The sequence below is a fragment of the Nicotiana sylvestris genome, chromosome 8 (genome assembly GCF_000393655.2).
Source record: "Nicotiana sylvestris chromosome 8, ASM39365v2, whole genome shotgun sequence".
NCBI lineage: Eukaryota > Viridiplantae > Streptophyta > Magnoliopsida > Solanales > Solanaceae > Nicotiana > Nicotiana sylvestris.
The window spans coordinates 6,253,455-6,372,781 of NC_091064.1; the positions used below are offsets into that span (position 1 = coordinate 6,253,455).

General features: G+C 39.2%; 1 protein-coding gene and 2 pseudogenes across 1 annotated transcript; 2 read left to right on the forward strand and 1 right to left on the reverse strand.

Annotated features, from left to right (window-relative positions):
* Window positions 1-40,321: 40,321 nt before the first annotated feature.
* Window positions 40,322-50,334, forward strand: LOC104213301 (phospholipase D beta 1-like; annotated as a pseudogene).
* Window positions 50,335-84,278: 33,944 nt separating this feature from the next.
* LOC104220913 (probable purine permease 4) lies at window positions 84,279-106,288 on the forward strand (annotated as a pseudogene).
* Window positions 106,289-113,395: 7,107 nt separating this feature from the next.
* On the reverse strand, window positions 113,396-117,959 carry LOC104214510 (purple acid phosphatase 18-like). The gene is made up of 5 exons (XM_009764189.2): window positions 117,623-117,959; window positions 115,527-116,195; window positions 114,713-114,901; window positions 114,410-114,498; window positions 113,396-113,930 (listed from the first exon to the last, which is right to left on the reverse strand). Exons 1-5 carry the CDS (start codon window positions 117,767-117,769, stop codon window positions 113,711-113,713), a joined length of 1,314 nt encoding a protein of 437 aa, XP_009762491.1. The 5' UTR covers window positions 117,770-117,959; the 3' UTR covers window positions 113,396-113,710.
* Window positions 117,960-119,327: the final 1,368 nt, after the last annotated feature.

A 119,327-nucleotide genomic window follows, 5' to 3' on the forward strand; every position in this document is an offset into this window, starting at 1 on the left:
GTGTGTTAATTGTTATTGAGAGTTAATTTGCACTTTTATAAATTAATTTAGTTCTATATGATAATTTAGGATTTTTAGAATTTAGTTTTAGTTAAGAAAAAATAAAAGAAGAAAAAAGAAGCATTGGAAATAAGAAGAAAATCGGATTGGGCCACCTTTTAATTTAAATCAACCAGGCCCAAACCAACTAAACTCCTACCGGGTCGACCCGACCCGGTCCTCCCCATAACCCCAAGCAAACACCCCCCTTCTTCCATTTTTTCATTTTTCATTTTTTGAAAACCCTAACCTAAAAAATACCCGCCCCCTCTTCTTCTCCTTCCAAACCCTCCTCCCATGGCTGCCCTTCTCCATCTGCTTCACCTCACGTCCCATGGCTGCCCCCATCACGTCCAGCAGCCCCACGACCACTATGGCTACTGCCTCGTCTGCTACGTCCAGCCATCAACAAACAACACCCCGTCCCCATAGGTCTCAAACGACCATTTGCTAAACGACCCCAAGCTCCAGCTCCCATGGCTGCCCTCCCATGGCTGCCCTTTTGCATCTTCTTCATCCCCATCACGTCAAGCAGCAACACCTCCAAACCAAACGTTGCTGCTTCTTCTTCTTCATCATGCTGCTGCTTCTTCTGCTTCGTCTTCAACCTGCGAGCAACTCCAGCTCGAAGTCCCACGACCACCATCGTCGCTTCATGTCCAGCAACCACTGCTGCTACTTCACCTCAACACACACACACACAGCCTTACGTCCAAACAGCCATAACACCAAACGCAACTGATTCCTTGTTCAGCCCATCGCACAGCCTCGCAAACACCATTTTCGTCCAGTTTCATCGTCAAACGACGACCCCTGGAAACTCAGCTGTAGCTTGTCGTTAACCATCATCGAGGTCGTCTACCAGCAGCAGCTTCATCTCACGTCGAGGTCTTTGGCCGTCTTGGTTCGAGTTTTCCGTTTCCGTTCGAGTTCGTCGTTGTTCATTTCCGGTTAGTTGGTTTAAGTTTCATTTCTGTCCGTATTTTATTTGATATTCTCGGATCTGAAATCAGTATATGTTTGTTCATTTCTTGATTATTTCTTCAGTTTCTTTTTATTCATTTGTTCTTGTTTAGTTTAATATAGAAGTGTGTTAGTTATAATGTTGTTAGATTTAATTTGAAGTTCAATTGATTTTTGAGTTTAGTGATTTGAATCTACTTGTTTGTTATGTTCAATTTGTTACTGTTATTGAATCTGAAAGTATGTTTGTTGTTAAAAAAAATGTTGTTCAATCAAAATGATTTCAGTTGTTTCTTTATTGTTCATCATATGGTTTGGTTCCCTAAATCCTTAGTCTTTGTTGTGATGATATTTGACATAATCTGAGTTTCTAGCTTAAATTTGTTGATGAAATTTGATTAGGAATTGGTTATAGTTGCTATAGTTTGGTTAATTGATTTAGGAGGATTGGATATAGGTGATGGGATAGAATGGTAATTTCAGTAGTTTCAGGGGCATTTTCGGGATTTTAAATGAGTCTTAAAAATAATTAATGAGTGCTCTGTCCACTAAGTATTAAATAATATTAAAATAATACATAGAATAATACGTAGTGGGGGACAAGACATAATGGTGGGGAATTAATACATTGTTTAATATAGTGGGGGACAAAGCATGCGGTAGTAGGGCAATAAGGGAATTAAATAAGGAAAAGATATGTGTTAGTGGGAATTAATACATTGTTTAATATAGTAGGGGATAAAATATTAGGTAGTGGGGTTCAAAAGGGGGATGGGTAGAAGATGGTGAGATTTAGTTTAAATGCTTCAAGTTTGTAAATAAATAGGGGGGCTGGACACAAGAAAAATGAGGTTTTTGCTGAATATTAAGAAAGAATTTTTGGAATAAAAAGGGGGATTTTCTGAACATTAAGAGAGAATTGGAGATTTTTCGGAACAGAAAAAACATTCTGGAAATCTAAGGGAGAGTAGTATACACCCGATATACACTCTAGATACACTGGATATACAGAGGGAGAATTCATTTTGAAAAAGTGAGGTCTTCTTTACTACTGAAAATCAGAATCAGTTTGTTACCATTTAATTGAGTTTTTAAGTGGTTTCTTGAGTTGTTATTCCTGGTCTGCATTGGTTTGCGTTGATATTGTTTCATTGAGTGTGCTGGAATCGTGTTGGTTTTCAAATCTGTCATTGGGTGTCCCGTTTGCTGGTTGTTGCTGGTTATTGTTGCTGTTGCTGTGTTACATACTACTTTGCTGACCTTCCTCTTCTTGTATTGGCAATACCAGGTATACAACTGATACGCTGGTTACTGTAAGCTGAAACATGAAGCATGGATACAAATAAAGAGTTGAAATTTTAATTTGATTTAGTTTTGTTACTGATTGTACTTAGGATATTCTATACACTACTGTTCCGCAGTGTTAAATTTCTGCCATTTCTGTATAACTAGACAATGTTATAGTAATGTAGTCAATAATATCCCGTTGTTTTAGTTTGGTTATTAGGTAGTATAGGTTCAAATGTATGTTAAATAAAACCAGGCCAGTAAACTGTTTTAATATCATGGCAATCCAGCTTCAACAATCAATTGCTTGAATTTAGGATTAAAACTAGACCCTTAAGTTACTTCATTCCAATTAATTGCTCTTTCTAAAACTTGCATGTAACTTGCTTAGTTAGATACTATCATCTTATATCTCTGTAAGTGCAAAAATTGTGAACATGTGTAGAAATAATTAACTAGGCCCAATATTGGAATAAGACGGCCCAAGTCACGTTTAATACTACATGCGGTGAACCTGGGCCCACGTTGGCCAAGGGGTTGTCCATATTGTATTTACATTCTGATTTAACAAATTGCGTTCGGAACCCGACTATAATAACTCGTAAGCATGTAAATAAATTAAGACCTTTTCTCTTTCATTTTTAGAGACAAATTTAATAGAAAATGTAGTCACTTTAGGATTGTCCTTTTAAAATAAATGAGATGAGCCTTGCCTAGCAAAACGCACAGATTGCGGGACCCTCACACATATATGTATTAATTACTTTGAACTCGAGATCGGTCGCTTAGCGAACTTCACGGCCTTTTCCCAAAATAACCATGCTTTAGTCTCTTTAGGCACGTACTTTAAATAACATTACCTTCTTAAACCCGGGTGCACATTTATGTGACCAAAATCCAAATCTCAACAAAGTCGAAATGTGTCTCTAACCATGGGTGCATTGATGTGATGTGGTTCGAGATGTGTTTTCACGACGTTGCAATTCTCGTTGAAAAATAACAATAATAAAAGCAGTAAAAAGTTTAAATTTGCACATAGGTTCAATATGAATAAAAAATCAGATAAATAAGCCAAATATGACAGTTGAGCGACCGTGCTAGAACCACGGAACTCGGGAATGCCTAATACCTTTTCCCGGGTTAACATAATTCCTTATCTGGATTTCTGGTTTGCGGACTGTAATACAGAGTCATTCTTTTCCTCGATTCGGGATTAAAACCGGTGACTTGGGACACCATAAATCTCCCAAGTGGAGACTCTGATCCTTAAATAATAAATCCAGTTTCGATTGTCCCTTGATTGGAAAAACTCTCTTCCGTGTCCCTTTGCGGGGGCGCGGGCGAAAAAGGAGGTGTGACACCCACTCCACTGAATCATATGCCTTCTTCATGTCTATCTTCAGCATACATCTAGGAGAGATACCTTTCCTGCCATATCCTTTTACTAACTCATGACTAAGTATTATGTTGTCATTTATCAGTCCACCAGGAACAAAGGCAGACTGACTCTTATCCACTAGTCCATCCATCACTCCTTATAGTCTGTTGGTTAGTATCTTTGATATAATCTTGTAAATAATTGTGCAACATGATATTGACATGTACTCAGTAGAAGGACTTTTCACCTTAGGAACAATGGTTACTATTGTACAGTTGATAGGGTGATACATATTTGAACTTGAAAAGAACTCCATGACTGCAACTGTGATTGTATCTCCTACTACATGCCAAGCCTTCTTGAAAAATAAAGCATTGAATCCAAGGTTTGGACCAAAATTCATTTACCCATTCACCCCCGAGCCCGGATATATAATTGGTTTTGGAATCCGACCCCAATTCGAGGTTTAAATTCATTTACCCACTCTAGTTCTTGAAAAAAGGAAAGCACGCACACACACAGGCGGAGCTAGAGTGCCAAGAGCAGGTTTGGTCGAACCAGTAGCTTTAGTTCGAACCCTGTATTTGTCTTTAAAAAATCATGGAATATGCATAAATTGAACACGATAACTTAAGACGATTAAAATCCTGAACCCATAAGATTGAAATCCTGGCTGTGCCTCTGGCACACAGGGAGAGGGCAGAAAGAAACATGTACCTTTGCGAATTCTTCGATTCGGAGGTCCTAGTTTCTTCTTCTGCTGCTGTTGGCATCTGAAAAGATTTGCCTTTTTTGTCATGGTTTGAAGCTTCTCCATTGCTTTGATTCAAAAAATTTGCCTTTTTTGCCATATTTGAAGGTTCTATATTTGCTTGGATTTGAATGCTAGGGCTTCTCTTCCTCTCCTATTGCTTTGATTGAAAAGATTCCTTCTTTGGAGGCTTCGATTTGGGAAATGCTTACTGATAGTGATAAAAATGCTCTACCGGAGAAAGGAAAAGCAGCTTAAGATTCTGACCCAGACAGTCTTGGATCTAAAGGATGGGGAGACGAACAGATCTAGACGACAGAAATAAATAAGAGGGAAAGGCTCGAGGAAGGAGACAGACTCCGGCGGCGGCGGGGGGCATTTTGAGAGAGAGAGGGTGAGAGCGAGTGTGTGAGCGATGGATCAATGGAGTCATGGACAGAAGCTCCAGTCAATGAATTTACAAAAAAACCCCATATAATTCACCTTATTCCTGTTTTGGCCTAACCTTCAATATAGCATTGGCCGAAAAAATTAGAAAAAAGCCCTAAGCTCTCCGGCTTTTACAAAATAAGATACACAATTTTCTTCCCGCTTTGACACGTGCGAACTAACAAAAAAGCTACCAAATAAAAGTTTTAGTATTAGAGAGATACATGATGATTACACATGATGAAACGGAAATAGCATTGAAGAAACTACCTACTTTCTTTGCAAACTACTTTTCGAGCCGCCTGTTTAACCAAAAATCTGAGTCTTTGGTCAAAGCTAGAAAGAAATTCGGGTTACTGATAATCAGGAGGCAAAAATAAAATATTTTTGAGAATGATGGTAAAACAGTAAATAATTTTGTATTTCAGTAGATCTCAATAATATTTCGTGTCCTTACAGATGTTGAGTCTTTCCCCTTTTATAGTTGATTCTAGGAGAAGATATAATGTCTTTGTCTTAATGATGCAATTATGAGCAATAAATGATATTTAAAAGAAATGTTACACAATCATTTCTATTTAATTCAGATTCTCTAACGTATTTGACATTTAATGCTGTATTTAAACTCTTTTACGTCATCAGATTCGTGTCTTCAACTTCTTCTGATCTTTGATCTTTAAACGACTCGAATAGGTATGAGACTCGTACCTATTTTAGTAACGGTCCACACCTATGTTGCTTTCTTTCCCCCCTATATGTTGTCGCCCGTGCCTCTTGGCTATTTATTGCGTCTTGACCTTTTGACCAGTCCACGTGTCATGACACGTCATCTTCAATATTCAGACTCAGTTTTTTCCCAATACAGATAGTCCCCCCACTTTTCATTTATTTATCCATTAAATATTTGGGAAGTGGACCTTTACAAAAAGGGAATTTTTTGCTGTAATCAATGCTATAACAGTACTGACGCCCCAGTTGTCTTTTCTATTTAATGCTCTGCACACGTGTCACCTTTCGATTGGTTTTGTAATTCTGTAGCCTTTTTCCAAGGTTTATTCATCCCTTATATTCACGAAGCGATAGTTGCCTTTATTATAGGCTTTCCATCATTACACTTCTTTGCTTGACGGTTGCTATTATATACATATATATCCTTTTTCCCTTTGTCCTTTTCTTCATAAACCCTTAACAGATCCTTTATTACTCCTTTCTCCTTGAGTTCATCCTTTTCTCTGCAATGGCGTCTCCGAATCCTAACCCTAAAAGAATCCCAATTCTTGATAGCTTCCCCAATGCCCCTGTAAGACATAAAAGAGGAAGATGAGGCATGCTTTGTAGCCTAGGATCCGTTCGTGGTGGTGCCTCTGGTTCTGTCATGCCTTCTTCTAGCTCCGGTACTATTTCCAGAGGTTCTATCACTAAGAAATCTTCCTCTAAAGGTAAAGAACTTCCTGAGCCTCTTCAAGAGCCTTTAATTGAGGAAATAGTAACCAACGACCTATCTTTTAAGAATGATAGGAAATCTCTTCATGAGCAAGTTGTCAATTTAGAGAAAGCTGACACTTTTCCTTCTTTAATCACTGAACCTTTGGTTTCTATTGTTCGAAAAGATTGCAACTGGAGAAGTGATTTTCGTATAGTAATCCCTAATCCAAATCAAAGAATATCTTCTTTTAGGATTGGATTTTCTTTTGTTTATACTTACCCCTTCACTTTGGGATTTATTCCTGCTATTGACCCAGTCATACTTGATTTCTGTCGTTTTTTCAAAATTTGTTTGGGACAAATTGGTCCCCTTGTATGGAGAACAGTGGCTTGTTCGAGGTATTTATCTGTTAAAACCGGTGTTGATTTTTCCTTTCCCCACCTTATTCATCTTTACCACCCCAAGTTATTTCGCAATGGAGGTTTTACTCTAACTGCAAGAAGTAAAAGGGTCTTAGTAAGCCCTGAAGATGACAAGGATCGCGGGTGGTACACTCGTTATGTTGCGGTACGCACAGTTAATTTGGTGGGTGAAACAAATATCCCTTTCCCTGAGAAGAGGAACTTTGCTCGTAAGTTTTTTTTACTTACCGTTCTTACCTCTTAAGAATTTAAACTTCTTTTCTAATTTCATCCTTTTTTGCTTTTCTATAGCAACCATGGGAGATGTGGAATCCGTTCCTAATTTTTGTGGTTGGGTAGATTTAATCATGAAAGTCGTGCCTATGGAGGCGAGAACGTGGAAATCCATTTCCAATTTACATGGTTGGAAAGTGAAGACTCACGGTATGCATCTCTTTATCATTTTTCGTATGACAAGTTCTTTATCTTTTCTAACTTCTTTTTTTTAAATCCTTCTTTTTGTCAGGATTTGTTATTCGAGGAATGACAACCGAAGTGGCTACTGCCCTTCGAGCCCCTTCTGGTACTTCTCTTTCTTTGGAGAGAACACAAGCTAGGCTATCAAAGAGGAAAGTTATAGAAGAAGATTCTGAGGATGATGAAGACGAAGACACCTCTTTGATAGCTAGACCAAGAGCCAGGAGACGCATAGTTTCCGAGAATGAAGTTGAAGTCACCCCTGTCTGTGCCTCTCTTACTGAACCTGTTCACATTCCCTCTGAAGATGAAACCACTCCGAGGGACACCAACGAATCTATTCATCGTCTCTTCGTTGGTGGTTTTGAAAGTGGAGAACTAGGTCCAGTTTTAGATGAAGTTCCTCTTTCTTCCTCTGTTCCCATTCCTTCTTTTCCTGCTTCTTTACCTACTTCTGCTCCCTTACCTGCTTCGAGTCCTATGACTCCTGTTATTTTCACTTCTTCTACCACTCTTCCTTCTATAGTTCCCCCTTCCTCTGTTCAATATGCAGAGGAGGGTTCTAGTAGCAGAAGCTTGGCTATGAGGAACGTTATGCTTGAAGTTCCTGCTAACAACAACCTTTTAAGGAAGTCTGGTGGAGCAGATAATTGGCTTAGGCCTTTGATTGGAGATATTGACAAGAAGCAGATGGACAACCATAGCTGCTTAACTTTGATGAATGACATTGTTAATTCTACTTTGAAGGTATTCTTCCTTTACTTACTAACAAGTTTTTTTTTTAAAAAAATTCTTATTTCTATGAATTGTCACTGCAGGCTAACCTCATTGGTACAAAATTGATGGGAAGAATTTCCCTTCAGGAAAAGAAAGCCCATGAGTCTGAAAAGTCTATCCACGAGGCTGAGGAAATAGCCAGGGGAGCACAGCTAGAAGCAGCCAATTGGAAAGAGCAGTTTGAGAATGCTCAGGGAACTATAGAAGAATTGCTAGAGAGTAGAAATCTCCTGGAGCAACAAAAGCGAGGTATGACTTCTGAGCTAGCAGTTGCCAAGGCTTCTTCAAGCCAATTTGAGAAAGATAAGGAGCGCCTTGAGTGTTCATTTTCAGAACAACTATCAAATTGTAGTGAAGAGATCAGAGAACTTAAGGTACTCTTGGCCAAGAAAGAAGAGTATGCAGGGGAGTTAGTGCAAAGCTTGACTCAAGCTCAAGCTGATTTAAAAATCTCTTCTGATAAGGTACGTACCTTAGAGAGTTCTCATGCCTCCCTTGAAGCATCCTTTGAATCCTCTTTAGCTGAAAATCAAGTGTTAAAGAATGATCTTGCTATGTGGGAAAGGGAGTATGAACTTCTTGAGGAGAATTTTAACATAGAGGTGAGTTGGCTTTTCTAAACTCTCGTCGTGATGCTTTAATGGAGTCCAATCAAGAAAAGTTTGATTTAAACTCAGAGTTGGCCAAAGTTTTAGAGACCATTGTGAGAACCCAACAACCACTTGACTTTCCCTCTCCGTCAATTGAAGCTCCCGTGGCTGAAGAACCTTTAAATGAAGAAGCCGTTGCTATGGCAGTTGAAGTTGAAAATGTTGCAATTCCAGCTTCAGAGGGTGAAACCTCTATGACTCAGTCTGTGGAAGTTGAAGCTTTCCTGACTCTTGCTTCCCTCGTTGATCCTAACATTTCAAGATCAGCTGAAACCGTTCCTGTTGTTGCTTCTTCAGAAGTTGCCACCGTGCCTGTGGCTGAAAGTGAAATTAATATTGCAACTTCTGATGTGCTAACCCCTTCAATTGGATGATGGTTTTATCCCTTAGTTTTTAAGGAATTTTTTGGTGAAAGTCCCCAGTTATTATAATGGGGCACTTGTATAAACTTTTATTGACTAAGTTTCTACTTAGTCTTTTTAATTATATTTAGAAGTTTTGTTAGTACTTCAATGTGTTCTATTCTTGCCTTTTCCTTACTTATTTAGGACTTATAGAATAGTTTAGCATTTTTATCCTTTTGAAAATGCTTTATGATTCTTCTCATGACTTATTAATATGAGGTTTATAAAAGAGGGCCCTTTTATTTTATCGACACTTAATGAAGAAGACGTCTCAACTTCACAATAGTGTTATAATACGATGAAAGAAATAGGAATACACAAAGTTTTGTATGAAACAACTTTGACAAGTTTTATTCATGAACTTTAACAAGTTTTTTTTGACTATTACATGTATTAAAATCCATCTATGACTTTCTCATAACTGTTTTTAATGTAACGGATTTTTACATAATATAAAATAAACAAGGTCTTTTCTTCATAACCTGTTTTAGTACATAGCCAAGACCCTATCTTTATATATTAAGAAGGATTTAGAGGCGACTTCGTTTATGAGTTTGAGAGATGACTCTGTTGTTCTCATGGGAAAAACATTATGATGAATGTCTTGTGTTTATTGAACACGATGATGAATGCTGAAGACTTCGTAACTTTTTCTCAACACTTGTCTCTTTGCGGCCGACTTTTGTTCGATATTCGTATCTGTTTATCTACACATATCTGTGTATAATATGTAGTCCCCCAAGTGTTTGAGCGTTGAAGTATGAAGCCTCAACCACTTGTTTATTTCTTTCTATTTGGTCCTTTTCCTGAAATAGAAAAAGATACGGGACTCGGAGGTGTGATTATAGATGAAGACTGCTAACTCGTGTGTATTTCCATCAGATTAATTGTAACCCTGGGTTGGGAATTTTAGAACGCTCCATTTTGCCTTGCAGGTCGTGACTCATCATTTGGCACGAGTTAAGGTTTTTGCCTAGCATCTAAAATCGTTAGTAAAACCTTAATAATTCAAAGGAAAATTTTTTAACATGGCGATACCTGATCGTGGGTACTTTCTCAGAAGTAATACCTCTTTAAATTGACGACATTCCAATGTGAGGGTAAAACTTTGCCATCCATTGTCTCCAACTCGTATGCTCCTTTTCCCGCAATGTCACGAACTTTGTATGGTCCTTCCCACGTTGGACTTAGCTTTCCTGAATTAGCAGCCTTTACAGATTGGAACACCTTTTTAAGCACGAAGTCCCCAATTTTAAAAAATCTGAGTCATGCTTTCCTATTGTAATATCGTTCAATTACTTGCTTTTGTGCTTCCATTCTTATCAATGCAACTTCTCTTCTTCCTTCAAGCAAATCAAGGTTGACCCGCATATCTTCATTATTAGATTCCTCTATTGCCCGAACGTACCGTGTGCTTGGTTCACCTATTTCAATTGGAATTAAGGCTTCCGCACCATAAACCATTAAAAATGGTATTTCTCCAGTGCTTGTTTTTGTCGTTGTACGATAAGCCCATAATACTCCAGGTAATACCTCAGGCCAATTACCTTTTGAATCCTGTAACCTCTTCTTCAAGTTGTTGATAATGACTTTGTTAGTGGATTCCGCTTGTCCATTACCTACTGGATGGTATGGCGTAGACGTTATCCTTTTAATCTGCTAACTTTGAAGAAATTCTGTGATTTGAGCTCTTATGAATTATGGTCCATTGTCACACACGATCTCCTTTGGTGCTCCAAAACGGCATATTATATTTCGCCATATGAAGTTTTTAACTTTCTTCTCTCGTACATGTTTAAATGCTCCTACTTCTACCCATTTAGTGAAATAATCTGTGAGTACAAGTAGAAACTTTACCTGACCTTTTGCTTGTGGAAGTGGACCTACGATATCCATTCTCCATTTCATAAAGGGCCACGGGGCTATAACAGGATGTAGTAACTCAGCTGGTCTGTGCATATTATTGCCGTATCTTTGACATTTATCACATTTGGACACGAAACTGTTTGCCTCTTCTTCCATCTTAGGCCAATAATATCCTGCTCGAATCAATGTTCTTACCAGCGACCTTCCCCCTGCGTGATTTCCACAATGTCCTTCGTGTACTTCCCTCATCACATATTCTGTTTGAGAGGGTCCGAGACACCGTGCTAGTGGTCCACCGAACATCTTTCGATAAAGATTTCCTTGATAAAAACAATATCGAGCGACTTTTTTGCGAAGCGCGTGAGCCTTCCCTTTGTCAATAGGCACGGTTCCGTGCTGTAAAAAATCAATAATTTTGTTTCTCTAATTCCATGTTAGATGATTAAAATTTACCTCGTTCTTATCAGGTTCGAGAACGGAATGAAATAAATGTATGACTGAAGCATTTGCGTCGTTTGCTACGTCAGCTGTAGATGCGAGATTAGCTAAAGCATTTGCCTCTACATTCTCATCTCTTGGGATCTGCATTACCCTCCAAGTTTGGAATTGCTTAATTAGTTCCCGTACCTTTTCGAGATATTCTTGCATTCGAGTTTCCCTGGCTGTATAAGTCCCCAGCATTTGATTGACCACGAGTTGAGAATCACTCTTGATTATAATTTGTGTTATGCCGAGTTCTCTTGCCAATTCCAAACCTGCAATTACAGCTTCGTACTCTGCTTCATTGTTAGTTATAGAATGAGATTTTATAGCTTGCCTAATAATTTCACCCGTAGGTGGTATGAGAACTATACCCAGACCTACTCCTTTTATATTAGATGAACCATCAGTGAGTAAAACCCAAGTCCCCGGGTTTGCACCATTAAAACTTGTAATTCTTTTTCTACTTCTAAATGCATCCCCTGACTAAAATCAGCCACGAAATCAGCTAGTACTTGAGATTTTATAGCGGTCCTGGGTTGATAAATGATTTCGTGTTCACTTAGTTCTATAGCCCATTTTGCTAATCTTCCTGACAATTCGTGTTTATGCAAAATATTTCGAAGCGAAAAAGCAGTAGCTACAATAATGGGATGACATTGAAAATAAGGTCTTAATTTCTAGATGCCATGATCAAAGCTAATGCTAACTTTTCTAGCTGTGGGTATCGTGTCTCAGCATCTAATAAGGACTTACTTACATAATAAATAGGAGATTGTTTACCTTGGTCCTCACGGACTAAAACAACAATTACCGCAACTTCAGATACAGCCAGATAGATGAAAAGCTTTTCTCCCACCTTTGGTTTTGCCAATAACGGTGGTTTTGACAAATAAGCTTTCAAATTTCTAAGGGCTTGTTGACAATCTTCATTCCATTCAAAATGATCTTGCTTTTTGAGTGCAGAGAAAAACTTAAAACACTTTTCTGAGGATTTGGAAATAAATCTCCCCAAAGCTGCAATTCTTCCCGTTAATCTTTGAACTTCCTTTTTATTAGTAAGGATATCAGGGATTTCTTCTATTGCTTTGATCTGAGAAGGATTTACCTCAATACCACGGTTAGAAACAAGAAAACCCAAAAACTTACCTGATGCAACTCCAAATGCACATTTTTCTGGGTTGAGTTTCATATTAAATTTTCGCAAAATTTCAAATGTAACAGATAGATGAGAAATATGATCATGAGATTGCTGGGTTTTGACGAGCATATCGTCTATATATACCTCCATTGTCTTTCCTAAATATTCTTGGAACATTTTGGTGACCAACCTTTGATAGGTTGCCCCAGCATTTTTGAGACCAAAGGGCATTACTTTATAACAGTAAGTCCCCCTGTCTGTAATGAAAGAAGTTTTTTCTTCATCAGTAGGGTCCATTTTAATTTGGTTGTACCCTGAATATGCATCTAAAAAACTTAGAAGTTCATGTCCTGCAGTTGCATCAATTAACTGATCTATATGTGGTAAAGGAAAAGAATCTTTTGGACAAGCCTTATTAAGATCTGTATAATCCACACAGACTCACCACTTACCATTTTTCTTAGGTACAACAACTGTGTTGGCTAACAAATTGGGGTACTTTACCTCACAGATTGACCCAATTTTTAATAGCTTCTGGACCTCATCTTGAATCACCTGGTTTTTGAAAGCCCCTTGCTTTATTTTCTTTTGCTTTATTGGTGTAAATGATGGATCTTCATTTAATTTGTGAGTCATCACATCCGGTGGTACTTTACCTCACGTTAGCTTTTAAAAAATTAATCAACATACCTTGCATATCTGAGCTTAAATTGGATCCAATGTAAACCTTCCGTTCAGGCCACTGTTCGAATAATATCACAGCTTCGAGTTCTTCAATTGTTGTTTTGATATTTTCATTCTCTTCAAGTTCTTGAATTGTATCAGGTCTCGAGTCTAAATCCGTCTTTTCTTGTTCAACTGAGGTTTGATCCTTGAATCCTTCAACTATTTCCTGTAATTGCTATTTTTCTTTATTTATAGTGCTCGTACCTGTTACAGCGTTGATACTCCTAGCTGTCTGCTGATCCCCACGAATTTGGAAAATTCCCCATGGTGATGGGAATTTAATAACTTGATGTAGAGTTGATGGGACAACATCCATATCATGTATCCACGGTCTCCCCATGATCATATTGTAAGCCATTTCCATATCTACCACCTAAAATTTAGTTTCTTTAACAACACCTGCAACAAAGGTTGTTAGAATTACCTCTCCTTTTGTTACCACACTTGAATTGTCGAAGCCTGACAAGGTATACGCCTTGGGTATCATTTTGTCTTCAGCTTGCATTTCACGCAATACCCTTAGTAGTATAATATTTATGGAACTACCTGGATCAATCAAAACTCGTTTTACATTAGTATCATGTACAAGTAAAGATATTACCAGTGCGTCATTATGTGGAGTTATCACTCCTTCGGTATCTGCATCATCGAATGAAATACTTTCATTTTCTAAAACCTGCCGTACCCGTTTCCCGTGTGTAATTGTTACTTTAGAAACCTTGTTGGAAGCTGTGTAGGTTATGCCGTGAATATCTTCTCCCCCACTTATCACATTCACTGTTCTCTTGGGTGAAGGAGGCTTTGGTGGCTCTTGCCTATTTTTCATATAGGCTTGTTTACCTTTTTCACTAAATAACTCAGTGAGGTACCCTTGCTTCAATAGATGGTCCACTTCACTCTGCAAGAATCTACATTCTGAAGTTTTGTGCCCGTGATCATTGTGGAATTCGCACCAATGATCTGGATTGCATCTATTTGGATTTAACCGCATCTCTTTTGGCCACCGCACCTTATCTCCCATACTTCTCAAAATAGCCACGAGCTCGGAGGTAGTGACATTAAAGTTATATCCGCCAAACCGTGCCTTTAAACTTCTGTCATCATCTCGTGACTCTTGTCTGTTCCGATCATTTCTGAATTTCGATGAAGAACCAATTTTTGATAATATTGCTGGCTATCTTGTTTTTACCGTGGGTCTTTTCCTATAGGTCCCATATATGAATCGTACCTGTTTTTACCTGATCTTTTTTCGATTTCTGATCTTCTGGAACCACCCCTTTCTTCATGATGAAACTTAGGTACGGTATCTTCTTCAATTCGCAGCTTTGTACTATACATGTTGTAAACATCATTCCACGTGGTTGCAGGGAATTCTCAAAGGCTTTCTTTGAGTCTTCTCGTGGCTTCAGAACTTTTGTCATTTAAATTACTTGCAAAAGCTATTGCAGCCCAGTTGTCAGGCACACGGGGTAGAGTCATTCTTTCACGCTGGAATCTATCAACAAAGTCTCTGAGCAAATCTGAATCTCCTTGTTTGATTTTGAAAATATCTTCCATTCTTTTCTCAACCTTTTGTGCTCCCGAATGTGCTTTAATAAAAGAATCTGCAAGCTCAGCAAAAGAATTTATAGAATTTTCAGATAAAAGAGAATACCAGGTTAATGCACCCTTGGTGAGTGTTTCTCCAAATTTCTTGACCAGTACTGATTCAATTTCTTGTTTGGTCAAGTCTTTGCCTTTTACGCCTATTGTAAATGCAGTCACGTGGGTCTGTAGTACCATCATATTTTGGGATGTCAGGCATTTTGAACTTTTTCGGAATTGGAAGGGAAGCAGCACTTGGCTTCCAAGGTTGTTGTGAGTATTTGTCCATGTCAACTCCTTTTATTATAGGCGGAACTCCAGGGATTTGCTCACTACGTTCATTTTGTTCCTTAATCTGTTTCTGCAAGGTTAGTAATAAATTTTGCAAATAGGAATTATTTGAATTACCTGGTTCCCCTTCCTGTGGTTCACTGGTGGTTCCTCCATTTCCAGAATTAACAAGACCAGAACGGGGATTCTCCAATGTATTATTATTAGGAGTTGGTGTGGGTGGTGCAGCAGGCAATCAACTAACTAGAGCTTGAAGAGCTTTGCCGACCTGTGCATCAATTAGCTTTTGTAAAGCTTCATTTGTACCACCTTCAAAGTGTTCAGATTGTTCATGTTGATCAATACGAGATTCAGGAGTGCCTTCACGAGATTGACGTGGTGAATTTTGAGGGGAGGGAACCACTTCAATGTTATGTAAATCTCCTTGATTTTGATGGATTTGATTTTCAGGGTTTCCCAAAGTGTTTTCATTGTTATTGTTGGTGTTGTTGTTTGACATGGTGATAACAATGGACAAGATGTAGCTTAAAAGAAAAGATTATCAGATTCCCGGTAACGGAACCAATTTGTTTAACCAAAAATCTGAGTCTTTGGTCAAAGCTAGAAAGAAATTCGGGTTACTGATAATCAGGAGACGAAAATAAAATATTTTTGAGAATGATGGTAAAGCAGTAAATAGTTTTGTATTTCAGTAAGATCTCAATAGTATATCGTGTCCTTACAGATGTTGAGTCTTTCCCCTTTTATAGTTGATTCTAGGAGAAGATATAATGTCTTTGTCTTAATGAGGCAATTATGAGCAATAAATGATATTTAAAAGAAATGTTACACAATCATTTCTATTTAATTCAGATTCTCTAACGTATTTGATATTTAATGCTGTATTTAGACTCTTTTACGTCATCAGATTCCTGTTATCAACTTCTTCTGATCTTTGATCTTTAAATGACTCGAATAGGTACGAGACTCGTACCTATTTTAGTAATGGTCAACACCTATGTTGCTTTCTTTTCCCCCTATCTGTTGTCGTTCGTGCCTCTTGACTATTTATTGCGTTTTAACCTTTTGACCAGTCCACGTGTCATGACACGTCATCTTCAATATGCAGACTCAGTTTTTTCCCAATACACCGCCGACACGTAGTTGGAGTCTTTAACGGTAGTGCCACGCCCCAAACTTGAGGAGCGCGATCGGCACTCAATGGAGTAAAATCGATCGAGCAAGCCTACTTTACATCAACCTCTCATCACTACTCATGTATGATTTACTATAACATAATTAGATCTTGACTTTCAAATTGAATATATTTGGCTCAATGGCCTAAATTCTCCTCATGATAGATACATAACTTTATAAATAACTATAAATACTGTGAACATAAATACATGATAAAACTCAAAACTTTAAGTATATGTACATAGAGCTTCTATGACAATAGATACCTAAATATATAAAATGAACTAGACCCAAACACCTACCGGAACTGTAGCGGGCTCACCATAAGTTGAGTAGTGAAGAAGATCCCTATCAAATATCCATATCATCATGTAGAAATATACCTGTATCCATTAAAAGATGCAGTGCCGCCAGCAAAAGGACGTGAGTACATGTGGAATAATACTCGTATGCAAGGCAGACAAAACAATATATGAAGCTACGATAACTCAAATAAGAGACAAATAAAGTACATCAAAAAACTACGAAATATCCCATAGAATCAAATTTCAAGTTTTATTATACTTGCATCATTTTGAACATCTTTTGGGATCAATTGAGCCACATGAATTATGTGTGGAATACATACTATAATCAAATTAAAACAACATGTATAAACAAGGCCAATGAAAGTGGCACTATTGACTGCGTTAACAATGTGTCTCGCTAGATTGTTCATATCTCTCTCTCTTATTTTACACCTATACCTTTCATAGACCGTCCTTATATTCACATATCATATTATACACTTATGCATTTCATAGACCGTCTATAGTGTTCACATATACAATACACCTATTCAAGGACTTAGAAATACAACATGAATATGATGAATCATGGTAACAATAAAAGGGCTTAGATAGCCGTTAAAGTCAAGCAAATTTATTAAGAGCTTCCAATAATATTTATGGACAAGAGGGGTTGCTCTGATGGTAAACAACCTCCACTTCCAACCAAGAGGTTGTGAGTTCGAGTCTCCCCAAGAGCAAGGTGGGAAGTTCTTGGAGGGAAGGATGCCGAGGGTCTATTTGGAAAAAACCTCTCTACCCTAGGGTAGGGGTAAGGTCTGCGTACACACTACCCCCCTCAGACCCCACTAAGTGGGATTATACTGTGTTGTTATTATTGTTGTTTAAGTCGGAGATCTTCTATAACCACCTTCACACAAAGAGGTCCTACCGTTTCACCCCATTATATGCAGGTGGAGGTATATTACGATACCACAATCTCTATACAAAGTGGCCCTGCAGCCTCACCCCAATATATGCGGGTGGAGGTGTATCACAATACCACAATCTCTATACAAAGCGGCCAAGCCGCCTCACCCCAATATATGCGGGTGGAGGTGTATCACAATACCATAATCTCTATAAAAAGCAGCCATGCCGCCTCACCCCAATATATGCGGGTGGAGGTGTATCACAATACCATATATAAACTCAAAGTGACATGATTAACATTTCACTTAAGGTCGTAATTTCCCATATCATTGGAATACTTCATGTTCATGTTCATCATGGAGAAACACAACTCATTAGATTAGCACATGCATGGTAAATCAATAAGTTGATTTCAACAACACATGCGCCCAATTTCTTTTCTTAAGGTTCATCATCATTTAGCATATGACATCTCCCTTTCATCTCGTTATTCACTCACTTGACATCTTGAGGTTATTAGCTATGTTCATGACTCTTGGGGACTTAACATCGAAGTCATTTGCATTGATTATTTTAGAAGCATACATACTATAATTGAAACAATTGGGACATACAATGCCTCATAATTTTCATCTTGGCAATAATTCCAAATAAGATGAGGCAATTACAGAAGACATAATAATAATTTCAATTAAGAATAAGCAATTAGGAAAGGATAGCATGGCAGTCGAAGAGGGTACAACTTCAGTTAAGGCACACATGAGTCAAATAGGCAATAAGGGCAGAACATGAAGCAATAAATTCCAATTAAGATACTTAGAGGTGGAACTAGCAAATGAGGGAATTAACTGTAGGAGCATAGAAGGGGACGCCAACAGGACTACCTTGGGTCTCCTAGTTGTAAAAATCTGTAACCAACCTCCCGATCAACCAATATATGCTCCAAAATCTGCACAGAAAGTGCAGAGTGCAGTATCAGTACAGCCGACCCCATGTACAAGTAAGTGCCGAGCCTAACCTCAACAAGGTAGTGACGAGGCTACGCCGAGGCATTTACAATATAACCTGCATACAATGTATAATAAAAGCAGAAAGAAGGACAGGATAAATAAAAGCAGTAACCTGCAAGGAATGAATACAATTCTCAAAACATATCGTCAGTGCTAAGCTATAACCAATCCTTAAGTACAGTTTAAGACTACCGTTCAGCTAACACATTCAAGGGAAAATATAAACATAAAGATTGTTACAACGTGCAACCCGATCCCACCATATCACAATAATCACAATCACAATTCATCCTTATCTTATCACAATCTACCTTTATTACACATGTTGCAGCGTGCAACCCGATACCACTGTATCACAATAATCACAATCACAGTTCACCTTTATCTCACCACAATCCACCCTTATTACACATGTTACGGCGCACAACCCGACCTTATCATACCAATATCATTTACTCAGCAAGTAATGAAATTACATAATTCAAATCACCTAACTCTTCACAAGGCTCAACTTCAAACCAAAGCATTTATAAAGATTATACACTACGAGACTTTACACAAGTAATACTACTCAGCGAGACCAATCCACAATATGCCTTGAAAGTACCAATAACTAGCTCAAATAATAATAGGGACAACAAAGCTACGAAAGAACTAACACTTCCAACAAAAGATATAATGTCTAACAAGTAGCAATTAGGCATGGAATTACAGATAAAACATGTAGTAGTTAAGGCAGGAAAAGATAATACAAGAAGAACGGGAATAAAATAGGCAAAACAGATAAATTTGCGGTGCATAGGTACTCGTCACCTCACTTATACACCGCTCACATGGATTTCATATAGCAAATAAGTCAAGGATTCCTAATCCCTCGAGTCAAAGTTAGACACAACACTTACCTCGATCCACAGGCCGCTCACTGCTCAATTACTGCTTTTTCTCTAGTTTCCACCACCAAACCATGCGTATCTAGCCATAATTAACTTAATAATATCAAATATTGCTCAATAAATCAATTACAATGCATAAATTTAGATATTCCAAACTTTTCCCCAAAAAGTCAAAATATTGACCCGGGGCCCGCTTGGTCAAAACCCAAGGTTCGGACCAAAATTCATTTATCCATTCACACCCGAGCCCGGATATATACTTGGTTTTGGAATCCGACCCCAATTCGAGGTCTAAATTCCAATTTCCCAAATCCCTAGTTTCTACCCCAAAACCCCCAATTCTATCATGAACACACTATATTTTTGGTTAAAATTTCATGAAATGCAATGTGTAATTGAAATAAAGTGGTTAAGAATCACTTACCAACACTTGGGAAAGAAATTGTCTTTTGAAAATTGCCTCTAGGCCGTTTAGGTTTTGAAATTTGAAACAATGACCTAAGTCCCGATTTGGGACTGTTTAAACACTGTCGTGTTCGCGAAGAGATGCCTTGCAAGGCTTACGTGATCACAAAACCTCCGTCGTATTCGCAAAGGCTTTACCCCCTTGACCTTCGCGTTCGCGAGCCTATGCTCGCGTTTGCATAGAAGGAAGTCTGATCCCTCCCCTAGGTACCCAAATACTTCACGTTCGCAATGAGCCGGTCGCGTTTGCGAAGGGTCAAGCCCCCATCATTCTGCATTCGTGACGAGGCCTTCGTGTCCGCGAAGAAGATGAGGTGATCTATGGCTTCGAACTAAGTGGTGGAGTCTTCTAATGACGATCGGATTATAGGGTCATAGACCGTATCCGTTTTCGGATCGAGATATTACTTGGTTATCTCTTTGGATAGTCATATGCTGGTGAAGCACGGGTTGCTCGATGCATATTAGTTGTGTATCGGAGATCAGAGTAAGATGAGTAATTATTGAGAAAATTCTGGAGAGTTCCGGGTCTTATGTAGCCTTTAAAGACTTTTAAATTTGTCTACGGGCAGGCTTGAAAACGACAGCGAGTGGTAATTGGATTGGCGGTATTTCCTTGTCAAGAAGGGTCTACATGTCAATGTTGGAGTGAAGTGGGAAATGGCTTCGGGCTCTTAGGATTTCCCTCAAGGCGGGCGTATCAGATTGAGTTACTTTCAGGTTGGCAGTCTGCGTAACTCGGTTGAGTTAAAGGCGATTGGTTCTGATTTATCGATTATGTGTTAATGAGTTTCGAAGAATTTGTCATGGTTGTGAACACGTCCTTCTACAGGTATAGAGGTTATATTACGTGTGGTGGTGTTCTCCTGGATTGAGTTAAATGAAAGATTCTCGGTTGATAAGGTGTTCAATTTGCATATGGTTCAAAGTTGGCTATGCGATTTTCGTAGTGTTGCGAGTTAACCTGTTAGAGGCGATACACCATGTGGGGTTGAAAATTGCAGGTATAAAGTTGCAGAAAGTTTTGGAGGGAAGGATATAAGTTCTTGATGGCACAAACGATTTTGGGTGTTTAAGGTTTTACCAGCACTATGTGTTCCCATCGGAGTAGAGTTCGCTTGTTGGTAAGTATCATGTGTTTTGACTTGTGGGTGTTTTTCTGTGAGATGACGGAGTATAAGTTACGTGTCATCCATTGAGCAGCGCTGTTGAGATTGAGTATGAAAATTCTAGTATTCGTGAGGCTCGGAGACTGAATGTTCTTGTTGACAGACTATTCCTAGATTGCGAGTTGAGAAGAAATGTAGAGGATTGGATGATTGACGGTAGGTGTTATGGAAAAGTTGCTATATACTTTTAGAGGGTTTATTACATGTCTGAGGAAGATCGGAATTTGGGTTGGGGAATATTTTGAGCCTAATGAGAATTTGTATTTTGTATCGGATCGAATTTGTTTGTTCTTGCACAGTTGTTACCACATGTATATCATCGAACGGAATGGATGTTATTCGCGCCTTGGTCTATATTATATTTATTTCTCTCTCATACTATGACAGGTTGTGAGGGTTACATGATTCTTCACACACGTATTGTGATTTAGTTTCAGGCCTCATGGCATTATGGGTAAGGTGACTTTGTGATGTTGATTTGTTCATTGCACCATAGTTGTGCTTGTCTTTATTAGTATTGTTTGTTCCTAATAATTTTCTCACGGTTATATTTTTGTGCACTTGGTTGTGCTTGATATTGACACACATGTGATCAGTGAGCCCAAGTATTATGGCTCTAAGAGTACCCTATATGGATTGATATGATGAGATCGGGTTGCACGCCGCAGCAATACAGTGATAAAATGTGGCTCCTTATTTCTATTTCGTGTATTTTGCTTTCACCTTGTTGAAGATAGTTCATAGTAAAATGCTAAAATTTTCCATGCTTGTTTAACTTGTTTAGTAGTTTTCTTACTATTATCTATCATGTCTGAATTATTACTTGTTAGTGTTCGGAACCAGGTTGTGTGTGGCTCCATATGTTTATTGTTGATACTTGTTGGTCTGGCTGCTTGTATTGGCTTAGATGAGGTTTCTAGACTTGAGATTTGCGCTATTGTATTGGGATGAGGAAGATTTAGAGGAATAACACTACATTTTGTTGAGGATTTGGGTAATAGCCCTGGTCGGGCGAGTGAGTTTCTTAGCTTATTGATCAGATGAGTAGTTAATCAATTATGCGTGTTTCTTTCATCATCGGTAGGGTATGGAGGTTTTGAACGAGGTTCTAATCAATATGGAGTTTTCTACCAGCATCGAATTTATTTTTTGCAATAATGACGGTTAACAGTTCCTATGGTGAGTGTCCAAGTGATGGAGTATATCATGTGATTACATCTTTTATTATGGTTGTGACTTGATAAAACTTGTTCAGACTTATATAATGTGTAGATGTGGGATTCGGGTCTTGTAACGAATTCTGGACGATAGAGATTGGGTTCTAAGGTTTAAGGACCAAGGTTGAAAACAAGGATCTCTAATGGTGTTATGTTGGCAGGCTCATGTGGATTAGGGTGACGTGGGATCACCCCCGGGTTTGTTCTTAGTAAGGTTAAACCGTGATTTGATAGCTTTAGAAAGACTCCTGGCACGTTCGATGACGAACATGTGTTTAATTGGTGGAGGATGTAACGACCAGACTGGTCGTTTTGGGAATCTGCACTTCGCTCGGTATCTTGAAGGCTCAAATATCTCCGCATGATGTATTATGACTTGCGTAAATCGTCGGTGTTGGTTTTCAAGTTATCCAGAATCAATTTGGAAGAATGAATTTCAAGATTTAAGTTTTAAGTAGGAAGAATTGACCAAGTTTGACTTCTTTAGCATTTGACCTCGGAATAGAGTTTCGTAAGTTCCGTTAGCTCTGTTGGGTGATTTTGGACTTAGGAGCGCGTTCGGATTATAATTTGGAGGTCTGTAGTTGAATTACTCTTGAATTGGCAAAAGTTGAATTTTTGGGAAGTTTGTCCGGGAATGGACTTTTTGATATTGGGATCGAATTCCGATTCTGGAAGTTGGAATAGGTCCATAATGGCAAATGTGACTTGTGTGCAAAATTTGAAGTCGATCGAAGGTGATTTGATAGGTTTCAATATCGGTTGTAGAAGTTGAAGTTTCAAAGTTCATTGATGTTGACTTAAGCCGTGATTTGTAGTATCGAGGTTGTTATGTGTGATTTGAAGCTTTGAGTAGGATCGTTTTGTCATATAGAACTTAAATGCAAAATTTGGCGCCATTCGGAGTTGATTTGATATAGTTCGGATGCTCGGTTGCGATTCTAGAAGTTCTTGTTGATTTGATATAGTTCGGATGCTCGGTTGCGATTCTAGAAGTTCTTGAAATTTAGTTTGATTTTCATGTGTTTTGGCATCCGATTAGGGGTTTTAGAAGTTATTTTGATGATTTGAGCTCGCGAGCGAGTTCGTGTTGTGTTTTTAGACTGGTGTGCATGTTTGGTTTGGAGTCCCGAAGGCTCGAGTGAGTTTCTGATTGGTTTCAGAATATTTTTTTCTTAATTGTTGATTGCTGGTTCTATTTTCTTCACATTTGCGATGTTCTGGTCGCTTGCGGCCATCGCATTTGCGAAGAAGCCTCGCATTTGTGAAGCCTGGGCAGCTGGCAAGCTTTTCGCATTTGCAATGAATCAATCGCTTTTGCGAAAGCTGGTCATCCCATTTGCAAAGTTTCTGTCGCAAATGCGATATTAGCAAAAAATCCTCCAGGTTCACAATTGCGATGAAATTTTTGCATTTGCGGGGTTCGCATTTCCGAACCCCCTATCGCAATTGCGACATCTGCAACCTGTTAAGTGTTGAGAATTTCGAGTTTTTGCTTCATTTTCATATTTTTTAACCCTAGCATCGAAGTGAGGCAATTTTGAGAGGGGATTTTCATACCAAAACATTGGGTAAGTATCTTTAATCAATTTCCAACTATATTTCATGATTTTACACAAGATTTAACATCAAATTCGTGAGAAGTCTATGGAAAAAATTGTGAATTTTGTCAAAGTTTTGAAAAATGAAAATTTGAGATTTGGAGTCGAATATGACTCAAATTTGAAAACAAAGCACATATTTGGACTCGTGAGGCTATGGCTAGTCAAGACCTACCCTTGGACCCGTTTTTGACTTTTGTTGACTTTGGGGAAATCTAATGAAAACCATAGCTTTATTAATTGAAATTATTTTCGCTTGCATTGTGTGATGTATTCAAGTCATTGTTGGCTAGATTAAGCTGGGAGGAGGCAGATTTGTAAAGGAAAAAGTCTAGAGTGAGTGTTGAGTTAGCCGAATCGAGGTAAGTGTTTTGCCTAACTTTGTTGAGGGAATTTTTTCTCCTATTTGTCATTGTTTGCTACATAAGGGGGTGATACATATATGAGGTGACGAACGTATATGTATGTGCTGGGGTTAATCCTGCTCGTGAGTAGATTGTACTATGATTGTGTCTTGTAGAATTACATAATTTCCTTGCTTCATGCCTCACTTGATTTACCGATATTAAGAATGTGGTATAAAATGTTACTAATCAAGACTTAGTCTAATATAACTTGATCAAATTTGATAGAATTCTGAGAATACATTGATGTGCCTAGTTTGGTCATCTGATATTTGAGATGTTGGATTTTATACTTGTGTTGCTGATAAATTATGAGATTTGTGGAAGTACTTGAATTGTACGACCCTTGAGGGCTTATTGAATCATTGTTGGCTTGGAAAATTCCGTGATTGATTATTTTGTTGAAATATTCGTTTGAACACTCTCCTCGAGGTTATTTATACTTCTTGCCTTGTCATTTTAATGATATCATATGCTTGGTAAGGAAGAGTGTAAAGCACGAAAGGTGATGCCGTGACATTTCATATATATTATCATGTGAGGAAGAGTGTAAAGCACGAAGGGTGATGCCGTGCCATTTTATATACATTATCATGTGAGGAAGAGTGTAAAGCACGAAGGGTGATCCCATGCCATTTCATTTATATTGTTTTGCTTTTAATATTGTGAGGTCATGGCACAAAGGGTGTTTCCGTACAGGTGAGGAGGAGGGACATGCATTATGATGTGATATTTGTTTTCCGTGTATACACTTCTGCCTTTACCTTGAGCTGTTATTGTCGCAATTAAATATTCTAAGTGATATGTTGTTATTGTCCCGTACTTGACCTCTATCTCAATTGTTGTTGTGTTGTCCATGTCTTTTACTTTCTTAACTTGCATATTCCATGCCTATTTCCTGCTTTGAAATTATACTCATGTCATACTTATTCTGCCGCACTCTAGTTTAAACATTCCATCATGCTAGTCATTCATGCCCTTACTTCTTAACTTGTAAAGATCGCGTGTTTCCTTCTTAATTGTCATATTTGTACTTAGGCCTCCAATATGCTAATTAATTGACGTTGATACCCCCTTGCTTTCCAATTGTTGTTATTACTCATGTGCTTCTATTTAGTTCTTAATGTGGCCCACATGTATATCCTTGTCCATTGTTTTTACTTGCGTATTTCCTACTTTGTAATTCCTATTATTGTGTTTCTGTCATATGGTTGGTTCCGTTGTACGTTCACTTAGAAGGATGATTTGAACGCACATAGGGTGTTTCCGTACTAATTGATTTGTTACATAAATTTATTTATACACGGTGATGATGAGATAAAAGCACGAATGGTGTTACCGTGCCATGTGATTTGACATTTTGGACATACTTTTCATACTAGGAAAGATCGTAAATCTTCTATTGTAGTTCCTTTTAGTAATTGTTGAATGTCTCGCCAAGTTGTATATGATACCTTTTTCTGTTAGGCGTGGACTGCTTTACTGCTAATCTAATGTATATGTTATAACAATAAGCATGTTTTAACTAAAAGCCTCGTCTATACTTCGACGAGGTTAGACAAAATACTACCAGTACATTGGGTCGGTTGTACTAATGTTGCACTTCTGCATATTGCGTGCAGATTTTGGTGCGGAGCGGCTGGTAACATCGGGTGCTAATTCAGAAGATGTTCATGCGTTTGGATATAGTTTCCACTTGTCCTTGGTAGCTTAGGTTATAGTTTTGAAATTCCAAATCTTAAAAGCTTGTGATTCGTACTACCAGGTCTTGGGTAAACTTGTAAATGTTCACTTATCTATTCTTGTTTCTCTTATAATCTCAATTGAGTTGTATTTTCTGTTAGTTGGCTTACCTAGCGGGTTGAGTTACGTGCCATCACGACTTGTCATTTTGGGTCGTGACAAAGCCAAACATGCACACAAGTCTTAAAACATATATAATCTTGCTCGTGCGATCAAATCGTCAAAATAACACTTATAACTATGAATTTAGCACCAAATTGAATGAAATTTTCAAGAAAGTTTTAAAATTTCTAACTTCACAACCGGACGTCCGAATCATGTCAACCTAACTTTGTTTCTCACCAAATTTTACAGACAAGTTCTAAATATCATAATGAACCTGTACCAGGTTTCGGAACCAAGATACGGACCCGATGCCAACGATATCAAACATTAATCAAATTCTTTATACCATTAGATTTTCAGTCTTTCAATTTTCATCAAAAATTCATATCTCGAGCTACGAACCTCAGAATTTGATTCCGGACATATGTTCAGGTCCCATATTTCGATACGGATCCGCCAGGACTGTCAAAACACTAGTCTAGGTCCATTTACTCAAAACGTTGACCGAAGTCAACTAATCAACTTTTAAAGGCAAAAATAATTATTTTTATCAACTTTCAACATAAAAGCTTTTCAGAAACATGCCCGAACTACGCACGCAAATCAAGGAGGAATAAATTGAGGTTTTGAAGACCTAGCAACATGGAATCGAGTTCTAAAACATTAGATGACCCTTTGGGGTTATCACATTCTCCACCTCTAAAATAATCGTTCATCCTTGAACGGACATAGAAAAGTGCCTGAGCTGGTGAAAAGGTGGGGATATCTACTCCGCATATCAGACTCGGATTCCCAAGTAGCTGCCTCAACCGGTTGAACTCTCTACTGCCCTCAAACTGAAGAATAACTCTTTGACCTCAACTGACAAACCTTCCGGTTTAGAATAGCTACCGGCTCCTCCTCGTAGGTCAAATCCTTGTCCAACTGGACAGTGCTGAAATTTAACACGTGGGATGGATCGCCATGATACTTCTGAAGCATGGACACATGGAATACTGGATGTACTGCTGATAAGCCTGGTGGCAACGCAAGTTTGTAGGTCACCTCTTCCACTCGCTCAAATATCTTAAAAGGCCCAATATACCTAGGGATTAACTTGACCTTATTTACAAACCTCATTACACCCTTCATGGGTGATACTCGAAGCAACACTCTCTATATCCGACCATGAATGCCACATCGCAAACCCTAAGGTTAGCATAACTCTTTTTCTTGGACTGAGCTGAGCGAAGTCTATCCTGAATGATCTTAACCTTATCCAAGGTATCCTTTACCAAATCTATACCCAATAACCGAGCCTCCCCCGGCTCAAACCATCCAACTGGCGACCAATACCGTCTACCATATAATGCCTTATAGGGAGCCATCTAAATGCTTGACTGATAGTTGTTGTTGCAGGCGAACTCCGCTAGCGGCAATAACTGATCCCAAGAGCCTTCAAAGTTAATAACACAAGCGCAGAGCATATCCTCTAATATCTGAATAGAATGCTTGAACTGTCTGTCCATCTGAGGATGAAATGCTATGCTCAACTCAACTCGCATACCCAACTCACACTGCACTGACCTTCAGAAATGCGAGCTAAATTGCATACCTCGGTCAGAAATGATAGATACGGGCACGTCGTGAAGATGAACAATCTCACAGATATAAATCTCTGCCAACCGCTCTAAACAAAAGGTAATGGACACGAGAATGAAATGTGCTGACTGGGTCAGTCTATCCAAAATAACTCAAACTGCATTGACCTTCTTCTAAGTTCGTGGGAGTCCAACAACGAAATCCATTGTGATACGCTCCCACTTCCACTTAGGAATCTCTATCCTCTGAAGCAAACCACCAGGCCTGTGATGCTCATACTTTACTTGCTGACAATTTAGATAGTGGGCTACACATGCAACAATATCCTTCTTCATCCTCCTCCACCAATAATGCTGCAGCAAGTCCTGATACATCTTGGAGGCGCCCGGGTGAATAGAATATCGGGAACTGTGGGCCTCCTCTACAATCAACTCACGATGTCCATCCATATTAGGCACACAAAAACGACCTTGCATCCTTAAAAGAGCACACCTCAGCCTCTAGAGGGTCCTCCACATTGATCATTGCAATAGTATCATCAACTATCACTACCGTGACAAGGTCCACAAAAGAGCACACCTCAGAACTGTTGGGCTGCTTCATTGACTTGCACACATGAAAGACCACTTTCTCATCACCCACCCCGGAAGGTGAGTTCCCCTACTTCCACATCAACTAAGACCTTCCCAGTAGCAAATAAAGGTCTTCCCAATATGATTGGAACCTCATAATCCACCCCACAATCCAAGATCACAAAATCAGCCAGCAAGATAAATTTGTCCACCCGGACAAGAACATCATCAATAATACCCAATGGTCTCTTCATAGTTCAATCCGCCATTTGCAATCTCATGGAAGTCGGCTTTGGTTGCCCAATACCCAAAGTCTTGACAACTGAGTAGGGCATCAAGTTGATACTTGACCCCAAATCACATAGAGCTTTTGCAAAGTATGCATTCCCAATGGTGCAAGGAATGGTGAAAGCACCGGGATCTTTTAGCTTCGGGGCCATTGAGTGCATCATTGCACTAACTTGATGGGTCATCTTGATAGTTTCATAATCTATGGATCTTTTCTTTGTCACCAAATCTTTCATGAATTTAGCATAACCTGGCATTTGCTCTAGAGCCTCCACCAAAGACACATTAATGGATAAGCTCTTCATCATGTCGATAAATTTCTTAAACTGATTCTCATTTTTCTGCTTCACTAGCCTTTGAGGATAAGGTGGAGGTGGCCTTGGCTTTAGGTACAACCGTTTCCGTCATGTCTATTACATATTCCCTAGACGGGTTCATGTCATTCTGAGTTTCCACCTCGGCCTCTTGGATATCAATCCTCACTTCTTCATTCACGTTCTCATCAATCACATTTTCAACCACCAAAGGAATCTCATCTTCTTGCAACTCAACTTCATCACTCAAAATTTCTTTTTGTTTGGAGGCATTCATATCATCACCTCATCCACTCCTTATAGTTACCGCCATAACATGCCCGGAATTGTTCCCACCTTTCGGGTTAACTACCGTATCACTAGGTAGAGCCCCCTTAGGACGAGTATTCAAGGATTGTGAGATTTGCCCTAATTGAACCTCCAAGTTTCTGATTGAAATATTATGAGAAGCCAACTAAGCATCAGAGTCTGCATTCTTTTTCATCATATGTTCAAACATCATTTCAATTCTCCCCATTTCAGTATTAGAAGAACTAGGACCTTGGGATGAAAATGGGGGTGGATTGTTCGGTTGTTGATACATTGGGGGACTTTGAAAGCCTTGCCCCTGATTTCCTTGATTGCCATTATTCCAACCACCCTTATTGTTGTTTCCACCCCAATTATTATTGTTGCCATTCCAATTACCATGATTATTTTGATTCCCCCAATTGGAATTTTGGTTGTTGTTTCCCCAATTACTATTCTCTTGTTGTTGTTGATTGCCCCAATTGCCTTAGGGTCTCCATTGTTGTTGGTTGGAAGAATAGCCCCTTTGACCTTGATAATTGTTCACATATTGAAATTTTTAATTCTTCCCATCATAACCATCATCTTGGAATCTACCACAATCATTGTCATATTGATCCGAACTCCCTTAGTTCTGTTGACCTCTTTGTCTTCTTTTGTTCACTAGCATGTTAATACCCTTCATAGCATTTACTTGGCGCAGATTTTGAACTTGCTGTAATTGTGCCTTTGATAGATGGTTCATTGTTGTTGTCAACTATGCTATAGCCTTCCCATAATCATGTAGCTCTTTGTGCAAGTGAGTGACCGTAGGGTCACCCTGTGGAACATTGGCTCTACTTTGTAGTATAGTGGTAAGTATTACCGCCTGTCAAGCGAGTGACCCGGGTTCGATCCCCAGCAACGGCGCCAAAAAGTGATCGAGAACCAACCCTACACCACTACAAAGTGGCGAGAGCGGTATCTTCTGGTTGGATATTACTTCTAATATTTATGCTAATGATAAGCTAAATTAAACTAAGAATGATTTCTTGTAGGATTTTCTAATTAGTTAAAGAGGCACTAGGGAAATGACTTTCTCCTAGGTGAATACTTGAGGGTTCTAAAGCCTAAGGCAAAGAAGTTATGTTGGGGATTTTGATATAGCTAATGCACGGAATTACTCACTCTATACCTCTCGGTAGATTAAGTGACTTTGCCCTAATTGACTTTCTCAAGACCAATTGGGTGTCAAAATTGTGCAAGCAATACAGGTTCAAGTCGGGTATTACTATCTCTAGGTTTAGCCCTTTAATTGGGGCTATCAATCTCTTAATTACACCCCAATTCCTTGTTGAATTGATTTTCCTAGACTCAAGCTCTCTTTCTCAAGAAGAGCCCAAGTCAAATAGGCACAAATTAGTGTTTGCAACCACTAATTCAACATGGAAAACACAAAATCCAAAAGCCTTAAATCAAAAGACCAATCAAATACTCACACTAGGGTTGAGCCACAACCCTATATAATGGGTCTAGCTACTCATAATAATGAAAGAAAACTGATAAATAGATGAAGAATAACCCATAAGATTTAATTACAAACTAAGATAAAGAAGATTCAGTGTTAATCTAGCTACAAATTACTCAAAATAGTCAAAAACCACCATTCACGTGCTGTCTGAACCCCTGACGAGGTAGTGCGGTCTACACAAAATGCACTGCGGGCCGCATAAAATGCACCGCGGCCGTGGTGGCCTCAGCTGCGGTCCGCACAAAAAGAACCGCGGACCGCATTGGCATTGATCGCCAAACTCCCAACTCTCTGAACCCCATCTTTGCGGACCGCACAAACTCGATTGCGGCCGCAGTGAGGCCACTGTGGTCCGTACAAAATGTTATGCCACCGCAGTGGATCTGTTGCGCTGTGCTTGGACTTGTTCTTGGTACTTGTGCATGTTTCACTCCTTTTTGAGCTGGTTTTTGACTAATTGTCACCTTTTTGACCAAACCCTACAAACAAGTACAACTTGTAAGCCTTTGGGACTATTTTGTATACAATTTTAATCAAAACTCAAGTACGAAGGACTGTAAAATGAACTATAATCCCTAGTTATCAGATATATCGATGATGCCAGTATGAGCGAACCAACCTAAGGGAATGGGAATAATCAAAATAAGGAAAAACAAAAAGGTAACAAGTCAGCGAGGATTCTGAAATGTTTGCAGTATTTAAACACTTATTGCGGGAATGTAAACTCGTGTCCTAATTTGGGAGCTTGTTGTGCCCGTGGTAGGCCTAGCGACAAGTAAATTTGGAGAACTTTAGATGCCAGTAAATGCTTCATTTCATAATGTGAAAATAGATGAATCCCAAAACGATACTAAGACAATAGAAAAGCAAGTCACTATTGGCACTTGGGCTTATTACATTTGGGAAAGCAAATAAATCTAGCCTACTTGGTCCCAGAAGGACCTTCCCCAGATTCGATCTTCTTGGCTCCATCATCTAGATTTCCCAACTTGCGCAGACCCAACAGCAGTTAGGCTCTGGCCAAATGTCCTCCTTCACTTCCTTCAGCGTTCTAGCAATCCTCAATCCTCTTTATGACTTTACCCTCCAGCTCCACTAATCCTCGCTCCATATATTCCAATTTTCTATTAGAAGTGATAGCCATCTCTTTCAACTTCTCGATCAATCTCATGTTTTTCTCATGTATTTCTCGTTGCTTCTCAGAGTCGTGGACCCTCTTGCACAGCCTGTTGTATTTGACTTGAGTTTCAGCTTCTTCGTCTATGATCCTATTTCCTCGACCGGATCCTGGCCTCACCATTCCCTTCAGATTGTCATCTAACCATTATGGGTAGAGAGGTTCACACCCTGCATGGTACCTATTTGGCTCAATGGTGTTCTTTTCTATAATGATCTTGTAGTGCCACATATGCTGAGCTTGGCACTTGTAAGGGACGTCGTTGTCTTGAAAGTATGCTCTAAAATGGCTCATCTTGGCAACCCTTGGTACAACCTGTTTCCTGCCTGCTTGCCTCATAACTTGGATAGGGACATAAAGGTATATCTCTCTCAACCCAATCAGCACCAGGTGTGGGGCATCTCTAGATCTTATGATGAATTCGTCTGTTGGGAACCATTCAAACATCCATTGCACCTGTTCCTCGGTCAGATTGTCGAAGAACTCTACCCATTCTTTGGCACTTTTCGGTTGAGCAAACCTGTCCGGAATGTAAGTCATCCGCTTAGGGTGATGGAAGGCAATATGGTCGTTCTAATCCCTTCGCGGGAATTCTTGATGATAGTGCCCCTTTTGAAGATGTTCTAATAACCACAACTGTAGCAACAGGTTACAACCCTCGAAATGCTTGACCCCTCATTGACAGCGCTCCAGAGCCCTATAGATGTCGACAATGATCATGGGGACTATAGTGTATGTTTGTCCGTTGATTCCTTCCATCAGAGTCTTGGCGACCATGGCCAACCTAGTATGAATTCTTTCTATTTTCATTGGGAGCACTATCAGTCCCAAGAAGCACATAATTAACACCACTCTGCGGTGGATGTGTCCCATAGAAGTGATAGAAAGCTCGCCATGGAAGGTACAGAAGGACTTGCTATGGCCCTATCTCTCGTACAAGTATTCGAAGGTTATATAGGACTTCTCCAGGCACCCCAAGTCAGCATTTTTCTTCAACCCCATCATCTTTAGGAACCCCTTACCAATACGGTTCTCCGGTACCAACAACGCAGGGCTATCCAGAGTCAATACCGCAAGTCCCCCAATTTCCTCTAGGAGTGGAGTCATCTCTATGTCGCCGAAACGGAACACACCCCTTTCACTGTCCCAGAATAAAGTGGCAGCCTCGATCAACCTGTTGTTTGGTTGAATGCCTAGCAGGGAAGGAAAGTTACATAGTTATTTTCTTACATATTTCTTGTCGTTTGAGGAAAGGTCCTCCCACCAATCTAGTAGTAATGGTGGAATGTTTCTAACCATACCTAATCTGGGGACCTCGTGCCTCATTTTCTACAAAACAAAAAGGTTAGGCCTTTCTCCCCCACCAGACTCAACTATTTATACATTCATGATTAGCATTTAGATCTCCAAATTAATGCACAGAACGTGGTTGTGTCCGTTGGGATTATGGAAACCCCGGTGGACTTTTGGATAAGGCTTGTCTTAGGGACCATTATGTGGACAACATATTGATCCGACTAGGTTTGACCATGATGTATGCACAATTTCAATTAGAGTAAGGTTACTCTATGGGTCTAGACTGGTACTCTCAAGCGGACAACTTGAGGGGGAAAGACACAGAACCTTCGACCGCACCGCTGATCGACTAGTTTTACCACAAATAAGCCTTTTCGAATTTAAGGGTAATAAATAGGAAGAGCGCAACCACTCATCAAGTGTTGCTATAGGATTTGATACGCACGAGAATATGATGTGGAGCATGATATATGCAGCAATAAATAGCATGTATTCAAGTATTTGCACGTAGGAAAAATAAATACAGTATTTAAATAATTGAAAGACAGCTACAAAAAAAACAAAGAGACAAGTCAGTTTCAGGAATAAAAGAATCATAAATCCTTGAAAATAGACAGTTAAATTCAAATAAGGGAAAGGGTACGGGATGGAACATGCTTGGACTAATTCACAAAAGATAAGTTCGTTATGGTAAGAGCCTAAAAATATCCCCAGCAGAGTCTCCATGTTGTCGCGCCCGGGGGGGGGGCCCCCTTTTTTCCCTCCACGGAGAGAAGTTCGGGTTTCGACATTCATGGGGGTAATAACTCATTTCTTTTTGGTAATTTGGGTTTTTGAAGAGTCGCCACCTAATGAATTATGGTGCGTTAGGGAACCTAGAACGATTAACTCTTAGACTAGTTTGCATTAATAGATATTTAGGGTAAGGGCTCGAAATAACCTTGATGGGATGGTGTTAGGCACCTCTCCCGGTCCACAACGGTGGGTCCCAACCGAACTTAAACTATGTGAGTTAGTCCTTTTATCAAACAAACGATTTAAACACATAATTGCAAATAAAGACATGTTTTGGACATTGTATGACTCTAGTAATTAGATTAAAAAAAGACTAAAACACGTTGCATACATATAGAGAAGGTAAAGTTTAAGCATCGGGAATTGGGAAAGAGGGGTCCTAGGTTGGTTAGCCTACAGGATTACCCCACACAATGTCCGGTAAACACTCCTCAATGAGGGGCTACGCGTGACATTAGCATGTAGTCATCATATCCTTATTACCCAATTCCCCCTGGTCATAACCTAAAGCGTTCTAATAGCCTTGATAAATGTCCTATGTGTGCACTACCCGTTCCTTCCTCGGGGACCTGGAGGTATTTTAGGACCTCTACTTTTGGATAGTTCTAGACCTTCATAAGGTTTTGAAGGATAAACGTCTAGGCGTCAATCAAGAACAATTAGGAATGCATTTAAAAGGAAAAAATTAGAGGCTCACAATTACCTCCACAAATATAACAAGTAAATGCACTTCTTCAAACAATAGTCAGGTATTTAAGAGAAAATCCTAGAACATGATATCTAGGTGAGCAGGGATTATACAACATTGAATTAGGACAAAGTGTTAAAATCCTATTTAACTTGCCTACTGATTTAGACCTGTTAAATCTGAATAGTTTTAAATAACAAAGCATAATTTTAGAGTTGCAGAATTTAAATCACCTTATAGGCTTGCCTAAACACATAATAGTGACGTCCTAAGAGCATGATATCTTCATTGATGCAGTAAAATAATGAACAGTTTTTAAACGGACACTTGGGATCTTATAGACATGCTTTCTAGCGGTATTGATTTAAGGCAGTGTTTGAAAACTCATTTAAAGAAGCGGACAGTTGATTAAGCCAATTCAGAATGAACTAACATGAATTAAACTGATTTGTTAACTAAACCGATTTTAAGCTCTACTGGCAGGATTTCTGGTTTTAATTCCTATAGGCATGGTATCTAATTGTTAAGTTGATTTTAATCCTATAGACATGATTTCTATTATTGAAGGCATTTAGGTCCTATAGGCATGTTTTCTAATATTGTGAAAGTATAGCAAACATAGCAATTGCATTAACACAGATCCTATAGGCATGGTATCTAGCCGATTTATCCAACATATATAACTACCCAACCCTTTTCACTAATCACCCCAATATTGTTTACAAAGAATTATTACAGACCAGTTGAATAAATTACACAGACAAATAAAAAAAAGAGAAAAAGTTAACTATATGGAGCCTGAAGCAGTCCCAAGTGACTTCCAAGCCCCCAATAGCCTCAAATGCCAAATTTTCATAGACAATATCGTGTCTAGGTATGTCAGAGTTCCCTAAGGACCTCAAGGATCCCGGGCAGTGCTCACACCTAGACTTTTCTCAACAATAACTGATTTAAGTGCAGTGTGGAAGGGCCAGCTCTGACATGCCAGAGTTCAAAGAGATATCAAGGACCTTAAGGAAGTACACATGCCAGAGGGGCAGAACCTAATATTCTAGGAGTAATGTGAGAGTGCATAATGATTTTGAAAGAGTTTGGTAAACAAAGAAAGAAGGTCTTAGTAGTAAAAAGAACTTTTATGAAAGTCAGAACAGAGTTAGAGTAGGAATAGTTTAAGAAGACATGAAGAACATTTTAAAACAATCAGAAAGCAGGTTAGAGGACATACAACTTCAGACCAGACCTCACACAAGGGAAAAAGGTAGGGGGAACACCTAGCATACACCTTAGTGATGGCAATCAAATACATAGATGGTAGTTGCAAAGTTAAGTTGAGAACACATAGGTTTAAGACGTCAATAGAATTACATTAGTGAAATAAAACAAACTAGACTAGACAAACAGTTCATGGAAACATTCAAGATTTTAGAACAAGCAGGATTTGGTCATGCTGGGTGAAATCATAAGCACGCAATACAGCATGGGACATGCTAGTGAACCAATTATTTAAAGCATGATTGGCATGTCAAACAGTATAAAGCTATAAACTTAAACATGATTTGTGATACAGTAATCTAGGCATGCTGATTGCATACTAAGTAGAATAGCTCATAGAACTGGAAATCAAAATTGATAAACTACAGGAACAAAGTAAACACATAGTTTGGGATATGAATTGAATCAGAACATACCAGTTAGGGAGAGTATACAGAATACAGAGTAGAGATAATGCCAGTAGTCAGTCTTGGCTTACAGCCGGTTGAACTAATAAGAATTGCAAGGAACAGAAGAGAGTAGAGAGATTTTGAGAGTATAATAGTATAGATGAACTAGTGTTCGTTGTTGTCCAGAACTTAAAATAAGAGGAGTTTTATATAGTAATCAAAAGCTTGACACATAAGGTAACAGATCAATTAAGTAGCAAAATCAAGGAAGTCGTATGTAAATTAGCAAGATCTTCCCTTAATCAAGGGATAATTAAATCAACGGTAAAATATTCTAAGTATTTAAGGAAAAGAATCAAGTAAAGTTTAGGTATAGAATAGGCAATTAGGGGTAAATGAATATCAGTTTAATTAAGGAAATAAATCAGTAATAATCAGCGGAATACAAACAAGGCAGGAAAAACAATTAAGGCAAGCAAATTCAATCAAATTGAGTAAAGAGGCAAGAATCAAACGTTTAAAGGAAAGCATTCAAATTAAACCAGAAAATAAGGGATTCAGAGTAATTAAGGGTTTATAGAGCCATGAAAGAGTCAGCATATAAAATAAGGTAGAACATGGATAGTCAAGATTTCACATAGCTTTAACAAAACACATAATTAAGCGACACCGATTCAAGGAGAAATATACAAGTCTTAGAATGAATGTTCAGAACGAGCACAAGCACATAAAATCAGTGAAAGGCCGACCTAATAACTTTAGTAAAAACATATTAGCACAAGAAAATCACGGGAAATCAGAAGAACCCAAAACAAGAACACAGTCAGATGCACCAGTACTCAGAAACCAAACGAAAAACCCTAGAAAATTAAGGCTTTCAGTAGAAACGGGCTAATTAGTCAAAATATATAAGAAGCCGAAGTTTAAACACAAAAAATCATCAAATAAATTTTAAAAGAAATTCCGAAAACCCTAGTTTTAGGAAAAAATGAAAATCGCTTGAAAATTACATGATTCTTGTAAAGAATCCCAAGGCTACTGTAAAACTCACATGAAACAAACCCAAATCATCTTAGATCTGTACAGATCTAAGAGATTTAGAAAAGAAATTAGGGTTCCTAAAAGAACCATAGAGAGGTGAATGAACCTGTTTACAAAACCGTAGATCGAAGTCAATATAAGATGATCTCACTCATAATCACACCGGAATGGCCTGAAATAGGCGAGGGCGGATCCATAGGTGCAAGTCGCTAACCCTGGTCCCTTGAGGGCCCTGAAGATGGCAAGAATGATGTGAGGGAGGCCATTGGAGGCCTGAGAGGTGGTGAGAGGTCACCGGAGGCGGCCATAGATGAGTGACGGCGTTTGGAGATTAGGGTTTAGGTTGAGAGCGTTTTAGAGCAGAGAGAATTAGGCGACGACGGTATAAGGTGGGAAATGAATTAGGGGTTTGGGGTATATGTTGGTTTAATTAAGGAAAGGGAAAACCTAGACCGTTGATCAAAATGATCAACGACCAGGATTTGGCCGGGTATTTGGATTGGGCACATGGGTATTGGGCCTGGGTAGATTTAGATTTAAAAATTGGTCTGGTATTGGGGTTGAATTTGGGCTAAAATTGAAATAGAATTAGGCTATATTTTAAATAGCCATTTTAATACTATATAATTTATAAGAAATAATAAATAATTTCTCAAAAAATAATTTTGTGTACTAAAATGATTAAAAATAGTTGTTTAACATTTTAAAAATATAAAAGACCATTTTACGTATTAATAAAGTAATTATGCATTAATAGGGCTAGTATTGCAAATATATGCAAATTAGCTTAAAATATAAATGCAATTATATAAAAATGCACTAAAAATATTTAAATAATATTTTGGCATAAATATAGAATTTAGATGACTAAATCACCACAAAAATAATTTGAAGGATAATTATTGGAAATTTTATAAGTAAAAAGGGAAGAAATAAATCAATTTGAAGCCTTTAAAATTATAGAAAAATTATAAAAAATGCTCATGCATGCTTATATATGCATATATGCTATTTTGAAGCTATATATATGCATATATGCTATTTTGAAGCTATATATATATATATATATATATGTGTGTGTGTGTGTGTGTGTGTGTGTGTGTGTGTGTGTGTGTGTATTAAAATATACAAGGAAAAATTGGCTATCAACAAAACAAATGACATTCACCATATCAACACAAGTAGAGGCCGTAGTCCAGTATAAACTATGACGCTTTTCCCCACGAGCCACAATCATGGAACCCTTAGTAAGCTTCCACTTTCCATCACCATTGGTACTGACATATCCCTCATCATCCAAAACACCAACAAAGATCAAGTGCAAATGAACATCAGATGCATGCTTTACATTGTTTTAAACTAGTTTAGTTCCAATACTAGTTTCCAAACAAATCGTTCCAACACCAGCCACCCTAGATACAGTCTCATTACCCATACTCAAAGCTCCAAAGTCACCCTGAGTATAGGATGAGAAATATTCTTTCCTTGATGTCACATGAGATGCGGCACCACTGTCCACAACCCAGCTTGACTCATCACAATCAATATTTATCAGATCCACATCAAGGACGGTAACAAGATCTTCTGTAATGACGGTGGCCACACGATTGCCATCTTTTTTCTCTTCTTCCTTGTCTCTATTCTCCTTTTCAAAATCCGACAGAGCTTCTTTATGTGCACTTTCTTCCCGCAATAATAACACTTAATATCTTTAAGTTTGCTTCTAGATTTGCTTCTATTATGTTCTCTATTTTGAGAACCCCGATTCTTGCTTCTCCCCCTAAAGTTAGTCACCAAGACATCTGATGAGGAGGAACCCTGAGATTTTCTTCTCATCTCTTAATTTAAAAGGCTGCTTTTGGCAAGATCCATAGAGATCACACCATCCGGAGCAAAATTTGATAATGAAGTTCTAAGAACTTCCCAAGAACCTGGTAGGGAACCAAGTAGAAACAAACCTTGAATTTTTTCATCAAATTTAATGCCTATAGTAGATAACTGGTTCATGATCCCCTGAAAATTATTCAGATGATCTGTCATCGCGGAACCATCATGGTATTTTAAACCCAACATCTGCTTTATTAGAAACAACTTGTTGTTTTCAGTTTTCCGAGCATACAAACTTTCAAGGTGCTCCCATAGGATCCGAGCATGTGTCTCCCCAGAAATATAGTTCAAAACATTATCGTAAACCCACTGTCTAATAAAGCCGAAAACCTGCTTGTGTAACAAATTCCACTCTTTATCTGATTTATTAATAGGCTTTATAGTGGTGAAGACAGGTTGATGAAAATTCTTGACATAGAGCAAATCTTCCATTTTGCCCTTCCAAATGACATAATTTGTGTCATTCAAAGTAACTATTCTACTAGTGTTGACTACCATCGTTTATCACAAATACAAATACTATTTATTAGGAGACCAAAGTAATTCTTTTCTGATGTGGAAGTTCAAACTGTGCTGCAACCATAGAGCATACTCAGACAGAACCTTGACTCTGATATCACTTGTTGGGAAAAAAATAGACCCACAAAAATAATATTCACGGTATTAGAGATAAACCCGGAACCCTAAGTTATGGTTAAATAAGCAAGAATAGAAATGTAGCAATAATGACACCAAGATTTTACGTGAAAACCTTTCTGAATAAGGGAAAAACTACGACCAAGAAGAGCAACTGATATCACTATAGCGATGAATTTTACACTGTATAGTAACAAATACAAATACTCCTAAGACTACTATACCCTAAAAAAACACTCTTCTGTTTTTTTCACCTCACTACAATATTTCTCACACTCTATTTTTCTTCACAGACTATTTTCTTATAGTGTATGGAATACCTTGCTCTCTTTAATGAGAGTTGAAGCTCTCATTTTATAGCCAAAACCCCACTCTCTAAAGCCTATAATATTTGAGAATTTGTACATATTTTCCATAATTTCAACAAGATTGGCTACCAAACCAAGTCAATAAAATTGGCTACCAAATCATACCAATTCAACAAGTTTAGCTGCCAAACCAATATAATTCAACAAGTGGCTACCAAACCATTTGGATGAGATGGACACATCACATATTTGATGCAATATGCCAATCTCGACGATTGATTTACATTACTGGATGGTCAGTGTGGCATAAGTGAGACTGGTTAGAGATCATGATTCTGTAGAACTAGCTCTCTTGGGGAACATCTGAAGTCAAAATCACAAGGAGTGAGAGTGTTGCTTCTCGTGTGGGATGACCCCACTTCAAGAAGCATCATCCTTGGCTATAAAACGGTAAATCAATGTATTTGTGATGAACTGCTAATACTCTTTTAAGTGTTGTAATTGCATATTCAAGAATCTTCGTGGGACTCAAATAAATCTATGTCTTAGGTTGTTGGTAGCAAGGAATTTTTTGATTGTCTGATATAGATTTCTTCAGTTACCCCTTTTCTTTTCAGATGATGATACAAAGTCTTAGAAGTACATATCTGTGTATTCACATTCACATATCATAGGCACTTTGATGTAGTAAATTGACAGGTAATTTAAACTATAAAGAAGAATGAGTTTATGGTTGACAGTCAGTAAAATTTGTTGCATCATCTAATACAGCTGGAATGAATCCATTCATCAATTTTGCAAGATTTCTTGGAATTCTATCGTATCTAAGGATGATGCATTTGTCTTTTTGTCTTCTTGAGCCGAGGGTATTTTGGAAACATCCTCTTTACTCCTTCGCGGTATGGGTAAGGTCTGCGTACATACTACCCTCCCCAGACCGCACTAGTGGAATTTCACTGGGTCGTTGTTGTTATTGTTGTATTCATTCCAATGGGATGAACTAATGATGTACCTTTTTAGTGTTTATTTAATTATGCTAATATATTAGGCAAGCGAGGGTCTATTAGAAACAACCTCTCTATCTTCACAAGATAGAGGTAATTAAAGTCTGCATACACACTACCCTCCTAAAACTCTACTTGTGGGATTATACTTGGTTTGTTGTTGTTGTTGTTGTTAATATATTAGGCCTCTTTGATACTTTTTATTTTCATGTGAACTTGGCGGCATTTGGGTTGATGTTCTTTTGTCAACTTAATGTAGCTTTAGTTTTTAATGATTTTAGTTTGAAACATCCAGGACGGCGTAATGCAAACCCACGATGAAGAGACCCGTCGCTTTTTCAAGCATTCATCTGTGCAAGTGTTGCTTTGTCCTCGTGTGGCAGGAAAATATCATAGCGGGGCTAAGTATAGGGTATGATAGTTATATTGTTACTTTTGATACTCATTTTGACAATGTACTGCATCTGTTTTAGCATAATTTATGGCATTTTGGGAAAATCCTCAGTTCTTTAGGACTTTTCTTTAGTATACGAAATTTATATCCTGGTGGCGTTCTGCCAGATACTACTAAATCTAAATACGTTAGTTGAAATTTCCAGAAGATTAATGACTTATAAATTGGTACACGGGAAGTTGGAGTGATTTATACACATCATCAGAAAACTGTGATAGTGGATGCTGATGCTTGAAACAATCGGAGAAAGATCATAGCATTTGTGGGAGGACTGTGTTGAAGTTTGGCAAAATGCCAAAGTCCCACATTGGTTGGGAGTTAAGTTTGGGGGGATTTTTCCCCTATAAAAGAAGGCCTAATGTTTAGGATTGAAATACACCTTTCATTTGCCTTCTCATCTGTTTAAGGCATTTGTATCTTCTCTCTTTAGTATTATTTCACTTGTATTTTTGGAGTGAAATAAAATATTGGTTGTGTCCGAGGAGTAGGCAAAATTAGCCGAACCTCGTAAATTCTGGTGTTCCCTTTATTATTGTTTTATTGTCTTATTTATTATTTGGTGGCTGTCATAATTTTTGGTATAGTAGTTGTGACTTATTCACACTATATACATTTGGCTTCCGCAACAATTGGTATCAGAGCCAAGGTACTGTCTAAGTATGCTCTGTGGTTGCAGCATAGTCTGATCTTCCACATCAGAAAAGATTTATCTTGGTAACTGAGTCAAGGTTCTGTCTGAGTATGCTCTGTAGTTGCAGCTTAGTCTGATCTTCTACATCAGAAAGGAAATAATCTTGATTTGTGTCGTCAGCTATTAAATAATATTTGTGTCAAATATGGGGGACAATAAACAAGAAGAATCTACATCAAGTGTCAACAATACGTCATCATTGGCATCTTCGCTTATGACAAGAATTGTGTCAAATGCGAAATTTGCGGTAGAAATTTTTGACGGGTCCGGACATTTTGGGATGTGGCAAGGCGAGGTTCTAGATGTCCTTTTTCAACAAGGGCTAGATCTGGCCATTGAAGAAAAGAAACCAGATGTTATTGGAGAAGAAGATTGGAGAATTATCAACCGTGTTGCTTGCGGTACCATTCGATCCTACCTTGCTAGAGAGCAGAAATATCCATACACAAAGGAAACTTCTGCAAGTAAATTATGGAAAGCACTGGAGGATAAATTTTTGAAGAAAAACAGTCAAAATAAATTGTACATGAAGAAGAGACTGTTTCACTTCACCTATGTTCCTGGTACCACGATGAATGAACATATCACCAGTTTCAATAAGTTGGTCACAGATTTGCAAAATATGGATACAACTTATGATGATGGTGACTTGGCCTTAATGTTGTTGGCGTCACTTCCTGATGAGTACGAGCACCTTGAAACTACTCTACTCCATGGAAATGACGAAATTTCTCTCAGAGAAGTTTGTTCAGCTTTGTACAGCTATGAACAAAGAAAGCGAGAAAAACAGAAGGGCGGAGAAGGAGAAGCACTGTTTGTGAGGGGTCGTCCTCAAAATCAAACGAGGACAAAGAAGGGAAGATCCAAGTCAAGATCCAGACCCAGTAAAGATGAATGTGCCTTTTGTCGAGAAAAAGGGCACTGGAAGAAAGACTGTCCGAAGTTGAAGAATAAGGCCAAACATAACAATGGAAAGGCTATTATGGATTCAAATGTAGCTGATTGTGATGATTCAGACTTCTCATTAGTTACAACAGAGTCATCAACATCATCAGACATATGGTTGATGGACTCGGCTTGTAGCTATCATATGTGTCCCAACAGGGACTGGTTCATGGAATTTCAAGAAGGAGAATATGGAGTCATCCACACAGCGGATAACAGCCCTCTTACCTCATATGGCATTGGTTCAATACGATTAAGGAACCATGATGGAATGATCAGAACATTGATAGATGTTCGATATGTACCGGATTTGAAGAAGAATCTCATCTCTGTGGGAGCCCTAGAATCAAAAGGGTTCAAAATCATTGCAGAAAATGGAGTGATGAGAGTATGCTCCGGTGCACTAGTGGTAATGAAGGCTAATCGGAAGAATAATAATATGTACCGCTATCGTGGCAGTACAGTTATTGGGACAGCGACAGTAACATCCAGTGACGACAAAGAGGCAGAAGCAACCAAGCTATGGCACATGCGCTTGGGACATGCTGGAGGAAAATCCTTGAAAACTCTATCAGATCAAGGATTGTTAAAAGGAGTAAAGGCTTGCAACTTGGAGTTTTGTGAGCATTGTGTTAAAGGGAAACAGACAAGGGTTAAATTTGGTACAGCGATCCATAATACTAAAGGCATTTTGGATTATGTACACTCTGATGTTTGGGGTCCTTCCAAAACACCTTCATTGGGTGGGAAGCACTATTTTGTAACCTTTGTTGATGATTTTTCCCGAAGAGTATGGGTGTATACAATGAAGAGCAAAGATGAAGTGTTGGGAATTTTTCTCAAATGGAAGACGATGGTGGAGAATCAGACAGGCAGGAGAATCAAGTGTATTCGCACAGACAATGGAGGTGAATACAAAAATGATCATTTCAATAAGGTCTGTGAAAATGATGGCATCATCCGACACTTCACTGTTAGACATACACCACAACAGAATGGAGTGGCAGAACGTATGAACCGGACCTTGCTGGAGAAGGTACGGTGTATGTTGTCCAATGCTGGCTTGGGCAAAGAATTTTGGGCTGAGGCAATTACATATGCATGCCACCTCATTAATCGTCTACCATCTGCTGCTATTGATGGCAAAACACCATTTGAAAAATGGTACGGAAAACCTGCTGTAGATTATAACTCTTTGCACGTGTTTGGCTCAACTGCATATTATCATGTGACAGAGTCAAAATTGGATCCAAGGGCAAAGAAGGCTATTTTTATGGGAATTACTTCTGGAGTCAAAGGATATCGCTTATGGTGTCCTATGACAAAGAAAGTAATATTCAGCAGAGATGTTACCTTTGATGAATTTGCTATGGTAAATAAGGTAACAGAAGATACCAAACAAAATGAAGGTGCTTCTAAGCAGGTGGAGTTTGAGGGAAAATTTATTTTTCCTACACAAGAAGCAGAGGAGGAAACAAATGAAGATTACCCTCTGGAAGGAGAGCCAGTAGAGGAGATTCCAACTCAGGAATCTCAACAACAACTTGAATCAATAGCAACCAGCAGGCCAAAAAGAACAATAACGAAACCTGTTCGTCTCATAGAGACGGTTGCTTGTGCAACCTCAATTGTAGCTGATGATGTTCCTACTACTTATAAAGACGCTGTCCAAAGTTCAGAAGAAGATAAGTGGAGGATTGCCATGAATGATGAAATACAGTCCCTTCATCAGAATCATACATGGAGATTGGCCAATCTCCCGAAGGGAAAGAAAGCAATTGGGTGCAAATGGGTATTTGCAAAGAAGGAAGGATTTCCTAACCAAGTAGATGTTCGCTACAAAGCAAGATTGGTGGCCAAAGGATATGCTCAAAAGGAGGGAATTGATTACAATGAAGTGTTTTCTCCAGTTGTAAAACATTCCTCCATTAGAATTATGTTGGCTTTGGTAGCACAATTGGATTTGGAACTAGTTCAGATGGATGTAAAAACTGCGTTTTTACATGGAAACTTGGAGGAGGAAATCTACATGACTCAGCCAGAAGGATTCAAAGTTGCTGGAAAAGAAAATATGGTGTGCAAACTTGAAAAATCGTTGTACGGATTGAAACAATCTTCTAGACAATGGTACAAGCGATTTGACGAGTTTATGTTGCGGCAAGGGTACAAGAGAAGCAAATACGATCATTGTGTGTATTTGCACAAGCTTAAAGATGGTTCCTTTGTATATCTTCTCCTATATGTTGATGATATGTTGATAGCTTCCAAGAATTTGGAAGAAATTGATAAGTTGAAGATTCAACTGAAGAAGGAGTTCGAGATGAAGGATTTGGGTGAGGCAAAGAAAATTCTTGGCATGGAGATAATTAGAGATAGACGTTCAAAGAAACTCTGTTTATCTCAAAAGGAATATTTGAAGAGAGTACTTCAACGTTTTGGCATAGATGACAAGACTAAGCCAGTTAGTACTCCACTTGCTTCCCATTTTAAGCTAAGTACTACTATGTCGCCAATGGATGAAGCTGAACGAGAGTATATGTCAAAGGTACCATACGCAAATGTTGTTGGTAGCTTGATGTATGCAATGGTTTGCACAAGGCCTGACATTTCACAAGCTGTTGGAGTTATTAGCAGATATATGCACAATCCAGGGAAGGAGCATTGGCAAGCTGTGAAGTGGATTCTACGGTATATTCATAATACTGTAGATGTCGGGTTAGTTTTTGAGCAGGAAGACAATCAGTCTGTAGTTGGATATTGTGACTCAGATTTTGCGGGTGATATGGACAAACGAAGATCAACTACTGGTTATGTGTTTACTTTTGCAAAGGCACCAGTTAGTTGGAAGTCTACTTTGCAGTCAACAGTTGCTTTGTCTACAACAGAGGCAGAATACATGGCTATTACAGATGCTGTGAAAGAGGCAATTTGGCTTCAAGGATTGCTAAAGGAGCTTGGTGTTGAACAAAAAGGTATCACAATTTTTTGTGATAGTCAAAGTGCTATTCAATTAGCGAAGAACCAAGTTTATCATGCAAGGACGAAGCACATTGATGTTCGGTATCATTTCGTACGCGAAATCATAGAAGAAGGTGGAGTCACGGTGAAGAAAATTCATACTACAGAGAATCCTGCTGATATGCTGACAAAGGTGGTGACTGCGGTCAAGTTTCAACATTGTTTGGATTTGATCAACATTGTTGAACACTGAAGATTGAAGATGAAGACACAACCAAAATTTGTTATTGAGAGAGAATTGAAAATGTGGAATTTTGCCAAGGTGGAGATTTGTTGAAGTTTGGCAAAATGCCAAAGTCCCACATTGGTTGGGAGTTAAGTTTGGGGGGATTTTTCCCCTATAAAAGAAGGCCTAATGTTTAGGATTGAAATACACCTCTCATTTGCCTTCTCATCTGTTTAAGGCATTTGTATCTTCTCTCTTTAGTATTATTTCACTTGTATTTTTGGAGTGAAATAAAATATTGGTTGTGTCCGAGGAGTAGGCAAAATTAGCCGAACCTCGTAAATTCTGGTGTTCCCTTTATTATTGTTTTATTGTCTTATTTATTATTTGGTGGCTGTCATAATTTTTGGTATAGTAGTTGTGACTTATTCACACTATATACATTTGGCTTCCGCAACAGACTGGACTTGTGCGATGGGCGATATGATACTCCAGAACATCCTATATTTAGAACACTGCAGATAGTGCACTCAGATGACTATCATAATCCCACTTATATAGTAACTTCATATCCTTGCTATCACTTAGCTGTTTTTTGAATATATTGATAAAGGAATTGTTCCTTTGGTTCTCGACTTTCCACCAGTTATGATATGTATGTGAACACCATTTTCCTCCTTTCTTACAGAAGGATACTTAGCAGTGAATAACAGTTTGTCACTTAAAATATTTATTTGTTCATTACAAAAATAGTGCTGATTGATGAGTCGCGAACCGGTGTTAACGAGAGGCTGGAGGTTTGGAGATAGGCTCTTGAATCTAAAGGTTTCAAGCTTAGCAGGACAAAGATGGAATACTTGGAGTATAAGTTCAGTGCTGAGTAGAGGGAAGTGGGCGGGGATGTGAGGCTTGAATCACAGGTCATCCCGAGTAGAGGCAACTTCAAGTACCTTGGGTCGGTTATCCAGGGGGGAGGGGAGATCGACGAGGATGTTACACATCGTATTGGGGTAGGATGGATGAAGTGGAGATTAGCATCTGGAGTATTGTGCGACAAGAGAGTGTCACTGATACTCAAAGGTAAGTTCTATAAAGCGGTGGTTTGGCCGGCCATGATGTATGGGGCTGAGTGTTGCCGGTTAAGAAATCACATATTCAGAGGATGAAGGTAGCAGAAATAAGGATGTTGAGGTGGATGAGCTGGCATACTAGGATGGATAAGATTAGGAATGATGTTATTCAGGAGAAGGTATGCGTGGCTCCCATTGATGACAAGATGCAGGAAGCAAGGCTCAGATGGTTCGGACATGTTCAGAGGAGAATCCCAGATGCTCCGGTAAGGAGGTGCGAACGTCTGGTTGTGGAGGGCACGAGAATAGGTAGAGGGCAGCCTAAGAAGTATTGGGGGAGGTGATTAGACAGGATATGGCGAGACTTCAGATTTTCGAGGCCATGACACTTGATAAGAACATGTGGAGGTTGAGTATTAAGGTTATAGGTTAGGAGATAGTTGAGTCTTGTCTTATACCATGACTTTGTGAGACTAGTTTGATAGGGATACTATTTTGCTTTTACCTTGCTTTGTATCATTCTTCTTGATTTTTGTTTCTATTTGTCATATTTGTTTCATATTATTTCGGTGGTGTTACTAATATTGTTTTCTTTTGTCTTTTTATCTTCTTGAGTCGAGGGTCTTTCAGAAACAGCCTCTCTACTCCTTCGGGGTAGGGGTAAGGTCTGCGTACACACTACCCTCCCCAGACCCCAACAGTGGGATTTCACTGGGTTGTTGTTGTTGTTCATTACAAAAATATGAGCTGCTGTAAATTAGTCTAAGAGCAGGTTGCTTTCATTTGTCCCTCCTACACGAAGCTTTACAATCACAATCGTGATGTCTAAAATTATATGTTCAGGCCTAATAGTCCATCTTATAGTTGGGTTTGTTTACAGATGGAAAAGAAATTCTTGTCCTAACAATTCCCTTTCTATCTTACAAATAAATAGCATCTTTTTGTGTTTCTTAGACAGTAATCCATCTGAATTGATTTAACAGGGAAGTACTACTGGTTGTCCAAGAGAACCATATATGGCATGACTTGAACTGTAAAATCGGTGGTCCAGCAGCATATGATGTTCTGACCAATTTCAAGGAATGCTGGTTGAAGGTTTCGAAGCCCCAGGGTATCAGAAAGTCGAAGAAATATGATGATTCTTTGCTCCGAATAGAAAGAATGGCTGAAATTCTTGGTATTTCTGAGACTTCATCTACGAGCAGCAGCACTGATCCTGATATAGGTAAGTTAATAACTTGCTATCAACAGCTTTAGAGATTTAATTGGAAGGTTAGCATTGGTCTTATAGATGTGTTTTCTTTCCTTTCCTACACAGATCTTGCGCTTTATTGACTCAAATTCAGTCGCTTTCCCAAGGATCCTAAAGAAGCTATAATGAAGGTGACAAAGATAGCTGGAAAAGGGGTGTCACATATATTTTATTTACAGTTATTCTAATTTTGTTTTTTTATCTTGCAGAGCCTGGTATGTGGGAAAAATGTACTTATTGACATGAGCATCCACACAACATATATATGTGAAAGCCATTCGTGCGCAACACTTCATTTACATTGAAAATCAGTACTTCATTGGTTCCTCATACGATTGGAGTCAATATAATGATGTTGGTAAAAAATTGTTCTTTCTCTATGTAAAGCACTGTAATGAAATGTCACCTTATGATGAATAAGTAGATCTAAGATAAATGTCAATTCTTGTAGGTAAGCCCATCTGCGTATAGGTTTGATATCCTACCATTCCAACCATATTTGCATCTTTGTTTGATTAACTGATCTTGCCTTTCGACATTTAACATATCATGGAAGAATGACATAATACTTTAAAGGCTTCCTCATTCTTGTGTCGCATTAGCATTTCAGATACCTGAGCATTCTGTTTTATGCAGGTGCCAATAATCTGATTCCAATGGAAATTGCACTTAAAATTTGCGAAAAGATTTGAGCACATCAAAGGTTTGCAGCATATATTGTCATCCCAATGTGGCCAGAGAGTGATCCAACTGGCGCTGCTACACAGAGAATTCTTTTTTGGCAGGTTAAAACTACCTAAATTGCTAAGTTGATTACGAAGAATCGAGATGCAGTCACCATGCTACATCTTCTAACATTATTAGACTGTGACCAAAATATTGTGGAATATGAAGTTTCTAGCTTAGCAAGTAATCAACCTTTTTTTGCTAATTGTAATAATTTGTGCAGCATAAGACAATGCAAATGATGTATGAGACTATTTACAAGTGTTTAGTGGAGGTTGGACTCGAGGTTGCTTTCTCGCCATAAGATTATTTGAACTTCTTCTGTCCGTGAGGCCGATGAAGGGGAAAATGAGAATGCCGGTGTTGCTAACACTCCCCAGGTACTTCCCTGTTACGTCCCTTCTCTGAAAAAAGAACCCAAACAATCCCAAAATTCAATCTATTTTTGGAATTCTCTCTTTTTTCTTTACTTTGCTCATCTCTTCTTGCCTAAACGAATCATCGCAAGATGGAACCTTTGCTTATGCTTTTCTTTGAAGGATAAGTCTTCATAAACCACCTAGTATTAGGAGCTTTGCCTTTTAGTTTTCTCCTGTATTTGTTGTCAAACTCTCTGCCTAGACTCTAGCTAGCATACTTCACCGTTGCTAATCACATGGTTTTAATATGATGTGAGTAGAAAATACAAAAGATTTATGATATATGTTCATTCTAAAGGCATGATTGTGGATGATGAGTATGTCATATTGGGATCTGCAAACATCAACCAACGCTCGCTAGAGGGCACTAGAGACACAGAGATAGCAATGGGAGCATACCAACCTCATAATACTGTTGAATGGCAGACATCCCACATCGGTGAAGTACCAATTTTGGTTGGTACTTCACCCTATAAAAGGAGGCCTAATGTCTAGGATTTAAACACACCTCTCATTTGCCTTCTCATCTTCTTAAAGTATTTGTATCTTCTCTCTTTAATATTATTTCACTTGTAATTTTGGAGTGGAATAAAATATTGGTTGTGTCCGAGGAAGTAGGCAAAATTGGCCGAACCTCATAAATTCTGGTGTTCCTTTTATTGTTGTCTTATTGTCTTATTTATTATTTAATGGTTGCCATAATTTTTAGTATAGTAGTTGTGACTTATTTACACTATATACATTTGGCTTCTGTAACAATTGGTATCAGAGCCAAGGTACTCTCTAAGTATGCTCTGTGGTAGCAGTATAGTCTGATCTTCCACATCAGAAAAAATTTTATCTTGGTAACTGAGTCAAGATTCAGTCTGAGTATGCTCTGTGGTTGCAGCTTAGTCTGATCTTCCACACCGGAAAGAAAATAATCTTGATTTGTGTCGTTAGCTATTAAATAATATTTGTGTCAAAGATGAGAGACAATAAACAAGATGAATTTATATCAAGTGTCAACAATACGTCATCATTGACATCTTCGCTTATGAAAAGAATGGTGTCAAATGCAAAATTTGCGGTAGAAATTTTTGACGGGTCAGGACATTTTGGGATGTGGCAAGGCGAGGTTCTAGATATCCTTTTTCAACAAGGGATAGATCTTGCCATTGAAGAAAAGAAATCAGATATTATTGGAGAAGAAGGTTGGAAAATTATCAACTGTGTTGCATGGGGTACCATTCTATCTTACCTTGCTAGAGAGCAGAAATATCCATACACAAAGGAAACTTCTGCAAGTAAATTATGGAATGCACTGGAAGATAATTTTTTGAAAAAAAAAATAGTCAAAATAAATTATACATGAAGAAGAGACTGTTTCGCTTCACCTATGTTCATGGTATTACAATGAATGAACATATCACTAGTTTCAATAAGTTGGTCACAGATTTGCAAAATATGGATGCAACTTTTGATGATGGTGACTTGGCCGTAATGTTGTTGGGGCCACTTCCTGATGAGTACGAGCACTTTGAAACTACTTTACTCCATGGAAATGACGAAGTTTCTATTAGAGAAGTTTGTTCGGCTTCGTACAACTATAAACAAAGAAAGGGAGAAAAACAGAAGGGCGGAGAAAGTGAAGCACTGGTTGTGAGGGGTCATCCTCAAAATCAAACGAGGACAAAGAAGGGAAGATCCAAGTCAAGATTTAGAGCCAGCAAAGATGAATGTGCCTTTTGTCGAGAAAAAGGGCACTAGAAGAAAGACTGTCAGAAGTTGAAGAATAAGGCCAAACATAACAATGGAAAGGCCATTATGGATTCAAATGTAGCTGATTGTGATGATTCAGACTTCTCATTAGTTACAACAATGTCATCAACATCATCAAACATATGGTTGATGGACTCGGCTTGTAGCTATCATATGTGTCCCAATAGGGACTGGTTCGTGGATTTTCAAGAAGGAGAATATGAAGTCATCCACATAGCGGATAACGACACTCTTACTTCATATGGCATTGGTTCAATACGATTAAGGAATCATGATGGAATGATCAAAATATTAACAAATGTTCGATATGTACTAGGTTTGAAGAAGAATCTCATCTCTATGGGAGCCCTAGAATCAAAAGGGTTCAAAATCATTGCAGAAAATAAAGTGATGAGAATATGCTATGGTGCACTAGTGGTAATGAATGCCAATCGGAAGAACAATAACATGTACCGGTAGTGCGGTAGTACAGTTATTGGGACATCGACAGTAAAATCCAGTGATGACAAAGAGGCAGAAGCAACCAGTTTATGACACATGCGCTTGGGACATGCTGGAGCAAAATCCTTGAAAGCTCTATCAGATCAAGGATTGTTAAAAAGAGTAAAGACTTGCAACTTGGAGTTTTGCGAGCATTGTGTCAAAGGGAAACAAATAAGGATTAAATTTGGTATAACGATCCATAATACTAAAGACATTTTAGATTATGTACACTCTGATGTTTGGGGTCCTTCCAAAACACATTTATTGGGTGGGAAGCACTATTTTGTAACCTTTGTTAATAATTTTTCTCGAAGAGTGTGGGTGTATACAATGAAGAGGAAAGATGAAGTGTTGGGAATTTTTCTCAAATAGAAGACAATGGTGGAGAATCAAACAGGCACGAGGATCAAGTGTATTCGCACAGACGATGGAGGTGAATACAAAAATGATCATTTCAATAAGGTCTATGAAAATGATGGCAACGTCCGACATTTCACTGTCAGACATACACCACAACAGAATGGAGTCAATGGATATCGCTTATGGTGTCCTATGACAAAGAAAGTAGTATTCAACAAGGATGTTACCTTCGATGAATCTACTATGGTAAATAAGGTAACATATGAAGATACTAAACAATATGAGGGTGCTTTTAAGCAGGTGAAGTTTGAAGGAAAATTTATTTTTCCTACACAAGAAGCAGAGGGGGAAACAAATGAAGATCATCCTCTGGAAGAAGAGCCAGTTGAGAGGGAGGTTCCAACTCAAGAACCTCAACAACAACTTGAGTCAATTGTAACAAGTAAACCTAAAATGACAATAAAAAAACCAGTTCGTCTCATAGAGACGATGGCTTGTGCAGCCTCAATTGTAGTTGATAGTATTCCTACCACTTATAAAGATGCAGTCCAAAGTTCAGAAGAAGATAAGTGGAGGATTACCATGAATGATGAAATACATTCCCTTCATCAGAATCATACATGGAAATTGGCCAATCTCCCGAAGGAAAAGAAAACAATTGGGTGCAAATGGGTTTACGCAAAGAAGGAAGGATTTCCTAACCAAGTAGATGTTCGCTACAAAACAAGATTGGTGGCCAAAGGATATGCTCAGAAGGAGGGAATTGATTACAATGAAGTGTTTTCTCCAGTTGTAAAATATTCCTCCATTAGAATTATGTTGGCTTGGTAGCACAGTTGGATTTGGAACTAGTTCATATGGATGTAAAAACTACACTTTTACATGGAAACTTGGAGGAGGAAATCTACATGACTCAGCCAGAAGGATTCAAAGTTGTTGGAAAAGAAAATATGGTATGCAAACTTGAAAAATTATTGTACAGATTGAAACAATCTTCTAGACAATGGTACAAGCGATTTGACAAGTTTATGTTGCAGCAAGGGTACAAGAGAAGCAAATACGATAATTGTGTGTATTTGTGCAAGATTAAAAATGGTTCCTTTGTATATCATCTCCTATATGTTGATGATATATTGATAGCTTTCAAGAATTCGGAAGAAATTGATAAGTTGAAGATTCAACTGAAAAAGGAGTTCGAGATGAAGGATCTGGGTGAGACAAAGAAAATTCTTGGCAGGGAGATAATAAGAGATAAATGTTCAAAAAACTCTGTTTATCTCAGAAAGAATATTTGAAGAAAGTACTACAGCGTTTTGGCATAGATGAGAAGACTAAGCCAGTTAGTACTCCACTTGCTCCCCATTTTAAGCTAAATACTACTATGTCACCAAAAGATGAAGCTGAACGAGAGTATATGTCATGGGTACCATACGCAAATGTTGTTGGTAGCTTGATGTATGCAATGGTCTGTACGAGCCCTGATATTTCACAAGTTGATGGAGTTATTAGCAGATATATGCATAATCCAGGAAAGGAGCATTGGCAAGCTGTGAAGTGGATTCTATGGTATATTCATAATATTGTAGATGTTAGATTAGTTTTTGAGCAGGAAGGCAATCGATCTGTAGTTGGATATTGTGACTCAGATTTTGCGGGTGATTTGGACAAACGAAGATCAACTACTGGTTATATATTTACTTTTGCAAAGGCACCAGTTAGTTGGACACTATGAAGCCTAAGAATTTGCCCAAACCCACTCCGAAGGCACATTTATCAGGATTAAGCTTCATGTTGTAGCTTCTGAACCCACTCCGAACCCACTCCGAGTTTGTTGTCAAACTCTCTGCCTAGACTCTAGCTAGCATACTTCACCGTTGCTAATCACATGGTTTTAATATGATGTGAGTAGAAAATACAAAAGATTTATGATATATGTTCATTCTAAAGGCATGATTGTGGATGATGAGTATGTCATATTGGGATCTGCAAACATCAACCAACGCTCGCTAGAGGGCACTAGAGACACAGAGATAGCAATGGGAGCATACCAACCTCATAATACTGTTGAATGGCAGACATCCCACATCGGTGAAGTACCAATTTTGGTTGGTACTTCACCCTATAAAAGGAGGCCTAATGTCTAGGATTTAAACACACCTCTCATTTGCCTTCTCATCTTCTTAAAGTATTTGTATCTTCTCTCTTTAATATTATTTCACTTGTAATTTTGGAGTGGAATAAAATATTGGTTGTGTCCGAGGAAGTAGGCAAAATTGGCCGAACCTCATAAATTCCGGTGTTCCTTTTATTGTTGTCTTATTGTCTTATTTATTATTTAATGGTTGCCATAATTTTTAGTATAGTAGTTGTGACTTATTTACACTATATACATTTGGCTTCTGTAACAATTGGTATCAGAGCCAAGGTACTCTCTAAGTATGCTTTGTGGTAGCAGTATAGTCTGATCTTCCACATCAGAAAAAAATTTATCTTGGTAACTGAGTCAAGATTCAGTCTGAGTATGCTCTGTGGTTGCAGCTTAGTCTGATCTTCCACACCGGAAAGAAAATAATCTTGATTTGTGTCGTTAGCTATTAAATAATATTTGTGTCAAAGATGAGAGACAATAAACAAGATGAATTTATATCAAGTGTCAACAATACGTCATCATTGACATCTTCGCTTATGAAAAGAATGGTGTCAAATGCAAAATTTGCGGTAGAAATTTTTGACGGGTCAGGACATTTTGGGATGTGGCAAGGCGAGGTTCTAGATATCCTTTTTCAACAAGGGATAGATCTTGCCATTGAAGAAAAGAAATCAGATATTATTGGAGAAGAAGGTTGGAAAATTATCAACTGTGTTGCATGGGGTACCATTCTATCTTACCTTGCTAGATAGCAGAAATATCCATACACAAAGGAAACTTCTGCAAGTAAATTATGGAATGCACTGGAAGATAATTTTTTGAAAAAAAAAATAGTCAAAATAAATTATACATGAAGAAGAGACTGTTTCGCTTCACCTATGTTCATGGTATTACAATGAATGAACATATCACTAGTTTCAATAAGTTGGTCACAGATTTGCAAAATATGGATGCAACTTTTGATGATGGTGACTTGGCCGTAATGTTGTTGGGGCCACTTCCTGATGAGTACGAGCACTTTGAAACTACTTTACTCCATGAAAATGACGAAGTTTCTATTAGAGAAGTTTGTTCGGCTTCGTACAACTATAAACAAAGAAAGGGAGAAAAACAGAAGGGCGGAGAAAGTGAAGCACTGGTTGTGAGGGGTCATCCTCAAAATCAAACGAGGACAAAGAAGGGAAGATCCAAGTCAAGATCTAGAGCCAGCAAAGATGAATGTGCCTTTTGTCGAGAAAAAGGGCACTAGAAGAAAGACTGTCAGAAGTTGAAGAATAAGGCCAAACATAACAATGGAAAGGCCATTATGGATTCAAATGTAGCTGATTGTGATGATTCAGACTTCTCATTAGTTACAACAATGTCATCAACATCATCAAACATATGGTTGATGGACTCGGCTTGTAGCTATCATATGTGTCCCAATAGGGACTGGTTCGTGGATTTTCAAGAAGGAGAATATGAAGTCATCCACATAGCGGATAACGACACTCTTACTTCATATGGCATTGGTTCAATACGATTAAGGAATCATGATGGAATGATCAAAATATTAACAAATGTTCGATATGTACTAGGTTTGAAGAAGAATCTCATCTCTATGGGAGCCCTAGAATCAAAAGGGTTCAAAATCATTGCAGAAAATAAAGTGATGAGAATATGCTATGGTGCACTAGTGGTAATGAATGCCAATCGGAAGAACAATAACATGTACCGGTAGTGCGGTAGTACAGTTATTGGGACATCGACAGTAAAATCCAGTGATGACAAAGAGGCAGAAGCAACCAGTTTATGACACATGCGCTTGGGACATGCTGGAGCAAAATCCTTGAAAGCTCTATCAGATCAAGGATTGTTAAAAAGAGTAAAGACTTGCAACTTGGAGTTTTGCGAGCATTGTGTCAAAGGGAAACAAATAAGGATTAAATTTGGTATAACGATCCATAATACTAAAGACATTTTAGATTATGTACACTCTGATGTTTGGGGTCCTTCCAAAACACATTTATTGGGTGGGAAGCACTATTTTGTAACCTTTGTTAATAATTTTTCTCGAAGAGTGTGGGTGTATACAATGAAGAGGAAAGATGAAGTGTTGGGAATTTTTCTCAAATAGAAGACAATGGTGGAGAATCAAACAGGCACGAGGATCAAGTGTATTCGCACAGACGATGGAGGTGAATACAAAAATGATCATTTCAATAAGGTCTATGAAAATGATGGCAACGTCCGACATTTCACTGTCAGACATACACCACAACAGAATGGAGTCAATGGATATCGCTTATGGTGTCCTATGACAAAGAAAGTAGTATTCAACAAGGATGTTACCTTCGATGAATCTACTATGGTAAATAAGGTAACATATGAAGATACTAAACAATATGAGGGTGCTTTTAAGCAGGTGAAGTTTGAAGGAAAATTTATTTTTCCTACACAAGAAGCAGAGGGGGAAACAAATGAAGATCATCCTCTGGAAGAAGAGCCAGTTGAGAGGGAGGTTCCAACTCAAGAACCTCAACAACAACTTGAGTCAATTGTAACAAGTAAACCTAAAATGACAATAAAAAAACCAGTTCGTCTCATAGAGACGATGGCTTGTGCAGCCTCAATTGTAGTTGATAGTATTCCTACCACTTATAAAGATGCAGTCCAAAGTTCAGAAGAAGATAAGTGGAGGATTACCATGAATGATGAAATACATTCCCTTCATCAGAATCATACATGGAAATTGGCCAATCTCCCGAAGGAAAAGAAAACAATTGGGTGCAAATGGGTTTACGCAAAGAAGGAAGGATTTCCTAACCAAGTAGATGTTCGCTACAAAACAAGATTAGTGGCCAAAGGATATGCTCAAAAGGAGGGAATTGATTACAATGAAGTGTTTTCTCCAGTTGTAAAATATTCCTCCATTAGAATTATGTTGGCTTGGTAGCACAGTTGGATTTGGAACTAGTTCATATGGATGTAAAAACTGCACTTTTACATGGAAACTTGGAGGAGGAAATCTACATGACTCAGCCAGAAGGATTCAAAGTTGTTGGAAAAGAAAATATGGTATGCAAACTTGAAAAATTATTGTACAGATTGAAACAATCTTCTAGACAATGGTACAAGCGATTTGACAAGTTTATGTTGCAGCAAGGGTACAAGAGAAGCAAATACGATAATTGTGTGTATTTGTGCAAGATTAAAAATGGTTCCTTTGTATATCATCTCCTATATGTTGATGATATATTGATAGCTTTCAAGAATTCGGAAGAAATTGATAAGTTGAAGATTCAACTGAAAAAGGAGTTCGAGATGAAGGATCTGGGTGAGACAAAGAAAATTCTTGGCAGGGAGATAATAAGAGATAAATGTTCAAAAAAACTCTGTTTATCTCAGAAAGAATATTTGAAGAAAGTACTACAGCGTTTTGGCATAGATGAGAAGACTAAGCCAGTTAGTACTCCACTTGCTCCCCATTTTAAGCTAAATACTACTATGTCACCAAAAGATGAAGCTGAACGAGAGTATATGTCATGGGTACCATACGCAAATGTTGTTGGTAGCTTGATGTATGCAATGGTTTGTACGAGCCCTGATATTTCACAAGTTGATGGAGTTATTAGCAGATATATGCATAATCCAGGAAAGGAGCATTGGCAAGCTGTGAAGTGGATTCTATGGTATATTCATAATATTGTAGATGTTAGATTAGTTTTTGAGCAGGAAGGCAATCGATCTGTAGTTGGATATTGTGACTCAGATTTTGCGGGTGATTTGGACAAACGAAGATCAACTACTGGTTATATGTTTACTTTTGCAAAGGCACCAGTTAGTTGGAAGTCAATCAACAGTTGCTTTGTCTACAACAGAGGCAGAGTACATGGCTATTACATAGGCTGTGAAAGAGGCAATTTGGCTTTAGGGGTTGCTAAAGGAGCTTGATATTGGACAAAAAAGTATCACAATTTTTAATGATAGTCAAAGTGCTATTCAATAAGCGAAGAACCAAGTTTATCATGCAAGGACGAAGTACATTGATGTTCGGTATCATTTCGTATGAGAAATCATAGAAGAGGGTGGAGTCACGGTGAAGAAAATTCATACTATAGAGAATCCTGCTGATATTCTGACAAAAATGGTGATTGCGGTCAAGTTTCAACATTGTTTGAATTTGATCAACATTGTTGAACACTGAAGATTGAAGATGAAGACACAACCAAAAAAAAATTTTATTGAGAGAAAATAAAAGATTTGAAATTTTGTCAAGGTGGAGATTTGTTCAATGGCAGACATCCCACATCGATGAAGTACCAATTTTGGTTGGTACTTCACCCTATAAAAGGAGGCCTAATGTCTAGGATTTAAACACACTTCTCATTTGCCTTCTCATCTTCTTAAGGCATTTGTATCTTCTCTTTTTAGTATTATTTCACTTATAATTTTGGAGTGGAATAAAATATTAATTGTGTCCAAGGAAGTAGGAAAAAAGCGTGTCGGTTCCCTACATTATGGCAATTAGGGACATGTATGATGGGGCAAAGACTCGGGTTAGGACAGTAGGAGGAGACTATGAGGATTTTCCAGTTGTTATGGGGTTACACCAAGGTTCTGCGCTCAGTCCGTTCCTATTCGCCCTGGTGATGGACACGTTAACAAATCACATTCAAGGGGATGTGCCATGGTGCATGCTATTCCCCGATGACATAGTTCTGACTGATGAGTCGCGAGCCGGTGTTAATGAGAGGCAAGAGATTTGGATACATGCTATTGAATCTAAAGGTTTCAACTTTAGTAGGACGAAGGCGTAATATCTGGAGTGTAAGTTCAGCGCTGAGCAGGGGAAGTGTGCATGGATGTGAGGCTTGAATCACAGGTCATCCCGAGTAGAGGCAGCTTCAAGTACCTTGGGTCGGTTATCAAGGGGTGATGGGATATCGACGAGGATGTTACACACCGTATTGGGATAGGATGGATGAAGTGGAGGTTAGCCTCTGGAGTATTGTGTGACAAGAGAGTGCCATTGATACTCAAAAGTAAGTTCTATAAAGCGGTGGTTAGGCCGACCAAGATGTATGGAGCTGAGTGTTGGTCGGTTAAGAACTCACATATCGAGAAAATGAAGGTAGCCGAAATAAGGATGTTAAGGTGGATGTGCGGACATATTAGGATGGATAAAATTAGGAATGATGATATTCGGGAGAAGGTGTGCATGGCTCCCATTGATGACAAGATGCGGGAAGCGAGACTCAGATGATTCTGGCATGTTTAGAGGAGAAGCCCAGATGCTCCGGTAAGGAGGTGAGAATGACTGGTTGTGGAGGGCACGAGAAGAGGTAGAGGGCGGCCTAAGAAGTATTGGGGAGGTGATTAGGTAGGATATGGCGAGGCTTCAAATTTTCGAGGACATGGCACTTGATAGGAACATATGGAGGTCAAGTATTAGAGCTGTAGGTTATGAGGTAGTTGAGTCTTGCCTTATGCCATAACTTTGTGAGACTAGTTTGGTAGGGATACTATTTCGCTTTTGCTTTGTATCCTTCTTCTTGATTTCATGTTGTTCCTATTTTTCATATTATTTCTATGGTGTTACTGATATTGTCTTCTTTTGTCTTTTTGTCTTCTTGCGCCGAGGGTCTTTTGAAAATAGCTTCTCTACTCCTTCGGGGTAGAGGTAAGGTCTGCGTACACACTACTCTCCCCAGACTCCACTAGTGGAATTTCACTGGGTTGGTATTTGTTGTTGTTATTGTACAAACTTTAAGTAAGGAAGAACTTAATACACCAAATTTAGTTATTTTCGAAAACTTAAATAGTAGGAAAATAATTAAATATTTATCTCTAAATATTAGGTAAATAATAAAATGACTATTTTGTACAAGGTAAACTCAAAAGGGTAAAAAAGACGAACGATATTTCGCTAAGGGCCTTCGTGCTTTTAATATAGTATAGATTATGTCAAGTAGTTAATACTATACGTTTATAAAGGTGACCTATTATTAACAGCTTGTTTGGATGATTGTTGCCTATTGTATCGTATCGTATTGTTACTTTAAATACAATGCTAGAATTGGAGGAAAAAACGAATAGTAAGAATCGAATTCACACTTATCATGTGAAAAACTTCTATTGATACGATTAACACTACTAGAAATTCGGCAAAAATCGACCAACTTTGGTCGGTCAAAAAACCGGCCAAAAATCGACCAACTTTGGTCGGTTTTTAAAAATATTTTAATTTTTATTTTTTTTTATGAAACCGACCAACTTTGGTCGGTTTTCTTTAGTGCAAAAATGCGGGAAACTATTTTTGAGTCCCGCGAAATTTATTTTTCAAGAAACCAACCAACTTTGGTCGGTTTTTGCAATTAAAATAAATAAAAATTAATATTAAAAAAAACCGACCAACTTTGGTCGGTAATTTAATTTTTAATAAAACCGACCAACATTGGTTGGTTATTTTCGTGCGAAAATACAATTAAAGAGTATAAATAAAAAATAAGACAGTCTTAAAACAAAATGCACCAATTGTCTAGTGGTAGAATAGTATCCTGCCACAACACACACCTTGGTTCAATTTCTAGATGGTGAATATTTAGTTGACCGACCAACTTTGATCGGTATATTAAAATGACCATCAAAATACCGCCCAAGCGTATTTGATCGCGTTTTGGTCGGTAATTGGCCATAACCGACCAAAGTTGGTCGGTTTTTTTGGTCGGTATTTATCAAATTTCTAGTAGTGTAATGTGACGACCCGACCAGTCGTCTCATGAGTTACCGCTCTATTTCCCCCATTTCGGCTTCTTTATGTTTTGTTGATTCGTGTTTTGTGGTATCGGGTGGGTCGGATCGAATTCGAAAAGGATTTGGTAAGGTTTGAGACACTTAGTCTCTTTGGAATGAGTTTAAGTTGAAAAAGTCATTCGGATGTTGACTTATGTGTTAGAGGGCTTGGATGCAAGTTTTGATGGTTCAGATAGCTTTGGGAGGTAATTTGGGACTTAGAAGCGTGATCGGAATGAGTTTTGAAGGTTCGGAGTAGATTTAGGCTTGAATTGGCGAAGTTGGTATGTTGGCGATCTCCGGTTGGTAGGCGAGATTTTGATATAGGGGCCGAAATGGAATTCCGAGAGTTTCAGTAGTTCCGTTGTGTCATTTGGGATGTGTGTACAAAATTTCAGATCATTCGGACGTGGTTTGGTTGGGTTTTCGATTGAAAGCGAAATTCGGAAGATTTTGGAAACTTAGGCTTGAATCCGATGTGTTTTGGTTGATTCGATATTGTTTTAGGTGTTTTAAAGATTGGTATAAGTTTGAATAAGGTTATGGGATATGTTTGTGTTTTTGGTTGAGGTTCCGGGTGGCCTCAGGGCGAGTTCGGATGGTTGTCGGAGAGTTTGGAATTTTTGGTGAAGCAGCAGATTTTCTGCTTCTTGTGTTTTCGCACGTGCGGATTGGGGACCGCAGGTGCAATGCCGCAGATGCGAGGGGGAAGACCGCAGAAGCAGAAGAAGGTGAGGGAGGCGGAAATCGCAGAAGCGGTTGATGAACCGCACCTGCGATGGCGCAATTGCGGCTGGTGCATCGCAGATGCAGAAAGTTGGAGGATAAGTGAAAACTGTAGAAGCGGCTCTTGGACCGAAAATGCGGTACCATAGAAGCGGTAATTTGGTTGCATATGCGAAAATGCTTGGGCCAGAAGATATAAATTCATTCCTTTGCGATTTTTGAGCTACTCCACCATTTTTAAGTCGGTCTTTGGAGCTTTTTGGGCGATTTGAAGAAGGATTTCAAGAGAACTTCATTGAGGTAAGGATTTTGGACCTAAAACTCGTTCATATGGTATATTTCACAGATTAAAGCTGTAATTAATGAAATTTAATGGTTAAAATTGGGGAAACTAGGGCTTGGTAATGGAGACCTAGACTTGAGGATTTGAGGGACCATTTGTGGTCGGATTTTGATGTATTTGGTATGTATGAACTCGTGAAAGTATGAGGATTTTAGTTTTGTGATTTTTGTCGAAATCTGATGTGTGGTCTCAGGGGTAGGGTTTGACCAATTTCGGGATTTGTGTTGTAATTTGATTTCTTTCGAGTGGGCTTTGTTCCCTTAGCATATTTGGATGGTTTTGCACTGATTTTGGCTAGATTTGGAGCATCCGGAGGCCTATTCGAGAGGCAAGGGCATCACGGGCTAGAGTTCGGACCGGATAGAGGTGAGTAATGATTGTAAATGATGTCTTGAAGGTAGAAACCCCAGATTTGATATCGTTGTGCTATATCGAGGTGACGCACACGCTAGATGACGAGCGTGTGATCGTGCACCGTTGGGGATTATGACTTAATCCATCCCAAATGATTGTTTTACCGCTTATTTGATTGAAAAATGTTTGCTATCATCATGTTTTGGGCTGAATGCCATATTTTGGCCTAGTGCCAATTATGGATCCTTATGAGATTTTCACTGATATTTCCTTAATGTTTTAACTTTATACTTGAACTCAGTCATGCTATATTCTACTATTTTCATAACTCAGCCATGTTTACTCTATTTTCACACTTAAAATGAGATTTTTAAATGATATTTGGGCTGAGCATTATGTTTTACTGTTGCCTGGGTGGCTTGTGAGATTTTGACTAAGTAAGGCCGAGGGCCTATGTTGTGAGGAATCACTGATTATGATTATGAGGCCGAGGGCCTGAGATATGTACGCCACGAGGTGGCTTGTTGATATAAGGCCGAGAGCCTAATGATAATGCCACGAGATGACTTGATATTGCGCTTGGGCCGTAAGGGGCCCCTTAAGGAGTCTGCACACCCCCAGTGAGCGCGGGTATCCAGTGTGATGTGAGATATAGCCCGAGGGGCTAGTATTGTTTCTGAGATATTGCCCGAGGGGCGGATATGTTGACATTGTGCCCGAGGGGTGATCCTTTATGTGTTTATTTTTCTTATTTGCCGGTCATTTACTTGCTTAATTGTTAAAAAGGAATTTTTATGAAGTTTAAACTGAACTTAGTGACTTTACACCTCTTTACTGCTTCACTGTTTCTACTGGTTGTTACTGCTTCCTTATAACCTGTTATGTGCCTTATGTGATTTCATATTTATCAGTCTTTATTTATGATTATTACTCACTGAGTTGGAGTACTCACTTTACTCCCTGCACCCCGTGTGCAGATTCAGACGTTGCTGATCCTGCTAGCGAGGGTTGAGAGCTCCCAGCAGATTTCGGAGTTCACGAGGTAGCTGCTTGGCGTCCACGGTGTAGCTGCTTGGCGTCCACGGTGTAGTGCTTCCCCCCCCCCCTTATCTCATTACTATCTCTTTCAGTAATTCTGTAATAGCCTTGTAGACACTTCAGACTTGTAGTATATTGATAGATGCTCATGACTGGTGACACCCCGATATCGGGCTGTGTTGGGTTTGTTTTTCGCAAATTATACTGTTCACGGCTTATTTTGGGATTATATAATGTTTAAGATTTAATATTTATTATTTTAATTGCTTAAATTGAAATGGGAATGTGTCGGCTGGCCTTGTCTTCACGAGAGGCGCCATCACGACCAGGTTCGGGTTTAGGATCGTGACATGTAAATTATAAGTCTCGTTGATCTGGACTATTTAAATAGTAACTTCACGAGTTTGAATCAAGAGATAAAAATTCAAGTCAGCATTAGCAAAAAATTCTTAATTTCTTGTAGTTGTCCCATATATTTTTTTTCACATATCATGATTCCTACTTGTTTTAAAAGAAAATCTTGTTGAATGTATCATATGATAAAAATACATCATTATCATCATCATGCATGTTAGATTGCGATACTGGATACTCAAGTAGCCTATCTCCCTATCACGATCCTAAACCCGGACCCGGTCATGATGGCGCCCCTCGTGAAGACAAGGCCAACCGACACATTTTCAATCCAGTTTTTAAGCAATTAAGACAATAAGTATTAAGTCTTAAACATGATAGAATCTCAAAATAAGTAGTGAATAGTACAGTTGCAGAAAAACACACCCAACACAGCCCGATACCGGGGTGTCACCAGTCATGAGCATCTAACATAAGTCTAGAAACATAAAAAATGGACTACACGGTCTATTACAAAATCTAGTACAAGAGAAAGAAATATGATAAGAGGGAGAAACATTGGGCTGCGAACGCCGAGCAGCTACCTAGTGGACTCCGAAAATCTGTTGCAAGCTATCAACCCTCTTTAGCAGAACCTGAAGCGCATGAATCTACACACAGGGTGCAGGGAGTAAAGTGAGTACTCCAACTCAGTGAATAATAATAATAAATGCAGACTGAGTAATAAGAAACCACGTAAGGCACATAATAGGCTATAAGGAAGCAGTAAAAACCAGTAGAAATGGTGAAGTAGTAAAGAGGTGTAAAGTCACTAAGTTTAGTTAAACTTCATAAAATGCATTTTTAACAATTAAGCAAGTAAATGACAGGCAAATAAGAAAGATAAACACTTAAAGGATCGCCCCCGGGCTCAATGTCAACAGATTCGCCCCTCGGGCAATATCTTAGAAACAATACGAGCCCCTCGGGCTATATCTCACATCACACTGGGTACCCGCGCTCACTGGGGGTGTGCAGACTCCTGGAGGAGCCCCTTACGGCCCAAACGCAATATCAAGCCATCTCGTGGCATAATCACACAGGCTCTCGGCCTCATATCAACAAGCCACCTCGTGGCGTACAAATCTCAGGCCCTCGTCCCTACTCAGTCAGAATCTCATAAGCCCCTCGGGCAATAGTAAAACATGATGTTCATCCCAAAATTTCATTTAATGTGTTAAAACAGAGTAGACATGGCTGAGTTATGAAAATAGTAGAAAATAGCATGACTGAGTTCAAGTGTAAAGTCAAAACAGTGAGGAAATATCAGTAAAAATCCCCTAAGGGTTCAAATAGTTGGCACAAGGCCCAAATATGGCATTCAGCCCAAAACATAATGATAGCAAACAGTTTTCAGTCAAATACGCGGTAAAACAATCATTCGGGATGGACTAAGACCCAATCCCCAAAAGTGCACGACCCCACGCTCATTATCTAGCGTGTGCGTCACCTCAATATAGCACCACGATGTGTAATTCGGGGTTTCATACCCTCAGGACAACATTTACAATCATTACTCACCTCTATCCGGTCCAAACTCTACCCCGTGATGCCCTTGCCTCTCGAGTCGGCCTCCGGATGCTCCAAATCTAACTAAAATCAGTAGAAAACCATCAAAACATGTTAAGGGAACAAAGCCCACTTGAAAGAAATCAAATTACAACACAAATCCCGAATTTGGTCAAACCCGACCCCCGGGCCCACATCTCGGATTCCGACAAAAATTACAAAACTAGAATCCTTATATTCTCACGAGTTCATACATACCAAATGCATCAAAATCCGACCACAAACGTCCCCTCAAATCCTTAATCAAAGGACTCAAATCTCAAGCTCTAGTTCTTCAATATTAGACTTAAATTCCATGATTAATTAGGTAGAAATCACATAAGAATCAAGTATTAAGTCCATAAATCTTACCTCCAAGTGTTCCCCCTTGAATCCCTCTTCAATCATCTTCAAAAAGCTCTTAAATCGCCCAAAAATGGAGGAACTTATGCTCAAAATAGCGGAATAGGCCTTTTAAAACATTCTGCCCAGCACTTAAAAATCCTTCATCGCGAACGCGGTCAACGCCTCGCGTTCGCGAAGCACAAATTTGAGTTGACCAATTTTCCTTCTTCACGAATGCGACTCCCCTCTCGCGAACGCGAAGGCTCAGCTTCCCGACCCATCGCGAACGCAGCTTCCCTCTCGCGAACGCGTAGCTCAAAGACCCCAGCCATTCGTGAACGCGAAGGCCAATCTTCCAACCTCACATCCTAACCCTTCGCGAACGCGGCATGAACTTCACGAACGCGATGACCACAAGCCTCAACCCTTCGCGATCGCGAGACCCTCTTCGCTAACGTGAAGGCCAACTTCACAGCCTCCCAGCCTAACCCTTCGCGAACACGAGGGCCCATTCGCGAACGCGAAGGCCAAATGTCTGCAACACTTCAGCAGATTTTTTGCAATTTTTCCAAAACATGAAATGGTCCGAATGACCACCCGAAACTCACCTGAGCCTCCCGGGACCTCAACCAAACATGCCAACATAACCCATAACATTATTCAAACTTGTTCCAATCTTCGGAACGCTCAAAACAACATCGAAACACCAAATTCGCATTAGATTCAAGCCTAAGAATCCCAAAATCTTCTAAATTACGCTTTTGATAAAAAACAACCCAACCAAACCACGTCCGAATGACCTGAATTTTGAACACACATCCTAAAATGACACAACAGAACTACTGCAACTCTCGGAATCCCATTCCGACCCCTATATCAAAATCTCACCTATCAACCGGAAATTGCCAAAATTCCAATTTCGCCAATTCAAGCCTAAATCTACTCCGAACCACCAAAACACATTCCGATCACGCTCCCAATTCTCAAATCACCTCCCGAAGCTAACCGAACCATCAGAACTCACATTCGAGCCCTCTAACACATCAGTCAACATCCGATTGACTTTTCCAACTTAAGTTTCCACAAAAGAGACTAAGTGTCTCAAACCTTACCAAATCTTTTTCGAACCCGAGCCAACCAAATGGATCACACATAGAACCGATAAGCTAAGCAATAAGAAGCAGAAATGGGTGAAACAGAGCGGTAACTCATGAGACGACTGGCCTGGTCGTCACATCCTCCCCCTCTTAAACAAATGTTCGTCCTCGAACAGGTCAAGAAACATACCTGAAGCCTCAAACAGGTGAGGATATCTGCTCCGCATCTCCCGCTCGGTCTCCTAGGTAGCCTCCTCCATGGGCCGACCTCTCCACTACACTTTCACTGAAGCTATATCCTTTGATCTCAACTTTCGAACCTAAAGCCCCAAAATAGCTTCTGACTCCACATCATAAGTCAAATCATTATCTAACCGAACCGTGCTGAAATCCATAACACGAGACGGATCCCCAATATACTTCCGAAGCATAGAAACGTGAAATACCGGATGCACACTCGATAAGCTGGGTGGCAAAGCAAGCTTATAAGCCACCTCCCCAATCCTCCGAAGCACCTCAAAAGGCCCAATGAACCGAGGACTTAATTTACCTTTCTTCCCAAATCTCATAACACCCTTTATGGGCAAAACCTTCAACAGAACCTTCTCACCGACCATGTAGGACACATTCCGAACCTTCCTGTCAGCATAACTCTTTTGCCTCGACTGCGTTGTACGAAGCCTCTCCTGAATTACCTTTACCTTTTCTAAAGTGTCCTGCACCAAGTCTGTACCCAAAAGCCTAGCCTCACCCGGCTCAAACCAACCGACACTGTCTCTCATACAAAGCCTCATATGGAGCCATCTGAATACTCGACCGAAATCTGCGAGCAGTAGAAAATGGTCCCATGACCCTCCAAAATCAATGACACAAGCGCACAACATGTCCTCCAATATCTGAATAGTATGCTCGGACTGCCCATCCGTTTGAGGGTGAAAAGTCGTGCTCAACTCAACCTGAGTACCCAACTCTCGATGCACTGACCTCCAAAACTGTGAAGTAAACTGAATGCCCTTATCTGAAATGATGGAAACTGGGACACCATGCAAACGAACAATCTCCTGGATATAGATCCCTGCCAACCGCTCTGAAGAATAGGTAGTACACACAGGAATGAAGTGCGCGGACTTGGTCAGCCGATCCACAATCACCCAAATAGCATCGAACTTCCTCAAAGTCTATGGGAGCCCAACTACAAAGTCCATGGTGATCCGCTCCCACTTCCACTCTGGAATATCTAACCACTGAAGCAAGCCACCCAGTCTCTGATGCTCATATTTCACCTGTTGACAATTGAGACACCGAGCTACAAATCCCACAATGTCCTTCTTCATTCTCCTCCAATAATAATGTTGTCTCAGATCCTAATACATCTTCGCGGCACCTAGATGGATAGAATATCGCGAGCTATGATCCGCCCTAGAATCAACTCCCGAAGCCCATCTACATTGGGCACACATATCCAGCCCTACATCCTCAACACCCCATCATCACCAATAGTCACATCTCTAGCTTCATCGTGCTAAACTTTTTCCTTAAGGACAAGCAAATGAGGATCATCATACTGGCGCTCTTTGATGCGATCATATAAAGAAGACCGAGAAATCACACAAGCCAATACCCGACTGGGCTCCGAAATATCCAACCTCACGAACCGATTAGCCAAGGCCTGAACATCAATTACAAGAGGTCTCTTCACAACTGGAATACATGCCAAGCTCCCCATACTCACCGTGTTTTGGCTCAAAGCATCGGCCACCACATTGGCCTTCCCCGGATGGTACAATATAGTAATATCATTATCCTTTAGCAACTCCAACCACCTCCGCTGCCTCAAATTTAGATCCTTCTGCTTGAATAAGTGCTGGAGGCTACGATATCAGTAAACACCTCACAAGACACACCATACAGGTAATGCCACCAAATCTTCAATGCGTGAACTATGGCAGCCAACTCCAAATCATGAACGGGGTAGTTCTTCTCACAGGGCTTCAACTGGCGAGAAGCATAAGCAATACCTCTACGCTCCTACATCAATACACAACCAATACCAACTCTCGAAGAATTACAATACACGGTATATGAACCTGAAGCTGATGGCAAAACTAATACTGGAGTTGTGGTCAAGGCAGTCTTGAGCTTCTGAAAGTTGTCCTCATACTCATTCGACCACCTGAATGGAGCATCCTTTTGAGTCAACTTGGTCAAGGGCGATGCGATAGATGAGAATCCATGAACAAACTGGCGATAATAGCGTGCCAAACCAAGAAAGTTGCGAATCTTTGTGGCTGAGGACGGTCTTGGCCAACTCTGAACCGCCTCTATCTTCTTCGGATCAACCTGAATACCCTCACTGGACACCACGTGTCCCAAGAAAGCCACTGAACTGAGCCAAAACTCACACTTGGAGAATTTTGCATAAAGCTTCTCCTTCCTCAATCTTTGCAACACAACTCTCAAATGCTCCGCGTGCTCCTCCTAACTACGCGAATACACCGGAATATCATCAATGAAGACTATGATAAATGAGTCGAGATAAGGCTGGAATAAGTTGTTCATCAAATGCATGAACGATGTTGGGGCATTGGTCAGCCCAAAAGACATCACAAGGAACTCATAATGACCATATCGGGTCCTGAAAGATGTTTTATGAGTATCCGAGTCCCTGATCTTTAACTGATGATAACCTGAACAGAGATCAATCTTGGAGAACACTCTCGCTCCCTGAAGCTGGTCAAACAAATTATCAATGCGAGGCAAAGGATACTTGTTCTTAACTGTTACTTTATTCAATTGCCTATAATCAATGCACATCCTTATAGTGCCATCCTTTTTCTTCACAAATAGAACCGGCACACACCAAGGTGACACACTAGGCCGAATGAACCCCTTATCGAGGAGTTCCTGAAGCTGCTCCTTCAAGTCCGCTGGTGCCATATGATATGGTGGAATAGAAATGGGCTGAGTACCCGGGACCAGATCAATACCGAGATCAATATCCATGTCCAATGGCATGCCCGGCAGGTCTGCAGGAAATACATAGGGAAAATCCCTCACAACAGGAACATAATCAATACTGGAAGTCTCTGCACCGACATCCCTCACAAAGGCCAAATAAGAAAGACAACTCTTCTCAACCATATGTTGGGCCTTTAAAAATGAAATCACCTTACTGGGAACATAATCAGTCGAACCACGCCACTCAATCCGTGGCACACCTGGCATAGCCAGCGTTACTGTCTTAACATAACAGTCCAAAATAGCACGACACGGAGATAGCCAATCCATGCCCAATATCACATCAAAGTCTACCATACACAATAGCAAAAGGTCCACTTGGGTCTCTAGACCCCCAAGAGTCACCACACATAACCGGTACACACAATCCACAACAATAGTATCGCCCACCAGAGTAGATACATGAACAGATGAAATAAGAGACTCACAGGGCATATCCAAATAACGAGCAAAATATGATGACACATAAGAAAAAGTGGAACCAGGATCAAACAACACAGAGGCATCTCTGTGACAGACTGAGACAATACCTGTAATCACATTATCTGAAGCAATAGCATCGGGTCTAGCTGGAAGTGCATAGAAATGGGCCTGACCACCACCTGATCGGCCTCCTCCTCTAGGGCGACCCCTGGCTGAATGACCTCCACCCCTAGCTGGTTGGGTGGGTGGTGGTGAAATAACTAGCGCTGAAGCCGATGGCTGACTCCTCTGTTGAGATGAACTCGAAAGACGACGAGGATATTTCCTCCACATATGACCCATCTCTCCACACGCATAACAACTTTCGGGTGCTGGAGAAGGGGACTGAAGGGAACCCCTAGCACCGGAATAACTAGCTGATGCACCTAGCATAGAAAAGCCCTGAACTAATGGAGCACGGGACGAACTCTGAGCTGGAAGGGCACTAAGTAATGAATGGCCCTGATGAGAACTGTGAGAACCATGACCCAATGACCCCACGATAACCTGGGCGAGCTGACTGAGCATGCCTGAATAGACGGCCTCTACCGTGCTGAAACTGACCTCTCGAAGGAGCACCACTATAACTACCAGATCCTCGAGGCCTCTTGGCCTCCCTCTCATCTAGCTCCTAGTGACGAACTGACTCAATCTCACGAGTGATGTCTACAACCTCCTCAAAAGTAGCACCAATAACCCTCTCTCTGGTCATAAGAATACGAAACTGATAAGTGAGGCCATCAACAAACCTCCTAATCCTCTCTCTATCTGTCGGGACCAACCAAATCGCGTGATGATCTAACTCAGAGAACCTCATCTCATACTGCATCACAGTCATCTCTCCCTGACGCAACCACTCAAACTCCCTGCGTAGCTCCTCTCTATGGTATTAATATTCGCAAGAATGCATTTATAACTCCTATTTTTCAACCAAACAAGGCAATTAAGTATATGTCTATCTTAATTGTGAATTCTTCACCTGATGCCCGAGATTCAAAACTTGTTCGATTTGATTATATATGCAACCAAGAATTTCCTTTTTCAAGTTAATTCAAGATTCATAAATAATATTTCACTGTTAGCTACGCAGTAAAATAAATTAGAAGCAGAATCAAATAAACAACCCATAACCATAAATTCAATATCTTCAATCTAAGATTCAAATAACATAATTATTTAACATCCATGACCCAAGAATACTAGAGTTTTTAGCTACTCATAATCATACAAAAATCAACAATAAAAGTTTTAAACATAATATTAACAAGCAAATAGAAGAAAATTAATAAGAACTCTTTGAATCCTTGCTCCAAAATGATGTTCTTCTTCTCCTTTCTTAGCTCCAAGATGAAGCTCCTCCTTCTTCTATGGCTTTTTTCTCCCTCAAAATCTGATCTATCTTCTCAATAATGGAGCTTTACTTTATGTAAGTTGAGTGGATCCTCTCAGATTTCCCATTTTGCCCACAAATAATTGATTTCCCGGACTGGACTAGCGCAGGAGCGCATGACCAGCGCATGACCCGCGCTAGTGGGGTTTCTTTCCGTCCAAATCACTGAACTAGCGCAGGAGCGCATGACCAGCGCATGACCGCGCTAGTGGGATTTTTCTCTTGTTAAGATGTTGCTGCTCAACTTTTCGTCATTTGACTCCATTTTTCACTTGATTACCATCATAAATCCTCATTTGTTTATTGAACTCCTATGAGACATTAAAGTCATGATTAGAGCCAATTTTTGCATTATTTGAACATTTACAATAGTAAACCATCCTTAAGTTGAGCTAAAACATAGTCTATATTAAACAATCTAGCCTATTATCAATACCCCACACTTAGCTTATTGCTAGTTTTCGAGCAATCCACTATATTCTTTTTAGAGAATTCTTCACTCAACCATTTCCCCTCACGCATTATACCTAGAACATTGTACATATATTACGCCTAGCAGTGAACAATCCTAGCCTCAAAGTCAACTCTCAAGTGCCATGCAATATTTACACTTCCTCAAAGTACTCTACACAGAAATCAAGACTTGCTTCTCCGTCACGATTCATATGCCCTCACAATTACATCAACAAAAACTGAGTTCAATCCATCACATTTAATTCATATATTCACATATATCAAAGAAATCACTCACTCTCACAAAAGAGGTCACATGCATGCAATTTGGTACCATAAGCTTGCCCTTAATGTAAATCTCTACTAATGTAGGCTAGCTCAATCCAAAATCAATTAGGACTTTTTCATGGTTGTAATGTGGGCTAAGGGACGGGTAGGATGTATTTAGGAATAGTGCATCAACCCCTAAGCACTTTAACACATCACACGAGCAATTTTCAGCATAAATTCTTCAACCCACTTCTCATTTATACACAATATCATCCCACAAATATGCCCTTCTTCTTTAAGCACTCTATTAATTCATTCCCACTAGCTAGAGCAAAACACAATGTAATTATCTCTTCTTCTTTTTTCTTGTCACTCAATTTCTGCTAGTGGTGTATTCATTTACAACATAAGTGCCCATTTCATCCTTTTATTGGTTACACTCAAAAGCCATCCCACACTTATCTCTTTCTTACTTCTTTTAGCGCTCTTCTCACAATTAAAGTGCTTTAAGAGGTAAAATGATTTAAACAATGTCAATTAAGAACAAAAGGGTATAAGCTTGTAATGCGGGTGCCAAACAAAAAGTCTGAAGGCTCAAAAGGGTTAACTAGGGACAAATTTTATTTTTAATAAGCAATTAAGCTCAAAAAGGTCAAAGAAAGCCTAACATCATTTTTCAAACCGAGCATCACCTCAAATTTCGCTTCAACTCACATACCGGGCAAGTTCTAGACACAAGTACAATACATGGACTACACAAATACTCACCACACATGGCATATGACTCATTCCAGATCAGCTCATCAAGACACTCCATTACGAGCATTCAATTCAGTACAAACATACAAATTAAGGCACTTTCAGTGAGATTCAACAATTAAGACTAAGCGTTACACTCTAGGGTCTATTGTGTTCAGGTGTGTCAACGCTATGGGTTAACTTTTCTATAGCTTATAACTCCTTTTATTTAATATACAAATCAAAAAATGAAAACATAAATTAAAAACTACATATGCCCAGTTCAAAATAAACCCTTGGAAAAGAATCGTGGCTTAAAGAAAAACCAAGGGGGATTTGTTATACTACCTAAAAATAAAAAATAAAAACAAAAATCTTTTTGTTGTTTTCTATAAGCTTAGTCCCTCAAGAACTCCTATCTAAAAGAATCCGTCATCGGGTCGCGCCAATATAACTACTAACATAAAAATGTTTAAGAACAGACAACAATTACTCCAACAATACTAAATCACCAAAACATTTAAAAACAAAAGTGAAATAGTCACGCAATCCCAAAACATTATATATTGTACCACACCACCAAAACATTCCAACAATCCAAAACAATTGAAGCAACCTAAAAATCCATAATAATTGCTACCATCCAAAACATTTAAGAACAGTTAAACATATGTTTAAGGGAATCCTCCACCCCACACTTAAAGTGAGACATGTCCCCATGTCTTTCATTATAAACAATAGATTAAGCAAAGATACTTCCCCGAGAAGTCACTCCTGGTCGGAGACAGAACCGGTATCCACATTGCATGCCCGACCAATTGCACGAAGCCAACCCAAGAGCCGACTTTCCGTTTTCTTCTGTTGATCTTGCATTTCATCAACACGTCTCCCCAGAACTGTCACTGATGTTTTAATTTCAGTGATTTCCTACTCCATGCGGTCTATCCTTTGTCCCCGACTAGCCCTAGACGGTCCTGCTGCATCAAAAGCTTGTGATTGTGCAGGTGGTGCATCTTCTCCCATCTCCACATCGTCAGCTCCTTTTTGTTGGTCCTCTCCTTCCTCATCGTCACTGTCATCAGAATCAGGAGCAACCAATTCAGCTGGATGTACAACTTCCTTACCTGTGGTGACCATTTTAGCCGTGAAAGGATTGACTTTAGCTAGTCGTCCATCTGCAGCAAGATTGTTTGGTACATTGGCTCGAAGGCACAGTAGGGTGACAAGAGATGGGTAATACAACCCGTAGCGTTGAATTCTAACCCTCTGGAACATTTCTTTATGTATCTACAATGGCACATCAAACCATGCCCTATTCATAAAACACCATATTAAGCAAGCTCGAGGGATGTTTACTTCAGACAAATTCTTGGAAGGCAAGAGACGGCTGTTGATGAAGTACAACCAACATTTGGCCTCGAACTTCAGGGCATTAGCGTGGAACTTGTTCCCATATTTATACCATTGGATATCTGCATCCGGGCGACAAATTATGTCGGTGAACGTGGACCATGGTATTAGCTTGCTGTTATATGCCTGGAACATATCCATGTAATCTTCCTCCACTGGGGGTAGCCTGTACACATCCCGAATTGTTTCTATAGATGTATTGACTTGTCGCTTTCGGACTGTAACACTATAGTTATCATGTTCCGGAAGGTTGGCATAATATTCCCTCACTAGCATTACATTCGCCGCGATTGGCTCCTCGAAGAATATGTCAAGCCCACGCCTCCTCAACTCGTTTGCTATGTTGGGACAATTAATACCCAAAGCATTTGCATCCATTGCTTGTTCAGGCACTATTGTTTTCTCCTCCTTTTTATTAAATCTGTCTTGTGCCTTGGCTGACACAAACTTTTGACTGTTGAATGGCCTAGTATCAACTGATTTTCTGGGCCGTCCACCAACATTTGTTGTAGCTGGGCGTGTACCTGCAAGTAGTTTAGAGTTAGCCCTATTCACTTGGGTAACCAAACCGGGCTACTTAGACTTCACCACATAGTTGGTCACATCACTTCCTCCAAAGAGGCATTTTTTCAAACACATTGTGAGCATGTTGAGTTTCAAGCTTTTTCCAACCCTATGTCACAATGTATTCACCATCAACCAACTCAATTACTATTTTACACCACCATACTCCTAATTTTTCACTTCCTCAACCCAACCACACATCAAACATATGTTTAAATCTTCTATAAATGCTACATTCTAATGTTAAATAAGAAAAAAATTTAAGAAACTATCCTAAAAATATACAATCTTGACAACCATATAATAATGTTACATAATAAAACTAAAAAAAGAAAAAATTGAAGACATTATACTAAATATATGCAAAGAAATTGAAAATCGAACGAAAAAATAGAAAATTAAAACTATATTCACCATAAAAACGAAATTAATCTGAAAATTGAAGACATTAAACTATATTCACCATAAAATTAACTAATAAGAAGAAGATGAAGAAGACATACCTTAGAGGATATGGGGTATGGGGTGAATGAAGAGGTGGGGAGATTTGATGAAGAAGAAGAAGAGGGGGGGAGTGTTTTCAGATTGATTTAGTAGAATGGGGGTTTTTAGGTTGTGGGGGGGGGGGTATTATTAAGTTAAAGAAGTAAAAAAAAAATTTAAAACAAAGTTACCTGTGACTAGCGCGGGTCGTGCACTGGTTATGAGCTCCCGCGCTAGTCATTTTTCCCCGAGGCAGACTAAAACCCAATTAGCGCGGGCTATGCGCTAGTCATGCGCTCCCGCGCTAATCACTGAAGGTCAGGGCAGACGAAAACCCGATTAGCGCGGGCTATGCGCTGGCTATGCGCTCCCATGCTAATCACTGAACGCTTCTCTTGTTTTTTTTTAACATATAGCCTCTCAAGAAGGCCAAGTTATAAATTCTCATTTACAAACTATATTTACAATACATTTGTGGGTTGCCTCCCACATAGTGCCTTATTTAATGTCGCGGCACGACTCCATATTGCATTATACATCAATTAAATCTACTGAGGTTTTGTGACGTTGAATGTCACCACCCCAATAGTGTTTAATTCGTTGCCCATTTACCAAGAACGTGCCTGTTGAATTAATGTTTCGCAATTCAACTGTTCCATGAGGAGTTACACTTACTACAACAAAAGGGCCTGCCCAACGGGACTTAAGCTTTCCAGGAAAAAGCTTTAGCCTTGAGTTGAACAAGAGAACTTCTTGACCCGGCTCAAACTCACGATGTTGGATGTGTTTGTCGTGCCACTTCTTGGTCTTTTCTTTATATAACTTGGCATTTTCATAAGCATGCAACCGAAACTCATCAAATTCATTGAGTTGTAGCATTCTTTTTTCTCCAGCTAAATCCATATTCATATTTAGCTTTTTGATAGCCCAATAAGCTTTATGTTCTATCTCAACAGGCAAATGACATGCTTTTCCATAAACCAACCTGTATGGAGAAGTACCTATTGGAGTCTTGTATGCAGTTCGGTAAGCCCACAATGCATCTTCTAACTTACCGGACCAATCTTTCCTATTTGCGCTCACAGTTTTCTCCAAAATCTGTTTTACCTCCCTGTTTGACACTTCAACTTGACCACTCGTTTGAGGGTGATATGCAGTGGCAACCTTGTGTCTTACACCATATTTTGCTATAACAATTTTTCAACAATTTGTTGCAAAAGTGTGTTCCTCCATCACTTATCAACACCCTTGGAGTTCCAAAGCGTGTGAAAATGTGCTTTTTCACAAAACTTACCGCTACCTTCGCATCATTAGTAGGAAGAGCAATGGCCTCAACCCACTTAGACACATAATCCACTACAACCAAAATATATCTGTGCCCATTAGAATACGAAAATAGTCCCATGAAATCTATTCCCCAGACATCAAAGAGTTCTACTGCTAAAATATTTTGTAAAGGCATCTCGTGCTTCTTCGTGATCGTTCCGGTTCTTTGGCACCTATCACAATTTTTAACAAAAGCATGTGCATCTTTAAATAATTTTGGCCAGTAAAAACCTGATTGCAAAACCTTTTGTGCAGTTCTGTCTCCACCATGATGATCTCCATAAAGAGAAGAATGACAGTCATACAATATTGCATTCATCTCCTCCTCATGGACACACCTTCTTACCAAATGATCTACGCATTGCTTGTATAGAAAAGGCTCGTCCCACATGTAGAATCTCACATCATGTAAGAACCTTCTTCTATGGTCAGCTATGAATTCTGGTGGAGTCACCCCACTTGCAATGAAATTCACATAATCAACATACCACGGTGTTTCATCCGAAGTGATGGCTAGCAAATGTTCGTCAGGGAATGTTTCTTTGATTGATTCTCCTTCAGTGACATGGCCTCTATTTTCCAGCCTGGATAAATGATCTGCAACCTGATTCTCTGTTCCCTTTCGATCTCGAATCTCCAAATCAAATTCCTGCAAAAGAAGAACCCATCGAATTAACCTTGGCTTGGCATCTTTCTTTGCAAATAAATACCTTATAGCTGAGTGATCTGTGTAAACTATGACTTTTGTCCCCACTAGATAGGATCTAAACTTATCAAATGCCCATACTACTGCGAGCAACTCTTTTTCAGTAACAGTGTAATTCATTTGAGATGGATTAAGAGTTCTACTCGCATAGTGAATGGAACAAAATATTTTCTCTTTCTGCTGCCCCAAAACAGCTCCAATGGCTATATCACTTGCATCACACATCAATTCAAATGGAAGTTTCCAATCTGGAGCAATGATAATCGGTGCAGTAACTAATCTTCGTTTCAGCTCATCAACTGCTTTCAGACAAGCATCATCAAACTTGAAAGATGTATCTTTCTCAAGAAGCCTGCACAAAGGAGATGAGATTTTTGAAAAATCATTGATGAAACGATGGTAAAAACCTGCATGGCCTAAGAAAATGCGAATGCCTCTAACTGATGTCGGGGGAGGTAATTTTTCGATTGCTTCCACCTTTGCTTTATCCACCTGCAATCCATTCTTGGACACTTTATGCCCTAAGACTATGCCTTCACGTACCATGAAATGGCATTTTTCCCAATTTAGTACCAAATTTGTTTCTTCACACCTAGCAAGGACCTTATCAAGATTCATTAAACATTCATCAAAAGAACATCCAAATACAGAAAAATCATCCATAAATACTTCCACAAATCTTTCAACCATATCAGTGAAAATAGCCATCATACACCTTTGAAAAGTCGCAGGTGCATTGCAAAGACCAAATGGCATTCTTTAAAATGCATATGTCCTATACAGACATGTAAATGTGGTCTTTTCTTGGTCTTCTGGGGCTATAACAGTTTGATTATATCCCGAGTAGCCATCCAAAAAAAGTAGTATCCCTGCCCGGCTAATCTATCAAGCATTTGGTCAATAAAGGGAAGGGGAAAATGGTCTTTTCGGGTGGCATTATTCAATTTTCTATAATCTATGCAAATCCTCCACCCAGTAACAGTTCTAATGGGAATCAAATCATTATTTTCATTTGTCACTACGGTCATTCCTCCTTTCTTTGGAACACATTGGACTGGACTTACCCATTTGCTATCAGATATTGGAAATACAATACCTGCATCAAGCCATTTAATCACTTCTTTTCTTACCACCTCTTTCATGTTCAGATTTAGGCGTCGTTGTTGTTCTATGCTTGGCTTGTGCCCTTCCTCCATGAGAATTTTATGCATGCAAAAAGCTGGACTAATACCTCTTATGTCAGACATTGTCCACCCAATTGCTCTTTTATGCTCACGTAGTACTCTTAACAATTTCTCCTCCTGCAATTCAGACAAGTCAGCAGAAATAATAACAGGTAACGTTTCAGAACTACCCAAATAAGCATAATGAAGGTGAGAAGGTAAAGGCTTTAATTCCAATTTGGGAGCTTCTTCAACTGAGGGCTTCAGAGGAGGACCATCTGGCTTGTTCAAAGGTTCAAAGGGATTTAAACATTTTATATATTCACATATTGCATTCAAAGTATGTTTCATCTCCTCAACCTCATCATTAATCTCCAAACTTTCAAACAACACAATTGCTTTTTCTAAAGAATCCTGCAAATATACACTTGGGGTAATAAGTTGTTCATCAATCTCCATGACAGATATCATAGACAATTCTTCATACTGCCGAGGAAGTTGAATTGCTTTATATACATTAAAAATAGTTTCCTCGTTGTCAACTCTCATGATCATTTTTCCTTCTCTTACTTTAATTATAGCATCACCTGTAGCCAAGAGAGGTCTTCCCAATATAATAGAAACTTTTTCATCGGCCTGAAAATCCAAGATAATGAAATCAGCCGGGAAAATAAATTTCCCAATTTTCAGTAGCACGTCTTCTATCACCCCTTCCGGGTAAGCTATGGACCTGTCTGCTAGTTGCAATATCACAGTGGTGGGTTTTGGAGCCTCCAAACCCAATTGTTTGTACAAAGACAATAGCATCAAATTTATGTTTGCTCCCAAATCACAAAGTGCATGGCCTACATCAACATTGCCACAGGGATAGTAAAGCTGCCAGGGTCCTTAAGCTTTTGAGGAAGCTTATTTTGGACCCTTGAAGTGCACTCTTCAGTAAGTGCAACTGTTTTAAATTCAGCCAGTCTCCTCTTGTTAGCCACAATGTCTTTTATGTATTTGGCATATTTTGGAATATCACAAATCGCATCTACCAACGGAATATTCAATTGAATCTGACTCAACATAGAGAGAAATTTGTTGAACATGCGATCGTCATTCTTTTTCTGCAATCTTTGTAGAAAAGGTGGTGGTGGCCTTGGAACATTCATAGGTGCTGAAATTGTATCATATTTCCTTACTTCCTGTGTTGCTTTGGGAATCAATTCACCCTCAGGTACAGGCTTGTCTTTTCTCTTCTTTGGAACTTCGTCTAATTCCCTTCCAGTTCTAAGTGTAATTGCCCTAACTTGCGGATTTTTCTCTGTATCACTTGGAAGAGCACCTGCAGGCCTAGTATTTGGATTTGCAGCTAGTTGTCCCAATTGTCTTTCAAGATTTCTAAAATCAGTTCTGAGTTATTGGTTGTCTTGCAACAATTTCTTCAACAAATCATTTGTATTTTCTTCTACCTGCTGAGGTGGCCTTTGTGGTTGATTAAAAATTCCTTGGGGCCTATATTGAATCTGATTTGATTGATTTCCACCCCAAGAGAAATTAGGATGATTCCTCCAATTTGCATTGTAAGTATTCCCATATTGTGCCTGTTGGTTCATCGGCCCTCTGCTTTGTTGCCCCACATAATAAATAGATTCAGGATTCATTGGGCACATGTCACTTGTGTGATTATCGCCACACATTTCACAACAAATCGACATTTGTTGAACCTGCTGCATTGGTTGTGATGGTCCCATTGTCATTCTGGTTATTTGATTTGCCAATTTTGCTAAATCTGCTCTCATGGCGGAAATGTCATCCAGTTCAAGTAACCCTGCTTTCTGTTTCATTGCTCTCCTTGGTTCTCCTTCACCTTGCCAATTATGATCATTAGCAGTAAAGTTATTCAGCAGAAGTTGTATTTCACTGTATGGTTTTGCCATGCAACTACCTCCATAAGCTGAATCAAAATTCATTTTGGAAGTTTCGTCTAATCCATCAACAAAATTATGGCCCAATACTTCATCAGTTTGACAATGATGAGGACAATCCCGAAGTAGTTTCTTGTATCTTTCCCAAGCTTGGCGAAGAGTTTCACCATCCCGTTGTTGAAACCCAAGAATCTGACTCCGCAAAAACTTTGTCTTTTTGGTGGGGAAAAACTTGATTAGGAATTTCTTTGCTAAATCATCCCAATTGTGGATTGAATTAGCTGGCTCTTTTTGCAACCATTCTCTAGCATCCCCCAATAATGAAAAGGGAAATAAGGTCAGCCTGACATAATCCTTGGAAACATTTGGATAATTGTAAGTATCCGTTATTTCCAAAAAAAAAATGAATGTGCCTTTGTGGGTCTTCATGAGATAGACCAACATATTGCCCAGTAGACTGTATCAGCTGCACCATGTACTGTTTAAGCTCAAAGTGACCGGTGATTTCAGACTTCACAATGGCTTGAGTCATATTAGCAAGGTTTGGCCTTGCTGCTTCTATCACCGCACGTTCTTGATTACCTACCATCACTGTTGGCAGTGGTTGAACTTGAATGTCCAACTCTCTTTCTGTTCTGTTTCTAGCTTCCCACTCCTTCCTTGTTCTATGAATTGTTCGTTCAATTTCAGGATCAAAGGGAAGAGGTTGTTTGTGCTTCTACTCCTCCGCATTCAAGAGAAGAGCCTGCGCAACACAAACAAAGTAGATGGAAAATTTAGGTTTTTATTAACAACTAATAAAATCTTAAAACAGTCAAGTAGCTAATTTCAATTCCCCGGCAACGGCGCCAAAAACTTGTTGCGGCCAAAACACTCACGCAAGTGTACGTGATCGACAAGTAATATAGTAGTAAGTAAAGTATCGTTCCCACGAGGAATTGTGATCAACTTCTCGACTGATGTAGACTCAAACAATTATCAATTCAAGCTAAATTATCACAAAATATATAAAGAACCAATTTACAATTTACCTAGTAATTAAACAATAATTCAATACAAAATTACTACACCAATTACACAATATTTTGAAAACAATTTGGGTAAAGATATTCTAGGGTCATGGACTTGCTAGAGATCATGCTATTATTTTAGCTTAAGATTGATTTATTGAATTATCCGGGTTATTGATTATAGGTTTAATAATATTCATAAGAATCTTTTGAGTTTTTAAGCATCTATTCAAGTTAAACTAATACCTATATGTCTATGGTATTAATATTAGCAAGAATACATTTACAACTCCTATTTTTCAACCAAAAAAGGCAATTAAGTATATGTCTATCTTAATTGCGAATTCTTCACTCGATGCCCGAGATTCAAAACTTGTTCTATTTGATTCTATATGCAACCAAGAATTTCCTTTTTCAAGTTTAATTCAAGATTCATAAATAATATTTCACTGTTAGCTACGCAGTAAAATAATTAGAAGCAGAATCAAATAAACAACCCATAACCATCAATTCAATATCTTCAATCTAAGCTTCAAATAACATAATTATCTAACATCCATGACCCAAGAATACTAGAGTTTTTAGCTACTCATAATCATACAAAAATCAACAATAAAAGTTTTAAACATAATATTAACAAGCAAATAGAAGAAAGTTTAGAAGAACTCTTTGAATCCTTGCTCCAAAATGATGTTCTTCTTCTCCTTTCTTAGCTCCAAGATGAAGCTCCTCCTTCTTCTATGGCTTTTTTCTCCCTCAAAATCTGATCTACCTTCTCAATAATGGAGCTTTACTTTATGTAAGTTGAGTGGATCCTCTCAGATTTCTCATTTTACCCCCAAATAATTGATTTCCCGGACTGGACTAGCGCGGGAGCGCATGACCCGCGCTAGTGGGGTTTCTTTCTGTCCAAATCACTGAACTAGCGCGGGAGCGCATGACCAGCGTATGACCCATGCTAGCGGGGTTTTTCTCTTGTTAAGATGTTGCTGCTCAACTTTTTGTCATTTGACTCCATTTTTCACTTGATTACCATCATAAATCCTCATTTGTTTATTGAACTCCTGTGAGACATTAAAGTCATGATTAGAGCCAATTTTTGCATTATTTGAACATTACAATAGTAAACCATCCTTAAGTTAAGCTAAAACATAGGTTATATTAAACAATTTAGCCTATTATCACCGCGCCCCATGGCGTCCTAGCAAGCCTCACAATGCCTAGCGCCATGGTCGGCCCCGTGGTCTTGGCTGCGCCAAGTAACAAGCGTGCATGCGCCTCTGTCGCCCCACCGATGCCTCTTGCCATCGCCCAAGGGCTGGCCAATGACAACAACGTTGCGCGCCCTGACAATGCCGCGCGCGCAGATCCTGATGCCTCGCCAGTGCACAGCTGCAGGCCCATTCCAGCAGTGCCTTGCGCACAGACCCTGATGCCAAGCACCAGTGGCCAGCCTCAGGCCAACACAACAAGTGTCGCGCGCGCCCACAGCAACGCACGCGTAGACCCTGACCCGCAAAACAAAGTTGCTGCCATCGGACTTAGTTCTACCTTGTAATAAACTAAGTCTTTTTCATTGTAATTATAGGCTAGTTTACATCATTTCCGTTCAGTGTGCTTCTACAGCTTTATTAGGACTAGTCATGTAATGTTGGTTTATTTTTGTAAGCATTATTAAGGGGGACCAAACAATCAAACATTTTCAAGCAAGAAATTTTCTGTACTGGTGTCTCTCCCTCTCAACACCGCATCTTTTATAATCAGCATTTCATTCATCAATAAAATCATCATCATTCAAAACCCAATTCTCTCTCAGCTTCCGCAATTGCTCGTGACATTGGTTTTCCCGCACGGCACTGACAATCTAGTCTAGCGTGCGGAGGGTACCTCATTGGCGGACAGCAACCGCACTGACATCGGTTGCTTAGCCTTACGTTGCCCTTCCAAAGAACATCAGGAAGGCATTACGTAACAGTAGGTATCAGAGCCTAGGCTCGACATCGGACAAGGGAATACATTTGCCATCATCACCATTTCTGACCATGGTGAATCATGGGGAGCGTCTAGCATCCCTAGAAGACACGATTGACCGATTACGACCCATAGTGGATACGGTGCCTGATCAAAACAACAACCTAGTTCAAAGGTAGGACGACCTGGACCGCCGAATGCGACAGGCAGAAAATGACATTGCAAACATCAGTCATGACTCTAACGATGACCGAAAAACGGCAGCCATCAAAACTACCAATATTCATGGCAAATTTGAGGACCTTCAACAGGAGCGTGCCGACGATTTAGCCCATCGGCAACAAAAGGCAGATAGACTAACTGCCATGCAGCAAACCATAGACAACTTGACAGGCAAGCTCAATATTGTCAATGTTGCCCTACATAGCCTACTTCGAGGAGGCGACAACCACATCAGCGGTGCAGTAAACCTCACCCCCATTCCACAGAAGCTTAAGATACCGGAGCCAAAGCGATACGACGGATCCCGGGATGCTAAAGAAGTGGAAAACTTCATCTTCGACATCGAACAATACTTTGATGCCATGGGCCATTTGGAAGAATCCAAAAAGGTAGCGACTGCTGCCATGTATCTTCATGGCGATGCCAAACTTTGGTGGCGGGTCAAATAGGAAGCCATCAAGGCCGGTGAAGATACTCTCCAGACATGGGATGAATTGAAGGTAGCCATACGCCTGCAGTTCTTCCCCAAAAATGTGGAATACAATGCAAGGAGAAAGCTACGGGACCTCCGCCACACCAAATCAGTGAGGGAGTACGTGCGCGAATTCTCCGCACTCATGCTAAACATACGCGACATGGGGGACAAAGACAAACTCTTCGCATTCATAGAAGGTTTGAAACCTCATGCCCGTATGGAACTACAGCGACAACGGGTAGACACCCTGCCCAAGGCCATTCAAGCTGCAGAATGCCTTGGCGATTATCATTTGGGAACTCAGAACGACAGGCCCCAGCCGTCTGTCCGAGGGGGATTCAACGGGCACCATCCCAGCAATGGTGGCCCAAGCAAAAGTGGGGGAGATCGGAGTGCATCCAAAACTAAGACTCCTCCCTCCAACAGCAACAGTGCTGCATCCATCAACAACAATCAGGGGAGAAAGCCTCCCTCAGAATGCCGTCATTGCGGCGGGGCACATTGGAACAATGAATGCCCAAACATCAAGGTCAATGCTCATCAGACTGTCGAGGATGAGTCAGACGCATCAGACACATCAGAAGAAGACCAGGTAGGCGCCTTCAATGCAATTGTTGGCTCTATCCCGCATGCCTTAGCGGGGACCAGTGCATGTCCTCCTAAGAAAATCTCAGTCCCAATCACCAAGAAAGGGAAGGAAAAGATGGACGAGAGACCTCATAAACAAGCGAGGACCCTAATGTTCGTCGAATTGAAAGTGAACGGCAAGCCCCTTCACGCATTGATAGACACGGGTGCCACCCACAACTACTTATCGTTAACTCAAGTAGAGCGCATGGGTCTTGTTGTGCAAAAGAGCAAAGGTCGCGTCAAGGCTATCAACTCACCACCCCAAACATTGGGTGGAACAACTACAAATGTCCCAGTGAAGCTTGGCCCATACAAAGGAAGCATCGACCTGCGCATCGCAATCATAGATGATTTCTACATCATAGTGGGTTTGGAGTTCATGAGGCAAACCAACACCATACCGGTACCATATGCCAACATGCTCTTGATGATGGGAGGAAACGGGGCCAAGCCCTGCACCATACCATGCTTTCCCATAAAGATGGCCGCTGAAAATATCTCGGCCATGCAGTTGGAGAAGGTAGTCAACAGACATGAACCCCTGGTTCCGGCTACCCTTCGCAACAACAATCAGCCATCATGTCATCGGCCTCAAAATACTGGTGACGCTCATCGGCGTGTGAAGACTTGTCAGCCATGCCACAAGGACAAGTCGGATCGCTCATCACAGATGGGACCCTTGCAGCCATTATATGTTCCACAGAGACCATGGGAAAGTGTTTCCCTCAGATTCATCACGGGATTGCCCCAAGTCGGTAATCTTGCATCCATCATAGTTGTCATAGATCAGTTTTCAAACTATGCAACCTTCATAGCAGCCCCGCAAAACGCATGAGCAGAAGATACAGCTCGACTCTTCTTCTTGCACATTATCAAACATTAGGGCCTGCCCAAAGACATTGTTAGTAGGCGCGACTCACGCTTCACTAGCAACTTTTGGACTCATCTCTTCAGGTGCTTTGGGTCTACATTGAGTCACAACTCAGACATCCATCCATCATTGAATGGCCATACAGACCGGTTCGATGACATGCTGGAGGAATATCTCCGCAACTTTGCAACCGGATCACAGAAGCATTGGGTCAAGCTCCTGGATGCTGCTCAACTGTGTTTCAATTCTCAAAAGAGCCATCATACAAACAAAAGTCCTTTTGAAATTGTTACCAGACAGCAACTGCTTCTCCCGCAAACGGTGAATGCATCAACCATGCCGAAATCTCCTCGAGCTTCCAACTTCTCGAGTGAATGGGAGCGCAACATGGGGATAGTGCAGAGCTTTCTCGTCAAAGCCCAAGAGCGGGCAAAAAGATTTACCGAACAAAATCTTTGCTTTTCCCAACATCAAACATGGGACAAAGTAATGCTATGCATCTCAAAGCGATACTTGTTTGCAGAGAGGACCCATGACCCTTGCCTGCAACAAAAATACATCGGGCCCCTGCCCATCGAAAAACGCATTGGGAAGTCCACATACCAGGTGAAAACTCCATCCTGGTGGAAGATCCATCCAGTCTTCCATGTCAGCCGCATGAAATCATTGCGTCGCTACAACAGCAAGCTCACAGAACATAGGGGCGCAGATCTCCCATCCAGCAACCACTAGAAGCATCATCATCATCATAAGGCTCCGAGGACGGCGCCAACTCAGGTGGGGGAGAATGTTATGGGCTGCTTTCCAGACACGCCTCATGACCCCTTGGTCGCGCCCCATGGCGGCCTAGCAAGCCTCACAATGCCTAGCGCCATGGTCGGCCCCGTGGTCTTGGCTGCGCCAAGTGACAAGCGCGTATGTGCCTCTGTCGCCCCACTAATGCCTCTCGCCAGTGCCTAAGGGCTGGCCAACGACAACACCGTCGCGCGCCCTGACAATGTCGCGTGCGCAGATCCTGATGCCTCGCCAGCGCACAACTACAGGCCCATTCCAGCAGCGCCTCGTGCACATACCCTGATGCCAAGCACCAGCGCCCAGCCTCAGGCCAACACAACAAGTGTCGCGCGCGCCCACAGCAACGCGCGCGCAGACCCTAACCCGCAAGACAAAGTTGCTGCCATCGGACTTAGTTCTACCTTGTAATAAACTAAGTCCTTTTCATTGTAATTATAGGCTAGTTTACATCATTTCCATTCAGTGTGCTTCTACAGCTTTATTAGGACTAGTCATGTAATGTTGGTTTATTTTTTTAAGCATTATTAAGGGGGACCAAACAATCAAACATTTTCAAGCAAGCAATTTTCTGTACTGGTGTCTCTCCCCCTCGACACCGCATCTTTTGTAATCAGTATTTCATTCATCAATAAAATCATCATCATTCAAAACCCAATTCTCTCTCAGCCGCAATTGTTCGTGACATTGGTTTTCCCGCACGGCACTGACAATCTAGTCTAGCGTACGGAGGGGACCTCATTGGCGGACAACAACTGTACTGACATCGGTTGCTTAGCCTTACGTTGCCCTTCCAAAGAACATCAGGAAGGCGTTGCGTAACACTACACCTATCAAAGGTCTCCCACCAAGTGAAGGCAGCTCCAGAAAACTGAAAAGTAGTAAAAGCGACCCCGCCGGTCTCCAGAATACCCGCTGTGCAAAGAATCCTCTAACACTTGTTTAAGAAACCATGGGCGTCCTCGCCCTCTGTACCACTGAACGTCGGAGGCTAAAGCCTACTGAACCTCTCTAACCTGCGTTGCTCGTCCTCTAGCATGGCAGGAGCTACAAAATCCTGAGCAACTGCAACCGGCTGGGCTGGAGGTGCCTCCGGTGTCTGCAATTTCTGACCAACCTGCTCAGGAGTACGAGCGGCGGGAGTCTGGGTGCCTCCCCCGGCCTGAGAAGTAGCTGTTATAGAAGAAACTGTGACCGCCTGAGTAAGGTTAGTGCACATGGTCAAGATCTGAGCCAAGGTCTCCTGAAGACCAGGAATAACAATGGGCACAGTCGGTGCCTGAACTGGTCCTGCTGGACCATCTACAACCAGAACCTGATCCTAAACTTAGGGCGGCTGGTGGATCTGCAGGTGCTTCCCTAGCTGTTGTGCGGGCCACACCCCTACCCCTACCGCGACAACGACCGCGTCCTCGACCTCTAGTGGCCACAGCTGGTGGCACTGGTGGTCGTCCATCCTGACCGATTGTTCGTGTCCTCACCATCTGTGAGAGAATAGAATAACAGAAGTTTAGTACTTGGATCAACAGATTCGCACGATAAGAATTCAAGAATATGAAGTTTTTCTAAAGGTTCAGCAGCCTCTCGAAGATAAGTACAGACGTCTCTGTACCGATCCGCAAGACTCTACTAAATATGCTCATGACTCGTGAGACCTATGTAACCTAGGCTCTGATACCAACTTGTCACGACCCTAAACCCGGACCCGATCATGATGGTGCCTCTCGTGAAGACAAGGCCAGTCGACACATTTCCAATCCAGTTTTTAAGCAATTAAGACAATAAGTATTAAGTGTTAAACATGATAGAATCTCAAAATAAGCAGTGAACAGTACAGTTGCGAAAAAACACACCCAACACAGCCTGATATCGGGGTGTTACTAGTAATGAGCATCTAACATAAGTCTAGAAACACAGAAAATGGCCTACACAGTCTATTACAAAATCTAGTACAAGAGAAAGAAATATTATAAGAGGGAGAAACACTAGGCTGTGAACGCCGAGCAGCTACCTAGTGGACTCCGAAAATCTGTTGCAAGCTATCAACTCTCTCTAGCAGAACCTGAAGCGCCTGAATCTGCACACAGGGTGCAGAGAGTAAAATGAGTACTCCAACTCAGTGAGTAATAATAATAAATGCAGACTAAGTAATAAGAAATCATGAAAGGCACATAACAGGCTATAAGGAAGCAGTAAAAGCTAGTAGAAACGGTGAAGCAGTAAAGAGGTGTAAAGTCACTAAGTTCAGTTAAACTTCATAAAAATGCCTTTTTAACAATTAAGCAAGTAAATGACAGGAAAATAAGAAAGATAAACACATAAAGGATCGCCCATCGGGCTCAATGTCAACAAATCCGCCCCTCGGGCAATATCTCAGAAACAATACCAACCCCTCGGGCTATATCTCACATCACACTAGGTACTCACGCTCACTGGGGGTGTGCAGACTCCTGGAGGGGCCCCTTACAGCCCAAGCGCAATATCAAGTCATCTCGTGGCATAATCAAATAGGCTCTTGGCCTCATATCAACAAGCCACCACGTGGAGTACAAATCTCAGGCCCTCAGCCTCATAATCATAATCAGTGTTTCCTCACAACATAGACCATCGGCCCTACTCAGTCAGAATCTCATAAGCCCCTCGGGCAATAGTAAAACATGATGCTCAGCCCAAAATATCATTTAATGTGTTAAAACAGAGTAGACATGGTCGAGTTATGAAAATAGTAGAAAATAGCATGACTGAGTTCAAGTGTAAAGTCAAAACAGTGAGGAAATATCAGTAAAAATCCCCTAAGGGTTCAAATTGTTGTCACAAGGCCCAAATATGACATTCAGCCCAAAACATGATGATAGTAAATAGGTTTTAGTCAAATACGCGGTAAAACAATCATTTGGGATGGACTAAGTCCCAATCCCCAACAGTGCACGACCCCACGCTCGTCATCTAACGTGTGTATTACCTCAATATAGCACCATGATGTGTAATCCGGGGTTTCATTCCCTCAGAACAATATTTACAATCATTACTCACCTTTATCCGGTCCGAACTCTAGCCCGCGATGCCCTTGCCTCTTGAGTCGGCTTCCGGATGCTCCAAATCTAACCAAAATCAGTACAAAACTATCAAAATATGCTAAGAGAACAAAGCCTACTCGAAAGAAATCAAATTACAACACAAATCCCGAAATTGGTCAAACCCGACCCCCGGGCCCACGTCTCGGATTTCGACAAAAATCACAAAATTAGAATCCTTATACTCTCACGAGTTCATACATACCAAATGCATCAAAATCCGACCACAAACGACCCCTCAAATCCTAATCAAAGGTCTCAAATCTCAAGCCCTAGTTTTTCAATATTAGGCTTAAATTCCATGATTAATTAGATAGAAATCACATAAGAATCAAGTATTAAGTCCATAAATCTTACCTCCAAGTGTTCCTCCTTGAATCTCTCTTCAATCCTCTTCGAAAAGCTCTCAAATTGCCCAAAAATTGAGGAACTTATGCTCAAAATCGCGGAATAGGCCTTTTAAAACATTCTGCCCAGCACTTAAAAATCCTTCATCGCGAACGCGGTCAACGCCTCGCGTTTGTGAAGCACAAATTTGAGTTGACCAATTTTCCTTCTTCGTGAACGCGGCTCCCCTCTCGCGAACGCGAAGGCTCAGCTTCCCGGCCCATCGTGAACGCGGCTTCCCTCTCGCGAACGCGTAGCTCAAAGACCCCAGCCCTTCGCGAACACGGGACTCCTTCGCGAACGCGAAGGCCAATCTTCCAACCTCACATCCTAACCCTTCGCGAACGCAATGACCACAAGCCTCAACCCTTCGCGATCGCGAGACCCCCTTCGCGAACGCGAAGGCCAACTTCACAGCCTCCCAGCCTAACCCTTCACGAACGCGAGGGCCCACTCGCGAACGCGAGGGCCCACTCGCAAACGCGAGGGCCCACTCGCGAATGCGAAGGCCAAATGTCTGCAACACTTCAGCAGATTTTCTGCAATTTTTCCAAAACATGAAATGGTCCGAATGACCACCCGAAACTCACCCGAGGCCCCCGGGACCTCAACGAAACATGGCAACATAATCCATAACATCATTCAAACTTGCTCCAATTTTCGGAACGCTCAAAACAATATCGAAACACCAAATTCGCATCGGATTCAAGCCTAAGAATCCCAAAATCTTCTAAATTACGATTTTGATAATAAAAAAAAAATCAAACCACGTCCGAATGACCTGAAATTTTGCGCACACATCCCAAATGACACAACGGAACTACTACAACTCTCGAAATCCTATTCCAACCCCTATATCAAAATCTCACTTATCAATCGAAAATCGCCAAAATTCCAATTTCATCAATTCAAGCCTAAATCTACTCCGAACCTCCAAAACATATTCCGATCACGCTCCTAAGTCTCAAATCACCTCCGAAGCTAACCAAACCATCGAAACTCATATCTGAGCCCTATAATACATAAGTCAATATCCGATTGACTTTTCCAACTTAAGTTTCCTCAAAAGAGACTAAGTGGCTCAAACCTTACCAAATCCTTTCCGAACCCGAGCCAACCAACCCGATCACACATAGAACCGATAAGCTAAGCAATAAGAAGCAGAAATGGGGGAAACGAAGCGGTAACTCATTAGATGACTGACCGGGTCGTCACGCTCTCTATCCTTATGATTAGTCTAAAGGTTTTGCTTTCCTTTCTTGATTGTGTGATGGTGCTGGGGGAAAAATAAAAAAATAATTTTAAGCAAGAATATTTTTACAATATTCATTAATTTATTTTAAAATCGAGTTTAATTAACTAATATCAGTTATTACTTATTGTATATTTAAGGTTATTTATCGATATTCACCTTTACTAGTGCTATTTAATATAAATCATACAAACTATTGTAGATACCCCAATTTTTTTTCTGGTGATTATAGAATTTTATTTATCAAAGTTGTGAAATATTTACAGCTCAAGACAAAAGAAGAAAAAATAATACTAACTGGACAACAAGTCCCAGATTATTGTGCATCACCGTAATTGATCTATAAATTATATCCCTCGTTCTATTCTAAAATGGTGGACTTTAGAGTATAATGGTTAAACTATTTAATTTTGGTAATGAATACAAAAATAGAATCTTCAAGTTTCTTAATTTTTTTATATATTTTAAAATTATAGAAAAAGTAATATAAATGACAATAGTTAATAACTTAAAATATTTAAAATTACTAATTAAAATATCATGTTCAAGGAAAGACCTCTTTTGACTCTCCTAAATAGTAATAATGTTAGTGTATGACATAACATGAAACAAAGGAAATAATACCAGAATTTTTTAAAAATATTGTGTCTTGTCATTGAATGAATATTTAACTACATTCTTTTAGGAAAAAGGTGAAATTAACTAAACTCACTAAATTATGTTGTAGAATAATGTAAAAATCGATTCAACCTTAATTTGAGATTTTGGATTCAAACCTAGGAATTACATTACTCTTCAGTAGAGAATGCTAAACTTTCGTAATTGACTTTTTAATTTACGACTTAATTTTATATTAGTCGAGCCAGTAAATTTCATAGAAAATAAACCTTTTATGCAGAAGAACACTCACTAAAGCCCACTTTTAAATATATATATATATATATATACATATATATATATATATTCACTACTCAACCATCCACTAACTACAAAACATAGACTTTGTATCCTTTTATTTATCTGCGGCTTTTCTTTTTCTTTGTTTTTCATTGTCCAATGGATTTCTTAGCCCAACACTCACAACAAGAACATGATCAAGATCAAGCAAATTTTTCAAGAGAACTTATGATTATAGACACAAAAAACACCACCAAAAAAGTGGTAGTAGAGTCCAAACACATGACCAAAAAACAACAAACACTACTTCCACCACTAAAAAATATTATATTTTTCTCCTAGGAATTAACTACTTGTGTATTTTTGTTGGTTCAATCTCATCAACCCTACTCTCAGAATTCTACTTCAATCACAAAGGTGCAAGTCGTTGGGTTTATACTTGGGTTCAATCTGCTGGTTTTTCTTTTCTCCTTCTCCCTATTTATTTACCTTTTTATGTTTTTAAATTCACTGATAGAAACCATTTACTGGTTTCGCTCCTAAAATCTTGTCACTCTCTATTCTCATTGGTTTTTTTATTAGGTTTTAACAACCTTTTATTTTCTTGGGGCAAAATTCTTATCTTCTCGTTTCGACAAATTCTCTTGTTTTATCGTCTGTAACAATGGTGAAACTCCTCACTATTTTAATAAGAATCGATTCACTGATTATAACTCTTAAGCTACTGAATTACAATGAAAACTACTGAAATAACAAGAAACTAAGGATAGAGATAAGGATTGGGATGAGAAGATAGATCGAAGAAGGAGATGAGATGCCAGAAGAGTCAGGATGAGAAACACAGAAATGTCGTCGCATATAATTCAACCAACTACTGATAGGGGTACCCGATACTATTTAAGCAGCTTGGATCCCATATTAACAATGATGAAGGCCTGGCCCAATTGCTTCTTCTCGGCCCAATATCTATTTGCGTGTCATCCTTGTTAGTGTCCATATTGGGTTGGGGCCGATTCATAATAATATTCTCGACCTCAATAAGGACCTTGTCCTTAAGGTTCGAACAGAGCAACACTGATATCATAATGACGGGTTCGGCGAGGCACGAATGTATGTCACGGGCAGCAAGATGAAGAACCAGTGCCTAACTCTTAAAATTGTTTGCTGCTCTTTCTTGCTAATACCAATAATGTTCATAGCCATCCTTGTCTCAAAAGTATTCCGAGCAACACGAACAGCTAGGAGTTCATAGAATTTTAAATGGTTGAGATGGTGAAATGATTCTGGATGCCCCAAATTACACCTTTTGATCTCCTCCTTGGGTGCTACATCAATTGTCTTTCCATTTCGGACAAACTGAATCTCCATAAATTCACTTTGATGGTTTGAGTTGGTATTTATAACCATTTTGGTACTGCCAAGTGCGTCAAGAACTGGATATGACTCCAAAACTTGTTCCATGGCCCGTATTTCAATGGTTCTATGACCACCAAAATAGGCAAGATAGCACATAAGCATAAACGTTGTAGTAGTTCCAGTTTTGTCAGTACCATTTTCATCACTAACTAAGACAATATTGCCTTTACCCACAATGATTATTGCCCTGTTATTAACACCAGAACTAGCCATTGAAGATATGTTCACAAATTCAACTTCTGTATCAGTATGCATAGCAAGACTTATAACCATGAGTTCTTGTCCCAACTCCTTAACATGCGCACACCCATTGAAGCTAGAATTATCCGCCTTGAAGAACTAGTAAACAGTTTTAGAAGTGCGCTCTCCATTAAATATTTCCATTGCACCTGCTATCAACCAACTATAACCATGATCTTTTCGATCTAGATTAGAATTCTGCTGCATTATCAGATTATGGTCAGTTATAACCTGCCCTGCAAACCCATACTTGTTCAAGAGAATACCACAAATTAATGCATCGCCTAGGCCATGATGTAATCTATGACGTGAAACCAAACACTTCAATGACACCAGAAAATGTGTAATCAGCACCATGTATTGCTCGAAGCTTCACCTTATATCCATTCCTCAATTCAAATACTTTCCACTCTTGTAACGCGACAACAAGTGCATTTACTACAGCCTGCGTCTTCATGTACTATTGTATGATGTCATAATTTTCTGTACTTAAGTCTTTCATTAGTCTAAATAGAAGTTGCTTGCTCGTCGCACAAAGAGAATTATTAACCCCACCAGGATCAAAGATAATATACAGAGAAGTAAACATTGTTTTATGAACTAGAGCATGTTCTTTTAGTGGAAGTCCACACTCAGACTCCACAAAAAATTTATCAAGATGTGGATCCTCAATATTCTCGGACACCCAAAAATATATATCAATATACATGGCATAACAGGTCACAACACCAAATTCAACTCCACCTAACTGCTCCCAATCAGATAATTTTGCAAATAAACAACTCCAATCTTTTTCCAATTGCGTCAAATAGTGTATGTGCCTCCACGTTTTCTATAGAACCTGTTAAAGGCATGAACTCGGAACTTACTCCATGATCCCATGCACAAAGATGGGGCAGAGCGACCAGGCCAGACGAAATTTCGGTGGAATTTTGGAAGTGTGTAGGGAGAGCAGGTGGGGAGTGGTTGACTGGTTTGTTTAATGTTATTTTTTAGGCGAAGAGGATGCCGGATGAGTGAAGGTGGAGTACGATGGTTCCATTATATAAGAAAAAATGTGATATCCAGAGTTGTAACATTTATAGGGGTATCAAATTACTGAGTCATACCATGAAAGTATGGAAGAGGGTGGTTGAAGCGAGAGTGAGGATGACAGTGTCTGTATTTGACAACCAGTTCGGGTTCATGCCGGGTCGTTCCACCACATAAGCTATACACCTTGTTAGGAGGTTGGTGGAACTATACAGAGAGAGAAAGAAGGATCTGCACATGGTGTTTATTGACCTAGAGAAAGCGTATGGCAAGGTTCCTAAAGAAGTTCTCTAGAGATGCTTGGAGGCAAAAGGTATGTCGGTTCCTTATGTTATGGCAATTAAGGATATGTATGATGGGGCTAAGACTTGGGTTTCGACAGTAGAAGGGGACTCTGAGCCCTTTCCGGTTGAAATGGGGTTACACCAAGGCTCTGCGCTTAGTCCGTTCTTATTCGTCCTGGTGATGGATGCGATAACAAACCATATTTAAGGGGAAGTGTCAGGGTGCATGCTATTCGCTGATGACATAGTTCTGATTGATGAGTCACGAGTCGGTGTTAACGAGAGATTGAAAGTTTGGAGACAGACTCTTGAGTCTAAGAATTTCAAGCTAAGCAGAACGAAGACGAAATACCTAGAGAGTAAGTTCAGCGCTGGGCCGGGGGAAGTGGACGTGGATGTGAGGCTTGAGTCACAGGTTATCCCAAGTAGAGGCAGCTTCAAGTACCTTGGTTCGGTTATCCACGGGGGAGGGGAGATCGACGAGGATGTCACGCACTGTATTGGGGAAGGATGGATGAAGTAGAGGTTAGCATCTGGAGTCTTGTGTGACAAGAGAGTGCCAACGATACTCAAAGGTAAGTTCTATAAATCGGTGGTTAGATCAGCCATGATGTAACTGAGTGTTGGCCTGTTAAAAACTCACATATCCAAAAGATGAAAGTAGCAGAAATGAGGATGTTGAGGTGGATGTGTGGGCACACTAGGATGGATAAGATATGATGATATTCGGGAGAAGGTGCACGTGGCTCCCATTGATGACAGGATGCGCGAGGCTCAGATAGTTCGGGCATGTACAGAGGAGAAGCACAGAGGCTCCAGTAAGGATGTGTGAGCGGCTGGTTATGGAAGGCACGAGAAGAGGTAGAGGGAGGCCTAAGAAGTATTGGGGAGAGGTGATCAGGCAGGATATGGCGAGGCTTCAGATTTCCGAGGATATGACACTTGATAGGAAGTTATGGAGGTCGAGTATTACGGTTGTAGGGTAGGAGGTAGTTGAGTCTTACGTTACTTTGTACCTTTGTGAGCCTAGTCCGGTGGGGTTTTGTCTAAGATAGCTAGGGGTAATGTCGTGTCTTACTATTTTCTATTTTCGACGCATGATCCATTTACTAGCCATCGTTTTTGCTTTGCATTTTTCTTCTGAATTTTATGTTCCTTTTTCCCTATGATCTCCGTGGTGAATCTAATACTCTCTCCTTTTGTCTTTTTTATCTTGAGCCGAGGGTCTTTTGGAAACAGCCTCTCTACCCCTTAGGGGTAGGGGTAAGGTCTGCGTACACACTACTCTCCCCAGACCCCACTTGTGGGATTTTACTGGGTTGTTGTTATTGTATTATTTTATAGGGTGTAGGAATTAGGTTAGGTCAAATGAGGAATGGGTATGGGCTCAATATTTTGGACTATCCGGAATTGGACCTTTTCAATTAAGACCAACAAATTAGCCTCAAATTTCATACTCTTTCTTGTACAATAAGACCAAAAATACTACATTATTTACTAATTAATCCTACTTAAGTAAAATATCTGTTAAAATAAAACTAACCGTTAAAACAAACTTATTTTTGGTATTTTTCAAATATCATACTAAAAGATTAAAATTGAAAAAATCATTGTAAAATTAAAACAATATTTCTGAAAACAAAGTGGAACTATTTTTTTGTATTTTGAATTTTATGTGAGGTAGATAAATTAAAAGTAACTAGATAAAATATTAATTAGCTAAATAAAAGAAAAAAATATATTTTTTGTAATTTTTATTTTTTGTGATAAAATAAAGTAAAAGAGTCAACACTATTTAGAATAGCGATAGTAAACCTAAATTAAATATTTTATGCTAAAATGTGTAGAATCTTAGGGAGGGTCAAATATTACATATATACAATCGTGACTTTCAAGGCTCACAACTGTAAATAGCCTTTCAACGAACAGATGGTTCGCATTTAAAGTTTCATCTTCCAAAGTAGACTGGCACCCGTATGAGTTGGGGATATGGCAATCGAGAAAGGAAGACACTTGGTCCTCTGGTGGGACTATTGTTGCATAACCCAATTCGGTTAAACAAGCACGTGAAGGTTTGTCCAACTGCCCTATCAAAGCACTGAAGTTGTGATTCCGAAAATGTAGAAATAGCTTATCCTTGAAATGCTTCCAATCGTGGAATTGCTTATTGCGAAATAGCCAATCGAACAAAGTGAGGGCATTACCTTCAAGGTAGAAGTAAGGAAGGGGTAACCAGTCCTTCTCGGAGAAGCCAAGGTATGTGAAGTACCGTCCGCTCGATAAACCCAGCCCTCTAGGTTGATGCCAATGAATTTATCTAGTACCACGATGTCCATTGGAATTCGAATCGATGAAAGCATCAATGTAACAATGGTGAAACTCCTCACTATATTAATAAGAATCGGAACACTGATTATAACTCTTAAGCTACTGAATTACAATGAAAACTACTGAAATAACAAGAAACTAAGAATAGAGATAAGGATTGGGATGAGAAGATAGATGGAAGAAGGAGATGAGATGCCAGAAGAGTCAAGATGAGAAACACAGAAATGCCTTCGCACATAATTCAACCTCCTACTGATAGGGGTACCCGATACTATTTAATCAACATGGATCCCATATTAACAATGGTGAAGGCCTGGACCAATTGCTTCTTCTTGGCCCAATGTCTATTTGCGTGTCATCCTTGTTGGTATCCATATTGGGTTGGGGCCGATTCATAACAATACTCCCGACCTCAATAAGAACCTTGTCCTCAAGGTTCGAACAGAGCAACACTAATATCATAATGGCGAGTTCGACGAGGCACGAATGTGTGCCACGGGCAGCAAGATGAAAAACCAGTGCCATAACTCTTAAAATTGCTTCCTGCTCTTTCTTGCTAATACCAATAATGTTCATAGCCATCCTTGTCTCAAAAGTATTCTGAGCAACACGAACAGCTAGGAGTTCATAGAATTTTAAATGGTTGAGATGGTGAAATGATTCTGGATGCCCCAAATTACACCTTTTGATCTCATCCTTGGGTGCTACATCAATTGTCCTTCCATTTCGGACAAACTGAATCTCCATAAATTCACTTTGATGGTTTGATTTGGTATTTATAACTATTTTGGTACTGCCAAGTGCGTCAAGAACTGGATATGACTCCAAAACCTGTTCCACAGCCCGCATTTCAATGGTTCTATGACCACCAAAATAGGCAAGATAGCGCATAAGCATAAACGTTGTAGTAGTTCCAGTTTTGCTGGTACCATTTTAATCACTAACTAAGACAATATTGCCTTTACCCACAATGATTATTGCCCTGTTATTAACACCAGAACTAGCCATTGAAGATATGTTCACAAATTCAACTTTTGTATCAGTATGCATAGCAAGACCTATAACCGTGAGTTCTTGTCCCAACTCCTTAACATGCGCACACCCATTGAAGCTAGAATTATCCGCCTTGAAGAACTGGTAAACAGTTTTAGAAGTGCGCTCTCCACTAAATATTTTCATTGCACCTGCTATCAACCAACTATAACCATGATCTTTTCGATCTAGATTAGAACTCTGCTGCATTATAAGATTATGTTCAGTTATAACCTGCCCTGCAAACCCATACTTGTTCAAGAGAATACCACAAATTAATGCATCGCCTAGGCTATGATGTAATCTATGACGTGAAACCAAACACTTCAATGACACCAGAAAATGTGTAATCAGCACCATGTATTGCTCGAAGCTTCACCTTATATCCATTCCTCAATTCAAATACTTTCCACTCTTGTAACGCGACAACAAGTGCATTTACTACAGCCTGCGTCTTCATGTACTATTGTATGATGTCATAATTTTCTGTACTTAAGTCTTTCATTAGTCTAAATAGAAGTTGCTTGCTCGTCGCACAAAGAGAATTATTAACCCCACCAGGATCAAAGATAATATACAGAGAAGTAAACATTGTTTTATGAACTAGAGCATGTTCTTTTAGTGGAAGTCCACACTCAGACTCCACAAAAAATTTATCAAGATGTGGATCCTCAATATTCTCGGACACCCAAAAATATATATCAATATACATGGCATAACAGGTCACAACACCAAATTCAACTCCACCTAACTGCTCCCAATCAGATAATTTTGCAAATAAACAACTCCAATCTTTTTCCAATTGCGTCAAATAGTGTATGTGCCTCCACGTTTTCTATAGAACCTGTTAAAGGCATGAACTCGGAACTTACTCCATGATCCCATGCACAAAGGTGGGGCAGAGCGACCAGGCCAGACGAAATTTCGGTGGAATTTTGGAAGTGTGTAGGGAGAGCAGGTGGGGAGTGGTTGACTGGTTTGTTTAATGTTATTTTTTAGGCGAAGAGGATGCCGGATGAGTGAAGGTGGAGTACGATGGTTCCATTATATAAGAAAAAATGTGATATCCAGAGTTGTAACATTTATAGGGGTATCAAATTACTGAGTCATACCATGAAAGTATGGAAGAGGGTGGTTGAAGCGAGAGTGAGGATGACAGTGTCTGTATTTGACAACCAGTTCGGGTTCATGCCGGGTCGTTCCACCACATAAGCTATACACCTTGTTAGGAGGTTGGTGGAACTATACAGAGAGAGAAAAAAGGATCTGCACATGGTGTTTATTGACCTAGAGAAAGCGTATGGCAAGGTTCCTAAAGAAGTTCTCTAGAGATGCTTGGAGGCAAAAGGTATGTCGGTTCCTTATGTTATGGCAATTAAGGATATGTATGATGGGGCTAAGACTTGGGTTTCGACAGTAGAAGGGGACTCTGAGCCCTTTCCGGTTGAAATGGGGTTACACCAAGGCTCTGCGCTTAGTCCGTTCTTATTCGTCCTGGTGATGGATGCGATAACAAACCATATTTAAGGGGAAGTGTCAGGGTGCATGCTATTCGCTGATGACATAGTTCTGATTGATGAGTCACGAGTCGGTGTTAACGAGAGATTGAAAGTTTGGAGACAGACTCTTGAGTCTAAGAATTTCAAGCTAAGCAGAACGAAGACGAAATACCTAGAGAGTAAGTTCAGCGCTGGGCCGGGGGAAGTGGACGTGGATGTGAGGCTTGAGTCACAGGTTATCCCAAGTAGAGGCAGCTTCAAGTACCTTGGTTCGGTTATCCACGGGGGAGGGGAGATCGACGAGGATGTCACGCACCGTATTGGGGAAGGATGGATGAAGTAGAGGTTAGCATCTGGAGTCTTGTGTGACAAGAGAGTGCCAACGATACTCAAAGGTAAGTTCTACAAATCGGTGGTTAGATCAGCCATGATGTAACTGAGTGTTGGCCTGTTAAAAACTCACATATCCAAAAGATGAAAGTAGCAGAAATGAGGATGTTGAGGTGGATGTGTGGGCACACTAGGATGGATAAGATATGATGATATTCGGGAGAAGGTGCACGTGGCTCCCATTGATGACAGGATGCGCGAGGCTCAGATAGTTCGGGCATGTACAGAGGAGAAGCACAGATGCTCCAGTAAGGATGTGTGAGCGGCTGGTTATGGAAGGCACGAGAAGAGGTAGAGGGAGGCCTAAGAAGTATTGGGGAGAGGTGATCAGGCAGGATATGGCGAGGCTTCAGATTTCCGAGGATATGACACTTGATAGGAAGTTATGGAGGTCGAGTATTACGGTTGTAGGGTAGGAGGTAGTTGAGTCTTACGTTACTTTGTACCTTTGTGAGCCTAGTCCGGTGGGGTTTTGTCTAAGATAGCTAGGGGTAATGTCGTGTCTTACTATTTTCTATTTTCGACGCATGATCCATTTACTAGCCATCGTTTTTGCTTTGCATTTTTCTTCTGAATTTTATGTTCCTTTTTCCCTATGATCTCCGTGGTGAATCTAATACTCTCTCCTTTTGTCTTTTTTATCTTGAGCCGAGGGTCTTTTGGAAACAGCCTCTCTACCCCTTAGGGGTAGGGGTAAGGTCTGCGTACACACTACTCTCCCCAGACCCCACTTGTGGGATTTTACTGGGTTGTTGTTATTGTATTATTTTATAGGGTGTAGGAATTAGGTTAGGTCAAATGAGGAATGGGTATGGGCTCAATATTTTGGACTATCCGGAATTGGACCTTTTCAATTAAGACCAACAAATTAGCCTCAAATTTCATACTCTTTCTTGTACAATAAGACCAAAAATACTACATTATTTACTAATTAATCCTACTTAAGTAAAATATCTGTTAAAATAAAACTAACCGTTAAAACAAACTTATTTTTGGTATTTTTCAAATATCATACTAAAAGATTAAAATTGAAAAAATCATTGTAAAATTAAAACAATATTTCTGAAAACAAAGTGGAACTATTTTTTTGTATTTTGAATTTTATGTGAGGTAGATAAATTAAAAGTAACTAGATAAAATATTAATTAGCTAAATAAAAGAAAAAAATATATTTTTTGTAATTTTTATTTTTTGTGATAAAATAAAGTAAAAGAGTCAACACTATTTAGAATAGCGATAGTAAACCTAAATTAAATATTTTATGCTAAAATGTGTAGAATCTTAGGGAGGGTCAAATATTACATATATACAATCGTGACTTTCAAGGCTCACAACTGTAAATAGCCTTTCAACGAACAGATGGTTCGCATTTAAAGTTTCATCTTCCAAAGTAGACTGGCACCCGTATGAGTTGGGGATATGGCAATCGAGAAAGGAAGACACTTGGTCCTCTGGTGGGACTATTGTTGCATAACCCAATTCGGTTAAACAAGCACGTGAAGGTTTGTCCAACTGCCCTATCAAAGCACTGAAGTTGTGATTCCGAAAATGTAGAAATAGCTTATCCTTGAAATGCTTCCAATCGTGGAATTGCTTATTGCGAAATAGCCAATCGAACAAAGTGAGGGCATTACCTTCAAGGTAGAAGTAAGGAAGGGGTAACCAGTCCTTCTCGGAGAAGCCAAGGTATGTGAAGTACCGTCCGCTCGATAAACCCAGCCCTCTAGGTTGATGCCAATGAATTTATCTAGTACCACGATGTCCATTGGAATTCGAATCGATGAAAGCATCAATGTAACAATGGTGAAACTCCTCACTATATTAATAAGAATCGGAACACTGATTATAACTCTTAAGCTACTGAATTACAATGAAAACTACTGAAATAACAAGAAACTAAGAATAGAGATAAGGATTGGGATGAGAAGATAGATGGAAGAAGGAGATGAGATGCCAGAAGAGTCAAGATGAGAAACACAGAAATGCCTTCGCACATAATTCAACCTCCTACTGATAGGGGTACCCGATACTATTTAATCAACATGGATCCCATATTAACAATGGTGAAGGCCTGGCCCAATTGCTTCTTCTTGGCCCAATGTCTATTTGCGTGTCATCCTTGTTGGTATCCATATTGGGTTGGGGCCGATTCATAACAATACTCCCGACCTCAATAAGAACCTTGTCCTCAAGGTTCGAACAGAGCAACACTAATATCATAATGGCGAGTTCGACGAGGCACGAATGTGTGCCACGGGCAGCAAGATGAAAAACCAGTGCCATAACTCTTAAAATTGCTTCCTGCTCTTTCTTGCTAATACCAATAATGTTCATAGCCATCCTTGTCTCAAAAGTATTCTGAGCAACACGAACAGCTAGGAGTTCATAGAATTTTAAATGGTTGAGATGGTGAAATGATTCTGGATGCCCCAAATTACACCTTTTGATCTCATCCTTGGGTGCTACATCAATTGTCCTTCCATTTCGGACAAACTGAATCTCCATAAATTCACTTTGATGGTTTGATTTGGTATTTATAACTATTTTGGTACTGTCAAGTGCGTCAAGAACTGGATATGACTCCAAAACCTGTTCCACAGCCCGCATTTCAATGGTTCTATGACCACCAAAATAGGCAAGATAGCGCATAAGCATAAACGTTGTAGTAGTTCCAGTTTTGCTGGTACCATTTTCATCACTAACTAAGACAATATTGCCTTTACCCACAATGATTATTGCCCTGTTATTAACACCAGAACTAGCCATTGAAGATATGTTCACAAATTCAACTTTTGTATCAGTATGCATAGCAAGACCTATAACCGTGAGTTCTTGTCCCAACTCCTTAACATGCGCACACCCATTGAAGCTAGAATTATCCGCCTTGAAGAACTGGTAAACAGTTTTAGAAGTGCGCTCTCCACTAAATATTTTCATTGCACCTGCTATCAACCAACTATAACCATGATCTTTTCGATCTAGATTAGAACTCTGCTGCATTATAAGATTATGTTCAGTTATAACCTGCCCTACAAACCCATACTTGTTCAAGAGAATACTATAAATTAATGCATCGCCTAGGCCATGAAGTAATCTATGATGTGCAACCAACTCTACCACTTCAATGACACCAGAAAATGTGTAATCAGCACCCTGTATTGCTCGAAGCTTCACCTTATATCCATTCCTCAATTCAAATACTTTCCACTCTTGTAACACGATAGCAAGTGCATCTACTACAGCCTGTGTCTTCATGTACTGTTGTGTGGTGTCATAATTTTCTGTAGTTAAGTCTTTCATTAGTCTAAACAGAAGTTGTTTGCTCGTCGCACAAAGAGAATTATTAACCCCACCAGGATCAAAGACAATATACAGAGAAGTAAACATTGTTTTATGAACTAGAGCATGTTCTTTTACTGGAAGTCCACACTCAGACTCCACAAAAAAATTATCAAGATGTGGATCCTCAATATTCTCGGACACCCGAAAACATATATCAAGATACATGGCATAAAAGGTCGCAACACCAAATTCAACTCCACCTAACTGGTCCCAATCAGACAATTTTGCAAATAAACAACTCGTATTCTGTAGAACCTGTTAAAGTGTATGTGCCTCCACGTATTCTGTAGAACCTGTTAAAGCCATGAACTCGAAACTTACTCCATGATCTCATACACAAAGATGTGGTGCAGCTAGGCTAATGGTTATAATACTATGAGAGAGAATGGAAAGGGACTCCTCGGTCTGCGAACGCGGCAGATATACCTCAAAGTCTCTGGAAAATCATCTCGCCTCAAGGGTAGTAGGACTGAGTCGAAGTACCTGGATCTGCACATGAAAAACATGCGCAGAAAGGGCATGAGTACACCACCACAGCGGTACTTAGTAAATGTCAAGCATAACCTCAGTCGAGTAGTGACGAGAAAGGTCAGGGTCCTACTGATTATAGCTGAAAAACGAGGTACAACAGTATAGAATATGATAATATAATTAAATGCTAACAGTATGAAGTAACACAGGATAATAAGAATAACAACTATAACAAAGAGAAAATAATCACAGAAGGAATACAACTCAATACAGATATGACAACCGGGGATCTCTCAGTATCCCGAGGATCTCTTAGTATCCTCAATATGTGTGCTGGGGATCTCTCGGTATCCCGAGGATCTCTTAGTATCCTCAATATATGTGCTGGGATCTCTCGGTATTACAATGAAAACTACTAAAATAACAAGAAACTAAGGATAGAGATAAGGATTGGGATGAGAAGATAGACCGAAGAAGGAGATGAGATGCCAGAAGAGTCAGAATGAGAAACACAGAAATGCCTTCGCACATAATTCAACCTCCTATTGATAGGGGTACCCGATACTAGTTAATCAACCTGGATCCCATATTAACAATGGTGAAGGCCTGGCCCAATTGCTTTTTCTCGGCCCAATGTCTATTTGCGTGTCATCCTTGTTAGTGTCCATATTGGGTTGGGGCCAATTCATAACATCATCGCATTTAGTTTTCACTCTTAGCACTTCCGTAATTATCGTTAAACAAAAAATCACATACGCAAATCTAAATCATGTTATTTTGTTAACACTTAGTTCGGTCTTATTAGCCTTAGGTTCAAACCATGACGACCCAAAAGGTTTGACTAAGTTAAAGTATTTAATAGGATTTTTCTCAAATGTTGGTGATGGATTATTATTCGCTCTTTATCTCTCATTAATGGAAAAAATATATAAAAAAGTTTATTGCTATTCTATGGTTGTGGAAATGCAAATAGTGATGGAATTAGCAGCTACGGTTTTGGCTACGGCGGGAATGACTATAGACAGTGGATTTTCGGAGATGAAAAAAAAGAGTAAAAATGTGTTTGATTTGGGTGAAAAAGCTTACTGGTTAACGGTAATATTTAACGTGGTGATGTGGCAGTTATGTTTTATGGGTATTACTGGGATGGTGTTCTTGACAAGTTCGTTGACAGGTTGACAGGGGGAATTTGCATGACGGCGTTAATGGTCGTTAATGTTTTGGGTGGGGTTTTAGCGTATGGGGATAATTTTGGTGGTACTAAAATAGTTTCAACTTTGTTATGTGTATGGAGATTTTCTTCATATTTATATGGAATGTATATGAAAATGAAGAGGTCGTGAGTTCGAGTCTCCCTAAGAGCAAGGTGGGAAGTTCTTGGAGGAAACAGCTTCTCTATCTCAGGGTAGGGGTAAGGTCTGCGTACACACTACCCTCCCCAGACCCCACTAAATGGGATTATACTAGATTATTATTATTGTACATGAAAATGAAAGAGCAGGAGAAAAAGAAAGAGAGTTCTATAGAAAAGTTGATTAATGATAATCCACATCAGTTCGTGGAAATGACCTAGATTTGTAACACTAACACACAATGGCAGAGGCTAATAGTCACGTGCCAACTTGCTGCTTTTTTGTACTTTGATTATTTTATTTGGTGGGGGACGTGGGGTTAGGGGTGAAAGAGATACTCTACTAAAACCGAAGAATATGAGCCCGCATTGGCTTGTTTTAAGTGTTTTTAAGCTTAAATGGTTTTTTAAGTCATTTTGTAGTATTTGGATAAAGTAAAAAAGTACTTTTAAGCACTTGTTTTTAAGTTAAAATGATAAAAACAAGTCAAAAGCAAAAAGTTAAAATTCCTAACTTATAGCTTAAAAGTTATTTTGACTTAAAGGTAACTTAAAACAAGTCCTTCCAAACCGGCTCTATGCATGATGGTATGGACTCGTGGTGCTGCTCTAACATGCATATTGCTGGGATTAGTTTAAATGGTAGTAATAGTTGTTTCTGTTGCGGAAGCCAAATGTATATAGTGTGAATAAGTCACAACTATTATACCAAAAATTATGACAGCCACCAAATAATAAATAAGACAATAAAGCAACAATAAAGGGAACACCAGAATTTACGAGGTTCGGCTAATTTTGCCTACTCCTCGGACACAACCAATATTTTATTTCACTCCAAAAATACAAGTGAAATAATACTAAAGAGAGAAGATACAAATGCCTTAAACAGATGAGAAGGCAAATGAGAGGTGTGTTTCAATCCTAAACATTAGGCCTTCTTTTATAGGGGGAAATCCCCCCAACCCTTCTCTTCCCACCGATGTGGGACAAATAATTTTGCCCAAATTCAACAAATCTCCACCTTGGCAAAATTCCACATCTTCAATTTTCTCTCAATAACAAATTTTGATTGTGTCTTCATCTTCAATCTTCAGTTTTCAACAATGTTGATCAAATCCAAACAATGTTGAAACTTGACCGCAGTCACCACCTTTGTCAGCATATCAGCAGGATTCTCCGTAGTATGAATTTTCTTCACTGTGACTCCACCTTCTTCTATGATTTCTCGTACGAAATGATACCGAACATCAATGTGCTTCGTCCTTGCATGATAAACTTGGTTCTTCGCTAATTGAATAGCACTTTGACTATCACAAAAAATTGTGATACCTTTTTGTTCAACACCAAGCTCCTTTAGCAATCCTTGAAGCCAAACTGCCTCTTTCACAGCCTCTGTAATAGCCATGTACTCTGCCTCTGTTGTAGACAAAGCAACTGTTGACTGCAAAGTAGACTTCCAACTAACTGGTGCCTTTGCAAAAGTAAACACATAACCAGTAGTTGATCTTCGTTTGTCCAGATCACCCGCAAAATCTGAGTCACAATATCCAACTACAGACTGATTGTCTTCCTGCTCAAAAACTAACCCGACATCTACAGTATTATGAATATACCGTAGAATCCACTTCACAGCTTGCCAATGCTCCTTCCCTGGATTGTGCATATATCTGCTAATAACTCCAACAGCTTGTGAAATGTCAGGCCTTGTGCAAACCATTGCATACATCAAGCTACCAACAGCATTTGCGTATGGTACCTTTGACATATACTCTCGTTCAGCTTCATCCATTGGCGACATAATAGTACTTAGCTTAAAATGGGAAGCAAGTGGAGTACTAACTGGCTTAGTCTTGTCATCTATGCCAAAACGTTGAAGTACTCTCTTCAAATATTCCTTTTGAGATAAACAGAGTTTCTTTGAACGTCTATCTCTAATTATCTCCATGCCAAGAATTTTCTTTGCCTCACCCAAATCCTTCATCTCGAACTCCTTCTTCAGTTGAATCTTCAACTTATCAATTTCTTCCAAATTCTTGGAAGCTATCAACATATCATCAACATATAGGAGAAGATATACAAAGGAACCATCTTTAAGCTTGTGCAAATACACACAATGATCGTATTTGCTTCTCTTGTACCCTTGCCGCAACATAAACTCGTCAAATCGCTTGTACCATTGTCTAGAAGATTGTTTCAATCCGTACAACGATTTTTCAAGTTTGCACACCATATTTTCTTTTCCAGCAACTTTGAATCCTTCTGGCTGAGTCATGTAGATTTCCTCCTCCAAGTTTCCATGTAAAAACGCAGTTTTTACATCCATCTGAACTAGTTCCAAATCCAATTGTGCTACCAAAGCCAACATAATTCTAATGGAGGAATGTTTTACAACTGGAGAAAATACTTCATTGTAATCAATTCCCTCCTTTTGAGCATATCCTTTGGCCACCAATCTTGCTTTGTAGCGAACATCTACTTGGTTAGGAAATCCTTCTTTCTTTGCAAATACCCATTTGCACCCAATTGCTTTCTTTCCCTTCGGGAGATTGGCCAATCTCCATGTATGATTCTGATGAAGGGACTGTATTTCATCATTCATGGCAATCCTCCACTTATCTTCTTCTGAACTTTGGACAGCATCTTTATAAGTGGTAGGAACATCATCAGCTACAATTGAGGTTGCACAAGCAACCGTCTCTATGAGACGAACAGGTTTCGTTATTGTTCTTTTTGGCCTGCTGGTTGCTATTGATTCAAGTTGTTGTTGAGGTTCCTGAGTTGGAATCTCCTCTACTGGCTCTCCTTCCAGAGGGTAATCTTCATTTGTTTCCTCCTCTGCTTCTTGTGTAGGAAAAATAAATTTTCCCTCAAACTCCACCTGCTTAGAAGCACCTTCATTTTGTTTGGTATCTTCTGTTACCTTATTTACCATAGCAGATTCATCAAAGGTAACATCCCTGCTGAATATTACTTTCTTTGTCATAGGACACCATAAGCGATATCCTTTGACTCCAGAAGTAATTCCCATAAAAATAGCCTTCTTTGCCCTTGGATCCAATTTTGACTCCGTCACATGATAATATGCAGTTGAGCCAAACACGTGCAAAGAGTTATAATCTACAGCAGGTTTTCCGTACCATTTTTCAAATGGTGTTTTGCCATCAATAGCAGCAGATGGTAGACGACTAATGAGGTGGCATGCATATGTAACTGCCTCAGCCCAAAATTCTTTGCCCAAGCCAGCATTGGACAACATACACTGTACCTTCTCCAGCAAGGTCCGGTTCATACGTTCTGCCACTCCATTCTGTTGTGGTGTATGTCTAACAGTGAAGTGTCGGACGATGCCATCATTTTCACAGACCTTATTGAAATGATCACTTTTGTATTCACCTCCATTGTCTGTGCGAATACACTTGATCCTCTTGCCTGTTTGATTCTCCACCATCGTCTTCCATTTGAGAAAAATTCCCAACACTTCATCTTTGCTCTTCATTGTATACACCCATACTCTTCGGGAAAAATCATCAACAAAGGTTACAAAATAGTGCTTCCCACCCAATGAAGGTGTTTTGGAAGGACCCCAAACATCAGAGTGTACATAATCCAAAATGCCTTTAGTATTATGGATCGCTGTACCAAATTTAACCCTTGTCTGTTTCCCTTTGACACAATGCTCACAAAACTCCAAGTTGCAAGCCTTTACTCCTTTTAACAATCCTTGATCTGATAGAGTTTTCAAGGATTTTCCTCCAGCATGTCCCAAGCGCATGTGCCATAGCTTGGTTGCTTCTGCTTCTTTGTCATCACTGGATGTCACTGTCGCTGTCCCAATAACTGTACTGTTATGATAGCGGTACATATTATTATTCTTCCGATTAGCCTTCATTACCACTAGTGCACCAGAGCATACTCTCATCACTCCATTTTCTGCAATAATTTTGAACCCTTTTGATTCTAGGGCTCCCACAGAGATGAGATTCTTCTTCAAATCCGGTACATATCGAACATCTGTCAATGTTCTGATCATTCCATCATGGTTCCTTAATCGTATTGAACCAATGCCATATGAGGTAAGAGGGCTGTTATCCGCTGTGTGGACGACTCCATATTCTCCTTCTTGAAATTCCACGAACCAGTCCCTGTTGGGACACATATGATAGCTACAAGCCGAGTCCATCAACCATATGTCTGATGATGTTGATGACTCTGTTGTAACTAATGAGAAGTCTGAATCATCACAATCAACTACATTTGAATCCATAATAGCCTTTCCATTGTTATGTTTGGCCTTATTCTTCAACTTCGGACAGTCTTTCTTCCAGTGCCCTTTTTCTCGACAAAAGGCACATTCATCTTTGCTGGGTCTGGATCTTGACTTGGATCTTCCCTTCTTTGTCCTCGTTTGATTTTGAGGACGACCCCTCACAAACAGTGCTTCTCCTTCTCCGCCCTTCTGTTTTTCTCGCTTTCTTTGTTCATAGCTGTACAAAGCCGAACAAACTTCTCTGAGAGAAATTTCGTCATTTCCATGGAGTAGAGTAGTTTCAAGGTGCTCGTACTCATCAGGAAGTGACGCCAACAACATTAAGGCCAAGTCACCATCATCATAAGTTGTATCCATATTTTGCAAATCTGTGACCAACTTATTGAAACTGGTGATATGTTCATTCATCGTGGTACCAGGAACATAGGTGAAGTGAAACAGTCTCTTCTTCATGTACAATTTATTTTGACTGTTTTTCTTCAAAAATTTATCCTCCAGTGCTTTCCATAATTTACTTGCAGAAGTTTCCTTTGTGTATGGATATTTCTGCTCTCTAGCAAGGTAGGATCGAATAGTACCGCAAGCAACACGGTTGATAATTCTCCAATCTTCTTCTCCAATAACATCTGGTTTCTTTTCTTCAATGGCCAGATCTAGCCCTTGTTGAAAAAGGACATCTAGAACCTCGCCTTGCCACATCCCAAAATGTCCGGACCCGTCAAATATTTCGACCGCAAATTTCGCATTTGACACAATTCTTGTCATAAGCGAAGATGCCAATGATGACGTATTGTTGACACTTGATGTAGATTCTTCTTGTTTATTGTCTCCCATCTTTGACACAAATATTATTTAATAGCTGACGACACAAATCAAGATTATTTCCTTTCTGGTGTGGAAGATCAGACTAAGCTGCAACCACAGAGCATACTCAGACAGAACCTTGACTCAGTTACCAAGATAAATCTTTTCTGATGTGGAAGATCAGACTATGCTGCAACCACAGAGCATACTTAGACAGTACCTTGGCTCTGATACCAATTGTTGCGGAAGCCAAATGTATATAGTGTGAATAAGTCACAACTACTATACCAAAAATTATGACAGCCACCAAATAATAAATAAGACAATAAAGCAACAATAAAGGGAACACCAGAATTTACGAGGTTCGGCTAATTTTGCCTACTCCTCGGACACAACCAATATTTTATTTCACTCCAAAAATACAAGTGAAATAATACTAAAGAGAGAAGATACAAATGCCTTAAACAGATGAGAAGGCAAATGAGAGGTGTGTTTAAATCCTAAACATTAAGCCTTCTTTTATAGGGGGAAAATCCCCCCAACCCTTCTTTTCCCACCGATGTGGGACAAATAGTTTTGCCCAAATTCAACAGTTTCCATGCATTAATGTTTATGCGGAAAAGAGCCAAAAATACCCCTAACATGTTCAAAAATGCTCTTCGTTTACCTTTTGGTCTAAAAATACCCCTAACGTATTGAAAATGACTCAAAAATGCCCTTTCGTTAACCTTTTGGTCTAAAAATACCCCTAAAATATTGAAAATGGGTCACATATACCCTTAATATTTTATTTTTGGCTCACATATACCCTTGAAACTAACAAAACATGAATGGCAAATTTTTGGTTCACCTTCCATCAATATATCATATATTGTTTTATATGTATTTTATACCACATATATAAATTATATATATACATCATAATACATGTAAACAAACAAAATATCCCATACATATTCTTTAAAGTTGTGTATTTTATACTTTATATATATCACTATTATATAATTTATCACATATACTATTAAAATAGAAAATATATAAGAATCACTGGTCGAAGTTATAACATATACCCTTGAAACTAACAAAACATGAATGGTAAATTTTTGGTTTACCTTCCATCAATATATAATATTTTTTTATATGTATTTTATACTATATATATATATATATATATATATATATATGTATATATGTATGTATATGTATGTATAAAACTTTCTGGGAAGAACATAATGTTGACGGGTCATTCACACATTTTTTTAGAAACTTAACCATAATAATAATAGAGAATTAATAAATAAAAAAATCTCATCCTTTAAAAATTTACAAAGACATATGTTACTTATTCAAAGCAATACTGACATCTAATGGAACAAATTGTAATGGAGCGGAACTGCTCCCTTATTTTAACATGTTATAACTTCGACCGATAGTTCTTATATATTTTCTATTATAATAGTATATGTGATAAATTATCTAATAATGATATATATAATTTATAAAATACACAACTTTAAAGAATATGTATGGGATATTTTATTTGTTTACACGTATTATGATGTATATATATAATTTATATATGTGGTATAAAATACATATAAGAAAATATATGGTATTTTGATGGAAGGTGAGCCAAAAATTTACCATCCATGTTTTGTTAGTCTCAATGGTATATGTGAGCCTAGAATAAAACGTTAAGGGTATTTTTGAGCCATTTTCAATACGTTAGGGGTATTTTTAGACCAAAAGGTTAATGAAGGGCATTTTTGAACCATTTTCAATACGTTAGGGGTATTTTTGGCCCTTTTCTGATGTTTATGTATCCATCAATTTAAACCTTCATTAGAAGACAATTCCTTATAACCAACAAGATAGAAAAAGGGTTTAAAAAGTTTAAAAAGAAAGGAAGAACTTTATTATATCTGTTTTATTACATCTTTAATTTGAATTAGTTTTATATGTTTGTTTTATTGCTTAGTTAATAGAAGATACTACATCTGTTCCAGTTTATGGGAACCTATTTTCTTTTTGGTCCATTTCAAAAAGAATGACTTCATTCTGAATTTGGTAACAATTTAGCTTACACTTACAATTCTACCCTTAATGGAAAGCTTTTATAACCACACAAATATTTTGGGCCCTTTTCTTGACCACAAATTTCAAAAGTTCTCATTTTTTTCTTAAACTCCGCACTTAGTCAAACAGGTTCACATAAATTGGAACGAAGGAAGTCACAAAACTATGAGACAAAAAGATACTTCATACAACTAGTGTCAGTTGTATAAGACACAAAATAAAATTTTCCGCAGTTTCTTATGTGGTTGCCCGATACAACATTAGTACAATCAATTATCTGACTATGTCTCCAGTAGTGAATCCAGGAATTTCTCCAATAGTGTTCAAACTTGAAAGAAGTTAAAAAAAATCGACAAAAGGTGTTCAATCTATATTATATACATGTAAAACCTAATATTATGCCTATATATACAATGTAATTTTCCGACACCTTTAAAAGAGTGTAGCTTCGCCCCTGTATGTATCTACATGCCTATAGAATACAGTTGAATGCAGGACTAAGAGGCCATAAGAATCTTTCTCAGTTCATGGCTATCTCCAGTATTGCACCCTGAACTGATCAATGAGGTTATCCAAACCTGATCAGACCTCACTGGTTCATCATCGTCGTTCCTATGCCAACTCCAAAACGCATGAGTTGAATTAACCATCTTAAGTTCACCATGACCAAAGCTCGCTTCTCGGAAGACTGACCATTCTGGCGGGGGTTGTTTGTACCTGTTAAATGTGCCAAGACATGTAAACTTCATGTCATATTTTACACTAATGCTTAATATTTAACTACAGTTATCAACATAGAGAATAGGAAAAGAGTCCTATGAAAACGGCACAAGCAATGCTAGGACTAGTAGTGCTTTAAAATTTTGGAACTCAAAATGGGGGGGTGGGTGGGGTGGGGGGGAGGAAACTTCTTTTTTTCCTATGGGGTAGTACTTGATTAAGTTTCCAGAACAGTTTAAGTGAGCCTTCGGCTTCACAAAGCCCGGTATAAGTGCTTGCCCTTTTTTTGTTTGTACTCTCTCCTTTGTTGTCAAAGTCGCTCAACTACTATGGTAAAACCTCTTGAGCTAAATCCAGTCCAAACCGAAAAGAAACAAAGATCATTTAAGAATTCGACTTGTTGGCGCTACAGCCATTGTCATTATATGGTTAATATGCTCAAGATGACGGGAGAAATTACTACAAGGGCTACTTACTTGCGTGCTAAACCTTCTCTGTTTCCTCCATCGCCAATTGTTATGTGGACAGCGCCACACGGATCAGGTTTACCATTGTAAACTCGTTTCTGTTGTCAAATAGATACAATTAGGTAAGGAATCAAGAAGAAAAAGTGTCTCATTTCATCTTCTTGTGCCGAAGGTATATCAGATACAGCCTCTCTACCCCAGGGTAGGGGTAAGGTCTGCGTACACACTACCCTCCCCAGACCCCACTTGTGGGATTATACTGGGTTGTTGTTGTTGAATCAAGTAGAAAAAGCAAAAGCAATGAAGGCATACCGTGCGCTCATAAGCATGAACATGCCCAGTGATTACTATATCTGCGCCAGCAGCATACAGCAAAGGCTCCATAGCTGCCATCATGTCATCACCTTCACATTGATGGGCTTTATTACTATTATACCATGGCACATGGAATAACACAACTAACCACGGTGTTCTTTTACGATTCACCTTTAGAAGATCAACCTGCAGCTCAAGGTCCATAATTGACTAAATTAGATAGTAGGTCATTGTGATTTTCAAAGAAGTATGGAATCTGAAGAGATTCTTGGTTCTCTAATCTTTCCTTCAACAATAATATACTAACAATGCTGAGAGCTTAGATAAGAGGATGTCTTCTAATTATATGATATGAAATACAAATAGAAGTAGTCTTTCTGTACCCAAAGCTGTAGGTTCAGGAAGATTATAAGCTACTCTAGATCTCAACCCACTCCCCAACCAAACTGGATTCTTGCCTGCTCACCACCTCGGCATAATCAACATGTTGGCTTTTTATCCTGAAAGTACAGATTCTAAGTCCGACTGCTTCAAAAACTACATGCCTCGGCTCATTCTCTCCTCACTACAGATACTAGGTCCGTTTTTCATGTAAGTTTTAAAATCTCTTAATATAACATCGGACAAAGATATCTATAAAATCTGGAAGTATAAGCAACAAAATTATTTTTAACCTTCATATGTTGGAACTTCCAAAAGATCGGAAATTCCTCAAATATCATAAGTGAAACTGTGAAACAAAAGCAAATTAATGACTTTCATTCCTGATCATAAATTTCTTCAAACATAGAGCATTGTTCATTTTACTAACCTTCAGCCAGCTATACTGATCAGAGTATTCATCATAAGCAGTATATGAACCGAGCATAATGATATGAACCCCAGCAACATCAAACGAATAGTAGAGATTTGAAGTGGATCCACTTTCCGCAAATGGCATCTTCCACCTTGAGTTATACGAGACAAACCCATCTTCTAGAAATATTATGCTTTCTTTTTCGTGATTCCCTTCTGTCACCATCCATGGCCTAGCACTAGCGAGCGGCTGAACGAGTTGACCAAATGTGTCCCACCTATATTGTAAATAATCAGCATAAGAAAGATCACCAGGGAGCAAATGAACATCATATTTGCATTGGTCAATGTGGTCCAAAGTTGACTTAGTCCATCCAGTTTGGCCTAAATCACCGGCCACAGCAAAAGTAACTGGAAATTTAGAGGGTGGAGTTTTCAGCTGGAACTCAGGACCTTCTCCTCCACATCTATAGAAGTACGTGGTATTTTCTTGCAATGGTCCAATGACAGTGTGATGTATCTTCCCCGAACTATATAATAGATAACTATACTTGGTACTTTCTCCTTTAGCTGTAGCACTGTATTTTCCAGGCGATGTTCCATATTCAACAATAGAAGGACAAGATGCATCAGTGGTGACCCATGTGACCCGAATGTGTTTGTCCCCAGCTAAGGAGATGTGAACCTGCAACGAGAGAATCAATTCCGTTGATGAAGTCCACACGGCTCAAACCGTGAACCCAAATGCAAAATAATCACTTTACACGCTAAAGTCAACAGGTCTTTGAAAACATAAAATAACATTAATAACAAATTTAGACAAACATAAATGAAACAAAAAATATATAGTTCTAGGGGCTTACAAGCTTTAGTGATGTCATTCAAATGAACCTCGGGCATACCACGGCTAACTTAATTATGCTTGTCGTACAAAGAAACACATAAAATCTATACTAGTAACTGGTAATGTACCTTTCTGTGAAGAAAGAAATATTGACTCCAGGTCAATATTCAGTAACTTAAGGAACCGAAAGATGGTCTATATAAGCAGACTCAAACTGATCATAGAGGCATAACATAGGATTCCGTAAGGGCCTTAACAAATCAAAACCAAAAATGATCATTCAACTTTTATTTGGGATAACAGTGATATCCGCACCCGCTTTGCAGACAGACTTGCTACCTCTCACCTATAGGTACCAATAACTCTGTCCACCAAGTCTTGGACAAATGCAAAAAATCACCCACATTGTTTTTGTTGCTCTGCTTAGGATTTAATCCCTGATATCCCTTCAGCTTCATTAATCACTAGGTGCTAAAAGCCAAATTATTTTAACAAGGAAAAGGTCCAAATTTGCTCTACCTCTCAACTTTCGACTTTGGTTTAAAATAACCTTAAGATTGAAGTTCCGTTAGGGGTCAAGGACAAAAACAAAACCCTTTCATAAAAGCAGGGCAAGATTAGATCAGAAGTCTAAGGGGTCGTTTGCTTTGAAGACAAGTTATGCTAGGATTAGTTATAGGGAGATTAGTTTTGCTGAGATTAATTATCATGGTATTATTTCTTATTGACTGTTTGATATGTTGTATTAATCCTCAGATTGTCAATTTTACTACTTTATCCCGGATAACTTATCCTGACATTATTATTAATTTCGCCCTCTGGCAAGTATAAGTTATGCCGGTACTATTTTTAATCCCGAGATTAGTAACCAAATAAAGGATAAGAAGGTACTAAATTTTTATCCGAGGATTATTTTTGCTTATCCATCGTACCAAACACCCCCTAACAGAGCTCACAGTAGCTCAATTTCGTACAGTGACAAATTCGTCCATTTTCTCTTCAAAAGGACAAAATTTTACAACAGGCAATAAGAAGTTTCATTCTTTCTTTTCACAACACTAAGATGGAACCAAATCCAGTTAACAAAGAAAGTGTAATCCCATAAGTTAGTTAAAGCTACCCAATTAGAGCAAAACCGATTCATATATCCGACCCGAATAGTAACCTTCCGGTTTTAACCCGATTCATTTATAAAAAAACAAAAAAACTAGAGCTAAAATCAGAGTAAAAACAAAAGAAATGAACTTTAAATTCAAAATAATAGTTACCTGCTGAGGTTGTGAGGAAGGCCTAGAATTCCATGGCAGATGAAAGGTTTTACGAGGCGGAGGACGAACATATTCACCTGCTGCAATTACTGTTCCATCGATGAACAAAGTAGCCATCAAACAGAGTAATACTACTAATATTTTCATCTTTGATCCAAGAATTTTTGTTTACAAACAAAAACTGTATGTACTGAAATTTGGAATCTCCCTTATTTATCACTTCCCTCTTTATCCTTTTCTTTAGCCAATTAATATATATTTTCTCTTCTCAATAGAATAATGTTCCTTGAGTACAAAGATAAACATGGGCGGAACTAGCCCATATACGGGTTCGGTCCAATCGACTAACTTTGATCCAAATTATGTATTTGTCTTATAAAATTTATTAATTATATAATAATTATTAATTTAGAATCTAATTTTAAAAAGATTATAATTTCGAACACTTAATCTTTAAATTCTGGCTCCGCTTATGAATAAACTAATTTTTTATGCATAATATTTGAGGTTAGGCAAGAATCTGACTAGTCAATGAGTTGGGTGTATGTGGTTAAAATGTGTACTTTAAGTTTTATGTTTTTCTGTGTCATTTAGCTCTGATTGAGATTTTTATGCCAAAAGAAAATATAGAAAAGTAATAACACTATTTATTGTATTTCTTGTTGTTTTGTACATTATTGGCCTAATATGAAATAAAGTCCCGTTTGGCCACACAAAAAGATTCCTTTTTCCGATTTTTATTTTATTTTTTTCGAAATTAATGTTTGGCGTTGAAATTTTTTATTTTCATTTTGAAGATAAATTTCGGAATTTTTTGAAAATTTGAAAAATTCTGAAAAATTATTTCTTAAAATTTTTACTTGAGATCACTCACAAAAATTCAAAAATAACCCAAATTTATATTCATATCTAAACACAACTCTAATTTTCACTTGAAATTTTATTTTTTCACTTTTTTCTGAAATTTTATAATTTTTATGTCGAAACGCCCACTAACTAGAGAAACATGATTAGTGAGTATTCATGTGACCGATCCCATACTTATCACTTTATGGGTTCAGATTCTAAATTCTATCACATTTCATCTAATTAATATGTTCAGAATTTATTATTTTAATAAGTTTTCTAGCATATATAAAAGGTCTGAACTGAAATTATGGGTTCTGGTAAACCCATAGATTATATTCTAAATATAGAAATTATGAGTTTGAGCAGTGAAAATAAATTCGTTTTAGTAAAGAGTACTTTCCTCTTAAATTAGCATCGTACCGCCTTTTCTAGATTAGTGGGTCAGTAGGTTCCAAATATGAAAAATGATAAAGTGATGAGCTAGTGAAAAACAAATTTGTAGAAGACAAACTCCTTAGATATGATTTATCGACTAAAAGTTGGATAAAGTAATATTATCACTTTTAGTCTGCGTCAAAAATTATTTACGTTTAATAATTAAAAAAGTGTATAATTTTTATATATGACATGATATATAGATATATAGATATATATATACAAAAAATATACAAATTTTAAATATTTTTCGGTTATTATTTTTACAACAACTATATAATGTCATTTATCCTGGGATATAAATGGATGACCAACAGAGGGCTCACAAGTTTGTTGATTCCAAGCTGAATATGACTTTTTTCTTCACAAACTCTAAAGTCAATTCACCATTTTGCTAGGATTGCTACTTCTGGTTAGGGGT

What these genes read in the sequence shown, in the direction of transcription:
- LOC104214510 (XM_009764189.2), bottom strand. Translation starts at nt 117,769, where the DNA reads ATGAAAATATTAGTAGTATTACTCTGTTTGATGGCTACTTTGTTCATC. An exon ending in ATCAGTATAGCTGGCTGAAG is followed by an intron (nt 114,902 to 115,526) that starts GTTAGTAAAATG and finishes CTTGAGCTGCAG; the next exon opens with GTTGATCTTCTAAAGGTGAA. An exon ending in TTCATGCTTATGAGCGCACG is followed by an intron (nt 114,499 to 114,712) that starts GTATGCCTTCAT and finishes ATTTGACAACAG; the next exon opens with AAACGAGTTTACAATGGTAA.